The sequence below is a fragment of the Dicentrarchus labrax genome, unplaced genomic scaffold (genome assembly GCF_905237075.1).
Source record: "Dicentrarchus labrax unplaced genomic scaffold, dlabrax2021, whole genome shotgun sequence".
In the NCBI taxonomy this organism is placed as follows: domain Eukaryota; kingdom Metazoa; phylum Chordata; class Actinopteri; family Moronidae; genus Dicentrarchus; species Dicentrarchus labrax.
Genome location: NW_026136715.1, coordinates 18,110,892 through 18,226,004, shown reverse-complemented (window position 1 = coordinate 18,226,004; position 115,113 = coordinate 18,110,892). Strand labels below are relative to the sequence as shown.

Below are 115,113 nucleotides of genomic sequence, written 5' to 3'. Positions count from 1 at the left end.
TCTGTTTGTCTTATCGCAGCTGGTACGTGCCCGTATACTTGTCCTCTAGGCCTAAAAATGAAATGCAGCTACTGTATTTTTCAATCATGAAAGAAAAATACAGTATAAAATAAGGTTTGGAGTTCTTACAGATCTACAGTTGTGTGCAATTTTTGATCACCACAATGTAATTGTTATATAATGTAGATAAATTGTGCTAAAACTCAGATGTGGGTCACACAACAGATACTTTTGAAGTTTAACACAGCCCAGTCTTTCCAGAGGCATAGTAAGTGTTATAGCAGCGTCAGGCAGAAACAGCATATGAAAAAAAATCAGCATCGATGTTCTCCTCCCTGGGAGAGCAGTGGGTGTGAAGGACACCAAACAAATCTAAAGAAGGACGACTACAGGCGTAGCTCTGCAGGTATCGATTGCACTCTTGAGTATCTGTTTTCAAAATATTGATCACAAGCATCAATGGAAGCAGAACAGAGAAAAAAAGTGCTGTTTTTTTTCTCTGTCACTGGTGTGATTTGAAGGGGTTGGGACATAGTGACAAAGCACAGAAATGTATTTATGACAAAAAGGCCTGAAGAGATTAAAATTTACATTCTGAAATTGCCATGTGGAGCCCTGATCTTTAATTGAATGGAATACTGCAGCATGACATGCACTCGATGCCAAACTCCAAAACTTAAAAAATTAGGTCTTGTGAAGAGAAATGGGCTGAAACACAGCTGCAGGATATATTCTGTTTAACTTTTCACAAGTTTATATACTCTTTCCCCCCCGAACAATAAATGTCTTAACAATATCTTCCACAAAGACACGCTTAAAGATATATTATTTGCTTGTTGAGATTGCACTGTGTAGACCTATTATCATAATTAATTCAATAAAATTAATGTAATGGACCAAAAGTGCAAACTTTAAAACTTTAAAGGTTTATCCTTGACCTTGGAAAAAGTAAAAAAATATCTTACCATGACGTCCACTTACTGGCTTTTTCCATAGCAAACTCCATCTGCTAAGTAACACCATAAGAGATTTACTTCAAATAGCCCATGACGCACAACTTCTTGGCCTCTTTTGACATCAAAAAAGAAATGAGGAAAATGGCATTATGTTTATTAAAAGCAGGTTGATCCATTCAGACATTCTAAGCAACGTAGGTACGTACATTGGCCAATCTCATGCCAAACAGCAGCTGACAGTAAAATACCATCCCTACCTTGTATTAAGCTATGTTAGAAAAGTCAGTAATCACTGCCACTTGTACTGTATTACAATGCTCATCATGAAAGACATAGGAGAAAAGGCATGTTGTTTCTGAGCCCAAAACGCCCAAAAATATGATCTAAAAAGTAACAAAAGTGAAAATTCTCAACATAGTGTACAGTAAGGTCAGTTATTCATAAATTATAGCATGAGTGAGCCCAAAAACGATGCGGATAAACACAGGAGGAAAATAAATAAAACGTCTCTTGAATAATAACAACATGGATAATAATCATAAGACTTAAGGCTCATTTGGGACCTGAGGATTTCATACATACAGTGTACAACAATGCGGCTCACACTGCTCAGCGTGCCTTTGTTACACACTTATCATGGATGAGAGAGGAAGGTAAGACATCAATTAATCAACACAAGCCTGCTGTTTACAATGGAAGCCATATTGGGGTGTACACGCTGCATTTTCTCACAATGATACAACAGGTGGAACTGAACCTTGTTGGCTCAATACCTTTGGTTACAGTCAGTTTCATGGCAACTATGAAGTTTAACGTAAAAGCATGAATAAAATCCAGGCAAAGTTACAAAGGTCCCAAATTCTGGTGTTTCATAAAGCAATGAGGCTTTGCTCCCTGTTTTGGGCAGGGATTTGTAACAGTTGGTTTTCCTTCTCAGACAGTGCAGGAAGTTTCCCAAAGACAGTCCAAAGAGAGGAGGGAAATGACTTTGCCAATTTATTGTCTTTAACCAAGCTTAAATATAACTTCACTCACATAAAAATGAGCAACGTTAAGTGCTTTTGGTCTCCTCCATCCCCAGGTAAGATAAAATCCCATCATCGAAGACATGAAAAGTTCAGAGGTAAATACATATCCGTTGAACAGAACCTGCACAGTCCCACAGAACAAAAAAACATATTCACATCCTATTGTGCATCACACACCACTGGGCCTCCAAGGTTAAAACCATATGAGAATATCCATTGGTCAGAAGGGAGCAAAGAAAGAAACATCTTCAAAGAGACTGCAGTCGAGTCGTGTCCTTTCAGTTTCATAAAAGCAACTTCTGAAAGCAGCAGTTCCTTTCAGTAACGCCTTTAGAAAGGTGGAGGAAAAGAATCCTCCTTACAAAGAGATCTTTGTAGAAAGAAGAGGAAAGACACAGTAGGGTAGGGAAGGGAGCAGGTGGAAATGCGGCTGTCAGCCTATGGTTGTCTTTGACCTGCTGTTTCTCCTCTTAATAAGCAGCTGTTGTTCCTGGTTCCTGCAGATGTTTGTCATAGTACAGTCCTGGCTGTGAGGATTAACGCTGCGAGGTTGACCATGGGAAATGCAGACAACTCCGGGGCTGCACCCACGGCTATGGAGCCTGAAATACATAAACAAATCAAAATCCAACATGTGTTTGTTCTTGTGTTCTTAATCTCTGGTGTGGTCTACAAATGTTTCAGAAGGTCTCACGTCAATTATCACAGGAAGAAAAAAAAATACAGTGAGTAAATTGTAAAATGCATCCAGTACGAAGAACTACGGTGTGGTGTGAGTAGACAACTGTATCGATAGATGGCACTAGTGCGCTGCGCTCAACTATGGGGCAAGCTGACTTTCAAAGAGCTAGAGCTGTGGGGTGGGAACAGCAACAGACACAGTTTGATTAAAAAGAAATATCCACTCCTAAACAGCTGCCTCCTGGCAATATTCTTTGCATGTCTGAGCCTGTTAAGTTGTTTGATGATATATATTTATCAGTCTGTGGATAAGAGACTGTATTTCACAGCTAAACAACAGTAAACACAACGTCCATACTTAGCTTCAAACACAAAAGGCTTATTTGAAGACCATTCTGACACTTTTCTGATGGGAAAAAAAAATCTCACAGAAGCTAGAGAGATAGCATTTTATCTACAGGAAGCAGCCTCAAAAGACCAAAATGCAGTGCACCTACAGGACATGTTTACAGTACTAAAATATACTTTTACACTAGACATTCAGACTTTAGTCTGAAGTCAGAAACAACGTTACAGTCTTTATCTGGGAGTTCTCAGAAATCGTCTTCAATGGAGGGAGAGGTAGTCGAGAGAAGCTGAGGAAAAGTTCTATTCCACATATGCTCAAAACACTAGTGCATACAGTATGTGTTTGCAGTTAGAGACTCAGCTCTGAATTCTACACTGAATTCATGTGTCTTGCAGAGATGTCTAACAAATGGACACTGATATAATTTTTATGTTTCATGTCTCAGCTCCTGTCCCACCTGCTATCTTGGGGATGGTAATCTGGCGGCTGCTGCTGCCTTCTCCTCCCTCACTGAAGGGTTTAATCTGGATGACGTAGTCCTGGTTGACTGGCAGTGACAACTCCAAGGAGGTGGTGTTAGTCTCTACCACACTGGGACGGCTGTGTTTGTCCTGGCTGTACATCACCTGCAGGAATGAGAGGGGAAAGATGCTAACAGTGTGAGGCATGGTGTTAATAGTGATGGGAGGCAGTATAGTTTCTTTTCCCCCCTTTCCTTTCCCTATACTTTGTGGACTGGTTTTCATTGGGAGGAGGTGTGGTTAAGCTTTGTGGTGATGAAATTGTGTCACTGATGTTATTAGGATGAGGTTCAGATGTGGGAGGCGTGACAGTTGAATAAGACTGCAGGTCGGACCAGCCAAGAAGGAAGTGCGACTCAGATACCACAGCTTCCCACCTTTGTCCAGCTTGTGCACTCTTCTGTGGAAAACCAGCCATACCTTTATTATTGTTATTATTTTTTTGTATTTACCAGCAAACAACCAAAACAAAAAACTGAACTAGGACGGCACTCGCCACTCATGGGAGCTGAGACCAGGGCTGGGGATGGACCCAACAACTGTTTAACCTGTGGGCTTTGTAAGCTACTCGGCTGTCTCCAGATCTTGAAAACCAGTTCACCTTATGCAACTGTAGATGTGTGCCAATGACTGTGTTGGACCGTCTTTCAGCTGCAGCTCAACTCTGTAGCTGTGGATGAATGTGCCCATTTTATTATTCAGCCTGACTCCTCTGTGGGCGTTAGGGTTATCAAGGGATTGTTATTTGAAGGAAAATAGGTAATTTATGGAAGACTTCAAATCTTAATTAATATGCAGCTACATATCAAGTCACCACAACTTCAGTATGAAATAAATATTTAAGTTTAAAACTTTAAAAATAAGTATGAAAAAAAGGACATGGCTTGCTGTACTTTTTAATTAAATGCAGTTTAGATGCTTCCTTACTTATCAAGAAAATCAGTGCATTCATAAATATGAGCGCAGTCAAAAAGAAAAGAAAAGAAAACAGTGCACTCATACAGAGTAAATGGACCAAGTGACAGGCTGTCATTTTCTGTTAAGTTACAATCTATAAAACCATTCACTCGTCAAAGCTGCAGTCAGTCCAGTTTAAACACTCTGAGATGGAGAAGTGTAAAACTCTCTATTTTTTTTACCTTATATCCTGTGACTTCTGACTCATTCTCCAGGGCGTGTACTTGGTCCCATCTCAGGATAACCTTGGAGTTGGAAGTGTTCCACATGATTTTGACCGGGGCTTGACTGGGCGCTGGAGGAGGAAGAGGAGGGAGAAAAACAACAAGCGACCCTGTCAATAAACAGTCAAGTCCAGAACCAACCCAGCATGAAGGAGATTTCTCATTATCAGTTTGTCATCCCACTGTTAGGAGTTAGCAGTGACTCGAGGAGTGTGTGTGTGTGGGAGTGAGAACAGTCTTATGTCTGGCGGTTCTTGAGGGGGAAGGTTAGGGAGAGTGTGTAACAGATGTTTTATACCTGTGATATTAATTTATCTTAGCTTGTATGAACGTGAGATGCTACACATCTGTCACAGTGGAACACTGTGTGATGAGTTGGCCTCCGTTTTGTTTGAATATCTTGCTCTGCAAGCACGCGCCCAAGGACGCACATGTATACGTTTATTGTCATGTAGGTGACACAGACAGAGAAAAAGGTGAAACAATATGAAGAGGAATTAACTAACAGCTATGGGGAATCTCTCAGCAGGAGACGTCTGATCATTTTTCAGGTAAGCCTGCATGTCAAATCGCCCGGTGTGACCGTGAATTAAGCTAGAATTTACATCAAAGATATGCCATGTCTATCACATGAAAGAGGGGTTATATGATGTCCCTTTGTTTCACGCTGTTCAAAGTGGTAAAACGCCCAGAAACAAAACACAACAAAAAGGTTGTAAAACATTTTTTAGGATTGAGGAAATGCCTTTAACATATGAATGTAGAAATAGCAGTATTTTTTTAAAGATATTTTTTTGGCATGCTTGCTTTTATTTGGACAGTCAGTGCAGAGTGTGACAGGAAATGTAGGAAGAAGGAGAGGACTGCAGTGATGTAGCCAGGAGTGGAAGCATGGACATTGCAGTTACCTTTAAGATGCTCTTAAGTAGCAAATATTCTTTATACTTTTTATATTTTCACTCTACTTGGTGAGACATTTTGGGTTAAAAAAAATATATACTAAAGGCATCATGCACCTTTTGCCAGAAGAAAAAAATTAAAAATTAAAAAAAGGAAAAGGATGCACAAAAAGACACAAGCAGTCCCCATGTTGGGAGCCCTTACGTGGTTTCTTGGTTGTGACATTCACTATGCTGCTCTGTGGACCCACTCCAGCGCTGTTATAGGCCCGCAGGGACATGTAATAGGTACTGCTGCCCTCCAGATCCCTGATGAGGACTGAAGTCTTATTCCCCACTGTCCTGATCACACTGGCTGTGTCCTGTTTATGCTTCTCACCCCAGTACTGCAGCTAAAAACACACAACAAATACACAGATTATACTTCTTCAGCTTGCATTTGATTTGATACTACTTTAATTTTTCCATCTGTAAATATTGCGGACATGCATGCTTGAGGGCGTCATCATGCACATATACTTTAGTTCATGAATGAATAATTATATAGACAATAATACAGAAAGGTCATCGCATTGTTCACTAGCTGTTGGCACCGTCCTTTGCACAATTCTTATTGTGTGGGCAATGTGTTAGTTTGACCTCATAGCCCAGGATGCGTCTACGGTTGTTGCTCCAGGGCAGTGGCTTCCAGGTGACCTCTACTTCGGACGCTGATACACTCTTCGCCCTCAGCCTGCCTGGAGCTCTGCTGGGCTCTGAAAGGCACACAGGATAGTCAGGATAAGGAGGTGGACACGGATTCACTACTCCCACGTCTACAGTGTGACTTATTGACTATACTGCAGCTCCATCCTGAGCTGAGTGAGTGCTCCCACAGAAACACCTGGAAAAATATGTTATTCACTAGAATTTATATCACTCAAAAGTATGCCATGATAACTTTACTTGGTGGTTTTACACAATCCCCAGTGGTGGTGTCTGTAGCAGGTTAGAAATACATTCAATAAAACTGCATAAAACTGTAATAATAGTGGAAAGGTGCTAATCTTAACACATGTATCATCTTCACAAGTATCTTGTGAATATGTTGTGAAAGTATGAAGCACAGCAAAAAGTTGCCTCTTTTTCACACTCTTTTAATGATGTCACTGTCCAAAAACTTATTTAATGAATTAGCCAGAACATTTTTTTTCCCTTTACATGTTCATGTTTACAAGACATTAAAGAATAAGATGAGTGTGTTTGGAGAATAACCAGGCTTTTTTTTACAATTAATAAACCTTGGGAATAAAAAAGTAATTACCTTCCAGTGTTTGTGGCCTGCTTTTCCTGATAAACAGATGTTATTCTGTGTAAGCGCCAAACCAAAACCTGCTCAGGCCACCACTGTCTGCAAGTGGCTATAAGCAATCAGTCCATCCACTCAACAAAACAATACGGTTCCAGAAATTTACTGATTTCTCTGTGACATTAAATATTCAAATACTAAATGAGCAACAATTTAAGTTTTGTTTATCATTTTTTATCATTATTATTATTATTGATATGCTTCATCAGACTGTAGGTGAAGTTAGATCAGATTAAATTGAGAGCTGTCTCAACAGCAGCAAACAACCTAACAACAAAATCTCCATTCAAATAATGTTGAATATTGTGTGAAAATATGTAACATCACCTCTTTCTACAGCGATCCTAGTCAGAAACTGATTGAGCAATCATGTTTTCACAGCCTTTCAAGGTGTTTCCAAACAGGAATTTTAGATTAAATCCATGCTACACAGAACATTTTCCAGTCTTCACTTTGCTAGAGCAACAGAGTTGTTGGTCCACTTACTGTTCGTTCATGGCTTTGCTGCAGTGGGTGTTTAAAATGACAACTACTAACTGGAATTCAAATTAAAAAATATCTAAAAACTGATCAGTGTGTAGCTGTGTAAGAGTTTTCTTCTTGTTCCTACAGCTGAATGTTTGAGCTTCACTGTGCAGACTGATGTTTGTGCAGACCTTGACATTAGAAGGATGTTTTCACATTCATCTGCTGAAAGTGGGAAGTCTTTTGTGTGCTGATTTTAAGGGCATGATTTGTGACATCACAAACAGTTTGGAAGTCAACCCTGGTCCAGTCTGCAACTTATACAAGTGTGAGGCAGAATCTTGAAACCTCCAGCGCACGAACACTGAGAATGGACTTTATTGTGAAGTAGAAGGCCTCCTGTGTCCAACAGGAAAACTTTACAAATAAAAAAGGGCATATTTATACATTATGTTATTTTTGATGAGGTAGAAGGAGTAGAAGCCTTTTGAACAATTGAAAATTATACATTGTTTGCAGAACACACATTATTATTCCAAGCAGACTATTTGTATTTGTATATGTATTAATATACAATTACTGTATAGTTTTGATGGTACTCACCTTCCTCCGCTGAGTAGATGGTGGTCACTTGACTAAACGGTCCTTCTCCCTTGTTGTTGTAAACCCCGACCTTAACTTGGTAAGGGGTGAAGGGAGGGAGGCTGTCATTCCTGAAGACATATCTAGAGGAATCTGGGGAGGTGACAGCAGCCTGCATCCAGCCTTGTGACCCAAGTGGGCGGAAAGCCACCACATAGCCAAAGCCCGGACCGCTCTGCAGCTCCTCAGGAACAGGCTGAGTAGGTAAAGAAATGACTCAGAGGGATGACTCAAGATGACGATCTTAAAGATATTAATACCTAAAAGAAATGCAGCTATGCACGGATTAGGGCACTTAGAGGAATAGTGCTGAGGGTGGTACTGTACTTGCGAGCCTTGCATGAACTCTATCTGGCTGAGTGCTTTTATACTATGCAGAAAAAGAGAGAAGCATCCAAACAGAGCTGTGGAGTTATTCTTTATACTTTATGTTCTAATTTTACATTAAAAGCAATTAACGACCATGGTGAAGCCAGAAATCCCAGACAATGCAAGGTTATACCAACATTAAGTGTCCAGGTCAATATTTCATAACAAAATTGCATATACAGTATGTCAAAATGATTGTGTTGTATTGTGTTTTTAAAATTAAAATCCATTTCAGTTATGTATTAGAATGTAGCACATGAATACAAATTCATTAACATCCACTCACACAAACATACAAAATTTAGAGTGAGAAAGTTCACCTCCCAAGTGATGACCAGCTCTGAACGTAATCCACCGCCGCCGTTTACTCTGGCCGGAGTCACCCTGGGAACTGACAGATAAACCGTAGTCTTAACTATCTGCAATTCCAAATGAAAATATGGAGTACTGTGTTGCTCACCATTACATTGAAAGAGATGTTGGTATATTAACATTTTCAAGAATTCAGCCTTTCCTAAATTAATATTTTAAAGAGTACTTCACCGATTTCACATTTCACGCCTATAATGTTATCGGACCGGTGAAACTGTCTGATTGAAGCTGCCGGGATCAATACGTTTGTTATAAACTTAAATAAAAGCGGAGAAATACACTAGTACAAAGTTCAAAGTTCTTTGAAGGGATCTAATTGCCTTCCTGAAGTAGGATTGCTCCACATATAGTGTGCATAATTTGCAAACAATTTGTGTCACTGCTGGCAGCAAAGCTTCTGATACATACGCATTTCTTTGGTGCGGGCCTTTTTGGAGGGTTTGCTGGGTTCCCCTGTTCCAATGCTGTTGGATGCCAGCACTCTGAACTCGTACTCCACCCAGGGACTCAACTCAATGACAGTTGCTGACAGCTGCTTCCCCCCGAGCAGCTCAGGAACTGAGAGACATCACAGAAATAACCTTTCATCAAAGCCCTGCGAGATCTGCCACTGAAAGTTAGCCATGCTGGTGATGTGTTATTTACTGTCATTCCATGTGTGGTGTTTGAAAAGGATACCAGTCGCACGTCCCACGCACTCTTTACTTTACTTTCTCAATAAATTTCACGTTCACACAACTTACACACAGACTGTCAGATGAAACCAACCTACCAGTGGTAACAGCTTGCCACCCAAGAGAGAAGGGCGTTCTGGCCTGGATGGTGTAGCTCAAAATGGGGCTGTGGTTGTCCATCCCGGGTCCCCAGGACAGAGAGACAGTGGTCTCAGTCATCTCAGTCACCTGACAGTCCACAGGGGGGCCGGGGGGACCTGAAAGGATGTTTAGTCATAGTTCACTTACACAGGATGATACATACTCTAGAGATTAATGAAGACAAGAGGCAGAAGAATGGAAATACAGAGTGGGTGCTTAGTGTTAGGACAGCTGTGAGTTTAATACTGAACTGCAACCACTTCAAACGCGTTTGTTACAGTGGTGGCAGAAAAGAACACAAAGAAATGGAACAAATTAAGTAGATTTTGTATCTCATTTCATGTTTTTCTGTCTGAAGTGAAGTTTATTGTACTATAATTTAGGAAATAAAAGATCATCACATGCCCTACAGCTGTGGCTCCCAACATGTGGCTCAGAATTGCTCCAAAGGTTTTCAAAGTAAATCATGAGATGATTAACAGGATAGGAAAGAAGAAAATACATGTATATATTTTGTAATATATATTGTGCTTTAATTATATAACCCACAGTAACTTTGTTCACATTCTGTCATTCACTTTGTCATACGGAGTGGTAATAGGAAGGTTTGCCTGTTTCGCTGTTGAATACAAGAATATTACTATGCAAAGTACTTGTGTTTACATTCTTCCATTCCCTGTGAAAGAAAGTAACATTCATGAATAGCAGAGGGTTTGTAGTAGAAATTAAGAAGTGAGTGTTATAACAAAAGATGAAATATAGAAGATAATTGAGCCTTTCTCCAGTATATCCGTAGCTGCCGTAGCCCTGCTGTGAAGCTACATTTTTGACAGGGTTCAGTATAGCTCCAAAATCTGACTTAAAGCTTGGATTTTTTTTATGTGGAGTAAAAAAACATCCTTACCTCTGACTACCACATCAGTGGCAATAGACACACTGTCCACCTTGGTCTGTACAGCACACGTATATTTCCCAGCATGCCTCAGTTGAATGTTCCGGATCATGATATCACCAGCCGAGCGCTGTCAGTGTTCAAGTTTGGGAAAAAAACACACAACAAAGAAAGTGAAAAAAACTGTAAAAATGGCTGAATTTTGAAGCTGCAGAATGAACTAAAAGTACTGCAAAAACAAGTGCAATGCCAAAGTGGTTTATTTTGGCATTAAGTTTATTACATTATGGAAGAGAAAGGTACGGCAAAAGTCCAGGGACACACTAAATGACTGAGTGAAAGTTTTTGTGATCATTGAGTGAAGATGGTTCTTTGTGAGGAATTAAAAAGCTTCTTTCAGATCTATCCCTTTTATTCACTCTGATTCCATTTACTCTACAGACGACCATTCAATGGCAAATGCATTATTAGCTTTGAACTTTAAAGTTAGAGCTAATGTTAAGTTGATGTCTTATCTATGAAAGTAAGGGACTGTGAAACAGGATGAGACTCGATAATTACTTTGATGTATAATCAGGGACATTTTATAGAGATAAAAATTCAGTTGCTGCAAGTCATTCACTCTTTGAAACTCCCTGCCATCATTAAAATAATATAACTGGGGATGTTTCACAGATCTCTCAAATTTTATATACAGCAAGAAAAAAAGAGCCTCCAAGCTTGCTTATTAAATCAAGTGAGACTGAAAGAAGTCCTACAAAATACAGTAATCATACATGTCATGTTATGTTAGACATAAAATAAAAAGTAAATGACAATCTCTGTCCACTGCACATCACATCTGTATCCATGAGGCAGTTGCTTTTTGTAATGGCTGACATGATTTATGGGAAACTGGGTTACATGCAAAAAACTGAGCAAAATACAAAACAATTATTACAAAGAATTACAGTAATATTCTGTTTTTTTTAACATTTTCAACCCAATACTAAAAATGATGACTGTGTTTCACACTGCTAATGCATCCTTCAGTCGTTTCAGCTCCCTTTTATCTTACTGTAAGTAATATAAGTGAAATCTTATTTCCGTTGAAAAGTATATTTCATTTTGTATGTTTGAAATGTCTTTTAATTTCAGATAAAAAAAAATTCGGATTGACACCATGCATCCCATCATTTTATCGATCACAGCCGTTACAGAAGTGTAACTACAGCTCTGGCAGTAACAGTTAGCCCTACAAAATGAAGACATAGCACGTCTCTATATGGAGCTGCAAAATGTTATAAACCCAACAAGAAAGAGGGTTGTAGTTAACAGTGAGGTTGGTGTAAATATTGCTGGAGGCATATGTTTTTTGTAACGATTGTAGGATACAGTGTGTTCTTTACAAGCAAACTAAAATGATGCTGCTGCAGGGGTTTTAACCATTACTACCCTGTGTCATCATTTCAGTAGTAGATTTTAAAATAACATTAGGCCATAAAATATTTATTATATATATATATATTTCTCTTTTTTTCAATTTCTGAGCTGTAATACAGTGCTAAAGGAGCTTGTCGCATGATATTTACTCAAGGTATGATATTAAAATCCTAAGGTATTACCACCCTCACTTACTTACAACTGATGTTTTTCAGCGTACCTGTGTGTTGGATCAAGAAGACATATTTAATTTCTTTTTGTAACAGATATCTAAGAATTTAGAAAATATTACTGAGGCTGTAAAAACCAAAATCAAACACTGGGATTCACACATTTAGGAGGGCAGTAGATCTTATAGTAGATTCACTAATGATGTCTTCACCTTACGTATAAGCCAATGACTTACTGCTATTTAATGTTACAAGCTTTATTCTCCTGGAGTTCAGACTCTATCAGTAATGAAAAGCATGTCATAGTCTGCTCCAAGGGGGAAAAAATCAGCTAACTGTGTCTTTCCATATAGATCAGGAAAATTGAAGTAATATAACCATTCACCATCAATATGCCAATAGTTTCTGCACCACAACATGCGGGCAGGGGTTCTGTGCGGAGGAGTCAAGTGTTTAAATGAACCACAGGGCTACACGCAATTATAAAGCTCTTGTTATTGGAATGATCATGCCAAATGCTTAAAACAATACGAGGAGATAAAGAAGCCAAGACCTCATAATTACTTTTCCTAATTAAAAGAGAAAAATATTTGGTGTTAGATGATCAAATGTAACGCATGAATGAGCACTGCATAATGAATTCCTTGGTTGCTGCTTTTGTCAATGGAGGAGGTGTTATTAACAAGCAGAACAGGCAAAGACAGAAGCATCTTGTTAAGAAAAAAAAACAATCACATGTATGATTAATCGTGATCAAACATTCAATACCTGAAAAGACGAGGACATAAGTGTGTTGATGATCATTGTAATGAAATTCAACAGGCTACTTTCCTTACGAGTCACTGTAAACTACTGTGTAAAATTACATCTATGATAAAAAAGTGAGAAGGTAGAGAAAGAGGTTTGGAGTATTACAAAGACTATAACTATTCAAAAATTCTTTTGCTTTTAGCTTTGTCTTCAGATGCTAGAAGCTTTTTTAAGTCGTAAAGTCAAAAGTACCGAGTCACCATGTTCAAGTGGAAAGATACAGACGTACTTGTTCTTCCATCTCAGAAAATGTTACTTGGCCAACACAAGAATCTGGTGTTTCAAATATATTCTGTAGTTCTGCCATAATGAAGAGTCCAACGGTTATTTAAACAGCTCAAGCTGGTAATGATCTGCAGGGGCTGTTCGTGGGCCACAGCATAATAATTCCTTCATGTCTTGCCCTGAAGACAAAGAGACACAGAAGATCTAAAGACATTATTGCACTTACCCCACCAACTTTTTCAAAATACGCCCAGTGGCTTCCAAAGTGGATGAGCTGCTCGTTGAAGAACCAGGTGAACTTCAGGTCAAGCGTGGGGTCATGAGATACCTGGCAGGGCAGCACAATACTCTCACCCACGGTCACGTCCAGATGACCCGCTGGACTGGTGATCACAGTTGGCTCTGTAAACAAAGACCACTTTATTAACAGAGTGGCGTTCCTCTTTCAGAGCAGATATCTGTTTTCCAGACTGTCCACACTGTACAGTCTGTCTTCTGTATAAATAGAAATACACTTCTCAAACAAGATAAATTACTTTTCAGTCTGCCAGTGAGGTTACACACATACACTGCCAGCGATATACATCTCTTTCTTTGAGTTTCATTAATCAGAGTATGGTCTTAGATATCACTAAACAACGACAAAGATGAGGTAAAATAAACAAACCAAAAGAAAAACTCAACCATTACGGCAGGTCAGATCCAAGCCTGTAATTTGGCTCTGTTTGTGCCGAGACAAAAAGCCATCCTATTTCATCCTCAGCGTGGCGCGCATCAACATAATCTTTGGTCCGTCTCGGCTGGGTGTCTCATTCAACAGCAGTGCGGTGCAGACAATATAGCACAGGCTGAGAAGCCCATACACCAGTCCACTGTGAATTATGCATGCATGTCATAAGCATCTAATGGACAGGCAAGCCAATGCAGCATGTCAGGGGGAGTAAAGGTCTATATTCGGCTCTGTCAAAACAAGCCAGCTTGTTTATCTTGCACCCCCTAAGGAGAACCGACTGGTCATGGCAGTGCATTCCAGGTGAGCCTTAGTAAAGTTTGGCACCAGATGCAAAATGAGAGGGGTAAAACTTTCTGCTTCCGATTGCAAAGCTGTCACGCTCATTTCCTGTTATGACTGGAAGGAAAATCACAAATTGGCTCCCTCATTCCCTACAGTGTGCTGCGTGCATGGCAGCGCTCATTCTGTAAACCTATGGAACGACAGCATATCTCAAACAACCATACGTGATGTTTTTCTTTTATGTATAGATATATGCTGGATTTGAATGTTTCCATTTGAATTACTATAGGAATTGCTGGGAAGTGTTGTTGTCACTGAATATATATGAGGAAGTGAAACTTAAATAGTACAATTAAATAGGGCGGCTGTGGTGCAGAGGCGAGTAGCATCCAGCTGCAGCCCGGGAGCAGAAGCCCCTGACGTGACACAATCCTCTGGCTTGACGGAAGTGACGTAGAATACCAGAAATTACGTTTTTTGGAGGATACGCAGGAATTTGAGGATACTCGCTGTCACTCCAATACTCCGTGCCAAATAATGGAGACATTTAAAAACAAGGTAAGCTTTGCTACTTCGATAATGTTGCCTAGCTAACTACGAGCTAACTAGCATTCTGCTAGTTTGATAACATTTGATAAAGGCTTTTTGCAACCTTTGAGATGTGTAAGGGTTTTTCCTGCATTGAGATATTTTTGTCGGCCGCTTAAGGCTTATTGTAATTGCCAGCGCTAATGAAAACCCCAAGCACCACAATGATGACAAGACAAGCCAGTCTCGGCGGATTTCGCTTTAACCATTGTGCTATCTAATAAAAAATGCTTCGGTGAAGTTCTTTGAACGCAAAATAATAAGACTGCCATAGAAATAGTATCTGTTAATGTATTTTTATATATTTTGATATTTTTATTTAGATGTTTTCATATATAATGAAGTGTATAGTAATTGAATATACTATTTGTTTATTGACTTATTTTCTTCCTTTTGACAGTGAGTTGGACCTCTTTCAAATCTGCCTCCAGAAAAATCTGAGCGCACCAAAAGGCTTCAGGACTTTGAAAGAAAAATGAGAAAAGCCCTCAAATCAGAAACATTTCTAAAGCGATTTGTGTTGTTGCTGTTGTTGTTGCTAAATGCAAGTTCTTACTGTACCTTTAAGGATAGATATTTAATAAAGATGAGCAGTTCTGGTCTCAAATAGTTTTATTTTTCTTCTGCAGAGGGATCAGTTCTTACACAGCATGTGGAGTTTTGTGAGAAATGACACATCCGACTGAGTGAGCGAGGGTTTTATAGTATAGACCAAACAATTGGTTCTTTCGTTATTTATATTATCATTTCCTTTTTTTATAGAAATGATATACATGGGCACGGAGGTCCTTTTGTGACTTTTTTCCCTATAAAACTGGATTTTCATGAGAAATTAGACTTAAATTTTCTGGAAACAGGAAAGATTAAGATGTTTGAAGTAATGGTAGCCTAAAGACCACGTTGAAATTACTCTTTATTACTCCAGATTACTCGTTTTACTATACGATTCATCATAATGGGAAGTAGTGTTTTCAATTTTAATTTGAAAAAAGTGGCCACTTCCAGAAAAAAGCTATGTCACTTCCGTCATGCCAGGGGCACTTCCGTCAAGTCAGAGGCTTGTGTCACGTCAGGTGCTTCCGCTCCGGGGCTGCAGCTGGATAGTATTGGCAGAGGCAGAGCGGGTCGTCCCCTGATCGGAAGGTTGTTGGTTCGATCCCCGGCTCCTGGTGCTGGTGTCGAAGTATCCTTGAGCAAGATACTGAACCCCAAATTGCTCCCGATGCCGTGCATTGGTGTGTGAATGTGTATGAATGAGTTAGTTTCTGTTGGATGGGCTTTACCATCACTGAGTGAATGTGTGTGAAAGGGCGAATGTGCCATGTAGTGTAGAAGCGCTTTGAGTGGTCGGAAGACTAGGAAGGCGCTATACATATATAAGTACAGGTCCATTTACCATTTACCATCTACACCTGAGGTTGGGTTAAGTCAAAATAACACGTCTGGGATAAAGTGGTCGGTGACTTAAACTTGGAATGTAAGGAATCATTTGGAAGTTAAATTATTATTATTATAAATAATTAACTGCAATTAACTAGACACGAGGATCAAAAACAAACTGTGTTCAGAAACCTGAAGACCAGTACCTTCCTGGTTCACTACTTACATTACTTAAAAACTGAACATTTTTTTTTTTTTTTTTTTTTTTTTTTTTAATTTTTTTTTTTTTTTTTTTTTTTTTTAAAAAAAAAAAAAAAAAAAATTTTTTTTTTTTTTTTTTTTAAAAATGTGTTTTTTTTTTTTTTTTTTTTTTTTTTTTTTTTTTTTTTTTTTAAAAAAAAATAATTTTTTAAAAAAAAAAATAAAAAATGTGGTGATATTTTTTTAAAATAAAAAATTAATTGATTAATTGTGAAAATATACTTTCAAGTAATCAATAATGGAAATTATCATTAGTTGTATCCCTATCAACAATAAAAGTATTATTATTCACTGTCAGTAGCGTATAAATGATTGATAACACTGACCTGTAGCTGGTAACATAATGGTAGCAAGATTAAACTCACAATAATATTTTAGATTACTTTTTGTACTGTGCTTATGCAATTCCATGAATTTGTACTTACGATACAGTACTTGAATAAATGTATAATTTACACTCCATCTCTTACCAATATTATAAATACACACACTTGCATATATATAGTACACTGTGTAACAGCTCCATTCCTACATGTAAAGAGGCTGTGGGGGAAAAAAGAAAGCAAAATCGTCCTTCTGTGCAAGTCAATTTGCAATTCAAAAAACTTGTGAAGAGGAATCACCAAAAGGCATTTTAATAGAGCACTGTTGTTGACTCTGCTCTTTAGAAAGACCTAGAAAATTCATTGCTCTGCAGAAGTGTGTGATTTAAATGGATTGAAATCTTAAACAAACCAAGCATGGCTATGAGCCACCGTGCAAAAAAAGTATGAATTAAACATTGAGGCGCATGAATGCAATGAGCCTCATGTCTCGCTTCCTCCAGCCACTGCCAATCAACTAATTGGACGGTATATATGTCAGGTAAAAAGAGGGTCTGCTTCGCTGTTTGTTCATCCAATGTGCAGTGAGGGTCAGTGTTGGTTAATTTTAGATGCAGCACTGGTCGGTTGTGTCTCGCGGCTCTTGTGCAGACTGCCAGATCATTTGTTTTGTGCTCCTCCAAAATACTGACAACCATAAATGATGTTATAGCTTATTAAAAGGGTTGTATAACAAAACAGTTATTGTATCAGTGGTCTGATGTTCAAATGGATTATATACTGTTATATACTGCTTTAACAAATATATACCAATGTCGTTCCTAACATGTAAAAAAACAAACAAACAGCAAACGTTTTAATTCAATATTACATATTTGTTGTTGATACAATTGTAGTGTTTTACTGTAACTATTTATTTACTGTATGCATCGTGTGAGGGCAGTTGTTGCCAAGGAAACAGCTAATGGGGATGTTATAAACAGTAAACAAGCAATATCCAGCTTCCACTTACGGTAAACTAACCAGGGCTGATGTTTGAAGCTAAGTCAAGAAAATAAGAACTTACCTTTAACCAAAAGGCTGCCAGCACTGCTCGCTACTCCAAACTGGTTTCTGGCTACACACGTGTAGAGTCCAGCATCAATTTTAGTAACGTTGGATATCCGTAGGCTTCCATTATCCAACACAGTAACTCTGTTGGTAGAAAAAAAGTATACATATTACCATATTAGGCCAACTGCATCAGTACTGAGTTAATGAAGTTAAAATGAAATCCAGCTCTACTCGTGGAAGCTTGTGTGGCTGTCATTTTATATATACATTCAAAGTGCACAAAGATTTATTCTAAATGAGCAAGTCCAGTGTCCTAAAGCAGTTCAAATTCAGCCTGGAGTTTATCTCAGCGAATTTTAATTGGCGCCCTGTGCTTTTAGCGTGACATAAGGAGAAGCTCAGTGTGAAGAGTTACAGTTTGATTTCTCAGCACTGAGTTGATAAGAGCAGAGCAAGATCACTTTATGGGAGGAAAATCTCATTTTAAGTTCGAGAGGATATCAAGGGGGATTTTAAATGATTGAATGTTATTGATCTACTCATACTGTGTAAGTGTATCATAAATGTTAGAAATATAGCTTCAGCAGACATAAATACACTAAAAGGAAAATGATTTTCCATACAGACTGTATTTGTCACATATGCTGTACTACGTGCATCTAAGATATTCATTTTAATACAGTTAATCCAGCATCAGGTGCTACATGATGGTTAATGCACCTCACCCTAAATACAACATTAAGAACAGAGGCAAATGCAGAATAATGCTAAAAAAACAACAAACAACATTTAACAGAGTTGCAGCCCAAAATAAGTGAACCAAACCCTGAGTTTTAAAGCAGCACTGAAATCATTTAGTCCGGTGGTTCAGGCCCCCCTGGTGGGGCACAGAGCCCCTGCAGAGGGGAAAAATACTGAGTGAAACTTAGTTGAATGAATACAATTTAAGTAGGGAAAAAACAAACAAGAATTTGTTGATGCAATCACGCTGACCTTTATTTCATTAAAATTCAGCTTTAATCCTTTTTTAGAAGTAGCTCTATCATTGTTAATGATAAAACATTAGGTGGTGAGGCGTGTGGGGGGGGGCACTAGAGAACGTTTTGAGAATTACTGATTTAGTCCATAGTATTGTTAGGTCCATACATAGAGACAGACAAATAAATGCAAGAGTTCTGCAGCTGTTCATTTCTAATCTGGAAAAATATATTTAATTAGTCTTTAATAAACAAAGTAAACAATAAAAGTACAAACACCAACGTGTACTGCTACTAAGTTCCAACCCAAGTTCTTGGATTTAATCCAATGGAGTCTTGTATATGTCAGTAAAGCCTCACCAGCAGAGAAACCAATCCAACCTGTGGTGTGTGGTAATAAAAGGAAGTTGGAACCTCGATGACAGATTGCACCAACGAGTCCAAATAACAAAGATTCTTATTTCATCTGTGGCCGTCATCAGTCAAGCCTGACAGATTTCCTCTGACAGTGAGTATATTGCTGTTGCTATACCAGTCAACAAGGTGTTTGAGTATGAAAAATAAGTCAGCAACAAGGAGCTGCTTGAGAGTTATCTCACTTCATCTGTTTTATCTCACAGCAACAATTAAATTCATCCATGGGCTTAGTTTTTATCATTTCACCCATTATGCTCATATTCAACTTAAACAATCACAGCCTTATCCTTTGTGCTTTTAACTATAAACCATAAATACAAAATCATGAACAACTTTTTCTGTTATGTGCAGTGCTGGCAGAGGAGACAAATTTCCAAGCTGAAAACTGGACTTTAAAAATGCTGATGCCCCCCTCCAGGAGGGCTGAAAAGATTTGTAGGGGGGTGAGTCCTTAAAAGCATGCCAGTGTCAACAAGGCCTTGAATTCAGTACGTACAGAACACATGTGCACAAAGAACTTGCACAGAAATATGCATAATGGCATTCATCTTCCCAGTTTTTAGAGCATTTTGAGCAGAGTCAAGGATACAGAATAAAAGATGAGAAAGATTTATGCGGTAAACTACTTTAGTGAGAGCGACACACGCCTGGGACAAGCCAACACTTTATAGAAGCGAAATGAATGACAAGGTCACAGGTGATTGAGGCACATAATACCAAAATAAAAGGTTTTTTTAATTCTATTTATCTGTGATGCGAAAAAAGCATTCCATCGCTTTAGTGAAAAACTGGCCACATGCTGCACAGAACACAGTGAAAAGGATTTATTCATGTGTTCAGTTTGCAGATAATGCAATTCATTTCAACCCTTATTTCATCAAAACATTATCAGATATCCCTTATATTAGCTTGTTTTAATGCATCACTAAATTATTTATTTTTAATACCTACTGTTCATGTTGGATCCCTTTGTCTTTCCTGTTATCAAAGCATTCCAGTTGGTTTAGAAAACCGTTTTCCTTGTTCTCTCTGCTTTGATCTCTGTAATTACTGGAGGTAATCTATCACACCCCTTAAAAGACAGCATGACTGAAGTTCTTGCTTACTTCCTATGTTCTCCTTCTGTTTCACAGTTTCCCAGTGCTTCTAGCATGCTTTGAAAGATACAGTAATCAGTGTTTATCCCCCACATGTTTTTCAAAGTAAACAGTCTTAAATAAATACAGTAAATATGTTAGTCCTACTAAGCAAATCATATGCTGTAATTGTGTATAATATAGCTCTATTTTTTCTGTTCACCTGAGTGGGTTGTGATTTACAGAATGTAATCAAAGAAGATGTTGTCTTGTTATCGGTTTGCTTGTTAAACTTTTTATTTTGGGGAGTGCAGTGGAGAAGTCAGACACCCCTTCCATCTCCTGTCACTTCTTGTGGTGTCAGCCGAACTTCTTGCAAAGTGTCACACGTTTATATATTTTTATCGCTCTGTGATGACACATGTGCAAAAAAACTCATTAACAGCTAGAGTATCAGATAAGGATAAACAGAATGTCTGAATGTTTTCAGGTAGAACATTTCAAAACCTGTAAACTTTAAAAGCGATGGAAAATATATAGTAACTTAATTTCAGAACTAAAGTAAGTACTTGCAGCAGTGACAACACACTGGAGAAAACAACAAAGTCAATAAAGGGTCATTCGCCCTTACTGATTATCAATGTATATTTGCCCCCCATATCACTAGAGAATGTAATTAATAACAGGAGCCCATCCTTCAATTGTCACACTGGGGTAAAGAGAATCTGCCTTGCTGAGATGTCCTGAAGCAACACAGAGTCTCTACCAGCTCTGATCCCCCCAGAGGGTGCATGCATGACGGTAAATTCCCTACAGGGATCAATAAAATATCACACTGTTAAAACCGAATTCCCTCAAGCTAACAAGACAGCGACTGCTTGTTGAACTAATAATTAATTTGACCTAGTGTTATCAAAGTTATAGAAAGCCTGATGCGTACAGATTAATATTTAAATGATGTGAAACAGTTTAACATTTACATTCTGATCCTACGGCTAACTGGCAAAAGGAGGATATTCATGATCATTGCTGTATGTTGGTATTTCTGTCTTCAAGAGTCATTTGTCTAACTACAACACTAGTAAACACTCAATGCTTGTGGGAGAAATGAGTTATTGACATTTTTGATGGATTCAAAGCACAAAATGCTACAGCTTCACCCCTTTTACAAAGTCGAGTAGAAAATCCATACAGTTAAATTTGTCGGAAAGTCATGCCAATTTGGTCAAATTCCACCAGTCTTTGATACTGCCTTTTAAATGTGGTTGTAGAACAGTTTCAGGGTTCCCACTCTTTTCAGAAATCACTTTCCAGGATCTTTCCAGGCGATTTCCAGGAGTTTTTCTTGAAAATGCAGGACAGCATTTATTCACAGTATATCATCATAATTCATAATTTATTGGTAGGCCTAGACAAACTCCAGTTTTATTCCTCCTTATTTATTGATACAGGGTTCACAAGGAAGTGTCTCAGGTTCATTACAGGTAGGTGGTCAGCGTTTACGGGATACTCTCCTGAAAACATTTATTTTATTTGACAGAAAATGTATCTTATCACCTATTATCCTATTAAAAAAAGTAGAAAGTTTAAGTTTGTTCCAAGTACAATTAACATCACCTTGTATGTATTTATCAACTGACCACAAATGCAAATTTGATCATTAATAGGCTGTATGCATGTAGATATGATATATATCTACTGGGCTTATCTGAGAATTCCTTTTTTGGCTCCGGAAAAAATAGACTTGATGCCAAAGAGATCGCTGCAAGTCTGTTCCGCTTTAGGTGTGTAAACAGCTAGACTTATATGGGAGCCACAATGCAAAGGGAGCCTTTAAAACTTTTTTTCCCCATTACGCTTCACATCTGTTAAACCCGCTTTGAAGTGTGATACCACGCAGCTTATAGATCCAACAATAGAGTTTCAAACTAAATACACACCAAGGTTTACGTAACTGATTGATGACTGATAACTGAGTGAGAGGCCAAAATAAAATTCAAAATATCCGGGACAACATAGATTATTTCCAGGATATTGTGGCATTTATACAACTTCCAGGTGTTTCCATGACTGAAAAACTAGTCTCTAAATGTCCAGGTTTTTCCAGAACAATTTCCTGACCACTTTTGTACCCTTAGCAATGGATTGCCCCATTGATAAATGCCTCGCCCTGCAAATCCTCACTAGAAGCTCCCATCTTATCTTCTAAATGGCACAACAGTGTAATGGGGTTGAGCCGGTGTTTAAAAAATAACTGATTTAAAAGAAGAACTTGAACAATCCTTTCTGAAAGATCCCTTGAAGGCAGCCTGGACCTCCCAAAATGATCAAAAATTACCCGTATCGCCTTAAAAGCTAGAAGAATTAAAATACATTAGCCTCTTCTGCAATGCCCATTCCCCCGTGGAGCCGGAGGTATTTTCTCCTAACTGAACTGAGGGCTTCCTTTGTAATGGTCTATAACAAAGAGTTATGGATATGAGATGTCACAGGGATAAGACTTGCCATTAAGCTGTGTAGTAGCCTATGTCAGGCTTCCTCCTCACCAAAGCTACAAAGGAATAGTGCAAGATAAAGATATAAGGAGCATTAGCTATCTGTAATGCTTTCACTTTGTTCCCTTTTCTCTCAAAGGTTCCCCTGGTGCAATTAAGGTATTGGGGAAATTTGTGAGGTACATAAACTTGAGCAGTGTGATATAGTAAACAGGCACTTTACCTCAACCTTATTGGCCAGTGTTAAAGTGAGCTACTGTGTGTAATCTAAAAGCCTTCTCCGCCTCTCCATGGTGTAACAAAAAACTAAGAGGCTGTAAATGAAAAACATTATTTTAACCACTAAAGAAGGATTGCATAATTAACTTAGTATATTACTAGCAACTTGCAGTATTCTCAAGTACTGTTTATTTCGTTCACTAGCAATGTACATTCTGTATTGGCAACACATCCAGAAAGCTCTCGCTGTTTTAGTAGCAGGATTCTAAATTGATTCACATTACATTATGAAGCAATATATATCGCTTAGCGTAATAATCTTGAACACAGTGGTTCAATCTAAAGGTAATATTCCTAAGAGCTATTTCCTATATCAGTTTTACAATTGCTGGCAGTGGTCAGCAGTGAAATTCAATTAGGATAGGCACTTTATTGTTAACCTCATAGTTCGTTGCGTAAGTGTACGAGGCTATCTTGTTATACTTGCCAGGGATATGAGCTGATGTAGGTATCACCACTGCGTGATTTCATTAACTAATCAGATCCTGCCTTGTTTTTAGTTGATTTGTTCTCCCCTGCTCCACATCCTTGAAAACATTATCCTTGGAAGATTAGAAGGAATTATGGGTATTTTAGTTGAGCCAGTGGGATGGATTAGTGTTGTGCCACCGCTGTAATAGCATTGGTAGCGGCCCCATTTTGGATTCGGAGGAAAGTAAATGCTAACGAGCCAGGAGCAGAGGAGTAGGTTTGCAAGAAATGCTGCAATAATGTCAAAGCCTAATATCTTGTATGCAGCTCCCCTACTTCAGGGCAAGGCTGTAACGTTAAATCTCAAATGGGGAATCTCGCCTTTATGGGCGCGACTGATATTACACATTGCGGTATGGATGCATTTTCCTTTCAACACCTAAGAGGATGATAAATTTGCAAGCTGGTTCCAACATTTAGGAGGCATTTGCAACACATAATCTTGGTGGAGATTCTGCTACCCCAATAAAATAAAACATCTCTCTCCAAGATGTCCTGGCCTGGCATCAGTTTTAACAATCAGATCGTACCTTTTTTACCCTAACATACTGCATGACTCAGGGAGGTGAGACATGATTAAACCTGCTGAATCCCTACTGTGGAGAGGATGGATATCCCAGAGGTTGGGCGTGGAAAAGCTGCTGAGCCAGTTGAACAATTAATCCCATATCAAATGAGAAATCTGGACCCCCGCTACATCACCGCATGTGCCAGCAGGTGTGCTTTGCCTCCTGCCGGTGCATTTCAGCACAAAATAAAGATGTTATCAAACAGAAAGTGGAAATGCATTGAGTGATTTGTGTAGAGCACACTGTGTTTTATACAAGCACACCTGAAAGTTACCGTTTCCAACAGCAACAACAAAATAATCACACTTTGTTTAGTACTTTTCCAAACAGAACAGCAATTAAAAGTGTAATAGCACATCAGGGCGTTTTGATTCATCCCAATTTACTCTAGTTGAATGTTTCAAACTTTTGAAAACTGCAACAGTGCAAATATCATCAAATGGTGACATTTTAGAAAATGAAGGCGTCTCCCTTGATTGCCTGTTTGTGCTGGTGAATGTGCATTTGAAACAGAGAAAGCATTCTGTCCACCTCACTTCTAGCAAAGGCCAGTGATATAAAGTTTGTTTAAAGCTGCCTTCGCTGCCATATCTGCATATCTCCCTGACTGCTGCCGTGTGAGAAGAACCAGCATGAATCCTGATCAATCACTGACTGCAGCATTACATCTTCAGGGGGAGAATTGGTTTCCCATGTCTGATTAACATTTGTTTTTCCTTTTTCTTCTCCTCTCCTGCACACAGAGGTAATGCATTGATCTGTACTTAACCTGATTTCTAATAAAACAAGGTGTCCAGCCAGTTCCCCCGTTGTCACCACCACTATTGCACAGGAATGTGTGTTGTTCAGTGGCTAGCCATTGATCAGTCCTTTTGGGGATTTCACCTGCTTCTTCCATGTCTCGATGGTAGCCTGGATCATCGTCTGCCTTGTGCTCTAATAACCCTCCAGGCCTTACATGCTGCTAATGAGCTGATGGATCAGTGCATCGATCCAAGTGCCGCAGTCTAAGAACGGCCAATTACCTCAAGTAAACAGTGCAGAAACTAGCTCTGAGCACAGCCAGGACAGCAAAGTACAATGGAGTTCAGGGAAGAAATGTAGATAGCAGGGGGAAAGTGGTGGAGTGCTGAACGTGTTATGCAATTCAAATTGTATTGTGTCACACTGTGGTTCTGTTCTTTGCAGTTTGTCACCATGAATATCAAGTAGGGGAAAATAAAATAACAAGTCGATGAAATACTATTCTGCAAGTAAAGCATACAAACTAAACAATGGTCCCATACACACTGTGCCTACTGCTCCACACAAAAACCTGGTACCTGTGGCTCTCTCTCAACGCTTCCTTCCCCTTCCTCCAAGAAATCACACCCCGAGGAGACATCCTGGGTTTGCATTCGATCAGAACATCGCCACCCTGTCGTGCCAGAGTTTGGGCCTTCAACAAGTTCTGGGAGAAGTCTGGAGCGATGGCTGATAGGAAGAGTGGAAAGAGAGGGATGTAAGCATTGTGAGGGAGACAGTAGAAGTAAACAAAAAAACAGGGATGAGGTTTAATTTACTGTCAGAGGACACAGAGGAGCAAAAGGGGTAGAGCTATTGAGGAAATTAGAGTGGAGAAGAATCCTAAAAAAACATGCAGGTCACTCCATCCATTAGGTAGGTCAGCTCTCTCACATCCTTTTCTTTCTACACACATCTATTTCACACACACAGACAGACTCACATGCACACATAAATGCAGGGCAACAGACACGCTGCATCATTTTTAAGAAGACATTTTATTTGGAAATAGGTGGGTTTTCCAATTCCATGAATTTTCCTTTGGGGAACATTATGCATTAAGAATTAAGCTGTGGGGCTCCGAAGCAAAAAAGAGAGAATGTAAAATGAGAGGGAGGCTTTGTTGCTGCTCCTTTAGGCCTTAATTACTAAGGCGCCGTCGTCTGGAGCTGTTTTGTATGCGCAACGACTCAGCAGAAAGCTCTTCAAAGTGAACACGCAGCCTGGCGCCACTGACATGGCTGAGCACCTGCCAACGCATGCCGCTGCAAGTGCATACACAACAATACACATGATGTTACACATGTATTCAGATACACTGCACCTCACAATTATTTCACGACAGTAAGTGTGAAATGTCAGCGTTTCCTCTATCAGAAAAACATATACTTGTCTTCTTATAACACATGGGTGAGATTTATATGAGCTCATATCCTAAAGCCAGAGTTGGAGGACTGATAGTTTTAATAAAAATGTGTTTATCTTCATGTATGTTAAATGAATGTAGCAATGTACAAAATGTAAACAGGTCCTCTAGTGGAAATTTCTATCATGTATTGTTTTTGAGTTGTTTTTTACTACAGAACAATATTAAAAATGCAGATATCATGATGGTGGCATATATAAAAGAATGAACATTTTAACTACAGTACTACTCTCCTCCACACTGTCAAACAGTAATACTACATCAATACATCAGAGTTTAAATTGTTGTTTGGTTTTATGACCGATGATTTATGGATTAGTCGATGATTTGATAAGTCGATTGACAAAAAATGTACATCTTACATAATATTAATTCATACAATCATAGAAAATGCCAAACATTTGCTGGCTCATGCAGTAATTGCTGCTTTGTTTTTCAATTTTAGTTATTTTTGCCTATAATTTGATAGGACAGGCAAAGATAGACAGGAAAGGGGGGACGACATGCAGCAAATGGCCGCAGGTCAGAATCAAACCCTGGGCGCTGCGGTAAGGACTGGACCTACATGGTGAGCTACTGTGCACCCCTTTGTTTCAAAATTAGGATATCTTTTCTGCTCCAGATGTCACCTCGGACTGAGAAATTGTGATGGGTATTTTTCACAATTTATTAACAGCTTATAGACAAATGAAAAATAAAAATAATTGTTGGATTAATAGAGAATAAAACTGCATTCTACTGTCAAAATCAGGACTTACTATATAAATACTGTTGCATCATTATACTTTAATAAAGATGTGCAGAATGCAAAGTGCAGCTGTTTTGGCCTTTATTAGTAGATAAACTGTCAGATACGTCTTCTAATACAGGACAGGATATCATTGTGAGGAGGTGCACCTTTAGTAAATAATGAAGAGTGACCAATATGGTGTCATAATAATTTGTGGTTTAAGTCTTAAGCTGTCTGTGATATACAGACTGATCTGCTTCAGACCCACACACCTACAGTACAGTAAATAAAACCTACTCAGAGGCTTTGTGAGTTCTGCCATTTCAACTCTGCCTGCATACATGCATTCACTTTGTGTCGAGCTGCCAATCAGAGTTATGTTTCTAAACACAATCTTCTAAAGCTGCTGTGTCAGGAAGTGAGGTGGATTTGACAGACTCCTAATACTTTATTTTACTAATTCCATTGTGTCAAACTGCCACAGTAAACTGCTGTGAGTGCTTATACAAGAATATAAAACAAGGGGTTTTTTTTTATTACCTGCTTACATAACATATATCAAATACAGTTTGCAAGGAAATTAGGTTTGGACTTAATTTCTAAAATAGTAAGCCACATATGTTGAAGCTCAAAACTAAATTAAACACAGCAGTACTTGGGGAAAGACAATCAGGAGATCATTTTATTTACTAATTAAACAATATAACATATAACTAACAAAGTGTTCCTCCTGCTGTTCTCAGTGCACACAACTGTTCATCCCCAGGCAAACCAGTCATCTCCACTTTCCCAGCTGATGGCTGACCAGCATAATGTGGTCACTTGATTATGAGAGCGAGCTATGGGCACTTAAGGGCAAACTACTGGCAAAAGAATTGTAGACACGAATGCCTTTTCCTCAATTTACTCAACACGGAGGGAAGAACAGAAACATTTAGTTTCTTATGTGCTCCGTTTTAATAGAAGGGGGAGGTTGAGTTTATCCTTTGGAAGTGATATACAGCCTTTCTTGCTAAATGTTGTTCATACAAGAGAACAGAAGAAAAGCAAAGATTAAAAATACTATTGTTTCTGTAAAATTATCTTGATGATCCAACTGGCAAAATTGCAGACATGTGTAGAAATGTTCTGCCAAATAAGACTGTGGGTGTAGGAGATAATGGCCTTAAAAGTGGACCTTCAATTAAAGCGCCCCCACCAGGCTGACTGCTATGGTATTCATTTTGGCAGCTTCTGCACATTAATCATCTTGCCAGATTTAAAAGTCTATCATGTACTATCTAGCAGCGTTTCAAGAGATGGCACGAGAACAACTGCACTGAATATATTCACAGAAATCAACAAAGTCTTGTGTGTTTGGACTTACCTATAACTCGGAGCTCAGCGTTGGTGAAGATTCGGCCATGCTTGTTCTCTGCCACACACTGGTACATGCCAATGTCGGCCAGATTCAAGCTGCTGATCGTCAGCACTCCATTATTTGCCTGAATCCTGTCCTGCTAGAGACACACACAGACACACACAGACACACACACACAGATAAAGGTTTACATCTAATCAGGACCTCCCACGTGCTGGAACTGTTGTACGCTCCTTCAAGTACTTAGGGCCCTGGTTACTCAATATGTAATGTAAGTGCTGTTATCAGAATCATGCTGTGTCTCCCTTTTGCCTCATGACCATGCTAATGCTTAAAGTTGCATTAGGCACTTGCTGGAAGAGGAACAAAAAGCTATGTCATGTACACGCGCCAAACACAAAGCATTAACATTAGCATTCTTTTGGAGGCATGTTTCTGGCCACCTAGGTCCAATAATCACCATGCTTTTAGCTCTTTGATCTCCACTGACTAATAAAGATATCTGGGTCTCCAGTTAGTCGCTAACTGTGGCTGTCTGATGTTGCTGGGGAGGTAGTGTACAGTGGGTGATAATCCCCTGTGGGTTTGTCACAACAGTAATCCCTTTCAGATTACATGCAGTCATCGGATCCATTGTTAATATAAAAAATATTGATCAGTGGAGCTAAGAGATAAGTTAAACCAGCCTCTGTTGAGAAAGAAAGATAAAATCCTCAGAGCTTCTGTCCCAAACAGCATGCTAACAGGTTACAGTAAATTGCTTCAGATTCACATGAGCCGCTCTGGCCCTTAAAAAATTGTCTGTGAGATCTCAGTGGATGATCCCTTAGCAAATCTGACATTAATCTCTAAAATAACTGACACCTCTTTATATAGCAATACTATTATATAAAGATAACCAGTTATGTATATAATTCCCTCAAGTCTTAGCTTCTAGCATTATTAGTGTTGTTATTTTCTATAGGTCAATAAAATGGGTTGGATAAAATAATATAAGGTCACTTTAAATAATTTTTTTCTCTTCCAAACATAGTTATAGCATTTTTTTAATCTATTTTTACCACAAACTCTGCATGTGATATGTTGTATATTCTGTTTCGGGACTTTCACTTTATGTAAGAAATGTGTAACATCTTTTTTTTTAAGGAAAGCTTATAAACAGTCCAATTAGTGTCGTAACAGTATCACATATTAGGTGTTAATACAAGAACACTGGACTAAAACCACTTTGAGGTGGGTAATTAGGGCTATATATGGACATTTTAAGTACCACGATGCCATCTGTGTTCATTCTGATGAATGGCCTGATCTAATTCAAGCTTTAGCCACACTTTTTCTCTCCTTGGGGGGGTTGATAATTGAAACACTGCTAATTTTCTGTGGTCTTAATAGGCCCGCAGTGACTAGATGTAACCCCCCTCTGCTTAACATAGCACTGAGACATTATCAAACGGTGGTTGAAATCAAACCACTGAGGAATTAGTTAGGAATAAGCTGCAGCACATAGGCTATTTAGTGCTTCTCTAAGTGCCTCCAAGTATCATAGAGTGTTAGGTGGCAGAGGAAAAAAGATATGCTCTGCCTGTGATGCTGTTAGTTTAAAAGTAAATACATGCAATTGTAGAAACACCTACACAGAGTAGAAACAGTGATAACAACACCTGAACAAAGTTCTTCTCTTCCCACTGCTCCTTTTGACCTTTACAAGGTTTGGCACTTCTTTCTGCTTCCTTTTTATAGTTGTGTCAATTTAAGTGTGGCAGCACTCATTGTTCTTGCCCTTGATCTTTCCCATTGAGTGTAGCCGGACCTTTTAATGTCACTGACAAAGTAGTCCAGAGGGTCCTGCCGCCAGTCTGTCTGTCGTCTGGAATCATTACAGCACTGCCACTTGAAAAGACAAGGACTGTCCCTTAACATCAGTCAGTGACACTGCTGAGGATCTTCAAATAGAGCTCTTTCTGAGGCCCAGTGACACGATGGACACACGGCTGACCTGGCGCTAAAGCCGCCGCCAGAGGGGGTCCTGCGTGAGGACGGATGCAGCAGTTTCCAAGTGGAACACAACAAGTCCCTGGGTTTTTGGCTTGGGCCTGGGTGCTTATATGTGTGTTCAAGGGGAAAAGGATGATAGAGAAAGAGAGAGAGAGAGAGAGAGAGAGAGAGAGAGAGAGAGAGAGAGAGAGAGAGAGAGAAAGCCATAGCGACTTTGAATAGATGATAGATGGTCCTTTTTAGGTTACACAGTGCAAGGGCCCAGGGGGGATGAAAGAGATGAAAGAGATCTGTGTAAGTGCATGGGTCGGTGCCACACTACACTATTCTGTACCCACTGCCCTGTTAAAAACCCTCAGAGACTCAGTGGTGGCTCTATCACAATCTCTTTAGCACTGGAGACAAATGGTGGCATTCGTCTGCTTTATGGCTATCATTAATTATGCTTGACTCTTCTCTGATACCAGCACTGTTTCAAGTTGAGCTGTGAAAAGGCAAATCGTGGATGCTTTGTTGTATGCCGGTGATGTAATGATCCTACTCCTGATTGCAGTATGTGCACTGAATGTGTGCTACAACAACAGTAACTCCTCAGATGGCAGTTCCCTGACTTTGGAGGTTGAAGGTAGGAAAATCAAAAAACACACACTCATGTACGTAACTAAGAGCTGGTGGTGGAGTGGAAAAATACAAGCGTGAGTGGGTCCTTGTTTCACCGTGGTGACATTTTGAAGTGACAGCCCTCCTCTTCGCAATTTAAATCCCTTGGAGGAGGCCCAAAATGAGGTGGAGAGAGAGAGGGAAAAGTGGGAGGATAAAAGATTGAAAGAGAGCATAAGAAAGAGAAAGGGAGCATCAGGCATTAGAGATGCTGAGATAAAGTGAGAGAGAGAGCGGAAGAGGAGGACTGATCCATTCTAATGAGGAATAACAAATGGCCCCCTTGGCCTTCCTCTCCTTCTCCCTTTCTTTCTCTACATCGCTGACCTTTGGGTTTGGAAATTGATTTACTGTTGCCGCTGTTGACGGTGGCATTTTGAAAATGGTAACACACCACCTCATTAATATAGCCACATGTACAGAGAATATGTTACCTTGGCCACCCACTAAAGGAATTTCTACAATGTTATTTACAAATCAATACTGGAGATGCAGGTGGAGTGATAAGGGTTTCGTGTGGTTAAGGATGTGAGGCAAATAGAGGAAGCGACCTTTGTCAGCCCTTCAAAATTAACACATAACATGACAGCCATAAATGACAGAGAGGGGAAACGTTTATGACGATGATGTCTATTTATACTGATTAAAATTTGACTTGCTGCACATACAGGATTTGTAGATAACTACTACTGTGTCATTATGGCTAACCATTTAGAGTGTAAAACTCTGTAATCTTCTTCACTGCATGTGCACTGTGATTCAGTTCTCCAATTAAAGTGCCCCAAATTTCAGATATTAATCTCAGCTTTCAATTGAAGTTAGAGAAAACTAAACCCACCTGCCCCCCTTTTAAGACATGTCCAACATCTGGTTTTGGGCTCATTAACCAATCCAAACACTATCGGAGACTGCGATTCACTGGAGCTGTTCTTTTTTAGGCAGAAAGCACTCACTGCAGCAGCACAATAACACAAAACAAGGCAAATTGCCTAAATGTGAAATATATTTTGGATGATAAGGCATTTTCACCCTCCCCAGAGAGAAGAGACTTAATGATAAAATTGAGAGTAGCAGATAGGAGAGATTGAGCGCTAAATTGTCGACAGAGTCCCTGGTTGATGACAGGCAGAAAATGGCATCACTTTGGCTTCTTTGCAAAACACAAACAAACACCCTCCCCCCACATACACACACACACTTTTGATGCCAAATTTAGTCCCAAGCAAATACAGTCTTTTCAAAGTGACATGTTCTTGCCAAGTACAAGCCTATGAGTTGGAACCATTATTTGCTTCTAAGCAAAATGAATCCAAAACACAGTGCATCCTTCAACTAAGATGGTTCGGAATCGACTGTAATCTTATCATCTTTCATCTTACACATTAAATTATGTTTATCTTCACCAACTCAGCTGCCTAGGGGGTGTTATATTGAAAATAATATTGACACTCTGCTAACAATAACAACCATTTAAATGCAAGCCGGTTAGATTGAGCCTCAGCAATCAGTTTGTTAACAAAAGAATGTTGCACACCTTTATAAGACTGGCTGTTGATTTAATCTGAAGTTAAACAAATAAATTGTTATTTATTTATTTTCTTTTACCAAGCACAGATCTCACAGACACAGATGTACAATATGCAAAAGGTATAGTTGTCTGGGGGACAAACATGGTGGCTTCTGGCTTAAATGTGGATGAGAATGATAAAGTGGTAAATTATGTTTGAAAACTGCAAAGAAGTGGGTGGAGCTTTGCCAGCAGGTGATTTGCAAAACCATAATTTTAACTAGAATATTTGATTATTCTACCAAAAATGTTCTATTATTTGGCACTACAATATGAAAGCGTGGTGATATCAGGGGGTTAATACTGCATTGTGGATCATTCTCATGTTCATTTTGTTCATATGTTTGTTTTTGTGTCGTTAAAAGCAATTAAACAACTCTATTAAGAAGAATCTCTTACTTCCATGGGGTCCAGAGGCTCTCCGTTCTTCAGCCAGCGGTATGAGGGTTTGGGCTTGGCACTGGCTTTGCACTCCCACACCAGAGTGTCATCAATGGTCTTCTGAACATCCTGAGGCTTCTCAGTCAAGTGAGGAGCAGCTGCGAGGTCACACACCACATACTGTAAATTAACACTTTGACGCTACACAAATGCTTGAGCATTACCAGTACGCAGCAGTTTTAGAATAAATCAATGGACCAACCAAGCGGGCAATTAGTTCATTAAGGAAGCATCCAAGGGCACAAATCATAAATCCACTTCCAATTAACCCAAAGCTAACCTCTACTTGAAAATATATAAATAAAAACAACTGTATCAGCTTGACATGAGGATCAATAGTGACTGAAATCATTCACTATGGGGTTAAAAGCTAAATGATAAGCAAATGGATTTGCTACAACCAGCTTAGCTATACTGATGCATTTCTTTTACAAGAATCTGGTTTACTGGCTGTATTGTATTTCTTGCAATGCTGACAATGGCTGTCATTCTTTTTTATCAATGCAGTTAATAATATCGGTTATATTCCCTTTTTGTCTTTTGAAATCCAGAGGAAATGCCTCTATATTTATGATGGTGGTCCTGGTGTCACATAAATGACAAACACCTTATCTCTGGCGACAGTGTAAGAAGATTTATGGCCCTTATGAAGCACCCACATAAATACAGGATGCCCTTCCAGGTTCAAGGGGAACAAGGCACTTGAGTGGGTCTGTCTGCCAGCCTAGCTGTGTTACTTTGGTAATGTAATAATAATTATAAAAATAATATTAATGATGAAATTACATTTTCTCGATTTAAACAGCATGAGAGTACAGTCACAGCTGGAACTGTATCAGCAGTACATTCTGTGTCAAGGACTTTTTAGCAGGGCAAAAACTCACCCACACAGGGACTTAAACCAACGGTTTCTTCATACAAAATAGACTATCACCAGGTGATAGGTAGTGTCTATTGGTGTTACGTGCGAATCTGTTCAAATCTATATTGAGGTGCTCTGTGGAGCCCTGAAGGGGATAAAGGTTTTGTCCAGTTTTTAAATCGTGTTCAGGAACCATATTCTTGTCAACATTAGAAGGCAAAATCATGAAACTATTAGATGACAAAAAAAAAAGTGCCTGGAAGCATAAAGACAACAACTGTGTGTTTCAAAACAAATGAAGGTGTTTCTTGCTCATTATTTCTCTTTGTATTTCCTATCTTCGGTAACAGTGCTGCATGCATTGCCTGAAGAGTATTTTACTTGGTAAGAAGACTCATTCAAATGATATTTAAAAGGCTTACAGAGAGGAAGTGTTTGGCAGCCCTATTTGAGAACTGATATAATATTATGTTATAAAAAACAAGCTCTATTTATGCTCTTTCTATTAGAAGAAATTGCATAATAAATATTTTCGGAAACGAGCGAGCAGTACTGAATTGAAAATACATCACTATACAGAAACAAATGCTACATGACACCCTGTTAACAATACTACAAATTAGACCACCAGAGATAACATAATAGAAGGGAAGACATGATACTTCTATACATAGTCAATCTGTGACTTGCGTGTCATCCCATTCAAATGCAGTCAACTGCTAAACCATGATCTAATTTCATAAATCCCCTGGAACTACAGAAGGACAATTAAGTGAGGAAATCGAAAGAGAGGCCACCCCTTATTGTTCCTGTGTTCGCATTGGTTGGGTGTCACAATCACCACATCCCCCTATTGATTCTCCTATTCTTCTATAGAGTTGATGGATGTCCCACAAGCTCCTGTCTATGGGAGTTTAAAATGAGATTACAGATTTTTATCACCTGGCAGCCGGCCAGTCTGCGCGGCTTTGAGATGAGACAGGACTTAAATCTTACAAGGAGAAACATGACTTCCACACAACTACAGCAGAGGAAATGTGCAGAGGCCATGCAACATAGTATCAAGACAGGGATAGCTACAAGTTGCACAAAAGTTATGACCCTAAAATTAACACTTCCATTATTTTCGGACCTCTAACTCAGCAAGGACCAGTGCTGTGATGCTATATTGCTCTATGAACTATGCACTTCTCTTGAAAGTAAAGCAAGTTTAATCCACAGCCTAGATACTGTGAGCATTTTATCTTACCCACAGGTGCCTCTAAAAAACCCTGTATTATCATATCAAAGGCATCCTCCTTCACAAGAAGAAAAATCTGGATTTGATGATTTCAGTGAAGCACAGCCCTACAGGGTCTTGTGGGCAGACATCATCAATGCATAAACTGCAAAATAATGGAGAGAGAAACCATAAAAATCCTTCATCAAGGGCCATTAAAAGCACTCTCAGAATATGGCCCATAAGTCCAGTGTTGGTGAGGGAAAAATCACCTCTCCCTGAAAGGTGGTATAAATCTGTGTGCTACGGCCCCATGTTAGCCGCTGGCACAATAAAGAGCTTGTCAGAAATGAACTACTGGTAATAGGTTAATTTATTACCACATTCCACTATATGATGCAGTTATATATGGGTTCTAATAAAAGCTACAGATTGCATGACAACAAATTAAACTTTTTGTTAGACTCACAACAAAGCTGCACTTTTATTCTGCAAGAGTTTCAATCAGGCTCAGCAGTAGTGAAGCTTTGAGGCCATGAATCAATGGGTAGAAGATGTGGTAAAAGTCTATAAATGTACATGATATGTTAGGAAGACGACTGACAAGTTGAAGCCATAAGAAATGTTTTCCCAAGACAAGAAACGTCAGTTTTAGATCAAAGTCATTGAAAACCATCCTCCTACTCACCATAGAAAGACAGCTTTCCTTTAACCGAGTTTCTTCCTCTGCTGTTTTCAGCCACACATTCATACATCCCTGCATCCTCCTGCTGGAAGTAAGGGATCTCTAAAACTCCGCTGGCTTTATTTATGTCCACCTTCCTGCCAAAAGAGGCTCCATCCACTCTTCTCCAGCTGATAGTTGGCACTGGGCTAAAAGCATGAAAATACAACACACACAGCAAGGCCACAAAATGAAAAATACTGCTGAAGATTGTTTAATCTCGGGAGTTAGCTTCGTCGAAGACACATATATTATACAAATAATTACAGAGAAACACTGATAAAGCAAGCCAATCTTTAATTAACCTCAAACATTAACTGGTGAGTTTTTCTTCTGTGTATTCCGGATGTACAGCACTAGAAAGACTTAATAAGAATTAATATGTGAAATATTCTGCTCAAAAAATTCACTGCACAGGGTCCTCACACATTACCATGCAGCTCCGATTGGTACAGTAAACACCTAATTGTGTAGTTATGACTGTGGTATAATAATACACAGTGGGACATACTTTCCAAGTGCAAAACATTCCAGTTTGACAGTTGAGCTCTTAGCGACGGGGACAACTTCAGGGAACTGCACTTCGATCTTTGGCTCGTATTCGCCCATCACACCTGGAGATACAGAGAGAAATACAGAAATGATGCCACGCATGTCTGAAGGGAATTTTTTCAGCCCAAAGCTTGAAAAGGTCACACAGAAACAAAATCAAAACAAAGTTTAAGTCATGACTGTGTTAGCTGAAACAAATTATACCTCTATACTGTGTCCAAGGGCTCTGGAGAGAATATCAAATTGTTTTGTTTTTTTTCTGACCACTTTTGGGATTGTGATTTAAAATCCAATTATTTTCTATAAAGTACACTCCTGGCCTGTATTAGTTGTCTACATATCATCAAACATCTAGTAATACATACACAAACAATTACAAAAAATTTTGTTTTAACATGAAAAGAATCAGATGAATTGATGCAGTTGCTCATCTCATGAGGTTGGCACTAGCCAAACCAGAAGGAAAACCTTGATAATGTGATTGGCTACATTATTTAACCAAAAGACTCACCACTCTTTCAGTCTAGTTTCTATCCTTTCAAATTTCATAACAACAGAGTAGTGTTTTCTTTCCCAATCATCATTGTCTGAGAATAAAAGTATAATAGTGAACACACTAACCACATAACGGCAAAAAGGTTTTTTTTGTAAGCCAAGTCACAAACACAGATGATTAAATCTGCTGGCAATGGTTAGCCAGCAGCTGGCAAAATCGATGGTCGCCAGCTAAAACTTTCAGCTCTAAAACTTGTTAGCTCGCCAGGCTATTGCTAATTAAAGTCACTGCACCTGCAATTTGAAAGTTGAGGCACTGCCTCAAATTTTGATTTCCAAAAAAAAACACAATCCATCACTATGGCTCTACTTTGCTCTCTATGTATAGTAAGTAGGGTAAATACCATCAACCCGCAGCACTAGAGGAGTTGGTGGTCCTTGAACATTGCTTTTGGTGACTGTGTTGGTAACTACACAAGTGTAGTTGCCCACATCAGAGGGTTCAACTTTGGCGATGTAGAGGTTGCCTGTCTTCTGGGATACAAATCGCCGCGTGTCCTGGATGACAAACGATGGGTATTCATTGAAGATCCATGTGAAGGTAAGTTCTGTGAACAAAGGCAGAGATGTGAGGCACACAGGGCAAGTCAAAAACACATATTCTGTTTATACATCATCTATACCCATATACAGATAATGTGTGCTTCATCAGCAGTCTCATCACTTCAGGGTGAGCGGATGCCTTCAGGGATAAAGCAATTAGTGGATTGGACTGAGTGCCAGCCTTCCATGATTAAAAACACAATTTATAATTGAAGAGCAATTACTCTTACTCACTGTGGGACGAATGCTCTTAATATGGCAAAAGTTTCACAGGTTCACTGTGCAGGAGTGATGATGATGAAAGTATGATGGGTTTACATCCAAAGCAGGGATGCTGTGGTCTTTTCCTGCTTTGGCATGCATGACTTAGTTTTGTTGTTTTTTTAAATGAGAAGCAGGGTGGTGATTTCATGTCGCTTTCCTTTCTTAAGACCATGAAGCACCGTTGAGCAAGGCATCTATGTCTCATCCAGTGACACTGGGATAAAACCGGAGCCTGCAGTGCTCACTCATTTCAATTAATAGTTTTTACGGGACCTGAATTAGAGAACTCAAATTATCTGGCAAATACAGTGTGTTGACCAAACATGACTGTATGAACATTGCAAGGGAGGAAACATTGGGTGTTGTAATGATAACTTTCCAGAGTTGTCTGTTAAGCGTTACAAGACATGGACTTATTACTCAAACCAGCCTTCCTGGATGATATTTCATTCTCTCTCTGGTACCTGAAGTAGCACGCCGCCACAAAGGCAGTCCTTTGCAGTTTTTGGTCTGGCGACGGCTGAGGGCTGTGGTTGTTCTGGCAGAATTTCCATGTGCGTATAAAGAGAGTGTTACATTTATACTACTGCAAGAAAACTCACCCAGTGTAAAGTCTGTAATTGTATTACCACTGTATCATTAAATTATGCTTTGTTTTATTTCATTTCATGCCCTTTATTCCTTCCAAGTTATTTTCATACCTCTTAATGGGATTTATTACTTAACAAGAATATATTTTAAAACACAGAGACAGTGGTTGCACAGAAAAAAACAACAACGAGCACCTCCCTTTGTGGCTGTCATGTAGCAGTGGAGGACCTTAAATCAACCTTTAAGCTGCAGATCCTGCATAAAAAAACTGTATAATGCCCAATAAAACCAATGTATTACAGATCGTGTTATTCAGTGAGGTACCACCTAGTCTACTATTCATCATCCATGATAACAAGCTTCTGGGAAAGGCTCCCAGTACTATCAACCAAATGGAGTGCAGTCAGAGAGGCTTTGCACTAACAATCAGCAGCATTATAAAAAGGAATGATGGTGTTTTGACATATTGACACAAGGATAGATTGCTCTGGACCATATTGCATCCCTGTCCCAAAAGCAATCTTGGCCGTTGGTAAAAACTTGTCTAAGCGATGACTCTGCACTACAGTACAGGGAATAATTGAGATGTCAGTTGGACACTCATCTACTGACTCAGTACTCCTCACTTCTGCTCTTTAGGGGGCAAGAGGAGGTGTGGGCTTTAACATATTACTGCAAACCTGGCAAATCACAACTTGACGTAGAATCTTAAGAACTTGTGAGGTACATGTTAGGATGCTACCTTTTTATCAAGTACAGAGCAGGATTTTTTTATGTGGGTTGGACTGGTAGAGGACAACCTGACCTTGCGATCATCCCAAGAACACAACATGAGATCGATCACACAGAGTAAACACACCTGTCTATCTGTTTTCTGCCAATTATATCAATGTTTCCCCCTTTCCAGGGTTCCACATTTTGACAGTTATAATGAACTTTTACAATATATAAAATCTAACCCTGCTGTTAGCTGCTCGGAAAAAACATTCTTATATTTCGTTGTTGTCGAGAGTTAGATTTGAAGATTGATACCACTCTTTGTCTCACTATGTCTCTAAACATGAAGCTGCACCAAGGAGATTTGGTTAGCTTAGCATACTGGAAACAGGGGAAACAGTTAGCCTGGGTCCGTCCAAAGTAAAAAAACATTTGCCCACAGGTCACAAACTAATGATGAATAATGTCTTGTTTGTTTAATCCTTACAAAAGCATATATAGGTTTTACAAAGGATAATGTGATGGACTAGTTACCGTATTTTCCGGACTATAAGTCGCACTTTTTTTCATAGTTTGGCTGGTCCTGCAACTTATAGTCAGGTGCAATATATATATGAAATTTAACATGATTTTGAATAATAATTCATGAAACGAGGAGTAGCCTAAACATTACCGTCCACAGCCGCGAGAAGGCGCTCTAGGCTTGTAACAACCAGAGCCGTTATATATACAACTATGTTCAGAAGCGACACGGAGGACGATGAATTTAATGGATGGTGAACTTGCTACCGGTACTGTTGGACTCGGTGGCATGTTCATTTCTGTGTGCTATTGTGTTTAACTTGCATTTCCTGATTGAATGTCTGTTCTTGGTCTTGGATGCTGTAAAATAAATTTCTAAATAAGGTAGCCTCCCGAGTATTTGCTCTGCTGCCGGCGTTTGCCTAGACATCGCCCAAAATGCTCGATTGCATTGCATTCTCCACATTTTTAGCTACATTTCCATGTACTACATCAGCATTTCTGTTCAGTAAATCTATTGTAAATTGGCCGCTTTCATATCGCCCAGCTCACCTCATTTCACTCATTCGTCTTCATTAACATTCCCGGTAGAATTCTCAATCTTTTTGGCCTCTATGTGTCCAGTTACATAGTCTCTGTCTGTTCTTGGTCATGGATTTTGTGAAATACACTTCTAAACAAATGCAACTTATAGTCCGGTGCGACTTATATATGTTTTTTTCCTCTTCATGAGGCATTTTTTGACTGATGCGACTTATACTCCGGAGTGACCTATAGTCCGGAAAATACGGTAGCAGAGTCTGTGAGGTTGCCAGGAAACCAGTGAAAGCCTCCTGTTTAAAAAAAAAGAAAAACTTTCGCTTTAGTTGTTGTACAGATTTAACAAACATGACATTGCATTTTTTTAGATGTCTTACCTTTGGAGAGAGCCAGGCTAACTGTAATCACCCGTTTTAGTATTTATGCTAAGGTAAGCTAACCGTCTCCTGGCTCCAGCTCCATACTTAACAGACATGAGAGTGGTTTCGATCTTATAATATAACTCAGGAAAGCAAATTTGTGTATTTGCCAAAATGTTTCGGAGACTGATTTGAGACACATAATAGGAGGAGTTGTGTTTCAATTTCAACATGTAGGCTATGTCTTGTGGTTTCTCCTGCCACGAACTCCATCCCTGGCTCAGTGACTTGTATCAACCCTAACTTCTTGGCTTGATCCAGCCGACCACAGAGGGAGCAGCTGTAATATCCTCTCTCCCCTAAATAATATATCCCAGCTCTCATCCTGACAAGATCATGTATATTTAATGTCTGTTTTTGAAACAATATCTTCCAATAGTGCAGGGCACGACAAACTGAAACAACAGCAAATAAGAGGTTACTAATTGGTTAGTTAAAGATTCATGGTGAGAAACAGGAAGCAGGAAATAGGAAGTGGAAAGCACCAATGGTTGTAGTTGATTATTTGACTTGAGAGCCTTCTGTGGCTGGGCGGTAATGGAATAATGCAATCATGACTGACAGTGAGTGACAGATTTTCATTGTGGTTCCATTTAGCCCTTGTATAATGAACAGGCAGCATCAATTCCACCTTAATGATCTAAGAGGAGGGAAGAGAAATGGAACATGACAGGCCAAGGACATGCTGAATCCAGAGTGTGTATTATATCAAGGTTTAGGGTTGTGCACAACTTATGTCAAAGTTTGTATGCACAAGTCTGTTCCCTAGACTCTAACAGCCATTAACCAGGTCTACCTATCTGTATTCATAACACACAACAAGTTCACTCTATGAAATGGCTGAGGTCACGCACATGGGAAAAATCCCTGCAAGCTATGTGTGTTGTTACCAGCCAGCGAGCAGCCTCTGTTTTGGGGTAGATGCACTGCATAGAAAGAACAAGTGATTTCAGCCTTGAGTAAATCTAAAAGGCCGGATTTCCATTAGTGAAAGGAGGTCAGATGCATTAGGTCCTGGACTCACTACAGTCATTCAGACCCCTTTCAAAGCAAAAGATGGCACAGACCGACATCTAATGCATATACAGTACAGCACAGTGGAGCAAAGCCGCTGGAGCTCCTCTTAGATATTTGACAATATTTTGGTCATTTTTTAAGCACAACTTCAAACTGTCTTACAGTTTTAGAACATCCTGGCCGCACCAAACTAATTCCTGCGGCTGTCTTGGGTTTTGAGGCATCGTTAAAATGAAATAATGGCTTCCTGAATCATGCATGGGATATTGAAATCCTTTAAAGGGGAGATGAGGCAGATCCTTGTCTAAGGCTGTATTGTGTGGATCATGAATTATGTCCTGTCACCCTTTATGAGAGCATGTTTCTCACTTTTTCAACACTGTGGGAGTCTATTTAAATGCACGTCTGGATTTTCATTATTTGTCAGGGCATATTCAGGTTTCTAATGTATCCATATAATTGCCATGAATGCATCTCACTTTTTCCAAGATATTTTCAACGTTTTTTATAATGTTATTTTTCTGTCTAAATAGTATTTTTGCCCACTTTGTCCATGTTTTTCTCTTTTTAAAAAAACATTTCCTACAGTTCATACTTGCATTAATATTACATTATATATTTACCTTTCTTCACAAGTTAATTAATCAATTATTTGATTATTTGATAAACAGAAAAAAATTATACATTTTCAGCAAAAAGATTACTGGTTTAAGCCTCTCAAATGTAAACATTTTCTGGGTTTCTTAATCTCCTGTGATAATAAACTGAATATATTTGGGTTTTGGACAAAAAGACACATTTCAAAACACCATCATTGCATCTGGGGACTTGTGATGGGCAGTTTTCACAATTTGCTTACTGACCATGATCATGAAAAATCATTTGTAGATCGAAAATAATCATTAGCTGCAGCCCTCCTTCTGTGATTAGGTACAGTATAGCCTTTCATAGTTGCAGTTTAAGAAAGGGGCTAAATGAGGACAAGACAATGTGACTGTTAAGTGTGTGGGTGTATGTATGAATGTGAGAGCATCGAACCAAAACTAGATGGGGTACATTACCATAGCAGATACAGTATGGTCAGGCTAGCCTTTCAGCAAAGATAGAAGATTAGAAAATTGGAGATGATTCATCCTAAAGCACATCTCAGCATCCTCATCTCCATCAATAGGCATAATCTACAATGACAGCTACTGAGAATATTGTCAGAAAATGGATCATTTCAAGCACTGTGCTATGTCTCCAGAGAACTGCTATGATCCATCACAACAAGAAGGTGCTGTTGGTGTAAATAAAAGCAGTCTATACATTACTGGTCAGTTGGACAAAAGCATGCTCTGCATTTATTTGATACGAACAAAACAGCAAGGACCGATTTTTAACAAATATTCTAAAGATTAGCAGTGAATCACAATTTACCCTAATTAAATTGTTGTTGACTAATTTGTGCTCTTTGACTACTAATTATTGTAGTCTAAAAACGCTGATAATTAGGGCTGTGCGTTGCCAAGAATCTGGCAACACAATTCAATACATTGCAATTAACTACCATACTGTAACCGAGGCAATATACAGATTTTTTGTATTGAATTTTAGGACAAATAATAGTGTAGTATACAGAACCATACGCATAAACTCTGACAGGTCTTGCATTACATTTGACTGTGACTCATGAACAGTTCTTAAGATTTATTAGATCACTAATTTATAAAAATACTGCTTTGTACGTCTTGGTGTCACAGAGTCAGTGGTGCTATTTCAACAGTATGTTAAACAGTATGCATTACTAAATTATTCAACTTCACTTTTCCCCAAACAGACTTTCTGTACAATTTTTTTCTTTTCCCAGGAATTCCCGAGACAGCAGTTAAAATAAAAGTGTATAATAGATTGTGTGCATCATAATATTATTAATATTACATGTTACATAGTTTATTTTGTACAATATCAGCCAACAAAAGTATGGCGGTTATATGACCGTGTCAAAGGCATGCGTCCTTCCTTCTCCAGGAACGATCTGTGACAATCTGCCATCAACTGACTCAGTGTTTGAGTTGAGGATTATTATAATAAAAAAAACTATGTTTGTGACAAAGTAGGTGAGATTACACCATTTGTCACATTTACACTTATGTATTTTAATGATGTCATGGGTTACACCAAGTAAGGGTGTAATGGTTTAATGTTATGCTGATTAGTATGCGTTTGTTTTTAGAGTTATAGAGTTTCTTGCAAAACAGCGAGGAATGTTTAAGTCTTGTTTAAACTTATAATGTTTACCAATATATGTAAAATAGTCATTTTCCTGTTTTAGTTATGAGAGTTAAGGTGTGCTGTTAAGTTTGCTATTTGGTTGTTGTTGTTTTCTTTACAATTTTGTTGCACATTTTGTTAGTTTCTAGACATTGTTAGTCAGTGAGTTTCTCGAGTCTTCCTTCTACCACCTTCTGGCCAGGCTTCCTCTCAATATCATTAAATGAATGGGCCAATATTTATGAACTTTAGTCGGTGGGAGCTTTAGTAAATTGGGTAATAGAACAAGCAGCAAAAGCAATTGAAACCCAGTGTGCATAAATATAAATCTGTACAGTTATCAAATTTAAAATCATGATATAATATTTTCATGTAATGAGAGCAAGCATATAGTGATAATGAGAGTTTATGTAGTTCAGGGGCATTCAAAGTATCATGTTTGTGTTTTCTCAGCATCTTAGATAATAATGATGGCTACACATTTAGCTGCGTGGATGTAGTTATAATTGCTTTTTAGGAGCAGATAAAGGCTTCGTATCATATTGAATGTGACAGATACGGGCCAGGTGCAATGTAACAGTGTTGGATACTGACAACAACCCCTCCAGGACTCTAGTCCCAAATGATCAGTGTCATGTTGGAGGGAAGTCCAAAGGGAGTTTGCAGTCCAAACAAAAAATAGTACATTTTGGTTACAAATGACAGACAAGATGAACATGAATTATTGAACAGAATTACTGAATCAGTCTATTAACATTTCCTTGAAGACACAAACATCAAGACCCAGATAGTGTGTCTCTCTAATGATTTAGTCAAATTTTTACCCACTGTGGCACACATCTTGGTAAACAAGCATCTGTGAAGTGTGATGTTGTCAAATTTGCAAGATCGCAGTCATAACAAAGCAGTTGGTGTTCTTGAAGAAAGTGCAACATCAGAAGCTGGGGGAGTCTCCTGAAGGTTATGAAAATGAGTTTATAAAGGGAGATGTTACATTCTTAATCCTAATTTAAATAAAATGATGTGCAATGAAAGATGACCAAGAATATAGGAACTCCTGCCTCCCATAAAAAAAGTGACAGTGCTACATACGCATGTGTGAAAAAAACAACAACATAGTATTTGAATGACATTTGAATCATGGGAATGATTCAAATGCTTTTAAATGACTCACACACTGTGAGATTTCTCACAGGTGTCACACTCCCACCTGCTGCTAACAAAAATAATTAGGATTTATAATCAGATGTGTTTCTATGCTTAAAAATGCAGGTGTAATGTTCACATTATGAGCCTTATAACCTCTTAACAAGGTCATTCAACATTTTCAGTTCTTTCCAGAGCCAAGCAGCTGCATAATTCTTGAGGTTTGAAAATGTGAGTATAGGTAAGTGCCTAAAGTTAAAAGCTACCTTGTCATTGTTCTTCTATGTAATACAGAATCTCTGAAATCTAAAAATTAAACAAACATTTGCCATACTGTATGTGACACACATAGTAGTCATTGTGTCCCCAAATAATTTACATCAGGAAAAAACCTGGACGTTTGGCAAGTAAGGCAATCCTGCGCTTGTACTTGTATTATGTTTTAATTAAGATTAAATCATCACATTTTAATCTGTATTTTCTGCCCTCAGTTTGGCAAAAATACAGGTGTGTGTTCTCACACAATAGGAATACAAAATTAACAAATGAATCACTTGCTCTGAATAGAAACAATTACCTCCCATAGATAATGAAAATTCATGCTTTGTACACCTGTACCTCCATGCATGACTTAACCTACTAAAACAGACCAAACACTCAAAGGTGACTTAAAGGTGATTCATTAAAGTACATCAATACATTTCCAAGTGAATAAATGAATGGTTGTTTATTGAATATCTCCTCCATTTTCTGACTGGCTCGCAAATACTGCTTGCAGTTTGTGTGTATAATATGTGCAAATTGCCAAAAAGGATTTGGCACATGTAATCTATCCAAGGAGAAGTCAATGTCAACTAATTTCTGCACTCATCACTAAAATGCTGCCTCACCCGGAAGGTTGTCCAGGGAGCGCTACACTCCCCGTCAGTGCACTCACATAAAGGATGCAATCATCCTCTTCCAAACTGTAAGCATTAGCCTGGTGCCTGCAAGGTTGCCTTCACAACAGGCAGTGCATCAAGCTTCTAGAAAGAACGGACAGAATTTTGCATATGGGACACGGTTGTGACTAAATCAGTGTTGTTTCCCTACGAATAATGAATAAACTACTAAATTTATATAGCTGTGCCAAGATCTTTTAAAATATTTCATGACACCGCTACTACAGACCAACACTCCTGACAATGCTGCTGTTTTGTTTTTAGTTAGCTGGAGTGTGTGTTGGCATTTGGACACCTTGCACCAGGGGAGGAGTCTAAAAAAAAAGCCATTACATTATGAGGCTGCCAAATGTAAGCATATGGCTCATTGTTCCAGCTTTACTTGTCAACACAAGGTGAGATGTCTCATTATAACATATACAGAACAAAGCACTACAAATGTAGGCCTACTGTTAGGTTGGAAAGTTACTGTGATAAAAACAAAAACACCTCAGTCTATTCTTACTGCAGCAGCTAAACAGCAAGCTTTCAAACAGTAGCAGAACATGAAGTAGTGGACTAAAGTTTACCCTAAATGACACCGGACAATAGTTTGTGTTCCATATGGACATTTAATATCCAGCGGCCGAAGCTTTAAGTAGACATCTCTTCTATTTTTTTTTCTAACTTGTTTTTCCTCACAAAATTACTTCAGGACAGTGGAATATCTTTAAGGTATGTCATTATTAGGCTGGGAAATATAGCTAAAATCAATATCACACCATATATGACATATATCATAACCTATGATATATATGTCAAATCATGACATGTCAAATGTATGCAAATTTGCTTATAAAATGATAAAAATGAATGTGCAATACAGTTAACTGTGTTCAAGTATGCATAGGTCACATTACATGACTTCACACATGTCAAAAATATACCTCAATAACTAATTTTGGTCTCTTGCTTGCAATCGTTAATTTGGGCAAAATAATTTAGTAAAATTACCACCAAACACTGATACACTACTAATAATCGCCCAGCCATAAAAGGCAGAAATACATTAAATATAAAATCATAACAAAAATTGTAATCACAGCTTTGTGACACACCAACCCTGATATTACACAGCCACTCTGCATTCAGAGCCAGAATGTGAATACCATTTCCTCATGAGATACCATAGAATAAGCAGCCAATGCTTTCTAAAAACAACAACAAAAGTGAGAAGGATTATTTTGTGTAAGCCACATAGTAGTTACAGTAAAAACACTATCAACACACTCTTTAAAACTGATCTTTAAAAATGAAGACATCCCCTCCTACCCCCTGCTGTGTGCAGCATGTTACAGCACATCCAGATTCTCCAACAGTGGAGGATTACATTCAGCCTTGCTGGCTGGTAGAGCAAAAAAAAAAAAAAAATCTCCAGACCCCTGTGTAGGAGTTAATAGCACTGGATTCTAACTCCCCTTGATGTCATGGATGCAAAGGGCTGATGAGAAGCAAACAAAGCACCTTCAGAGAGAAGCTCTATTACTCAGCCTGGCAGGGACCCAGCCATAGACAGCCTCTTCAGTCTGCATGCCAAAGTTTTTCCTCGCCCCCATTGAAAATCAGGCTGACAGGCCAGAGTGTCCCAAAGTAAAAATGACTCACTCCACTGACCTCAACAACACAAACAAACAGCCATGAGATCTGAGGGGGAGAGCGCAAACATGACTTCCACTTTGTCCAGATAAACACAGAGTAGATGAGGAATGAGACAAGTGGTACCGCAGGATGACGATGTTTCTGTGTAAAACTGATAGTGACTCTTCACTGATGCTGACTATTTGTTGAACTACAGCACAAATGAACAATTGTATAAGGCAGAGATTAGAATAAAAGTCAACACATGATAAGAAACTTCAGAACAGGTCATCTTACCTCCAGAGTGGGGTGGTGGGCCACACAATAAGACCACTCCTTGACCTTCACGAACCCTCACTGGACTTCTTCTCTGGGTTTTGAAGTTCTCCAAGTCTGTTTACCACAGCACAAAAGCAATAAAGAAAAATAATCAATTCATTTTTTCACAAAAGCCATAAGCACACAGGAAGCAAACAGGACATGCCTCGTTGTTTACAGAGATAAAAATGCACTACAAGTCATATCTGCGCTTGCTCAATAATTTCACATCTGCTTCGACCACAGCTACAGACCAGAGTTTAACAGTGTCATATGATGCAGAACTTTTGCATACTTTCATGAAATACCCATGCTATGTTTGCATAAATGCAGGCAAAGGGCTATAAAGTCCTAAACACTTCTGACTGGAGCAGAAAGCAATTCCTCAAGTATAAGTCACACATGAGTGAATTTAATTGGAACTGCGTATTGTTATCACTTTCTCTTTTTCATCCACTGCACACAGACCAGCAACAATTAAATGACTAAGACTGAAACATCATTTGTATGGAGACCGATTACTTGTTGACAACCTGCTGAGAGAAAGCAAATAGAGACAGCAATCCTTGAACACTTCGCCTTTTCTTGCCTGCTGTGGCTCTTGGAGATATCGCAGGCAGTGCAGCCAAATGTGCGACTGCCATATAATGACATAATCAAGGCTGAATTCAAAAACAGGGAGAAAGAATGCAAAACTGACACCTCCTGTGTACAAGCACAGCAGGATGAGCCTCTGCATAATAAATACAATACGTGATCTTTGCAGACCTTGTGAGTAATGGAAAATTGCATCCAGCAGAACAGTAATACATTATCACAATTGAAAGCAGCTTTTTCTTTTTTTTTTTTTTTCTTGGTTCATAAATGATTTAGCGGAAAGTTTCTGTGTAACTTCACAAATTAATCAGTAGATCATTAAAGTTCTTTTCATATTTGGTGCAAACTGATTGTGTGGATGCTTCAGTAGCCAATTCTAGATCTATGGCTGATCCATAACAATTGCATAAAACCTCTCGGTGCATGAACACATTCAGCACAGTTAGGGTCTCTCTGGTCCAGCAAGCTATCTATTGATCCTTCTAGCTGTGCTGCTAAATGAACATGAGGAATGTATTAATTTATCCTTTTCATGTTTGTAATTGTTTGTAAAAAACAATCATAATCAGCCCTCTGATGATGTCCATGTCATGTAATGCTTAACTTCTCATAACATCAAGTCGTAATGTAACATTAGTGCTTAATCAATGTAAAAACAAAAAACACAACAATTCAAAATTAATAAATAGCTCGCAGATATTAGCAAACCACCATTGGAAAGGCTGTGATTTTAAAAAATCTTTCCATTAGCAAGTTTTATCTTCTTTATTTTGGTATATTAAAATATGCTGAGACTTAACAACAGATCAAAAACAAGACGAGTCTAAAATTCAGCCATCATTAATGCTATTATTTAAACCTGTGTTTTTCCTACTGTGACAAAATCTCATTTGTGAAAAAGGCTTATAGTTGTCAAGACAAACAACAAATGACAACCTGTGATGCTATAGCATAAGGCAGAGTGTCGAAGGAAAAGAAAATGTGCTTATTTTGATCAAAGAAAGTATTACCGTATTATGATCAGAAAGCAACATATGAACATAGTGAAGATCAAGGCCATTTTGTTATTTTTGTTTGCCATTCTCTGATAAGCACTTTTCATCATGGGGGAGAGACAGTGAAAGTCTTTTGATTACTGACCAATCAAGAGCGTTCCATCCCCTCAGGAGGAGTGTGGTTTAAAAGATGTTGCCGGGAAAATTGCTGTCTTACAATCTGAATTCAAACCTTCCATATTCCAGATTTGTACCGTACTTTCTGCAATCAGGCGAATAAACTACTTTGTACTAGATAAAATAGAGAGTTTAGTTTTTCTCAGTGTTTTAGTGTTTGGTTCCTACGAGACTGTTAGTGGTTATTTATTTAAAGTTACTGAAGGCTGATTAAATAAACCACAACAACATTAGTCTGTAGGATTCATCCTCTCTTGTTATTTCCTATTTATTTTCAATTTATTTTACCTTTTGTTAAGGACAACATAAGTTATCCAATACCTTGGTTCAGTGCCTTCAGTGTTGCCAACTTTATTTATAAAAAGCAACTAGCAAAAAATGTAGTGACTTATACAGACCATCAGGGAGAAGACGAGAAATATACATTAATTAAGTAATTCAGTCCCACATATACCGCTCAGAGCAGTCCACAGCTCTTCTACCAACAGTGCCGGGGTCTAGTTTCCATGCCCTCCTGCTCAAGCAGTGACTGCCAGTCTGTAGGTGGGGTGTGTGAGGCAGGCAGGAAGATTCTGCTCACCATAGAGTACGGTTATAGTGAGTTTCTATGGCTACATTGACACAGAAACTTTCTGTAAATAGTTTATTTGAGCTTCTCTCTCACTAAATACATACATCAGCCATAACATAATGTTATGTTACCCCATACGCAACAAACTGTGATGCACTGTGTGTTCTGACACCTTTCTATCAGAACCAGCATTAACTATTTCAGCAATGTGAGCCACAGTAGCTCGTCTGTTGGGCGGCCAAAGCTCATTGATGCACATGGTGAGCGATGGCTGGCCCATGTGGTCCAATCCATGACCCTGTCTCTGGTTCACCACTTCCTTCCTTGGATGACTTTTGATAGGTACTGACCACTGCAGACCGGGAACACCCCACAAGAGCTGCAGTTTTGGAAATGCTCTGACCCAGTCGTCTAGCCATCAAAATTTGGCCTTTGTCAAAGTTTCTCAAATCCTCAAGCTGCCCATTTTTCCTGCTTCTAACACATCAACTTTGAGAACAAAATGTTTACCTGCTACATAATATATCCATTTGAATGTGAAAAATATTATAGAGCACACAGACATGTACTTCTGTAGTTATAATTAGAATTGAGAATCTATGTTTAATTCTTTGTCCAAGTAAATGATTCAGTGTAGATGACTACGAATTATAAAAATACAAATGAATTTGGATTTACAGTCCATAGCACATTTTTACAGCATTAGTTGTCATTGTAAAAAAAACATTACGTGTTTTGGGTATGTAATTTTTCCCCACTAGAAGCTATCTTATTCCCTACTACTGGAACATAATTCTAATTGGTAGGTGAGTTTAGGGTGAGTAAAGTGTAAGCAATTGACCAAAACCAAATCAAGTACAGGGGCAGCTACTTTCTCAGGAGAATCACAGTGTATTCCTAATTCAAAGGTCAATGTAGTCTTCAAAAATGTTATAAATGTACGAATCTTCATAAATATTAATAAAATGGGAAATGCATGTACAAAAAATTCTGGTGAGCGCTCTCATTTGGAACCCCCCAATGGGTCCTGGCCTTGCACTAATGTCTGTACAAAATTTCCTTACAACCCATTAAATTGTGGAACAACTAACAGACACCAAGGCATTGCCACCCCTACAGTCATGCCGATAGCAAGGCTTTTTATTTTTTTAAGTGCTCCATTTTTTTTACCTACCTCAGTATACTCTTTTGGCTTAGTGAGCAGGCTAAGAAGCTACAGTGTCTGATAACATATTAAACTATAGCTGCTCTGGCAGGGCCACTATACCTGCTGAGTCAGACAGTATGTCCCAGCAACTGCAGGAGCAATGATTCTGCATGGTTTGATGTTGTGTATCGTTTGGTTTGAGTTAATATTCTGCACACTGTTGTCATCCAAATGCTGATAAGAAATAATACACTATCTACAGTGGGCCGTCTGTGGTTGCAGATTTGCTGCAGAAAATGTTTGGTCCACAGTATGTGTGTGGTTGCTTAGACAGAAAATAGGTCTGTGTATGTCTTAGTACTTCCCTGTAGATCATATATATTCAAAGCTTATCATTAGCATGGTTTCAGGAGTGAATTGTTTTCAACAATTGGATATTGTTGGAAAATCACAGAATATTTTTATATATATTATTTTATATATAGTATATAATTTATAATTTTGAGAGGCTTTTGTCTACTAGTATTAGGGAAGAACCCCTTCCTTTAGGACTTTTCCTGCATACATGTCACATTTTGAGAAGAAATAAACATCTGAAATTTCTTTTGAACTTAATAATAGCCAGAATAAGGTTTATCTGAAAAATAATGAGTTCCCAACCTTTTTCCTTAAGGGACCCCTTTTTTATTAAGTAAACTGATGACCCCTGACTAAGTGACATATTCTATGGACATGAACAGTACAGAACAACTGATAAACTTTACAATTAACCCAAACAGTGAACACAATAACTGTGGGAAGTTTGTGTAATATAATTATTAAAATGTATACAATTCTATGTCTGTATTCTTTTATTATTTTTAACTATCATACATTCTATCAAAGCAATCAATTTCATTCTGTTTTCTTCACAGAATTAGACCAAACGCTGAGATATAGGCCTGCTGTGTATATTTTTTAAGTTTTAAGTCTCATGAAGCTTTGGCAAAAATAAAGTCTTGAAAAGTCATTTTAAATATCTTAAATTATGCATAGAATTGTTTTGAATTTAACAAGGTAGTTTTAATGTCATCTGAACTAAATATAACAGATTTTAATTTATTGTCAATTAAGCAGCTGCACAGGTGAAGAAGGTCCTCAGCTTTGAAATAGAACGACGACAATCAGATTAAACTGTTTGCACAATTACTATGCAACAACTCTTCTCATCTACTATTTGTCATTGCTGTAAGTGAAGCAGCTCACATCAGGCATCTGCCCCAGACAAGTGTATGTGTGTGCGTGTGTTTTTTGCCCGCCATGCCCTTACCATCAGCAGGCACTGTCATCAGATTTAGGTTTTATAAAATAAGGTTAAAACATTAGAAAATATGAGAGTTGCTAAATTCACACTGAGAGTGAAGCTCTCCTGATCAATATTCCTTTGGTGTATGGTGGGGCGTAAATGAGCTAGACACACTAAAAGCCAACAATGCCTGACAACCCAAGCTGTTCTGCACCCTGTGGATCATCTTATCAAGCCTATCACGGCTCTGCACCTCCATGTGCTTCTCCATGGCAGGGTTCAGGCTATTTTGAGTGCTTTCAGATCCATGAAATTGGATGTGAATTTGCATTTTTGTGCTAGCTACATCAATGTGACCCATTGTAATGAATGAGAGGCGATTGTAGAGAAGAAAAATGGAAGCCATTCTGTTGGAGTGTGAGCTCGAGGGCAATTTGTGATGTAGTTACATTTGTCATCTAAGCACTGGACAAAAGGCATAAAGAGTTTAAAAAACTTTCCAAGAGTGCCCTTCCTTTATTTGAAGTTCTTTAACTATTGTATCATTAGCTTTCACTTAAGGGTTATTCTGTATTTCTGCTCACCAGTCACAGCGGGTTTGGATAGAACATATTCTTAAAAATCTATAAACCCTGTTTAGTCCTCCAATCAAAGAACAATGTTAACAAAGACTACATTTGATTAAAAATAGAACATTAGTATAAATAGCAAATAACATTTAATAAATGTCAGATGGAGGCTCTATCTTTGTCCTCCTTCCCATGAGATGTGAACTTATATAAGCTCAAAATGGAATACCAGCGTATGATCAAAATCTAGCAATCCAGTGACCAAAGTCATTATGACTTATCCTTGCAGAATGTCTGTCCCAAATGGTGTGGCAATAAATTCATGAGTTGTAGAGATATTTACTCTGGACCAAAGTCTTGTCTGGCAGGTTGACAAAATTTGCTATCCCTAGAGTAATGAATAAAAAGACATTATATAAAATTGATTAAAGGACATAAACATGTTCGTTGAAGGTTTCAAAAGAGCAATCTCCCCTTTCACATCAAACCAAAGTCATGTCTTTTTGAGAGCTGCAAAGTTGAAACAGCCAAGCTGTCAGTGAGTTGCCAGAGTTACTCACCTCCCACCCAGCTGTAGTAGTCAAACGGCAAATGGGAAGAGCCTTGGAACCAATTTTAATGGGATGACTTTCCCTGATTTTTCATCTTTACCCACTAATGCCTTCCTGCTATAAAGCCTTTTTACCTAACCATTTACTTTTGCTGAATTACTTTAAAAAAGGGGTGAAGTGCATTTTAATCCATCAAAAAGTAATGAGTCTAAATAATAAAATGACGTGCAAAGAGTTAGTTATGTGTTTTACCAAGTAGATGTTGGCTATCTACACACTTTACTGAATTAAATTATTTGCACTCAAGACCACCTCCTCTTCTTAGTCTAGCTCGCTATCTTCTCTGACCACTAGACGTATCTGGTTGCCTAATTCAGCTCTGTCATGTTACAACCAGATTTGATCTAATTTACTCTTATTGATATTTTTTTCCCCTTATGGAGGTTTGCAATTGTGTATTTATGCTGTTGTTTTTACATATGTATGATTGTCTTTTAATTGTCTCCCTGCACTGGAAGCTATTTGTGCACTTTTCTCGAAAATTACTGTACAAATAAAATTATAATTATATCTAACATGTGTTTAGGATAGAGTGCCAAGAGGAAATCTACATAAATATGTGGTGAAAATGTAAAAAGCCACACAGAAAGGAAAAAGATTAATTCAAACCCAGATCTTCTTTTGTGAGGCTATAATAGTATCCACTCAGCCACTGAGCTACCAAGATTTTTATATAACAATTTTTGAATATTTAGAGCAACTCTGATTAAAGGTCTCATACAGCATTTTAGCATCAACTATCTACTCATTTTAGTAAATTTAAGTAATTTTAACTGTAAACAAACATGAAAACCTTGATGAAATATATGCTGCATTGAGTATCACTCTGGTAAATCAAGAGCTATAGAAATTCTGCAAGAGTTTCACTTGAAGGTCTAGTGTCTAACATTTTGGAGGCTCTATTGGCAGAAATGGAAAATAAAATTCACAAGTATTTTTTCTGTATATTCACCTAAAAATTAGAATCATTATGTTTTTGTTTTGTTTTTGCCTTCCACTTGACCTCTAAGAAGTAACATAACTTTATTCAGTTCTAAAATTTCACCTTCCTCATTGAAGCTAAAACACACAAAATGTGTGGTATCTGGAGGGAAACCATCTTAATCTTTTAGATAGTGGTTGTATCAAATAACAACTAAATTAATAAGAAACAACTCTTGCACAGTGCATCTAAATGATTAAACCCTCAAAAATTTCAAATTAAAGAAAGGAATTTCTTGTAAATTATTACCATAATTCCTATAAAACACACAATATCTTTGGAATGTTGCATAGAAACTTCAGAAGCTACATGATAGCTAATTAGTAACAAAGTAGTTATTTCTAAGTGCAGCCTGAGAGTTGTGTGGCTTTCTGAAAAGCACTTATCTTTTCACGGCTATAAATTACAGCTAGCCTTGTTTTCATGCAATAGCCTATCTAAGACAAAGTTATAGAGTGGTAAGTCAATAGTCTTGTAGTATCTTGTACTTGGATACTGTAAAAACTGACTGCGGTTGTGGAGGGAGAATTACTAATCACTAAGTAAAGCTGTGAAACTTAAAAAGATACAAATAGTGTATAGATAGAGTAGAAGTCACCAAAAAGGAATAATCAACAAGTTATGTTGTTACCATGAAGGTAACAAAATGATGAATGATACTGGTAGATGGTGAAAAACTATCATCTCTCTCATCTTAATCTGCTTCTCATCTTCCTTACGCTCCTCTCTGTTCTCAGAGAAGCATCATGCAGTGAAGCCCTAACAGTGAGTGACATATGACGTTTGAGGAGTGATAAACATCAAAGGGGCTTCATTTGTACAGAGCGCTACTGCTAGTGTCTCCTGACAATTACAACACTGTTGTGAAGTGCTGCATTCAGAAAATGCCCGCTGCCTTGCTCACTAAAAGATGATTTGAAATCCAGACAATAACTGTTATTGCCCCTTCCTCAGATGCTCAAAACAGAGTTAATTTTCACCTGAGGCAACAGCAATGAACAATGTACAGAGTACAGGGCTGATGGAAATGAGAGAAGCAAGAAAAAAAAAATAAGAGATAGAAATCTTGCAAAGTAATTACACTGATAAGGCAGTTAGGTTAGACTGGAGCCAGTAAGGGAAAAATGCAAATTATGGGCAATTACAGGACAGAATTTGATAGGAGAAATCATGGGCACCAAGATACAAGGGAGTTGCATCCTGCATTGCTTTCATAAATACAGCTATTTCACCCTTCATTAAACACTGTGTTACCCTTGTGGCTCTATAAGCAGCACACCATCTAGGCTGTAGCATGTTCCTTCTTCGGGACAGGCATCCAATACGCTTAGCTTGTACTGCATACCCTGCAATCTGGTGTAAAACGTTGCATCTTGCATCAGTGAAAATCCTTTCACTTACACCAAAAATATCCCTGGGAGATTAAGAAACTCAATCTGGCTCGATAACCAACTAGATTATTCCTTCCAGCACTCCCAGCAGGCGAACAGAACCTTTTAAACATTTAAGTCTGTATTGTCAACAGGATCAAGAACCTTTATACTTTTAGAGGTTTAAGCCCCAACCAGATGCCAACAGAAACTGTTACATCATCCATCCTTCAGAGGATTAAAAATGTAGGCTAACTTAACTAGTATGTGTGCACTGCATATTCATGCAATACAAATTTCATGTTGTGGGACAGTATTAGCAAATCTAAGACTGGTTTAGTTCACCACCATTAGCAAGGATTTCCATGAATCAATAGCCAAATATAGATTACACTGTTAAAGATGATACAATAGTGTTCTAATAATGAGCAGGCTGTAATCACTGATCTGCATTTGTTTTCTGGAGCAGTGCCCAAAAGCACTGCTTTTAGGCTACCAGACTTGATAAGATTAACTTCTACACATTATTGTATATCCCTGTATGTTCTTTATTAATGGCCTTTACCTTGGTCTTTGTCTCACAGAGTTATTAAAAGACAGAGAGAAGTGGAAGCCCCTTGGTGTTTGAAAGAGCATATTGAGCTACTGAGTCAGAGTCTGTTACAAATGACACGATACTGACTCTCATAACAGGCTGCTCCTCCATGAATTATTCCCCTGACCTGAGACCTGCTCAATCACATGGCACACTTAATTAAGTTAAACCAAGAGCAATAAATAAGATGTATGACACATCGGCACTGATGCTTGTCCTCATTCGTTGACAAAAGCAGCAGGTCCCAGGTCAGGCCCAGGCAATGGATGAGACCAATCACAATGACATACAGTTCAGGTCAGGCCTCGGAAATTGATAGGAAATGTGAATATGATCAACAGCCTGCTGGCGACTCAGGGCACCGATTTGCGCTATATGCTGAAGATTTAATGCTGCTTTGTGACAAAGAAGCACCAAATCGTGGCTGGATGGATACCTCTGGCGCTCTCCCTGCCAAGGATGATCTCTGCACCTGCTATGGTATAGAAACAGACATCAGAATTCAATCTAGCTGCACCATCTGTTTACAGATATCAGGGCTGTCATTTGATATGGGCTGCCCATCAAGAGTTGAGGCCTCAAGTTCACCTTGCCATCAGAGATGCCTTAGACCCAGGTCTTATAAAATGTGATGGATGAGAGCTATAAAGCATCAACTATATGGGGCTTGTCAAGGCCCACCACACAATCATCACAGGGATGTGAGAAGTTTAGAACCAACAGCCAGAGTAAACACCAGCACTGGAGTTTAATCAGGATAAAAGGAGAAAAACATACCGTGAAAGAAACATGGACGGTTAATTTGTGTTCTCTAATTAATAACTTCAGTACAGTATCAGCCTACTGTAAGAGTCTCTTGTCGCTGGTTGTTTTTTGTTAGAGAAGATCAGGTCAGACAACAAACAATTTCCAGAGAATCGTCCTTACACTTTCAGTGAACCAGAATGTCTGATGTTTAATGAAACTTGTACTTTCTAAGGTAACAAGGACTGGAGTTGAATTGAGTTGAACTAAACTAAACTGAAGTGAAATAATAAAACTAAAAAGAGAGCATATGGTTCAAGACAATAAAACAAAACAATTATATTTTTGTATTACTGTATTTTTGCTTGTTAGAACAGGCTTATCCCCAGTCATTCTTAAACAACACATTGTTTGCTTAAATATAATATGGACTTACATGCAATGTGCAGACTGGCCTCTCTGCTGACGATGGTGCCAAAAGAGTTGGATGCCAGGCACTGATAGATGCCAACATCTCCCTCTTTATTCAGATGGCTGATGTGTAAGTTTCCTCCCATGAGAGAGTAATGTGACCCAGGTCTTGGCAGGATGAAAGAGTCATTGAGCTTCCACCTGTCAATGGAGGCACATGATACACAATGAAAAACAAATCCTTAATACAGAAAGTTTCAGTGACCTGTATTTTGTCATACCCATGTGCCCAGTGTCTGATAATCAATTCTGATAAATTCTTTAGACGGACACTCAGCCGTATTACACAGAATCCACATAATGTAAAACAGAGACCAAAAAGCCCTTTAATTCAAACTTTATTTCAGACTTAGAGGAGAATCCACGGCTTATTCTGCGACATTAACAGAAATAACACAGTCTGATGTGCCAAACCAAATTGAATATAACTAAAATGAGAAGAAATCAGAAACAGTCATTTCAGTGAAAAGGCTCTTACTCACGAATCAAATGCTCTACATTCCTCTGGCATTTCCTTTTTCTTTTCAGTCTGTTTGTCCATCAGCCACAGCCACATGAGGGAGGCCCTTACACCACGAATCAAACTCTTCCCCTCCAATCATAGTGATCATCAGACGAGAGGGCCAAGCACCAAGACTGCTCAAGCAAAATGGCCACATGCAAAGCACAGGATAATGGCGCTTTTTGATTAAAACTCTAGTTTTGAATAATATGGGAGTCCAGCAAGTGTGTATGTGAGGGAGAGACCAGAAATATGCCAGCAATCAACTTTGAACAGTACAATGTTGTTCACTTTAAATAATAAGAACCTAAGGTCAAAGAAAACCTGCTGAGTTGATGATGCCAGTTCAACCAAATACAGCATGTGACCAAAACCTCTAAAATAATTATGTAGACTACAAGGCTCAGTACCAAAGGCAAAGAGTTTACAACACATTAAAAAGGAATAAACTTTTTTTGCAAAAAACTTTCTAAATGTATTCAGATACATTTCATCAATTCAATAGGTTGCTGAAGTCGTCTGCATTATACCCAGGCAAAGTTAGTGTGCAAATGGCATTTTCATTCTCAAACCAAATTACGGTCAAAGAAAAAGAAAATGAGAAAAAGAAGAGGGTAAACACAGACTAACAAGAAAAGTGACACTTGCAAAAGGAGACTTTCAAGAATTAGCTTTTCATCAAAGAAATAAAGCACAATTAGGTTGAATGTTAGCTCCTTGGTCTTGATTAGATTTTCTCAGCTCTCTGAGAAAAAAAAAGCTTGAGGTTTCTATTTCTGACTTTTTTCCTCTATTTGCACCAGTAAGGATTTAGACAAAGAAAAAGTGGGAGGAAGGGTTGAAGAAGGGAGGGAATGGGGGGGGGAACATATGCAGCGGAGCGGTGCTCAACGGCAGATTGGCTGATTAGATTGATTTAGTGATTTGGTGTTGCAGCTGGAACTGGTCCAAGAGCTCCAGATGAGACAAATCAAGGAACCATGGTGACAACTTGGAGTGGGGGCTTTATGTGGAAGCGGTCATTGGGTAGTCTTAGACAAATTAATGTGTCCTTGGCGCCCCTGAAATAGACCTGCCTACATACTCAGCAGTCAACCAAGAGTCACCCATCATATGGTGTCCTGCTACTGAACCTCAAAAGAACCCAAAACCCTTTCAAAAGTTATTTAGAAAACTGGCACGTGACCTTTGGTGAAAAAAAAAATTGGCGACGACAGCACTGTGATGTATGCTGAGTGAAATAACAACGCAGCAATATGTCCATCTGAATATTAGGCCCATTATTAAAGGGGATAAGTATGATATCATAACAGCTTGTGATCAATCTGAAAATCACTTTTTAATGTGGTACATCAACACGTCACAGTTGGTGGCACTTCCTGTAATTAAGCAGCTAATCAAAGCAACATTTGATTTGATATGGAGCTGGGCACGCTCTCAGAACTTGAACCCATAAGGCCAAAAAAACTTGCAGATGTGAACTCATAAATTGGTTTTCATTTAAAAAGAAGATGGACTATCCAGACAGTGAAATAGCAACTGATTGCTTAATACGTATTCCACCCGATCCAAGTGATAAGATCTTGTACATTCATTTCAATTTGTGCCCATTAGGCATAACACCAAGGATCTTCAAGCTACATTAACAGCTGCATATGCTGATATTATGAGGGATCGTTTCAACCTATTACACATTAAATGCTTGGCTTTGCAATTTGCATTTAATTACACTGACAAGAGTACAACAGCTATGTGGCCTCATTTGATAGACTATGAATTAATAGCTTATGCGCTTGATGCACTTTAAAGCAAATCATTGTTTGTCATTTGTTTTCATTTGTCATAATTTTAGCGGCAGAGGAAGTGGGCATCAATTTGTTTCTAACAAATTGCCAGGGGACCACTCAACCTCACAGGGCCATGTGTACTGAACGAGGACAACAAATAGCAACTGTTTTTATACACCTCGGTCCACCAAGTGATTTGAATCATGTTGATTATGTAGTGATAGCCTCCAAATCAGCTGCCCTGTAACAATGTCTGTGCGGCCTTGGGCAGTGATGCTGTACATAAAACGTTAACTGTAGCTGAACTAAAGCAGAGATATGAGTAGACAACTTCTGCCACATCATTTCTGGTATGTGAGATATACTCGACTGGTGTTTTTCTCTCTCACTGGATCTCTGTCATGATAGCAGCAGAGTTTTGGTGCATGATTCTCTTGGGTCACTTGATCTTTTCAATGGTCAGTGAAACTCATGACAGGAAGCTCTCAAAGTGAACATCTACAGCGGATCAATGTACACCCGTCAATGCACATATAAAATAGACCAACAACTGAGGCCAATTAATTCATCATTCTCAAATTCACCATGACTGACAGTTGAGCTAAGTGCTGCAGGCAGTGAGCAGCAGCGAGCCACAAGGTCCACAAATCCCCAGTTTTCCCAGGGTGATAAATCCAGTCTTGCTTGGTTTTTAGTACCTGAAAGTTCTGCGTAACAACAACCAAACAGTGTGCATAAAGCCATGCCTGCGGGTGTTACCTGTAGAAGGGTGGTGGATGTCCCTGGGCCTCACAACTAAACACCACCTCTCTGCGATTCTCGCCAGGTTGAAGGGGAAACACCACACTGCCGGGTTGTTTGGTGAACATGGGCCTCAGCAGGACTCCGCTTCCTGGGTGGAGAACCAACAAAACTGTATCAGCTTTGATGTTCTGGTAAGCCTGAAAACCAGTTCTCACATTTTCCTGGCAAGAAGAAGGCTTACAGAGGAGGGATGCAAGTGGAAAACAGTGCTGCTCAAGAGAAGGTTGACTCGCAATAAAATCTCTGTTTGGCATGGATCCATCGGCCATGTGAGCGGGGGCCTTAGCATTTTTCATATTAGTCGTAAAAAGTTGCGAGATCCCTGAGGTACTGCATAATCAGCTGGTAACCTTCATAAAACTTTAATGCAAACATCTTAATGTACAGACTTGTCAAAGGCACACTGCACTGCCACTGTGCTTTAGCACAATTTCATCTAAACCCTTCAAACCTATCACCTCCTTCCCAGGGGATGTCATCCAATAAGACATTTAAACAAAAAATGCCCCAACAAATACTGAGAGTAATAATGGTCTCATTTTAAATCGCCCCCGCTCATTTGAGCCATCAAAATAGTGCCCTTTGTGACTCAGATGAAGAAAAAAGGCAGTAATTTCAGCAGTTTGGGTAAAAAAATACTTGAGGAGTTGTTTTCCTTCCTGAGATACAAAATCAAAACAACTTCTTGTGCTCTTTTTATATAGTTTGTTTTTTCGTTCTGAGGAAGTGGAATACAAATTGCATATATTTTAAATGTTATCCAAACTACACATTATTATTTATAATTCAAGCTAGTCATGATACAACAAACCCCCAGTGTTGCTTATACATATTTTTCGATTGCACTTTTACATTTTGCATATATGATATGATGATGATGTTTGTTCACTGGTTATTTTTGTCATAAATTTTCATCATGTGGTGTTCTGCAAGAAAAAACACTTATTAAATATACAATCATCAGCACAGTACATAAATTAATACAACTCTAAATTCCCTGAGTGATATTATGGCATTATTGATTCATTGTCTTTGTAAGAATAAAAAAGAACAAGAAAACACAAGAAACAAAGACAGCCGCATGTCTGTGTAGCGTGACATTCGTTTCCTAGTTAATTACAAAGGTACAATAGTGAATGCATGTTGTGTAGGCAAAGCCAAAAGCACGAGTGACCCATGGGGTAGTCAACACTGGATTAACATTTCTTTCTGTGACGGAAGAAGAATTCATTTGGATTTGTCAGAATACATTTGCATTTCTATAATGGCACAGAAGTGGGAAGATTCTGTAGGTAGGGTAACTAATTTGTATGAGAGGCAGGTATCCTTTTCAAGTCTCTGGCACCATGGGAGTGCAGGTTTATCCTCAAGACTCAAAATAACTCTCTGAGAGGGTGGAGATGTTTGACAAGGGACCTTGTAGGCTGATTGTTCCTCTCCACAAGGATAAACCTCTCAGAAAGTTACACAGAATAAAAGGCCGCCTAATTATAATCTTTGTTAGATGAAGCGTGTCCCTTGAAGCAGCGCTGAGAGATGATTGATTACCAGAAGAGGCGTCTTGTACAGTCCATATTCAAACACAAATCCTCACACTTGTTGTACACAAACTTGGAAGGATGATAGAGCCTTGCGGTAAACATGAGATGAATCACTGCGCCTTATTAAATTGATAAATGAGTCCAGTTATCAATTCACAAACATTTTCATTCAGCGTTATTTTGAAAATGCTTAAAGAAGGGGTTATTCAGCTGGCAGCCCCATAACCTAACCCAGCCCATTAGTTATTAATTAGTACTTTAACTTGCAGATAGAATTAACTGCAATTTTATGCAAACAGAAGAGTATTTCTATGTTTATATCACCACCATGTGTGTTGTTTGATGCTACAAGTTCTTCCACCTGAATAAAACATTAACCTAAAGGTGGGTGATCTTGCATGCACTGCAATTCCGTGTTTGGACAGTACTGTTCAAAAGATTCCTTAATCATGTATGGTACAGTTTAATTTCACAGAATAATGTAAAAAAAAATGTTACAAAACCCAATGAGATAAAGGTGTTCATTCACATCTTTGAAGGAGTTACATTGTACTGTATATATGGCACAATTGTAATAACATTTACCCTGCAGCTTTATGAACTAAACTTTATTGTATTGAAATAAATTATTGTGATAAACAATTGCCTTGCAGTTGTTTTTCTCAACAGTTGCTTCATTATTGAGGGTTGTACAGCACTTTTGTATGTTAAGACAAATCAATAAAAGCATGGAAACTGTAAAAAAAAAAAACAATTCAACTTAACACAACTTATTTTCATGACCACCTTATTAAGAATGTGGGAAAATGTGTGTTTGAGCACAGTGAGTGATTCATGGTGCTTATTTAATGTGTTGGACCTCTTACTTATCACTTGCGCCCTGCTCAAACAACCGCTAAACAGAACAACTTGCATTACTGCTACTGCACCCCAATCGCACTGAACCATGTCTCTCAGAACATTTTTTCATAACCTTGGTGTGTGTTGCACTCTATCAGTCCCTACGTGGACAGCAGTGCACAAACCTAACTCAATATTCAATTAATGGGAAATTAATATTACTTATATTAATAGATATTTGATTGCAGTACTCTTACTTATGGCAGCGCTGAACTGACCTGATCCTTGGCAGCACCATGGCAACTGTTATTATAATGGGGAATCAGTGTCAGAATAATGAGAAGGGATTGAGCTCCGGGGCTGTGCCTGGGGGCTCAGTTCAAACTGATGCAAACTCTCTGAAACTCTTTCGTTGGCCTAACAGGAATGAATGTAATATGCGGTATGGAGAAAGCAGAGTAATTTTCAGGTTTGCTTTCTGGTAATCAAATATTGAGGTGCTACACGCAACACCAGTGAAGCTCAGACTGAGATCCACAAGCCATAAGACATTGAGGGATTTGTTTTTCCTCAACCAGACCATGGATGCATACTGGAAGTCCCCCTCCATTTAAAATTTTTTTTTTTCTTCTCGCTCTTACAGTTGGATGTTTGAGCTCCACTGTACAGAATGATGTATGTGCAGAGTTTGACACTAGAAGGATGTTTTCACATTCATCTGCTGCAATTAGAAAGTTTTCTGTGATCACTGAAAATCTGATTTTAAGGAGCGGGGCATCGCAAATAATCTGGAAGTCAATCCTGGTCCAATTTGCAGTGTAATGTAGAAACCACCAGTAGACATACACTGAAGAGTGAAGAGACATCTTGTGTCCAGCAGGAAAACAAACTGAAATGAACAAAATTTGCAAATTCATAGATTCTGTAATTTTTAATAAGGTAAAAGAACTAGAGGCCTTTTTAAGGATATTAATTATTGATAAGAAAATTCTACTTTTTTGCAGAAAAGACCTTTCACACACATTATTGTTCCAAGCAGACTACTTTTATATGTTTGGACGGCATCTTTAAAATCAACACTGACACTTTAGTTGACAGATAGTTGCTTTTAAGATGTCTGAGGGAGTCAAGAAATCATGTTCAAACCAGAATGTCAGAATCTGATGGCAGGTCCAACTCAGAGCACAGAAAGCAAAATGATGAAAAAGCTCTCTATCAGAGAAGTGCACTGATCCAGAATCCTAACAGGAAGTTGACTGCACAATGCCGCAGGACAGAGATGGAGGTCATTATGAAAGGGTCTTTTTTTTTTTAAATGGGCTGCCCCCACTCACATCTGTCACCTGCTGCCAGATGGTGATATGGGCAGCCATTTTCGAAGGCTCCTCAGACAACACAAGACTCAGCATCGAGGCACAAGTGGAAGGCAGAGGGAGCTGTTTGGGAGGCTGAAATAAAAACTAATCTCAAATTCAATACTAGCTGACAGCAAATGAATTCCTCCAGCTTACCTCAGCATGAATAAACAGCCACATTGGGAGTCGGCTGTGGGGGAGGTATCGGTCGTTTGTGAGGTCCCAAATCCATTCGTTTCAGCTCAGGGTTTTATGCATCAAATAAAAAAAGCCAATCTTGCTTTTTAAAGCATCTTTCCCCTCTGTCCAGGCCGATAAGGTACACCTTTAAGGTCTCTCATTCAGGGGCAGCAAATGTTACTCCAGAGCAGAAAGACAGTTTGGGTTGTTTTGAGCAAGGTATAGGTTCAATCTCGTCTAAATGTTTGAAATATCGGTGCAACTTATTTTTTTTAAGGCCCTCATAAAAATAGAAACATTGAACTGTAAATAACTGTTAATAATTTGATATTTCGCCAAAAGTTATAAAGTGGGGGAAAAGGAAAAATAGGGAATTGAGACTGCCACATTCTTATGATTCCAGTAGTGAGAAGATAGAAACACATAAAATGAAATAGCCCAAGAGTAACACGAAATGTTCCTGGCCATACTTTACTGCTATGACTATCAGCTAGGGTGTACTTTACTGTACAATACTACAGACTCTCGTTAATTAAGTTAATTACATTCTCAGCAACACACTCTGTGAGGAGAAGAATGTAACCAACACATTCCCAACTAATATCCAACCATGTCACACCATTCTCTAGCTAAACATAGCGAGAGCATCTGAAATTCAATAACAGCCCTTGTATCCAAGGTATCCAATACCGTGTTCACTGGGGAAACACAGAATTGATTAGGTCCAACTCCATATGTTGGAAAGGCAAATTAAAGCTATTTTTTGTTGTTCTTGTTCTCTCTATTGAATGTCTACATACACTCAGGAACATATTGCTTCTGAGAATGCCATTTGTCATCTAATTGTGGTAATATCCCTACCTTTTCCTTCTTCAAAATTGGTTAGAAGGTTATTTGTCACTTACCAGCTGCTATGGTGTACACTAATAGAAACATTCATCATGCTATAAAACTGTACCATGTTTCCAACCATTGTAACTTACAAAATGCCTGATTTGACCATTAGTAGTTTTTATTTTTTCACAATGCAGTATACAGAGTGGATTCCTGTACTTTGTAAATATTTCTTTCAAAATGTGACATAAATCTCATAAATGCTGTTAATAAGGTGTGAAACAAATCCAACATATCATATTTAATTAGTTTTTCAGCAGAACACGCACTCTCTTATTAAACTACTATATGTGTGAGTGATTGGTGTAATGCTCAAATTAAATGTTTAATTCTTTCTAATGAATATAAATCAGGTTATAATAGTATAATTATTGTTCTGTCTTTGCTTGCATATAGATGAAAGAGGTTAAATGTTCACATTAGTGTAGACATGTATATTTACAGACTAGTAACTTTAGCATCAGCAGTCACAGAAACTGAAATATCCAAGTAAAAAGAGCTCATAGCTTCCAACACATATAATGATGTTTAATTGATAGTGATGTATTTACAACAAATGATACACAGTACAGATTCATTATTATGCGTCTATAATCAACGCTACACTGTGTATGCAAACACATTTAAATTAGATGATTTTTCATTCCTGGATGAAGCGAAAATACAGCCAGCTATGGGAGGATGATTCACTGGGGAATATCCCACATCTTCACATATACAGAACTTCAAAGATGCAATAAAATCCTTGCTTAAGGATTCCTAAAAGGCCTTGCCATGTTCTGATGAATCAATGAGGTAAGTCAATATTTGAAACTCCAGTCGTCTCTGGGATGCACACAGGGGGATACAGAGCAAAGTAAATGTAGTTGTAGGAGATTATAATGCTGGCCAGAAGCAGCCCTTCATTTTCACTAGCATCTGCTGTAAATGAACAGTAGTGGCGGTAAAATTACAAATCTTGCATTTAAGGTGACCGCTGGCTGTGTCATATTAAAAGACAGGTTCACATTTTTTAAGTCTTAAAACAATATTTCAATGTACAGTGTACATTATGTATTTAAACCGTTTTTGGTCTCTGTAATAATTCCTGCTGTTCATACTGGTTCATACATACTCCTCCATATGGTATTTCAGTGCAATGATGGGAGACAAAATACACACATGTAACAATGCATCCCACCATTTAACCTAAGGTAATATGAGGGTAGCAATTGTTGCAGTGTAGAGAGTAGCAGTTCCATTTAGACAAATCAACCAGGTATCTTCCATGAGTTACAGTCTTTTTAATCTACTTTGTTATTGTGCCTCTCTGCAGCTCAGCAAGGAAATATGGAAACAACAAAAGGGAAAGGGAAAAGGGAATTTTATACTAAACCTTTCAAACAGCATTTTTAATGAGAACGAGGACTGACGATTTTGTCCCCCATCACTTTAAGGAACCGATGTCTTCGCAACCAGTATGGACAGGAGGAACAACTCCAGCAACCAATAACACTTGTGGACATGACAGGTGATAAAATAGACAGATAGACTTATAAAATGTGAATCTTTCCTTTAAGGCTTACAGGTTTAAAGTTGCACAACCGCAAACTCAACTCAATATTCAATGAAACCATCACACAAGTGACAGCTAAAAGTGCCAAGCTACTTCAGCTAGGCACAATAAAAAGTAATACAGCGTTGTTGAATACTTAGCTCTGATTGACACATAAACACAGTCTGAGGTGAGTGATTTCTGAAAACTAGACATCTAATCATATCACTCCACTTTCAACAAGTCCAAGACATTTTGTTGATTTTTCATAAAATTAAACATCAATAACTTGTGCCAAAAATACATTACTTCTCTGAAACTGTAGGCAGCCACTCAACAAACCACAGAAGATTTTTCCAATGTTAATTCTGAAATATTCCAAGAGCACAAAACATTTGATTGCTGGTTGGAGCCTAAACAGCAATCTTTGTTTACATTTATGTTTCCAGTGCTGTTAAATTGTAGCCTTTCAATGCCAGCTACAGATGTTTCTATGATTGCACTCCTGCCAATTACTTTTAGTCAGATACTTGTAAATTCATCCAGCTTCAGCATAGTAAAATGTTTTGAAATCAACATTTTGCATTCAATTATTTATGTATTTGGCAAGTGGTTGTGAAGTGAGAGGTAATATGTACAGTGCACTTCACAGCACGCTCTTTATTTACTTTGTGAGCGCTAAATAATCAGATCTCTCTGATATATTTTAATATTTTCAAATATTGCCGTGTTTTAATTGAACAGAAATTCCATCTCCTCTCTCCAGTCCTTACAAATAAAGATTACAAAATGGAACTCTCTTGTTAAAACACCTTTGTGAGCACGCTCTACCAACCAGGTTATGACTATATGACAAAACAACACCTGTCAAATGGAAACTGTTGAGCCAGTGCTGGAAGTGGCTTGCTGTTTGAAGGTTAGCTTCATCTGTGTGGGGCAAAATGCATCTAGCTGAACCTCAACACCTCTTCTTTGCTCCCTCGCTCTCTCTCTCACTCGCCCAAACATACATATAGAACACACCCAGGCCTTGGGCCGTCCAAACCCTCAGGAAGGAATGGGGGGGAGCTAGTTAACTCCTGATGAACTCGCTATGGGAATAACTTCCCCTTGGCCCCAGTGCTCTCCCACACAGCCGATGCTTTCTGTTTAAAAAAAAACCCACTTCCAAGTGTAGATAAATAACCTACCTAGAAGCAACACCCTCACACTGTGCTTTCTCTATCCAGTAGTGCACGTCTGAATACTAAAATGTTTAACATGTCTTTTTTAGAAGACAGAGGCTTTGGAGGTGTATTGTTATATTGCGCCATACTTGTTATGCAAGCAGAGCATATGTAATGTAACACCATACTGAATATTAATGCTTGATTACTCTGTGTTACCAAATGTGAGCGTGAACCTCATGAGTGAGGCAAGGGCTGTGCAACACAATGCTTTTCAGAAACGATTTGCCCTCTGCTCCTTTGTTAAGCACTAATTTGCTTTGAATAGATAACTCTGAATGTTTTTTCTGCACCTCATGATTGCAAGAGCATATTTTGTGCCTGGGATCAAGTCTCTGATCAAGACTGCAGGCTTGAATTGTCTCCTCGAAGCCGTTTGTCTAAGATCAAAACTCTGCCAGGTTTGTGGCAGGATTTCCACTAACGTCTAAGACATTTACTTGTCTGTATATTTAACAGAATGCTTAAATAGGACATAAAATGTGATCTAGACTTGTGGTGTAGATCCTAATCCCATAGTGAGTCACAGTTCCCTGAGGAAAGCCTCATTAGACATCCACTGATGTGTACTGGATTTAGTGATAAGTGGTGCTAATTGCCATGTAGGCAAATTTAGGTGCCGACGTGCTGTTGTGCTTTTGAAAAGGAAGCGCATGCACAAACAAATACACACAGTGACAGTTACAAGCATGCACACACACACGCACACTAATTATTTTAGGTCCCAGCTGTGAGGAGGGGCTGCTGATTTGGAGCAAGGCAACATGAAAGATTACTCATTCCTCAAGATACTGTGCTCATGCAACAAAGCCCTTATTCATCTTGTTCTCAGCTTCAGACATTCTGAAGAGAGCTAGCATTTGACCCTGAACATTTTGTAAGGGAGGAAAATTAGGTCTCTCATTAAAAGCAAGATCAATGACAAGATTTCTGTACTACTACCAGTGCAATCTCAATTAAGGTAACAATTGAGAGACTCTTTAAAATGAAGGACTGCACATTCAACTGCTAGATAGAGACTGTCTTTCAGAGCCTGGCTTATTCTTTTCCAACACGATTCTCTGCCAGTGAAAAAAAAAGAGAGAGATAGCTGCTATGCACAACTGAAGGAATGTTGATTTGATTTGCTGCCTTGAGCTGCCAATGAAAAGACAACAAGGTGAACCTTTCCTATCATTTGTAAAATTGGTGGAAAGCTTTGGGTGCCATAAAGCCTTTTAGTTTTCCATTTTACTTTTAAGTGCCATCTGTTCTGTATGCCAAGGCGCCATCGCAAAAAAATCTATAAATAACAATTCATAGCCCCCATGCTAACAACATTAAAAAAGTGTCTGTTTGGGAGGCTTACCTGCCAGACACTCCACCAATGACAGCAGCAGTATAAGTTTCCATAGCAACTCCATTTTAATGGTCTCGGGTCAATACAAGCTCACATCCAATCACAGGTGTGTAGAATCCCAGCTTTGTCCTTTCCAGCACTTTCACCGTTCTTCTGTCAAATGAAAAGAAAAAGGAGGAGGAAGTCATTAGACATTCAGATCCACTGGTCTCATCAGATGGTGTTATTTCACAAGGACAGTACCTGTCCATGTTTTCTATCACTTTAATGATATAAAACACAAGAGCAAGGTAAAAATTATACCCTGAAAAAATAATTGCTATTAACATTTAATCTTTGCAAAACATTTCCAGGTGAAATGGTGAATAGCAGCTCTGTTTTGGGTTGAAGATACTGTGATAGTCTGGGTATAATGTATATCTGTGAGAATAATCACAAAACCACTCTATCTTGTGCAAACACAGAAAATGATTTGTCCAAGCAAAGCACTTACAAAACACTTGTGCTGTAGAGTTTGCTTAGGAGTGCTTAACATTGCATAATGGGGATCATGTCTGCAAGAAAAACATAAAGGGATTGCTTACTTGTACTCAAACCTGCTGAGACAAAACAAAAAGCAAGCTGGTTGTCAGACACATCCCTAGCATGTAATAAAGTACTGTCCTGGCTCCTCAAATTCATCTGAGCTGGAGGGATTATGTATTTCTGACATAAAGAGATGATTGTACGTGGGGCGAAACCATCTTCGGTCCCCCAGGAGACTCACACAATTGATTTTCTCAAGGACTTAACCGTAATTTATCCCTTCTAAGACTCAAATGAAGTCCTAAAAAAGTTGTGAAATGATAATGTGAAGTATTTATTCTGCCACTGACAAACAGTGATGTATTTGTTTGTCTAAATACTCTAACACTCCTGACAGGTTGATCTCTAAGATCCTTTCTGATGAAGCAGCGGATAAATGTTTGCGTGAGATACTCCAGTTATGGAGTGAGAAAGGATGTAGAGAGGAAATTAGCAATTGTCTTTGCTCAAACTGACTCTCCCTGGTACATTTAACTGACTGATGGCACAGATTCCTCTGACTACACACCATCAGCGTGCTGAAATAAATGAGAGAAAAAAATTAATAAGAACATACAGTATAGTCTATCAAGAGACAAGTGCCAAAAAAGCAGCGACAACTGAAAGATTACACATTCATAGTTTCTCAGTTATCTGCACGCCTCTTATCTTTGCACCACTGAAAGGCATGACAGAGCATACTGATGCTTATGTGAATATATCAACTGCGTCCCTGACACGTTCGCCTACACCACTCTTCCTTCTGCATGTACTAAACCATTAAAGGCAACACTTTTCCCCTATAAATCTCATTATGGAGATTGGGTGTAGAGTGTCATCTTAGTTCCAACTTATCTTGCAGTTATTAGGATGCAAATGTCATGAGTAAATGTTGGCTTTTAATAATAAAACAGAGAGACTTCAAATCCCTTCTTATGCTCCTGGATATTTTTGGAGTGCTCCTCCTTTGAGGGAATAATTGTGAGAGATGCGCAGAATAAATTACTCTATACAAAGTCTTTAAAAGAAATAGAGGAGCCCAGGAATTCAGCAAAACTTTGTATTGCAGCTTCACATTTATACCACATTATTCAAATACATAGATAACATCTGACATTTCTATCTATACTATATTAGACAAATTGCCAGGTTTTATTTTGACTATCAAATACATGCGTCACCTCAGGCTGAAGATTGAACATTTCCTGTAATTTGACACTCATACGCTTGTGACAATTGCTTCATGTTTTCAAAAACTATTAAAGTAATTGTTTTGTCAGCTATGTAAATGTTTAATAACTCTGGTCACCTTAATTTAATTTATCCTGCTTTGACAGCACTATAAGCAAGCGCAACCAAAACGTGTGAACTGTTCATTCATAAAGGTATCTGTTGGCCCCTAACAGCAATCTCTTGATCTCTATTACTCAGTGAGCCCTGAGACACGAGACATCAGACAGCGGGGTTAGTGGGGGGATAAAAGACAGCCTTTTGATCCAAAGAAGCTCAGATGATGGCTGAGGGAGTCAGGGGTTTGTCCACAGTATCTGACTTCCTCTTCAGTACAAATTAATTACCCTTGTGACCTTAAGTGGTAGTGACAAGGCCAATGGCTTACTTTCATCCCAAATCGATTCTCTCATTTGTTTGCTGTATGAAATAAAAGTTAATGATAGGAAAGGCTTTTAAACTTTGCCTTTCAAGTTCCACCCTCTTTCATGTCTCTGGAAAAAGCCAATGGTTGAAAAATGCAATATGGTCAAGGCTAGAGTGACAGTCCTGGCCTAAACATTTCCTGACCCAAATTGCACAAACTGAACTGCATTTAAATGTAACACAACAGCTTTGAATTCAGCCACTCATTTCACAAATGCAGATGACAGAAATGCAGAATAACATACAAAATCTCATTGCAATAAATGATTACAACTACTTTCTTTCTGGGTAATGATTTAACCACTGCAGACTGTGTGATGGACATGCTGCATACAGCATTATCTCTGTGAAGTGCCTCATATTCCTAGCTATGAAACTGACATTTCAGCTCAAGTACTTATGCAAAATTGTCCATTTCTGGGGGAAATATATATGCTATCTGTGAAATTCAAAAGCTTTGACACAAGTTTACTAAAAGTGTGCCAAACTGGCAGTGATTGATGTCGGGAGATGAAAACATTTTAATTAGAGGCAAGTCATGATGATGAGAGGAGATCTGCAAAATGTCAGGTGCAGCTCAGAGATGTTGTCTCTGACTTCTTGATGAATATTTCAATTTTCAGGGGAAACTGTGTTAAATACCCAAATGTCATGTTATCATAATAACCAACATCCCAGATGATGTCCAGTCTTCAATATTATAGCATATTTTCCTTGGAGGATTATTCAATAACCATTTTGATAATAAATTAATGATTTGAGTTATTTATCAAGCCAAAATGCCAAGCACTTAGGTTTGTCAAATGTGACACTTTGCTGCTTTTCTATGTTTAATTTAATTGTAAATTGAATAAATAGGTTTTGGACTGTTGGTCAGATGAAATAAGGAATAGGAAGACCTCATCTTAGGTAACCGGTGTTTTGGGAAATTGTGATGTTCATCTAATCATGTGGAATAAATGCCATGTAGCTGCAGATAGCCTGGATATAAAACTGAGCGCTTCATTTTATTTGACTGTTGAGGAAAAGCTGCTTGTGTTGTGGGAAGTCTCAGATTTCTGGAGACAAATCCCTCCTCCAAATTTCAGTGTTGTCAAAGTGACACCTCTTTTCCTCTTCTTCTCTGCACCAGCTGGAGTTGATAAACCACAGATTGTAGTTCAGTCATCCACAGCCGCTGACAGTGATGGCAGTTGATTTGACCCTCTCCACTACACCCGATCTCTCCGCTACCATCAATTTTTCAGGGCTCAAAAATGTATTAATAGAAGGGTACTTCAGGTCTCGTTGGTTGAAGAGTCCAGATGAAGATAAAATTCACACTAAAATGCATGAGCACCCCACACACAATCACACACACCCACACCCCCCGAGCTCTGAATCATGAATGAGACCAGACTCCCACACTCTGCAGGAACGAGACGAGACCGGGAAAAATGGCATACAATGCTGCATCTTTAATCACCTGAGCTGTGACTTCACTTGATCTGCAGACACCAGCTCGATCAGTGTTTTCCTGCATGTGAGGCTCATCTCACGGCTCTGAGTGCCTCCAGTCATTTAAAATTCATTTTCTGGTGGTGCTCGAGTTGAGACTAGTAGTAGTAGGGGACGTGAAATTTCTACTTAATCCTGCATACTTTGATTCACGGCATACATGAATCAAAGATTTACCAAGCATCTCTGTGGAAGAGTGGCGGTAATAATGATATCAAGTCATAATCAGATGAGAGTATTTTACAGTTATGAGGTTCTTTTACACTAAATTTTCAATTATTAAACCAAATACGTAAGATAGCAATTAAGAATCTGTTATATTATTTGGTTTTTTGACTGTGGGAGCTATTTATACAGTTACTGAGGGTATGCTGCTGTTCTTTGAAGGTTTGCAAATACTCTTCTTTTTCATCACTGAACTGAATAACCTGTATGTTTTAAGTAGCTGTCATGTCTGTTGATCCTACAAAACATGTTGAAGCCCCCTGTACAACAACAACAAGAAAAAAACAATGCACTACTTCCAAATGAACTTCAAATATTTTGGAGGTGCATCAGTTCGTACTGACTGAAAACTCTTAACTCAGGAGTACTTTAAAAGTTGCACGGACGTGAAAAAGCCACCAAAAAACCTGAACTTCCCTCTGCCAATCTTGCCTTTCAAGAATCTATGCGCATATAACCAATAAGGCTAAAACTTTTCCCTGAGCTGAAGCTTTTATGCATGCCAAACACATTTTTTTCATTCCTCACAAATGGCACACCACGGGAGTCAAGGAAGTGCCAACGTATTCCCTAGCCAAGATTCTATCTCAAACAGTGGCACAAGACAAAGAGACTAATGGTGTTTTGATCTAAGCACACAAGCCGCAGGCATGACATAACACATGCCAGCTTCCTCATTCCTCCAGACCACACCAGGGGCTCTCCACGAAAGCGCTCATCCCAATCTCCCCTGTGACAAAGCAACTGAGTATGTTGAAAGGTTCTTCCTGCTTGCACGCATGCTCCAAGACCAAGTTTTAACATAATGAGCACAGCATATGGTAATAATTTACACACCGTTAGATAGCTACGTATTAATAATAATACAGTTAGAAAGTTTCTGAACACCCTTTATTGAAGCATTATTGATTAAATGGTTAAGGCTCAAGCAATGCACTGACTCCGAATACCCTAAAATAAATAAAAGATGTAAGTGAATTTATAAATTACGGTTACTTTCAATTTTGTCTGTAATAACCTGGATTTGAATGGAGTGGATTTTAATCACTCCAATTAGGCACCTGCAGCAAACATACTGTGTATTTGTCTTACAACTGATGCTAGCTCTGACTGAATGTGTTTTTAGGCACAAGTGACAATTCCAGTGCACCTGCTTTCGCTAAGGTACTAATTAAGGATCCCATTAGAATTTAAAAGCCTGCCAATTAATAGTTCCTTAAATGCACAGACAGATTTAGGTCTTTTGGTGAAACACGTTGCTGCAACTCAGATCATAGGAGGCAATTTTAAGCCCACCAAAAACCCAAAGTGAGCAACATGCCTAAAGGCATCCATACAAGATGAAAACACACTGATAACATGAAAATCTTCAAAACTCTGTCGTATATATACATTGTTACTACACAAGACGTTGTATGCATTTTCCCTGCATGTAAAAACAGGAAATAATACAAGACGTGCAGCAATGTATGTCAATCAAACTACAACTTCTGAGAATACTCATTTCAATTCTAGAAGTGAAAACTTCCCAGATAGCAAGTAAAACTCTTTTTTCTATCATTTTACTTTCATGTTTTCTGAGCCGTCCCTGCGTGCTTGCATTGTTATGTATATAGCACCTCTGTGGAAACGCACTTTATACTCTTACTACACATTTAGAATTTATATAGGCTATAATATGCAATTGCAGCAAAGCTGTAGACAGAGAGACAGAGCAAGCATCAGCTGTAGAACAAATATACAGGAAGCTGATTACTGCAGGTGCTTTGTTTGAGTGATCAGGATCTAGAAAAACAAGGGTAGGCTACATCTCTTTCTCAGTTCACTTACTAGTCCAATTCACTTTCTATATATACAACAATTATATGGCATTTTGTTGTTTTATATTGGACATTTGACTAAAGATGCTAAAATATATAAATACTTTGAGCGGCAGTGTGAATACAAACACCCCTTACACCCCTTACAGAGATGAGACAGAGGAGAAGGAATCACTGTCCTGTGATCTGCATGATATTTCTCTGCCAGCAGAATATTATCTTTATGGCTAGACACATCTCTAAGGATGTCGCTGACTCAAAAGGAGGAGGAGGATGGAACATGAACTTTTTAGTACCCCACTGAGCAGGTGTGCATGACAAATGGAAAAACAATAGATAGACTGAGGTGCTTTGACGCAGAAGAAGAATATACATTCTAAATAGTACAAACCTGGGTTGTCAATTTTTAACATTTTTAACCAATAGATAAGCACTCGATCCAAATAGATTCAGTTTTGCGTTGTCGCCGTTTCACTTCAAATTGTTGAGAATTACTGTAAAGTTTCACATACTGTAGACACGCTCTGTAGAGGTTTGTGTAGACGTTTAGTAGGTTCCTTCATAACTGATAACTGTCACTGCTCCAAATGTAGGCCTACTTAGTTTAAATTAAAGATTATATAGCTTTAAAGCTCTGCAGGTAAAATGTTAGTGGTGTGATGAATAAGAATGAACCGCAGCGACATAAAACTGAAACAGACTTCCGAAGAAACCAACTGGATCATCCAACTACCTATGCTCACCTGTTGTGTTCAAATGTACATAGCTTGCAACCTGCATCAACCTCCTTCAGTCTACTTGCTGTTTTCCCACTCCTCATGCAGACCTTGCTCTGCTCAGTGAGGCACTATGAACTTCATGTTGCACCCTCCTCCTCCTCCTCTTTCTGAGTCAGTGACATCATCAGAAACGTCTCCAAGCCATAAGCACACTTCCCAAAGGACATGTGTAGTAGCTGTACTATCCCAACCACTTGGACACAAAAGGTAAGAAGAGCAAGTGCACTCCAAAGTAGTGTTTGTGTAGGGAATTAAACCCCATCTTTTGGTAGTAACAGTTATCCCAGGGCACATCCGGCTGGCACTGTCAACATGAAACAAAGACAACACTGAGACATCCTTGCAAACAGGGGGGAATGACACAAACTGTTTACAATTCTGGGACAGGGAAGAATTAATTGTCAAACCCTAGCCTGCAGCCACCTCTAATTTTCCTAATAGCGGAATCATGATGTGCAAGCCTGCTCCCTCTCAAACATATGGACACTTGATTTCACGAGGATAACTATTTCCAACAGAGTGGCACGCTAAAGGACTTCAGACAATCTGAGCGGCAATCAAGCTCGGAGCTCGGTGCAATCAAAGAGAGGCAGAGATGATGAGACTGGACTGAGTCCAATCCCCTGTTGATCACTGGCGACAAATGAGTTCTGCCAGAGCAGGATTTAAATGAGAGAAGAATTGATAGGTGGATTTGTGCCCTCTTATAGAAGAGATGCATGGTGTAAATGATGACCATGGCAATTAGAGGACACAAAGAATGATATTATCTCTAATGGCTTATGTGGGAATTGTACAACTCAATAGAGAACTGGAAAACGGGTATTTCATTGAGGTTTTCGTAACTGAAGCATGGCCATAAAGGCATGGGCACAGATATATGCATGCATGCGCAATTACACGCTGGGAACGTTGTAGCGCAATAACCTGTGTGTGTGTGTGTGTGTGTGTGTGTGTGTGTGTGTGTGTGTGTGTGTGTGTGTGTGTGTGTGTGTGCTGCCTACTATTGCCTGTGGGAGAAAATGAGCATAGTCCAAAAAAAACCCAATCCAGATAATGCTATTTTATGCAGAAATTTTTTTAGTGAGTGACTGACATATTAGGTTTTAAATTCACTGTATACTGTACTGTATTCCATACTGTATTATCTCCGATGCCAGAAGTGGAAGTTTGAGAGACAGTCCGAAAATAAGCGATGAAAGGGTTCGTAATATTAAAAAAATTGAGTTTACACAGAACATGGGGAAAAGCAAATAGTTGTTCTTCTTACCTGAGTACGTCCTCTGTGGTGTTTGATGTTTATCCCTTCTCGGATATCCATGTTACACCGCGCTTCTCCTCACTCCTTCAGCCCAGCAACCCGCCAGCATCGAGTCGACGACGACAGTGAAGTTCACCTCCTCAAAGTGCGGATGTTGCTCTCGTAGAAACGGCCCCAAACTCCGTCTCCTCTCGACTCTTCGTAAGGTAGTCTATCCTAAACGCTGGCGTTCACTCTCTCCACCCCAAGTGCCCTTCAAGTGTTTTCAGACTCCGAGTAGCAGCCCGGTCCTCCGCCTCTCCACACTCCGGTCCCCCGGCGCATTCATTTAGGGCACCCCGGCAGTCCTGCTCGCAACCGCCGCCAGACTGATACGAACCAAACCCCCGCAGCGGTGGCTTCTAACAAAGAGGTCCGCCGGGTGGGAAGGTTGTTCAATTTCGGTGTATTCTACTTATTTTTTTAGGAGCAGAAAGCGCTCACGGTACGGTTGGCGCCGTTGTTCAGAGTGTGTGAGCGTCCAGCTTGTCCACAGGATGAGGACTGTAGTTGTGAGCGCGCGGCGGCGGCAGTGGCACATGGGACATCAGAGGTGGATGTACAGTAGGTTTGTCTTTTTTTTTTTTCCACGCTGCAGCTTCACAATTTCCACTGCGTCCTATACTTGAGGATACAAGAGCCTACACATGGTTGTTTGTGTTTCTTTTTCTTTTATTTTTCGGGTAATTATGGTATTATAAACAAAAATCTTCTTTAGAAGAAGAGGTATGATTTTACGTGAAGTAGCAATAGCCTACCTCAGTATGAAAATACTACACATAAAACCGAATTCAAATAGTATATAAAGTGCACTTAAAATGGCTATCAAAAGTATAAGTTCTCAGTACCCAGATACCTTTCAGTGTTATATTTATTGATTGCCACTGATGCATTAAAGAGTAAGCCTCATGTTCATGTTGTAGTCAAGGTAGAGGAAACTCTACCCTACTTACTGCTTGATAGTTTAACAGTGCATCATATATCATCATATATTTTGCATGAAAAAGAGACGTCCTCCATAGTCCGTAGTCACAAATACACACACACACACACACACACACACACACACACACAACGGGTGTTTTAACTGTTCCCTAATTAGTGTAGGTCTGTATGACTGTTTGATTAACATGTCCCTCACTTCTGTTTGTTTTGTTGTACTATATGTTATTAGTTACATTATTAGTAAATGGAGTTTGGTGTTCATCACGTAATTCCCAGTATGGCTCCACCCTGAGCTGACCTGAGGTCTAATCAGTAATTAAAAACACCTGTGTGGGTGTGCAGAGCCTTTCATTTGCAAAGTAACTGCTAGCCGCAGCTGTCAGGCAAATGTAGTGCACTTTAAAGCACAAAATTTCCCTCAGAAATGTAGTGAAGTACAAGTATCTGAACAGTGTGCAAACTATACTATGGCTTTCAGGGGAGCTCACTTATTTTTAGGGAATAATGGCGATTTAATGGGACTAAAGTTGGTTTTCTTTGCAAAAAGATGAGTGAAGTTTAGGATATTGAGCCACCAGGCTTAGATGGCACGTATCTTTATTAAAGTGAATTAGTGATGAATCGCCTTCGTGCATGAATCATACATCAATAGTAGCCTAAATGTACGCATGATCCACCATGATGAAGGCAAAAATAGCATGTTGTCAGTATTTTAGACCCCCCAAAATGTCACAAATCATGTTTTCAGGGGAGCTTGTGTCTCATTAAGAGGCGCTAAGCTCCCCCTGTAGTTCGCACCATGTATCTGAAATATTATAATGTACATAATAGGTACCTCGAAATTGTGCTTAAGTAGTTACTGTTCATTATAGGAAAATTTAATACAGAGGCTAAACTAGACTTGATGCCTGATTTTGTTTCTTAGCTTACGGTCTCGGGCCACTGTCGACGAATGATAGGACCAGTGTGAAGGATTTAGTGGCATCTAGTGGTGAAGTTGCAGATTGCAAATCCCTTGCTTCACCATTCCCTTCCAGGCACAAAGGAGATACGGTGGCTGCAAAAAGCTCCAAAAAGTTATGAATATTATATTCCATCTCTGCCAATAAATATTCCCTAATGTTTCACACTGGACCTTTAACATACACAGGTCAGATCGGCCACATAGCCCAAAAAACATGGATCTCTGATCATCTGGTGTCGTGAAACTAGTAGTCTCTAAATGTTCGCTCCGTATACTTTATGAGCAGTGGAAAGTAACTGAATACATGTACTCAAGCACTGTAATACAATTTTAAGGAACTTGTACTTCACTTGAGTATTTCCATTTGATACTACTTTATACTTCTATTCCACTAGATTGATTTGACAGCTGTTTATAAGTTGCATAGTTAGATTTTTCATACAAAACACATTGTTTAGATAAAAATGCTAACATTATCTACCAACGTGTTATTTTTCTTTTGATGATTACGGCACTGCACCAATAGCCTACTACACCTTTGTAGCAGTAGTTGTAACTGTGAAAAGATTATTCACATTTTGATTTTTTTGATCTTCCTCCATGGTAAATTAACATACAAAATAAAAGAAACACAGAACAACAGATCTTTGTCAGTAGATATGGTTATGGTTATACCTATGATCAGGCATGTTTCTATTGTTTCTTCTACTACACAAAAAAGCCAGCTCATGAAGTTTAAATAGTCAGAAGTTGTTATATGCACTATGCCTCTGGCTCATAATCCACTCAATGTTGAGTAGGATTTAAGAGAATCTATTTCTGTTTGAGCCAATGGGAGGGTGATAATTACAGCAGAAATTACTGAATGCCCCACTGAGCCTTAGAAAAAAAAAAGAGTATTTGGATTAACCTACTGAATGAACATTTGGTATCCCTTAGCCACCCATACACACAGCTAATAATGGCACATCAAACCTCAGAGGAACACTTAATAGTATAGCCACCCTAAACACAAATATCTGCAACTAGTCTTGAATATTTCATGAATTCTTTAATGCTCAAGACTGGAGGGAAATTTTCTTATCGCCTTTTCTGTAATGATTTCTTCCAAAAGAAAAACTAACTGAATTTTACCTCATGCAGTTTTGCTCATTCCCTCTGCTCTCCAAGGGAACAAATACTGCATGCGACCATCCCTATGTGACAATGAGCTTTTCATTGTTGTTTGGAAGATGTCATTTAAATACATGAATTACGTTTGTCCTGTGGCAGTAAATGAGATGCTGAAATGAGCAACTTGTCAACGCCGCCAGGAGTCAGAAAGACAAGCCGTCTCTCTGAGAGCAAGAAAAAGCAGATTATTTTCTGTCGAGGTGTCACACTGCCACACTCTCTTTCAGGCACATGCAAAATGATGATCTTAAATAAAATATTGTCTTTAATCACAAACAGTTACACTGATACTTGTCATACTATTAGATGTCAAGCTCCTTCTATATCTGCTTCTGATTTTCCAGTTTACTATCTATAGATCTATTAAACTTCAGTTAACTTGGTATAAGAGAAACATGTTATTTACTATCCTCTATGTGTCATCTGTCTTTTATACTTCTCTCTCTTGTTCAACTCTTCAATAACGGACCGACTGACTCAGTTTCATTTTAGGAACAGTGTGCAGTGCCATTAAACTCAAAAAATAGCTGTAAAAAAAGAGGTCTTATTTTGTTACCAAATTACCTATATTCTTGTTGCCACTAAGCTCCTTGTGCCACCTCCACAAAGAAGCTTAGTAATCATTACCCAAAAAACTAACCATAAAGCTAACTAACTTGAAAATATCTTGAAGTTCTCCGTAGTACATACATAAAACCTTGTTTTTAATTCTGAATTGTACATCTTTTTTGTTTGTTTTCACTTCAGCCTGCATTTTTAGATGCATTTTTTGTACTTATGAGAAGTGGGGCTTTATACTGGACCTGTACTGTCTGTTCGAGCAAAGTTTTTGGCACAGATGGTAGCAAGGCTGTGCACTGACTGAGTTAGGGCAATCCTCCCTGCCCTTGTCGCTGCATGATGTCATTCATTTTTGATCAAATGAAGGACAGTCAACAGCTCAGTCCCCTGCTCAGCAATGCAGACAACACACTGAAGCTTAAACTGACAGGAGGACATGGAGTTAAACCCGTGAATGATGCATGATGTGAAGTTAAGCTTTTTCAGCTGCAGTGGGCAGGACAACCGCTATTAGAACTTTTATTTTGGCCTTTGATGTGGACATATTTTGATAGTAATTTAATACCACTAATGACAGCCAAAACTTAGAAGGTGATAAGCCATTGGACTGTTGTCATACATGGACAAAAAACATGTCTGTAGAAATATATAGTGAGATTTTCCTGTTGCTTTAAACTAGTATGAATGAATGGATATTGATGTGGTTTGGACCACATAAGCAATTTAAAGACATCATCTTGGGCTCTGGGAGCAAGTGATGGACATTTTATAGACGAGCTGATTAATAAATTAATCATCAATAAGAATTCTGCAATCATTAGTTGCAGTACATTCACTTTACTTATGGAAGTGAATTCTCATCTCCACAGTTGTAAGTCAGTCCATCTCAAGGTGATTGATTGATTGATTGATTGATTGATTGATTGATTGATTGATTGATTGATTGATTGATTGATTGATTGATTGATTTTTGGAGCTGAAGTTCACAAGTCAAGTATTGTTGAAAAACTGAAGAAGCTTGATGGACAAGGTAGTACATACAATCACAGATATACAGTGAGCGTAGGAGAGGAAGAAGCACATACCCCTGTGGTACACCTGTGTTTGCAGCCTGCGGTTTGACAGGTAGCTGCCTTCGATCTGCCAGGAAGTCTGATATCCACCCACTCATTTAGGGGAGCAATGTACAGCTGCAACATATTGCAGTGGAAGAGGTCCAGGATAATAGTGTGGAAAGCAGAGGTGAGGTCCACAAATGGGATCCTGGCAGAGGAACCGGGAGCAAAAACTGTAGGTTTCGGTTTGACTATGTTTATTCTACAAGGCAATATTAGCTAACTAGACGAGTTTGAAAAAGCAAGTCTGCATCAGGCTTCATTCTGACAGAGGTGAATGCCAGCAGCTTGAAGCCTGAATTGATGTATAGAAAGAGTGTCCTTCAGTTGCAAATGGATAGTGAATTTCTGCTGAGATATATTTTGAATATAGACAAATACCATTTTATGAGTAATCTCGGAACATAAAGCAGCCATTATAAATGGAAGTGTACCTTATGTCCTCAACAAATATATTTTGAAGGAAGCACAAAAGCTTGTGAAGTTAGAAAGAAGTGAGATTACCCGAACTCTGTAGCCTTCTCATTTTCCCAAATCTTTGACCAAACTGCCAGTGGTCAAGTTGCATTGTGGGTAATGTAAGCCCCAGGTTTTGACAAGGAAAAAGAATGCATAAAATAAAAAAGACAATAGCTGTGGTCCTGCTGCGTCAATGTTGATCCTTTTTTTAAAAACTGTGAGTCCAGGAGTAAAAGGCTAAACTGGATATTGTACAGAAAACTAATTACATACACTGACAATGAGCGCTGCAATTGTTTCCTCATTATGTTGATAATAAACATAATCTGGGTGGCAGTACATTAACCTTACACATGAGGAGGCAACATCATTAAACAGCTAATCAAAAAAGAGGAATATTATGGATGCACAACTTAAATACTGTAGAGCCAAATGGTCAAAGCAAAGTGTTGGATTTGAGGCAATTTCTATGATACAGTAATAGTTGAGACACAGCAGATCTCTTTTCCAACCTCCCTGTTTTGTCCATATTAGATGTAATTAATAGGCTTTATACTGTCGGGTTTTCTGTTTTTAATATTTGGATAAGATTTATGCTTTGATGTTGCTTTAGTTTTAGAACTTTTGGTCTCATTACTAAACCATGCATAATTGCTGCTCTGTATATTAAACCTTTTGTAACCGTATAAACTGCAACAGCTGCTACAACTAGCTTATAGGTTAAAACCCTACACCTGTTGCTCAACATGAGCTGAGCAAACCTGAAGAAGCAAGAGGTTTAGAACAACTGAATGAATAAATGAAGTCGATCCAGAGATATTGGTGTGTTCTATAATTATTGTGTTTGCATGAAAGATCACAGTTTCCGCCAGTTTCTCTATCAGAAAAAACACTCCTGGGATCAATGGCACTCTTCATGAATGCAGCTTAAATGACATAAGCTTAATTAAGCAAAATAAGTATTTTGATAGATATGCTTGTTGTCTAATGATACATGTCTAATATTAAGCAAGCTCTCGGAAATACCTCCGTGTGAAGACGTGACTTTCTTTTTCTAATTAGTCACGTTAGTTTGAGATAGTTTAATATAAGCCCTTTGATACTGTCTTGTGACTCCTGGCTCTGCGGGGCAAACTGTCTATTTTGGAGATATCTCACAGAAAATCAAGGGGCAGAGGTTTTCTCTCTTACTACCAGCCTTCACTTTGTGCACACTAATGACTGTCTAGCCAAAGCGTTTAACCTTGAGCCAATCTGTCTTCTCACTTAGAAAAGCTGAGTTCTTGAACCATGAAATGGAGTTAGTTGTCCCTCTGAAAGGAGGTTACAACCAATACTACTTCAAGATAATCAATTATTGCCATTTCAAATGTCGAGAAGCCATTGGCTTGAATCATTATCAGAATTGCTGCTTTTTATGTTTAGTTTGACAATCGTGTCCTAATGAATAATTAAATAAACCACTGGACATGGCCATTATTAAAATAGGTTTATATGAAAGATTGTACACCTGTCCAAACACAGCAGATGCAATGACACATAAGCAGAATTAATTTGTCAAACTCTTCCTGATCCAAAGGGACTGGGCTGCCAGGCTTGGTAAAATTTATTTATAAAAGTGTGGGTACCATCCAGTGCCTGTACCCAGCTGTCTCAATGCAACCGGGGAGTGATGTGAAAGGGGATGAAGGAACGTGGCAAATCACCCACTGAATGTAACACAATCAAAGCAAAACCTGCATGCAGAGGTTCCTGCTGAATTTTGATTTGTGTGTGTGTGTGTGTGTGTGTGTGTGTGTGTGTATTTGTGCAATTATATATTTTCTGAAACACATCCCGTTTCTGGAAAGGAATCTGAAATGCATGAAAGCTAAATTTATATGATATCCACCCCCTTGACTTTTAAGTCACTGTAGTAGTTAGGAAGTACTCAATATCTGAAGTGACAGCTATACCTCCGCAAAGAACAAACTGACTCAAACTGACTTGTATGTGTGTGCGTTGTAGGGTGGGTATGCAAATGTGTGTGTGTAAATGCATGCCCTTGAGGTGTTTTCACTACTTTGTATGTAAAAGGTGTATGGGAGATTTATGTGTTTGCTATTCTATATTTATTACTATATTTTTGTGGATGTATTCCAATCTCTTGGAGCATAAAAGGTCACCCACTTGCGGGTAAAATTTGTGTAGAAGCAGCATTATTAATATGTTACTACATTTAGCCTGAACTTAATGAGCTTAGGTAATTTAAAAATGAACGTCAATACATTCTTCTACTGTTGTGATGAGCAGTGCTACTTACAGTAGTTGTGCTGTTGCTTTTCATTAGATTCTTTGCTCTCATCTCAGAACTTGAAAATAAGTCTTTCTCTGAGTGAGATGACTGGAAATAAAAAATTCCTCCGATAACACCTACATTCAATAAGCAATCATATGTAAACTAACATGGGAACATTAAATGATAATTGCAATCTTGCCACCTTCATTGAAGAGATTCAGGGATTCAAACGAAGACTCATCATAAAACAAAATATAACGCGTCCGTCTAGTACTGATCCAGGATGAGCAGGTCCAATTTCATCCAGACCGGGAATTGGCCAGGACCAACCAGAAGTCCAAGCTGGGCCAGCATGGCTCCTATCTTGTCTCTCTTCCCTATCCTTGTGGGGCGTCAGAACCTGCTGCAGTGGGCTGGTCCTGCTGATCTGGCTGTCTGGATCATCTGGATCAAATCCACTGTTCTTTAATCCAAACCCCTCGCTTCCTTTTTTCCGATGACTGTAGGGTATTTCTGTCATAGGTAATATGTGTGTCAGCAATAAAGCTGAAAACAGATTAAAACAAAAACAGCAAAGTTTGAAGGAGCTTACCGGCGGCAGCATCTGCATGTCCAGCCTTTGTCATCAAAATCTCCTGATCCAGTTGATTTGAACAGTTTTGGCTTAGCCATTTAAATCAAATCCAATCAGACATCAATTGTTATATCCCAGCTCCTAGGCCATCATAAATACGTAAGAGGACACAGCAGATGGCAAATAATTGAGAATTTATGATTGTAACTTAAACAACTGAGTTAATAAGTACAAACGTGGAGTGTCAGTCAGCAATGTAAATGTGGATGTGTAAGCACTATGAGGTATAAATGTTGTGAAGTGAAAACAAAACAGAAATCAAACAAAAGCTGAGAACGTGCTGCTGCTGGCCGGGATGGAGCCAGATGAGAGAGAGACAGAGCAAAGCTGGGCCGGGGTTTTTATCCTATTGGTGCGCCTGACCCAGGTGCTCCAAATCTGGCTGGCTGCTGATGGTTACCTTCAAGGACACACAGGAAAAACAATACTTACTTGTCCACCACATCAGCATGTTAGGCAGGGAACGTCACACAACATTCAGTGACAGCAATAAAGTAAAGAAAATACAGATTAAAACCAAAATGTAGCAAGTTTGATGGAGAAGATCTACATGCACCACCTTTTTAAATGTTGTAATTGCTTTTTCTTACGATACGGAGAGCTGACCAGCCAGCATCAGTCTTTTTCTTTGGGAAGGTAATCCACAAGATAATCCCCCCACCGCTTTTAACTTTTTAAGTTTCCCTAGAAGACAGTATAACCGCAGCAAAAGTCAGCCTTACACATGTAGATGTGTAGATGAAAAGTAGATGAAAATGAAGGGTGGTGGCATGACCACCAGGTTGAAACATACCCCTAAATAATCACTTGTGATACGATTTTAAAAGATCTTATGAAAGTTTGGCATGAGAAGAGTATCCAGTGAAAGATGATAGCGTCTTACCTTTTGTCAGGAATCTACATTCATACAACAATGAAATGAAATGCTTGTTGCACAGGTAGGAGTGACAGGATCCCATTCTTCCTTCTCATGTCTTATTGCCTATATCCACTTTTGTCTTCTTGAAATCTAATTTTTTGGTTCGGCATTTCTTTACACTGTTGGTGCATCCCACCACACAGAAACCTTTAGGCATGTGTCTGTTGTTTGCTAGCAGATGGAAGAGACAAGGAGACTCCTTCATGCAATACAGAGTAAATAATAATAAAATAATTTTCCCCTCCTGGTGTTGGCGAGACTTAGTTGCATCTCTATGTTAAGGTAGCATCTCAGTTAAGATCTGGAGAAATGGTTGTGTATTTGTCTTTTTGATGAATGTGTACATTTTGTGCAGTGATTATAATTGCACATTAGCTTTATCCGTACCACATCAAGCCAGACAACCCTGCAGGCCTGCTACAGAAAAGACCATACCCTTGTTTCCACTTCAAATGTTTACAACATCGTCAGAAGCCGTGTTGTACCTGCCCCGACACAGAGGGAGTGAGAGAAAACTAAACACCAGGAATTGCAGTACTTCTGCTTCTGAGATTTAGGGAGTGATATGGTTAAGCTTTCATATTCTTTGTCTCCAGTACACCTCTGCAGTGGCAGCAATTGTGAGTGTGTCCCTCCTGTCTAATGAATAATGCACACTAAGACATCCTGAGTTATCCAAAACCAAGTCTCTCTTATCCCTGTTTGAGTGCATTGATTTCCAAGCTCTCACCAGCATCTGCAGAGGCTCAAAGGCCGCTCCTGTGCGTGGGGTAGGGGGATAAAAGAACAACAACAAGGCAAGCATCAAGCTTGTAGTGCACTTGTGGATACTCATTGGAGTTCACTACCTGGTGCTCAGATGAAAGCAGAGGCCCCGTCATCACAGTGCTTATGATATATCTATGTAATTACAAATTCAGTTGAACTGATCTGTGGTGACTATATGTCAACTTGGCTGTGATCACCTACAAAACAGGTAGCTGACACTGGGCCCTGGTGAGACTTGCCCCTATTTGAAGGCGAGGGCTTGCAGTAAATCCTTTGTTATTATCCACTGGCACAAGGAGAAAGCTTTTAATGAGCTGCGGACAAGGATGCTGAAACAGCCTCTGTTGTACAGTTGAAACCAATTCTCATTTTTCACAATCAGTAACATCATTCACCCAAGAGAAATGATTACATGCAACGTCTATTGTAATCATAGCAGCACATTAGTGAGGATGAGAGCAACAATAGTTTATTAATTTGTAAAATATTAGAGCTAGGAAAACAACATTTATTTACACATTCATTCATTTAAAATGATCAGGTCATATGCCTTTTAGTATAGTTCCTGTGCCAGTATTTCAATTAATTCTGATACATTTCTAGAACATTTTTCACGAGTAAAATGAGAATCTTTCAAAAGTTTCAATGTTGCATAAGAGATTATTGGTCTGATTTAAAGAGGCAAAAGACTTCTACAACCATGGCTATTTTTTACTAAAATGTTTCTTACCCCTGAAGTACTTTAATAGTCTACAGATGCCTTGACTTTATGCAGAAAGGCAGACAGATACCGAGAGAACACAGTGTATTATAGACATCGGTTTCAGAATTCAAGGTCTTTCTACTGTCACCATCTGTCCCATATTTAACAATTTCAGATTAAATCAATATTAATCTTCTGCTGACCAAAAGGGACTTCACTCCCATTCAAATAAACCAATCCAATTTGATAAGGGGCCAGACTATTTGGATAAGCGTGGCGAGCAAATCAGCATGAGATACTCTCTTGGAGATTGTCTATTTTCTCCTCATCCTTGATTGCTTTAAAGACTTAGTGCACTGGAAAGTAAGTTTAGTAGAGTTTCATCACTGCTAGGGACTTGTTTGAGAAAGCCTTGCTGAACACTCAAATATTGAAAGGCCACAAGAGCAAAGTATATGGTATAATCTCACCTCTTGAGTCAAATTGTAAGGATCAGAGAAATGATGAGTGGTCCCCAGAAACGCCCCATATAATCCAACTCAAGGGAACATTTTTCACTGTGTTCCGAAATGTATAGAAATCAATATTTAATCTGCACCAAATATTGGACAATGCACAAAAGAGCCTGAGATACTAAATGCTAGACAGTTACAGCGGTTTGCTGTCAATGGAATGACTAAGCTTTTAGAAAGGATTAGAAATAAACTTTGTGCCTGGAAAAGCATCACTGTTGCATTAAGTGGATTTTGGAATGCCACACCTTGCGTTTACAGTAGCTCAGATCTCTCGAACCCATCAACCTCTGCAGGAGGCAGAACAATAACTTCACCCTTGACAGTCACTGGAGTCTTTGCTGTCAATTGATGACTAAGCATTTGCAGGGGATAAGAAATACATTTTGCGGCTAAAACAAAGCATCACAGTTGCAGACAGCGTAACACCACACCTAGACTTGTTGTCTTGTTGAAGGTGACCTCAGTATTAGACAGAGCAATAAGTTTGCATGACATCGCGGCTGCTGTGGGTATGATCAAGATGGTAATTCATGCCTGCACTGTACAATGTCTTGTCTGCCTGAAATGAGTTTGTGTGTGTGTGTGTGTTTAGGTGTGTATGCGTGTGTGTGCTGTAGTGCGTGTGCTCACAGTTCACAGTCTGAGGGATATGTCTTATGCTTGTTGTAATAGGCTTTGCTCCAGTGAGTGCAGGGCTTACAGGTGTATTCTCTTCTACACACACACACACACACACACACACACACACACACACACACAAACAGAGTAACATTAGATTTCAGGAGTCATCTCACCTTACTGCTTTGCATGCCACTTAGTTTGTCCCAGCCTCTAAGGTGAAGCTGTTTTCACATTACTAATCAGAGTATAGTGAATTTTCAAATTCAGCTACTTCTAGGGAACTATGGGAAACAAAGCGATATCACTGATCATATTTTGATACAATTTAGTGTACTCAGGGAAATCAATGAGCAAAGTTTGATAAAAGCAGAACCGTAAACATGATGTGTGTGTGAAGTGAAAATGGACAGCTCGAGCATTTGATGCACATGGAGCTGCATTTGTTACCACTGCCCTGTTTGGCCCATTCAGATCTGCATGGACACTTTTAGTGGTTTGAGTACTCACTTGAAAATACTGTATGTGACATCCCCACCTGAGCACCTGCACGCCTGGCCACCAACTGGGACACCTGGCAATCCACCTGTCACAAATGTGTCGCACACCTCTCGGACTCAGTAACAGAGTGGACACATGATCCCAGGACACATAAGCTAGCAACGCCCTGCAGGGGCTTCCAACTCAGACAACAGGTACATCTGTTCCTCATGATTTGTCCCATAAAGGAGCAGCAGAACCACATTCAATGGCACAAACAAGATAGGTACAGAGCGCAACGTCAGCATAAACAAGATTATTTTTCCATGCAGTCACAGATTGGGTTCCATTTTCTTGTGACTATTAAAACAGTCGGTTTAATTTGGCAACAAAGATGTCATCATAATAACTCAATAGCTGCATTGTCCATTGCTTTTAGATATACGTTATCGGATAAAAAGCGTGTGTTGGCAACATTTCCAGGCCTGTCACTTAAAGAAAAAGGCCCAGTGAGAGATGGACAGCCGGCCTCACAGTTGGTCACGGCATCATCTTGCCAAGGTTAGGAAAGGTCAAAGTCACCACATGCTTCCTAACCAGAGCCATATCAATGATGCGCCTCCAAAAACCCACATTAGATGCATAAACAAAAAGAGGCAGGACATTCTACGTTGTTTGTTGTTGAGGCTCAGAATGAATTTTATGTCCTGGATTTAGCAGCATTACTGGTTCTGTCAAAATGGTCACAAGAGAACTGCACATGTAGTTACGTGGAATGAATCATTGATGAAATAATAGTTTTAGGATATAAAATAAGTCTGCCTACGGACATGTCTGACTTTTCTTGGTAGCTCCGTATTATGACAAATTCACAGAGGACCCAACGCATTAATACTTGAAACAGTCTGCAGGAGACTTAATCCAAATACAGCTCTGTCGTAATGAACACTTAAGCCCCCAACAGACTCTGTGACAGTGTGTCTCTAATAGACCATGGATTAATATTTCATGCATATTAGGATCCTTAAATTATAAAGTAACTGTAATTTACATTAAGTAGAACACCAATATATGAGAGAACATTCAGAATTATTTTGTGGGTCAACATAATCAGGCACAGTACATTACCACTGCATTAATGTAAGAATATGTTTGTTTGTTATGTTTGTTATCTACATTTTTCATTTTATTTGAACCACAGAAAGGCATTCATCCACAAGTTCTGAGACCAGATTAGTATAAAATGAATTAGCAACAGCTCCACAAGGTGTACTTAAAGCTTGGTTCCACATAATGTATCATTTACTCACTAAATATATTTTTCTGCCAGCATTCTGTCCACCATACAAATTAGCAACAAATGCCCAACACATCCTCTATTGACAAATTATGGGCAATTTATTCACTGTTCTCAACTGTACCTCAGGATATTAAAAAAAGGAGATTAGCAATGTTCCCATTCATCTTGATTAATTTGGTAGTCTGGCACCAATGCATCACTCAGTTCTGTTGGTTAGTGTAAAAAATGATAATAACGATAATAAAACGTGCTAAACTAGTTCTGAACTTTAGCTTGCATTGTAAATAAAAAGGTATTATTGCTCAAATCCCTGTGCAGTGCCTTTTCAAAACTTTAAAGAAAGAAACAATAAGATGGTGCTTTATAAACTTTCTTTTCATTTATATTCTCAGGAAAACCTATTTTCTTTACAAATGTTTATTTAATCAGTCCTGTAGTGAGAGTCACTAGAACTTCATAGTGAAGAGGGTATGTGATGCCAGTCTTCTTCCCCCAGTGTCTTGCAGCTAATGCATGATATTCTGGAAACAGAGAGAACAGGAAGTGACTTTGGTGGGTGATTCACTGGAGTGGACATTCAAACAGCGTGCATGCAAACATGGGTCAGCACATAGATCCCACTCAGGAGAAGAGCCCCCCGCAGGCTACAACATGCAGCTAAAGGTGGACTGCTCATTGAGGAACATTATAATGATGTTTGTCACTGCAGATGATTCTGCTTGAGTAGAGAACAAGAGGGGTGCGAATGGCTTTGTACTCAATGGAGCAGAAGAATGGCTGAGAGAGGTGGTGGTGGCGGTGGCGGGGTGGGGGAGGCGGGGGTTGATTAGATAGGTTGGTACAGTGAGCCGGCCAGCACTGGCTGTGCAGTCAGTGTGCTGTGGAGAAAAGGTGTGTATTGGGCATTGTGTAACATCCCTGCTGATGACTTCATTATATTAACATCAGCTAATGATTTAATGGTATATAATTAAACAGATGTTGTTTGTGATTGTATGGTGCTTTGGCTAGCACATAGATGAAGCTGTGGTGATGATGTGCCATACTGTTTGTTACTGGCATGGATTCATGTTATCTCTGTCTAGCAGTGGGAAATGTCAGACGCATCCTATTATGTTTCCTGTTCAGTTGCAATCACAAAGTAGCTATAGGTCACTCTGCAGTGCAGACAAAAGACAGTGGCTTTGCTTTGATTTGATGTTTATCCCTCACTATTTGACCCCATTCAGTCCCATCAACTGTTAGCTAACCCAGACTTGTGGATGTATGGCCTCAAGACATTGTTGTGGGATCAGCGGCTTGACCTGGAAACATCATAGTAAACAGTACTTCTGACCGCATATCAGACTTTTAGCCTAATTCTGCAATAACAGAAACAAGTTGTGAAGACAACACTGACATATTACCACCTTTTCCGTTGATATGGCAGCTAAACACTTACGGTGTTGTGTTTCTGGCCACCTGATGAAAGTAAGTCACCCTCTTTAATCTTAGTCTCTACCAACTCCTAAGGAAAATATCTGTCTCTTTAGCTGCTAAATGCTTCATCACCTAGTCCATTTACTGTGTGTCTGCCATTTGCCATTTGCTGCAGGCTAAAACGATACGATGAGAGCAGTGAGAGTGAACCAAATTTTGCAGTCCATACAGCTGAACAGAAAGGAAAATGAGCTGAAATTCAATATGAAGCTCTGTGAAGGGGAGCTGCAGATTCAGGTGATCATTCTCGGCAGGTACATCACTACGAGCAACCACTTTCACATTGTAATTTCATACATTATTATAGATCAGCTGCTCTAATATTGTACAGTATGCATTGTATTGTGCAAAAGTCCTTGCTGAGAAAAGTTTCTTAGTGACTTTATTCAATTATTCACAATTATATTGAGCATACTAACTACGTAAACAGTGTTTTTGCATTAGATTTATTGGAATCATCCCTCATCTGACATATTAACCAACAGCTTAGTGAAATATCTTCAAAGAGCAAAGCAGGAGGAAAACTTCTCTTGCATGTCAGTGTGACTGCTGTAGTCGGTCACAAAATTTAAAAGAAGAAAAATTGGGTAGCTAATTTGATGTTTTCAGTCTTGGAGTGTGAAAAAGCAGAATAATTTGTCGCATATGATTGTGGTGTTGGTGAGAACACAGTGACTAGAGGGCTGTTGTGTTAGCTACTCTGAAGAGGCTGCACCTGGCCACTTGAATTGGCCAGGCTTGAGGGTAGACACACAGAGAAGGAAAGTAGGATCAAACACTGAATGATAAAAACATCAGAGAAGGTTGTGGAGGTGCTCCCTTGAGAGGTTAGTGGCGTGTGTGTGTGTGTGTGTGTGTGTGTGTGTGTGTGTGCGTGCGTGCGTGCGTGCGTGCGTGCGTGTGTGTGTGTGTGTGTGTGTCTAAAGGTGTGCGTGAGTCTACGCATGTGCGCTTGTATGTGTGTCATGTTGCTCCTGTTTTTTATAACCTGCTGTGCAGAAGTTAATCATTATCACACCTCACCAGCTGTTTTGGTGTCATTCAGGTTTACTTGTCTCAAACATCTCAACGCAACAGATCCATTAGTTTCCAAATGGAAAGCTGTTGGACACATGTTGTTTTGCTGTTCAGCAAAGATTGACCAGCATTACTCTTGAAAATTACTTTGCAGCAGTTGCAGGAGTGCAATTCAACGTGGCCGAGCGTTTCCGTCTGTTCCTCTGTGCAGTTAGAATCGGTGAAGCATGGCTAATACGGAATTTGATTGTAATTTTCATTTGTTCTCTTGCCGGCAATGACTGTGGGTGTTAACACTGACTAAATGAGGTGACGCTCAGTTGTTAAGGTGAATGTGTTATTCCTGGACTTTGCCTTTGTCTGTCTCAACCATCATCTTAATCAAGAACAATTTACCAGAACAATCCTCATGGGTAAAACTAATAGATACAGTGAATAGATTTCATTGTGTTCAGCTGGAGATAAAGGCAATTACAACAGACTGGGATCAAGTGGTTTCAAAAAGAAATGTATGTGACTCATATTGACCATAGTGCTCCTCACACTAGAGAGCTATGTACTGGAGGCAACAACAGTGTATTAGATTTTCAGGTCGTGTTTTAGTGTTTCCTTGTTATATTTCAGAAAAATACATTACTTTAAGTTGTCTATTCCATAATACTACAATATTAAAGACATATTATCAAAACACCCATAGCTATATCACCAACCCTTTGTGTATAAAACTGGGATATAATAATGAATGTGTAGCTGTAGCTTGATTAGCTATTAATCAGACATAATTTGCAATTTAATACATTTAACACACTTAACAGGAAGTGGATGAAGATGATTATAGCATTACAACATATTGTGGCATGTAGTATTAACTCATTTTTTAGATAAATGACTGCAGTTGTCTTGATTACAGTGTATTTATGCTGTTTTATAAATTCATAATTAATTGTTTCTTAATTCAGGAGAAATATGTGGATAAAAAAGCAACACACCAGAATTATCTGTAATTTCCTGTGAGCAGGAGATATCCTCTTCTTTACTTCAAAATCTAAATACTCCTTCATAAAAGAATTTCACAGATGTCAATAATAAAATAAAGTACAACAGCAAACAATGCCATAAGGTTCAATAACTATTACTGTATTATTTTTGCATGTCTGGAGGTCCAGCCAACACTATTGACACCTACACACACCTAGTGGGTATGTCTTAGCACTCACGTTTGTTTCCCTTTAGTTTTCTTTCTTTTGATGGCTTGGACTTGCTACAAAGGTCACAGAACACTGAAGATTCCCAATCACAAACATCCAGCTCTAAAGGCAGTCGCAGAGCTTAATGGCATCTGGGCAGTCGGAGGTACAAATTCTTATTGTGTTTGAATGACAAGGATTTTATTAAAAAACATTTGGTCACCCTTAACCTAAATTAGCATTTATAAGAAAAAATAAGGAAGCAAAAGTGTCTATATTCTATAGACTAATATACATCTGCTTCATGTCCCGCAATTAATGTTCATAATGAAACAATTCATTCATTAGCTAAATACATTTTGGGAAAAACAAGAGGTCAGCTCGATTTTGCTTTCCTAATTCATATTTGAAATAAAGCTTAACGTCAACCAGCAACAGTGAACACAACATCTGTGTAACAGTCAGGAGGACGATCTGAATTTCATTCAGTCAGTGTTTTGGAAGCCTGTAGTTGCTTTATCAGGATTGTCTCGCTGTGAACCAACCTGCTTATCGCTGTGTTGTTGGTCAAAATGCACACACACACACACACACACACACACACACACACACACACACACACACACACACACACACACACACACACACACACTTGTGAGTGGTAATTTTGTGCACCAGAGTGTGCATTGTCTGTAGCTCATGGTCCTTATCACTTTATGTCCGTTGTGAGTTCTGTGTTTATACATTTATATATACTGAAAATACAGGGAAATACTTAGTGTTTTGTGATTTTTGTAAAACATGCCTATATGCAGACTGTGTGTCAGGTGTATGGCCATTTGGATTCAACAAGGAACTAGAGACTATAGACACAGCTTTATTTCAGATCAGCAACATTTACCATTAACCATTAGTTTTTTTTTATTTTAATGAGGTGTTGGCTGTTCATAACTTTTTGAGGGTACCACATACTCTAACACCCCACCCCCACCCCCACCCACCACCCATTTTTATGGTGGGCTGTCAGTGCTGAAGGTAAATGCTCAAGGCCAGCCCACCAACCTAACCTTCACACCCTTACTTTCACTATACTACGTACGTCACACTACTTCATGGGTTTGACAGTTGAACATAAATAACTAATGTAGAATAGCTGCATATTTAAAGTGTAGTGGAGCCTTCACACTGTACATGTTACACTTTTCTTTTAGTATTCTTAGGGAAGGACTTTTGTAAGCAAATAAATAGGCAAGGAAACAATAAACATGGAAAAGGTCTGTTCTTGAAATGTAATTATTCCCTGTAATCAAATTACCTTTCATTTTAAGTTATTGATATTTGTGCAGGGATAAGATCCAGGCTTGTTGCTGATGTCAACTTAAAATCTATCTGGAAGAAAGCAGGGCATCTTGCATGTTGATGAGAGTCTTGCAACAGGATAAAAGTGTGGAGCAGTTTAAGGAGTAACCTACTCCTTAAACTGCTCCAGGGGGTGGATGTTTAATATGTTATGACGTTCAGAGTATAAGAGTAGAACAATGTGTCTACAGTAAGTTATTTTGTAGTCAACTTGTTCCCACAGGATATTTATCTTGTGCACTTTAAGGGGCTGTAGGTCTTTGCATTTTGCAAAATGTGGTTGAAACCTCTCTCAGGCCATTTCTGTGTCTATAGTGACAACTGTACCACTGGCTAGTTAGCTAGCAGCTAGCTTTTAGCTGAAATTAAACATTAAATGGAGCGACGCCTGCAAGCTAGTTCAACTCCAGCTGCACTGCTATACACACAACAGGCCTCACGCTCAAGTGTTACTCAAAAAATGTTATATATTACTCATTACTCTTTTAAAAAGCAATATAATTACTTTACTTATTACTCCCTGCAAAAATAATTAGTTACACTACTAGTTACTAGTAATATTATTACTGTAATAGTATTACTAGTAATGAGTTACTGCCCAACACTGCTCTCCATAATCACTAACCAAACACACCCTTCCGATCTGGCGGTCTATCTAAGCTGCAGAATTTCCCAGCTGCTCTGTCAATGGGGGGGGGGTTTAGGTAGTTGCTCGTCACTTCCCAATATCTCTATGTAAACATATATGCGGGGAGTGATGAGGTTGGAGCCTTGATGCCAAAATCTAACAATGTTGTACTGCTGTAATGAACATTTCAAACGTGAGTTGTCTGACTGAAATGTTCAGAGCTAATACTATCTTTGCTAATTCTGACTGAAATGATCCTATTATAAAGAGTTAAAAGACCAGTGTGCAGGATTTTGTGGCATTTAGTGGTAAAGTTGCAGATTTCTTTAAGCATCATAAGCCTAGTGCCATCCCTTTTACAGTCGAGAGAAGTTCTAGTCACAATAGCTGAGAAAATTGCAGAGATTTCTAAAACTTTTGGTATGTCAACTTCATACTAACAAACTGCCAGCTTTTGTACTTTAATTTATTTCATTCTTTTTTACTGAAGAACAGACAATAATCTGACACCACACGCTTTTTTGTACTCTCTTGTATATATGCTCACATGCACTATATGGCTATATGTTACAGAGGGCTCTCAGATCCCTCACAAAAGGCTGCTTCACATAGACTTCAGTGTACTCCCAGCACAGCTTTGGCAGTGGTGGAGAAAGCCTTATGATGTGTGTCAGGTTTTCTGACGTGTTGCTTTGATACTGATAGACCCTCATGGGTGGCACCGGAGGAGTCCTCCCACAAACCCGAACAAACAAACCGGCAAAAGCATAGCAAATGTCAGAAGTGACATAATGAGGACAATGAGAGTACCTCACTTACAACTGAACAACTGAATGCTGTCTGTGGCCATGAGACATTGTTGAAGTGTTGAAATTTCATCTCCTGACCTTTGCTACTTTGTTGGAAAGAAAACAAAATATGTGTATTGATATAATCCTGGCTCAGATCTTCATATAATATCATATCAACCTTACCATAGGCGATTATTGTAGTTTAGCTGGTGTAGGTGTAGCCTTGATCTGCTGTACCAATTAAATGACCATTTGTGTAGACAATGACTGTATTAAGGTGTTGGCTCAGAGCCCCTGTCTGGTGTTGTGAAATATGACGCATTTTATTTCTCTGTAATTGTAGACAAGGGTACAGCATTTGAAATAAAGGCCTCAGTGTTGTGTCCCCCACAGAGGACAAATATGAATTGCTGGGTCTATGATAACATTGTACTTACCAAAGTATCAAAGTACTATCAACAAAGCGACACCTAAATCTGATTAGGCAATACAGTAAACAGTCAGTCAATCCGACAGGTTGTAAACTAACAACCAAACAGCCAGTTTAGTCAGATTATCAAATCCACCACAAACAAAATGTTCATTACCTTATTGAACAACTGTGTATGTGCACAACTGCGTCAAGAATGGTCAAATTTGAACCACAAAAGTGTAATCCAGGGTGTGTCAGTCCACCATGACATCACAGTGGGGTGTGGTTAAAGGGTAACAGCACATTTCAGACTTGAAACACTTGGAACAACACACAACAAAAAATGGCATAAGTAATGTACAAAAGTAGCCTATATTTAGAACATCTTGTCCAATTTCCATATTGTGATAGAAAGATAATGTCATGGTGAAAAAAACCTATTGATCATCAAAAGTTTGATTATAATTTATTTATGCTATTTATCTTTGCAGCATGACATCAAAAAGTAACATGAAACTTTCTTTCTCAAAAGTACATCTTTTCATGGTTTTGGTGAGCCAAAGACTGCCAGTAATACTCTGAAATTACTCAGGACAAATGCAAAAAGATTAGGTCAGACCTGGCAGTATGCATAAATAGAGAAATAAAACACTCATCCAACCATGACTAGTTCCTTTCAAACTTATAGCTTTGCACCCAGTACTGAATGTTCATGAGCTTTTGAATTGAGTGGAGGCAGAGCGGCAGATGAAAATGCTCTGCGTTCTTGGGTTAAAGCTCGATATGGCAGCGTTTCATGTGGGGTTACAGGAGAGCGGTGGGGGAGCAGGAGTGTGAAAGTTATGTTGTCAGGGAGGAGAACAATTGGAAAGGACAGGGGAGACACAGGAGATAAGAAGCACAAAAAAAGCATCATCTGTTTGTCAGGATGCCTTGCTGTAACGCTCCAGTAAAATGTATTGGTTTTTCTCATGTTTCATTTCTGCAAGCAGAGGTAAGGCAGGGGAGAGGGAGGGCAGAATAGAACAAATGGTGTTTCTTTTGCGGTGTTGACACCTACAAAGAACTTTCTATCTCCGTCTTGACATCTGTGTTTTCATCATCAAACACTCCCAGGAGTGCAAAAAAAAATCTCCAAGAGCTGCGACATAAATATGTATGCTGTTAATTATTCCAGCCTCACTTTATTTAAAATCTGCCAGCATGTGTGTATATTTTTGATTTAGTACCCAACTCAACCTTTATTCACAACTACCCACATTAAAACCTCCAACCGAGCCCACATGAGACCACTTGATTGGATTGAAGTGGTGATGTCAGTTTTGGTTCCAAGGGAGGATGTCTTGACTTTGTGTAGGGCAAATTGATGTCAGGAATCTTGGAAGGGGGGTGGTGGTGGTGGTGGTGGTGAAGGGAAAGCAGTAGTAGAGGGGTCTCCTGATGCATGCTAAAGTGCCAGTGAGTGGACTGGCATCTATTATTTATCTCCCCTACCCACCATTAAGCCTGTAATGAGCTGGTTTAATTCACTGGGCAAACAGGCTTACAGCAGTCATGTATCAATAAATGTTAATTATCCTGGCTCCTGGTCGCGTCTCAGAGTGCCCCAACGCTGCAGTCCTGGCCTGATTGCTCCAGCATGGAATCCAATATGTTAGATGTCAATGCCGCATCAAATAAGGAATGCGGTGTGTGTTGTTTAGACAATTAGGGCTGCCCTCCCTACTCTTGGGTTTAGCATAATGGAGCAAGACCTCTATCGCTACAACAACGCTGGCTCATCTGGATTCTCTGTCAACAAGGCTATTGATCTGTCAATGGATCAGTGTCAAGTTATTGTCTTTTAGCGCAGAATTATGGATCAGCCATTTTGCATCCCACACCCTCAATCGAGGAATCACTTGGAGAAATATGAAAAATTGACTAAATGTACGTTTCTAAAATCAGAAAATTATTTGTTGGCTTTACGATTGAACAATCCAGCTTAAGCTGCTCATCAAGAGATCATTGTCTTCTACAGTATGCTGATTTATGACATAATACAGAGTGGATTACCATAAACCACAGCTTTTGACAAATACTACACATTCTCTGAATAGGTTTTCAGTAGATATATGAATGCATCTTAAAACTGAACTGACTAAACACAACTGTTCACTTACTTATTGAAGTGACTTAGCATATAAAAAAGTGAACTACGTAGTCAGTGACTGAATGAAACAATTAGAATCAGCAAAGTGATTCACAATTTCTACTTCTAATTCTCACTGGGATGCTAAGATAGTGAGAGAATAATTATATACGGGAATAGTTTGGGAAATGCACTGAGAAGATACCACTCCCATATTTATCCACTAAATATAAGGCTACAGCTTATAGCATAAACACTGGAAAACTGAGAGAAACAGCTAGCCTGGTTCTGGCTGAAGGTAACAAAATCCCACCAGCACTTCTAAAGCTCACTGATTAATACACTACACGTCTTGTTTTTCTATCTGTACATAAATCTTGTAAAAAAAATGAAAATTTAAAAAAAATAAGAAAAGGAAGGAATTGCTGAAATAAGTTGACTGGCTGCTAGCTTTAGTCCTATATGTATAATAATACACTTTATTTATACAGCAATCGAAACAAAGTTTTGAAGGGATTAAAACATTTTAGGACTGCAACTGAAAATAATACTTTAATAAAGTGAAATAAAATACCCAATAATATAATATATGAGTAAAAAGAATAACAATAGTAAAACAGATAAGGCATGTAGGAAATAAAACAGTGTGTTAACATTAATAAAAAGCTTATTTTAAAAAAGCTTTCCTCAATAAGAAAGCACAAGTGCATTTGCCAAAGTGTTGTACTATTCCTTTAATGTGTAAGTTGTGTGTCTCCCTCTGTAAAACAAGAGGCAAAACAATAACCTCATGTGTGGAAACCAGTAAATCTAACTCCCATCAGTCCAGTGAGGAGTCAGCTCTTGAGTCATTGGAGATTTACAGCTCAGGCACTCACAGATCACATGTCTCTGATTCTTTCAGCTACGTGTAATTCAGTTTAAAAAGAATGTCTTCTGTGATTTCTCTCACTTTTTGGGAGAAGACTACATCTTGCAACCCGTCAGTTCTGAAACTGAATGTGATATATCTGTGCCCACCTTGCCTCTGTCAAGTTGAATCAGCGAGGGTGGCTGTGAAGAAAAAAAAACAATGTTTGGGATTAAGAATACATTTCAAAAGGAATAAAATTACTAAAAGGCAAGCATATCCTTTCGGACCATATTGCCAGTGAACCAGCAGCACAGCACAGCAGTTTAATCTCTCTCCCTCTCTCTCTCACACACACAAACACACACACATTGACACACACGCCCCCACACACACACACATGATTTTCTTAAGACATGATTTGGTTCAGCTGCTCTGGTGCATTTCTTTCCAGTTCAAGTGCAGTTCAGTCACTCTGATCCCCTCAGCAGTCCCTAGGGTTCATCCAGTGAGACACGCATGACATGATTAATGGGCAATAGAGGTGGCTGATGGGATAAAGGGAGAGAATGCAAGCACAGCATTAGGACAAATTAAAAATGAGGTTGTGAAGTTAATGAACAGGTAGAAAGTCAGTAAAATAAAACAATCCCTCAATAGATTTGGCACAACCACCTTCGGGAAACCTATTCAATTATGTAATGTATTTATTTATTATTGTTGTATAAATGCATTTATTCATGTATTAATAGAGACATCTTAAGTTTTCCAATGGGTGATGGAGATACAGCAAAACCCCACGTTACACTTGATGCGTTTTTCAGTTTTTCTAAATAAAATCTGCACATGGCAACGGTAAATTAAAGGCTAAAGCTGGCAGTCAGGCCTTGGGTGAGCCATTTGTGGCTACAGAGGGAGCTGCGCAAAATCTGATAAACTGCCTCATGTGATGTCACTTGAGTCAGCAAAATCAGGGAGTGTGGAGTTAGAAACAAGTGAGTTTACCAGACCTCTGTAGCCCACTCCTCATCTCCGCTTGAGGCTTGGTAGCTTTTTTTAAAACAGTCGATCATGACTCTGACAATGTTATAGAAGTGCAATGCTAAATCTGAGTAATTGGAGGGTCACTGATTTGATTCCCGTCTGCCTGAGTCCAATCGAAGTGTCCTTGGGGAAGATACTGAACCCTAAATTGCTCCCAATGGCAGTGCTGTTGGTGTGTGAGAGTGTGTGTGTATGGTGCTTAGCATCATTGTGAGCGCTTTAGATAAGAAGTGCTGTATTTCTCCTGATGAACAGTTGGCACCATGCATGGCAGCCTCTGCCTTCAGTGTATGAATGTGACAAGTGTTGTAAAACACTTTGTGTGGTCGGTAGAGCAGAAAAGCACTGTATAAAAAGTCAATTTACTATTTAAATCAATGGAGTACTCTCTTAATTTATGGTTAAGGCAATAAAAACACTTGAGGTTGGGGAAATATCGTAGTTATAGCTGACAAAAACGCAATCATGAATTGCTGGTCTGAGAGGAGAGGTGAACTCTGGTTTCCTGCAAGACAAGTCAGACGAGCTACATGCCCCCAACCTCCACACCTTCTTACAATTAAACCAATACGGACTTAATTGCTACGGATACAGAGCCACTTTGGAGATGCTCTCTGCTGCTGAGAGCTTTTTCAGGGATGCACCTGTCTGTTTGACAGCGCCACTGCTGTCTAACTCCATTACTTCAGTAAATAACAAATCAGAGTTCATGTTCCCTGATCAGTAGATGACAAAATGAGGTGAAACAACTTCACAAACACTAAATGTTCCATTATCCTTGATTCAGTTCCAACCAGCTGAGTGCTACTATTTTAAGCGAACCAATTTGAGAGCACAGATATATACAGTATACAGCATATGTATATATCCATATGCTTTCAATGGAGGATATTTCCTCTGAAAGATCAGTAAATAGAATTTCAGTGTCTCCTGAAAACAAGCCAAAGCAGAAAACAACAAGCAGGTATAATGGTGGAACTGGAGTTAAGGGTAATTTCAGTGCCTACCTGTGGATGTTGCACAGCGTTCACACTGACTTGTCACTGTTGTTGCATTGTGTGTGTGTGTGTGTGTGTGTTACATGACTGAGAGAAAAGGACAGGGGAGATAAAATGTGCCCCTCTAGCCTTTGTAATTATCTGCCAATTTTCTCTCCGTCAGTTGCCTTTATCATCCCTTTCAGATCTCACCTAGGGGTCGGAGTCTGTCACTCGGTGGCACCTCCATCTCTCAGTGTGTGCCAGATGAAATGTAGAAGTCCTCCCATTGACCTCTGCCTGCCAGCTCCCGCTTCCCTCTCCCCTTATTTGTTTCCTCGTAACAGGAGACATTTGGAGATAAGGATAATTATCAATCAGCCATCTCAGCAGCTATTTATGCAGCCACTGAAGAGGAGGCAGTGGATGGGTGTTACTTTCTGACACCGACTCAAGATGGCATAATAGATTGTCTCTTTTTTTGTCCACGGGGCTCTTGCACATAGACAGTTTCCGTATAGGAGATTTAGACATCAGGAATAAGCTGAATCCTAAGAAAAACAGGCTATGGCATGTGATGGCCATTCAAAAAAAAACAGAAAAACAACAACAACAAAGAAATAACCACAGTCAAAATCTTGCCTTATGTCATTTTATCACAATTTGTAGGGAGGTTTATTTTTCAAACTGCCAAGAAACTTGACATTTTGCAGGCAGACCCTTGGGTTAAACTGATGTCAGTGGCCTTACCCTCAAGCTTCATGCCACTTACACTCCGGCAATCTCTGACAAAAAATAAAATCCCCCATCTGATGTGACATTTGTACAAACAGAAGGGAAAAAAAGGCATGAGGCCAGAATTAAGAGCATTAATACTGCGTTGGACACAGCTTTCCTTCCCATCATGCAAGTTAGGGTCATACATGAACAGGCAATCCCACTATAAGCCTTAATTTTCTGGCTTCCCTCATTTTAAAATGTCACAACTTTATTGCTCACAAAACATTTCTGTCAGCCAAAGGGGACAGGGTATAATTAGAAAATATGTTCAAGCTCAAGAAAACATGATTGAGCTAAGATGCCTCTCGAGGTTTTCAGCATCACTTGTTTTCCGAGACACATTTAAAGAACATTGTGTTTCAAGCAGCAGTTAATTTCGAGGGTAGCTCATCTGGTTTTTGTTTTGTTTTTTTAAACCAAAAACATGCCAATGTGTCATACCCTTGATGACTTGACTAAGCTCCAAATAACACAAATCCTTGTTATTAAAAAACGTATAAAATTGTAAATCTGCGTATTTCTTGGTGACAGACACTGACACGCCAGTTAGGTCAGCCTTGTTGAGTGATCAGCCAAATCAATCCGAAATGCAGATGTCAAGTGACACAAAAATGTTTGGAAAAAATTTCCTTTTTTGAGTGATTCTGACAAGTAATGTGATAAGTAGTTTGTAGACATCTTCAAATATGTGGCAGAATGTCAGGTGACATCTTGAATGTCTTTTAATGAGTGCAGCATCAACACCGAAATATTCAAATAGAGTGTCACAATTTTTGTCCTTGTCCAACTTGCTGAATCTCCCTGATCTTCTAACTTTCTCACACAGGTTGAATGCTTTAATACCCAGGTTTCAGTAGGAAGGGATTATTAAAAGGCTTGCTGCCTTTTGGGGAAGAAATGCCCGCCTCGACACTGAGACAAGCCAGCAGGGGTTTTGACAGGTTGGATTACAATGGGTAGGTGTAGTCCATGCAGAGAGGTGTTATTACAGCCAAAGTTAGAGCCACATCCACCTACTGCATGTCAAGTTGGGGCAACAATAAACTCACTCCAGACAGCAGAATTCTGTTTTTTAATTTATATACATCAATGCGACAATACCTGTAGTTTGCTGAAGGAAAGAAGCTACACAGCTTTACGTATTGATAACTTTCAATCGACTTACAGAGGTAAACAAGAGCTTTGTTTTTCTTTGTGGAGGGCTTTTTGCCCTGGATAGGACAGCTGAAGATTGACAGGAAAGGGAGGGAGAATGAGAGAGGGCGCACAGTAAAGGACCACAGCTTAGACACCAGAGCTACCAGGGCGCTCTAAACAAGAGCTTTCTAATCAAAAGTCAGACTCAGACTCAAACATGGCTGACATATATGCCATGTCTTCAATATATGCAACATCTTTTTTTATAAATGTTTGCTCTACAACTCTTCATAGCATTGGCATAGTAGCATATTTTTATACTCATATGTTTGTGCTTAAAAGCAAAATGGAGATGCTTCTAGCTTAGTAAGAAAAGGTTTTTTAATTACTTTGTTGGTCTATTCTAACAAAATTCTGTTTTACAGCTACAGCATGAAGATCTCTGTTGTCACCACACTGCATCATCACCATCTGTTTTTACATCTGGAACCCCAGTTCCCCATTGGAAAGCTGTCGAACATTATCTCATCTATAGTTAGCCGGGCTAATATCAACTGGCGTTGACATTCCCTTCTCTCATTACACTGTTATCACAACCTTGCAACCTTTGAATTAATTAGTTGCTGCAAGTCAATTAGCCTCCTCAGCAAATGCACCCTACCTGTCAAAACACCCTTCAAACCTCAGAGCTCCAAAGAGTTTAAAGTAATCTCCTAGGGGTTGATCTTGCAAACTTAAATTTGTTTTAAAATGTCAGTTTTGCTCGCTGTGTGGGGGCTCCCAACAAATAAGGAGCGAAGCTTTTATTCTTTTAAAAATCGTCACACAAGGTCAACACTGCTTGATGACTTTAAATAGAATTTTGGTATAAATCGTTATGCTCACAGTCAATTTTGACGGCTCTGTTTTGGTGTACAAAACCATACAAATCTGAATTCAATATGACCACATACAAAGAGGGCATGCTTTGTTACTCAGTGTTGTGCTCTGCATGGTGATGCATATAAGATATAGTCTCCTATTTTTATATGCACACATGGGTTTGGAGAACTGCATTTCATAGTTCTGCTTCTCCTGCAGGGAACTTTCACCCAGAGGACTCCATCTCAGGTGTCCAGCTGTGTCCTGAGGCACTCATATTAAAGAGGGTGCACAGCAATTACCCAATTCCTCAGCTGCTTATAAAAAATTCAAGCAAGAATTGTTGGGGGGTTTTCAACCAACCATGCTATACTGCATGTATGCAGTGACTTCAAAAACACTCTTTGAAATGGTTCCCAGTAAGAGATAGCGTAATTTATAAATACAAGTTTGTCAAGGACATGTTTCCTTTGTGGTTGACTAGTGCTTCTTTACTCTGTTTTTCATTCCATATATGGATGTAATAACACACACCAACTGGGTCACTAGCGAAAGTCATAATCATGAGGTGACTTCTGTGCATTGCACTTGTGCCCACTGGACTCAGAGGACTTGTAATTAATTAGTGATCACTAAAAAAAAATTGCTTTGTAGTTTAAAAATACAAGCAGCTGAGAACCTTGATGGAATAAAGCGGCAAGGGGAAAAACTGTGAAGAATAAACACACACACAGAGGTGAAACTCAAATAATAAAGTCCAAAAGCAAGCAAAGTTCCTCCCAGATCTTTTAGGGGCACTGAATGGCTGCTTTGGGTTTCAGGTCATGCTTGCAATGGATTTTTCTGGCTGTTACAGTCACTAAGAACATGCCTCAGCTGCCATGAGGTGGATGAGAAATGGAGCTGTTAGACCTATAACAGCATAAAACAACTATTTATATCACTGCTGGTTTCACGGCTGGATTTATGATTCTTTTAACCTGTCTCTCCAAAAAGCAGTGCTGTCTGAAGCCCAGACATTGTAAAAACACATTACACTCTGTCGGATTCTCTGAAGCCGGGGATGTGCAAAGATAAAAAGTATATATACTGCAACAATCTTTATCATTCTGCGACTGTACTGTATATTACTGAATAATCTGTTGATAGTGTGACTGGATGTGTTTATTATCAGTCTTATATTCACCAAAAATATGCTCATCATTATATTTAAATGTCAGCAATAATTCCTCAACTGCATGGCTACATTATGACTCTTACTGCTGTAAACTGTGATGCTTTGTTTAAAGTGTAATGTAGTGTCAGTTGACTATAGCAATTAGTCAATCATTTCATGGTTCCAGCGTCTCAAATGTGAGGATTCACTGCTTTTCCAGTAATTATCATAATAATTTAAATAACAATTTTTTTATTTTGCTTTGGTCAACTATTGGTTGGGCGAATAGAGCCATGCTAAAGTGTCATTTTAAGCTTTGGTTAATTGTGTACTATTTATATATAAATCAATAGATGAACAAATATCAATCATTAGCTGAAGCGTTATAAAAATTTGGTCCACATCAAACAGTAAAATACTACTTTTACATTAATGCACGAGTTTAACGATCTAATGGTACATAATAGTATAACTGTCACAGGGGCTATTTCACTGCATTTCACTTTTAAGACTTTCAGTACCATTTGCTGATTTATACTTACATGCTCTTACTTAACGTAAGTAACAGTGCAGGATTGAAACAATGTGCTATTTTGAAAATAGCACAGAGTGTGGTATTCAGACCTTATTTAAAGATCTAAATACTTCATCCAACTCTACTATACTATAAATAAATATATAAATATAAAAACATATACTATATTTATCTAATGCCTTGTGATTATAATCATGATTTTATTATTATTATTATTATGGCACTGTACTGTACTGTAATTGCATGTCTGATATAGTTTTATCTTCATGTTTTATTGTGTTTTCAGATGTTCTTGGAATGCATTTCTTCTCCTTGTGTAAAGCTCTTTGAATTGGCTCTGTGTTTGAAGGGTGCTATACAAATGAACTTGCTTTTCTGTGCTGTACAGATAGCTTATCACTTAGAGTAAGGAAAAATATAGTGTGGAAGACAGTGGTAGGAGTGACAGACAGTTTGAGGTGTTGGTACACCTCCCAGCAAAAGCTACAATAAATCTTGACCTGCTGTCTACCTGTCAAAGCAGCAACGCTTGTCTTTCTAGTGATGTGTGATTTGTAGAAAACCATAGCTATAAAGACATGCAATTCAATTTAAACATAACTGTAGATTTTTGTTTGAGCTAATCTATTGTTTGTGTGGTGTGGGGCGTGCAGGCTGCCAACAGTAAGCTCCCCAACTAGAGTAGACTTGCCTGTACGCATGTGTTGGTGCATTTCTGTGCGAGCTTCGAGCTCACACCTCCTGCTGTTTTTAATGGAATACATTGTCATATGAGATTCATATCCATTCCCTTCCCACACTACCGGGGTGCTTCTAAATGGCTCCTTTGTATAAACAGCAAATCTTTATTGTGGAATATAGATCAAAACAGGGAGAGTGCAAAAGCACACTGATGAAAAAATGGCGCGGGAAAAGAGATGGATTTAGTCATGAATTTGAATAAGTGTGGAGGGAAATGGCACAGGTTAATCACAGGGATAAATCATATCTTTCTCTCAGCTTGAGGCTGCGGCTTGTCGATCCTTCTGTGTCGTTAGTCATCCGCTCTCAAAGACCTGACAAAAATACAAACGCATAAATAGGGGAGACAGGAATCTCTGGCAGCAATTCTGACCTTGCTTCTCAGAAAATCAAACAAACAAAGGACTTAGATTCAAATACAGACAGAGCAAAGGCATTTTGTCTGTTTTCATAACATTTTTGCGTAGCTATTTGAAAACTGCAACGCAAAACGAATACTCATCAGGAATATAATGCATTGCAGATTCAACAAAAAATATGTTTTTGTGACAATTTCTATTGAAAAACAACAAAGAAACACTTTTTCCTACAAATTTGTTAAAAAAAAACAAAAAAACATGAGGTTTAGATATTTAATTACACTTATATAAATACATCTTTACATACTGTATGATTTCGTCATGTTCCAAAGTCAGACGCTATACCTAGGTCAATACTCGACTCCCCTATTAATTTTGCATGACTCACAGGTTGCAAATTTCACAGCTCATCATTGCAAAGATTGTGTTTCAAGCAGGAGTTAGCTGGAAACACAATAGCTCTGAAGATATGTGATCTCCTCTGGGGTAAGCTGAGGTTAATAATGATAAAATGCAGTGGCTTTCTTGTGTCTTGGGGTCAGACTTTGTGTTCTCAAAGTGGTAAGGATCCGTTAAACAGATTCACAGGCCAGATGATAATTGAGTGAATTTAAGCGGGCATATAGCCAATACTGAGGACTATATGCTGGTACAGACAAAAAGTTTGATTTGCTGATACATAACAACGCATGGGTAATATATAAGACCTCTATGTGATTTTTCTCTCTCAACCCACAGCTAGCTTGATTCCCTGTCAGACAAATCCAATAGCTCCGACACTCAGAACAGAAAATCTCCCAGCGCTGTATATGACACTGAGATGATATTTGATGATACCAGAGCTAATTTACTTAAGGTCATGCTACACCATATCAAAATGAGATTCTGTTATCTGTGAGATATCAACATTACTGCTGTATTGTTCGATTCCATTAATAATCACGACTTAATGCAAGCATGTACAGCAGCTTAACTTGTGAAGTGCAGGCAGTTACGCATCTGATTTATAGCTCAGGCTAACCTCTCCAGCATACAGCTCATCCATTTACAATTTAGGCATTTAACTGAGACCAATATACAGTAAGTGCAACAGTAAAATAAGAGTTTTCTCAGTGTCAAAAGGCTAAAACAACAAGTGTTGTATCATCAATCAACAGAAGAAAAGTAAGACAGTGCCATCAAACATAACAAAGCAACAACAGGAACCGTATAGACAACCTATGAGCGTGACCTGGAGAAGGTGTTAATTGACACATTTTCCCCAGACTTTTAAAAAAGTCTATGTCCCACTTAGGCTGAAAAGAAATGTCAAGCTCATTGATTGGAAGTGAGAAGAAGAATGGAGATCAGGCACAAAAGTAGCACAAACTTTTAACAAGCGAGGAGTGTGATAAGATGTAGCTCCAGAATGATGTTTGAGCCATCATGCCTGCAAGACAGACTTTCTGTCACACACACTGAAATTCACAGTTTCCATAGCAACACATCTTTGATTTTTGTGGTGAAAATATAATTATTTTAAAAATTTTAGGTTGGATAAAATAAAACAACATTAATGCTTTAGTCAATTGGAAGGGAATCATGATTGGGATGTGTAGGGCTTTAAAAAAATAATAATAGTAACACCATATAAAGAGTGTTACCACCTCTGGTAACAAAGAAAGAATCACTGAGCATTTAGTGAACCAGTGTGACTTCTCCCATGCCACCTTGTATGAGCGCACACTACATTTCCTTTGTGCTTTCGCTATAAGATATAAAGCATCACACACAAACATACTAATTAACAAACACACAGAGCAAGATGTTCTTCCTGAGTAGCACACACAAATATATATATCATGTGTTAAGATTGCCAGCGACTGTCAACACCCGGATTTGACTTTATGGATGCTTTTTAATAGTTTTAGCTGCTCTTAAACTTGTTTGAACGTTAACCCTTTTACTTCACCAGCTTCCATTCACTTCACACCAGCAGTTCTTCAAACCATTTTTATTGATAGATATTATTGTGAATGGAATGTATTTACAGAGCTTCTCTAGTCCAGGGACCATTCAAAGCACTTTACAACACTTGTCACATTCACCCATTAACACATACATTCATACACTGAAGGCAGAGGCTGCCATGCAAGGTGCCAACTGCTCATCAGGAGCGATGCAGCGCTTCCTATCCAAAGTGGTCATCATGGCGACAGCACAGAGCAATTTGGGGTTCAGTATGTTGCCCGAGGACATTTCTGCTGGACTGGGGGAGCCGGGAATTGAAAGAGCCACCCTCCATCTACTACACGACACGCTGACCACCTGAGCCACAGCAACACAACTGACATACTCATTCATATGATATTTTACCAGGATTCATGTTTGGTTTTTTCCACAGTGCCCAAAGCAAAAGTTACAAAAATGAGTTAGTTTTAAAATGAGTTACCTAAACCCACTACAAGGAATTTTAGTTGTCTCAATTTAATACTGATGCCTCTTTAGATCCTACATAAGCACACAAGACCATCAACGAGAAGATTGTCTGTATCTGTATAGTTATTCTTAAAGGTCATTTAGAAGGCTCTATTGGCAGAAATGGAATTTAATATTCATAGGTACGTTTTAATTATTCACCGGAATATAAGAATAGTGTTTTTGTTACCTTAGAATGAGACATTTGTATCTACAGACACCTGCAGTCTGCCATGTTGAACCACCATGTCTCTACAGTAACCAGAACAGACAAACCAAACACTGGCTGCAAATGGGGACTTTTGTGTTTTCTGCGAGTTTCGCAGCCACTCTAGTTTCTCCTACACACTTCACAGCCAGTTGTCATTCCCAGCTCGTCAAATACCGACACCAGCGGAGTTGCAATCTGCAACTTCACTGCTAGATGCCACTAAATCCTACACACTGGACCTTTAATACCTACCACTGGGTCAGATTTGGTCAGATTTCCCTTGAAATCAATGAAACGAGGAAGAGGAAACATTACTGGTTTTGTCCAAAGAGGCCACTAGAATCGATACAAAATGAAAGTTCCTTGTTGCTGCTTTGAAGAGAGCCTGGGAGATAAAGACAGTGGCCATAACTTTATATAAAGAATATATTCAGTATATTACCAAATATATAATGAAGAGAAAAGGGTTTCCTCCTTTCTCCTTCTTCCATTTACTTAACAATTTATTTGAAATGTTGCACATAAACATAAGCTACCTGAAGTAATGTAGAGGTATATAAAGTTAGGATTGAATTGATTGATTTATATTGATAGAAAATGTTTTTTGATGTATGACAAGTACCATCTTGTAATTCCATGTAAGATGGGCCAAATGTTGGATATGACAAGAAAATAAAAAATAATTTACTGTAGCCTACTATATAATTAATCTTTTTTGTAACTTAGGGACTCATATGCAGGTGTAATGATATGCTAAGAAATAATTAAAATCACTAAAATGAGTTAAAAAGTTTTAACACATCTGTAACTGTTATTTAGGGAGCTAGTAAATGGCCACAGAGCCAGGTGTTTCCAGTCTGTATCCTAAGCTAAGCTCTCTGTATAGCTTTAGCGTACAGACATGACAGTGGCATCAATCGTCTTGTCTACCTCTTATTTCCCAGAATGTCAAACTATTTCTTTAAGTTGAGTCTTCATGTGGTTCATACTGAAAACTGAGTTCTTCAAGTCAACAGGTGTAGTTTGATTTGTCTGGTGTAAATAAGCTCATATGAAGCAGGAGCAGGGAGAGTGGCAAAGTGTGATAAATTATATTCAGTGATGTTTGATTAAACAAATGAGACGAATAAGGCTGCAAACAGAGTGCCTGTTCTTTTCCAGGCTGCTATTTCATCTCATGAATGTCAATGAGGAGGTAGTAGAGGGTTATTTTATAGTTGAAGATTGAATGCAGGGCCTGTCCCTCTGCCTGATAATGCCCCCCTGTTTGTCTTCATGTGGAGATGGAGAGATGTTTACGCTCACAGCTACAGAGCCCTAGCATCACACCCAGCGCTCAGACACAGACAGAGGCAGAAAGGATAAAGAGAGCGAGAGGAAGACTTAGAAATAGAAGAACGCAGAGCTTGAGTTATATTTGTAGGGAATGCCTGTAGCAGGGGCACATAGACACAAATAAAAACAGGCGCATACACACATGCAGGCCACAGTGCGTGGGCCATGCCCTTCTTGTGACGCCAGCTCAGTGGACACACAGCATGCAGGAGTCATCACTGGCTGCCATGGATAATTACCATAATGAATGTAAAGGCCCAGACACACAGACGCTACCGCAAAAAATAGCCCAGAAGCCTTCCCAAAAGAACAATACTGACTGCTGTCTCCTTGAAATAAACATCAGACAAAGTCAGGGTTTGATATATTCCAAACAAAGATTTCTTCCCAATAATTCTGCCATTTTATTGACATTTTGTGTGTTATTCATGGTCAGCGGCTTAAACTAATGATGATTGAAAAGCTCGAGAATATAATATATATTGTGCGTGCTCAAATTTACAAAACTTGTGTCTCTTCCCAAATGCTGAGATATTGCTTCTGGGCTCTATAGGACATGCCTGCAATTGCCCTGCCATTGCTTTTCAAAGTGTAAATAATCTTGAAGCTTCACAGATCTTACAGCGTTGTTGAATAATGCATGCTTGAAATTACAGTTGCTCTGATAGCCGCCTCTGTTGTATCAGGGCATCCTCTCTCTCTCTCTCTCTCTCTCTCTCTCTCTCTCTCTTCTCTCTCTCCGACTGATCACAGCCCATAATTCCCTCTGTCTAAAAAGTGGGATGTCACAGAGAGGACTCCGATAAGGGATTCTGCTTTGTCACCCTTTAAAAAAGGTCCCTCTATCTGTGGTCGCACTGCAAGAGAAAATTGCACACTCCACCAATCCAAGATTGTGAGGTTTAGTAATAATGTCTTTGGAGAAGCCTGAAATAACCACTCAGAATACATATATACTGTTGCTGCAGGGCATTTCCTCTCTATTTAACCAACCTGTTTGCCTTGTTCACTATAGACTGATCAACCGGAGACTTTTATCCAAGTCATTCCAAAACTTCCAGCAGGATATAGTCCATAAACAAAAAAAAAGATTTTGTAATCGGAAAGTAGCATTGATTCCTGTGCAGCTATCGAAAACATACAGTAACTTTTATTTTATACTCTCTTTAACTTTTTATTGATACTTCAAAAGTGAAAAAAATAGTAATTAATTTGACTGAATATTATTGTACTATCCTCAATAATAAGATTTCTCCTAATATTGTGTTTATAATTAATTGCTCTCCATGTAGCCATGCTTGAAAAGTCTGTCCCTTTGATATAATGGTAAATGGGGTGCACTATATAGTGCCATTCTTGTCTTGAGACAATCACCCAAACACATTCATACATCAATGGCACTGCAACAGGAGCAAAGACATTTCGACGTGCAGTGGGAAGAGCCGGGGTTTTGAAACTTCTGATTAGTGGATGACTCGCTCTACCGACAAAAATATTTCTGACAAATTTTATTTTTCAGTTCTGTTGTTGTACCTTGAATTTGTACTTATTGTTGTTGTTGTTTTTTTTACATATTTTAGTGCAATCGTGACATTCAGGAAACCTGTTGTTTTTGCTATGTGTGGCAATTTTTTCAGCATTCAATGTATTTACATCCTGTGTTTAGCTCTCTAGCTTTTTTCTAGTTTTCATTGTTTGTGGCGGGGTCTGCCTCTCCCAGATTCTTGGATTAAAGATCCCATAGCTACACACGAGGGACTTAGAGAAACGACAGTTCCTACTGCTGCACAGTGTGAAGCAGTCACAGGCAAGTAATGTATTTGTCACTGAGTTTAGCACTGACAGCAAACATGTAGCAGCTACAAAACAAGGAAATGGTCAAATTTGAACCAGGGATCAGTTTTAAATATGACAGGGAGTAATGGAACAAGAAGGAGTAGAAAGACCTCCAACTGCTCAGCAAGTTAATCAGCTCCTTTCACTGTGCTCTGCTATGGAAAACTACTCGCTTCTGTGTGCCAATTAATCTGTGTGTCATTTTGAAACATTTTGCTTTAGAAGATATATTTGTTATATACCGATGATATGTCTTTTTTACTGTAACTGCACTGATAAAACAATTCAGCGGTTGACACTGTGCAGGACTACACGATGCCCCTGTGTCAAAAGTAGTGATGAAGATTTGTAATTGTGTTGAAAGCTCTGGAAAGTTTTCCCTCTACTCTGCAGAACAGAAGAGAGCACACACACACACACACAGTACAGACAACACATTTCTCTGTGATGGCAGTGTAGTTTTATGACCCGCTGTGTTGTTTTCTGATTATACTCCACTCAGTGGCATGGACGCTTTCCAAAAACTGTATATACCGCTGAGCTACCTACTGTCTGGGGAGAGAGAAACACATGGTCCTTCAATAAAAGATAATAGAAATGACAATAAGATTTACCATCTTCATTCATCTT

The 115,113-nt window shown here is 38.8% G+C and overlaps 1 protein-coding gene across 2 annotated transcripts; it reads right to left on the bottom strand.

Moving 5' to 3' along the window:
• Positions 1–1,089: 1,089 nt before the first annotated feature.
• On the bottom strand, positions 1,090–78,320 carry cntn3a.1 (contactin 3a, tandem duplicate 1). 2 transcript variants are annotated; one of them, XM_051424658.1, is made up of 23 exons: positions 77,739–78,320; positions 69,937–70,080; positions 60,974–61,106; positions 57,891–58,066; positions 47,791–47,886; positions 37,268–37,471; positions 36,328–36,430; positions 35,781–35,965; positions 32,970–33,109; positions 28,355–28,487; positions 25,372–25,522; positions 17,779–17,906; positions 13,372–13,547; positions 10,531–10,648; positions 9,584–9,742; positions 9,220–9,369; positions 8,760–8,830; positions 8,032–8,266; positions 6,255–6,370; positions 5,821–6,007; positions 4,675–4,787; positions 3,472–3,640; positions 1,090–2,586 (listed from the first exon to the last, which is right to left on the bottom strand). In XM_051424658.1, the coding sequence occupies exons 2-23, from the start codon at positions 69,989–69,991 to the stop codon at positions 2,495–2,497; spliced, it is 3,090 nt and encodes a 1,029-aa protein (XP_051280618.1). In that variant the 5' UTR covers positions 69,992–70,080; positions 77,739–78,320; the 3' UTR covers positions 1,090–2,494. The 2 variants fall into 2 exon arrangements, with proteins under 2 accessions (XP_051280618.1, XP_051280619.1); XM_051424659.1 differs by having other exon boundaries at positions 28,355–28,484.
• Between the last annotated feature and the right edge of the window lie 36,793 nt (positions 78,321–115,113).

Bases quoted from the DNA above. Each gene is read 5' to 3' on its own strand.
- cntn3a.1 (XM_051424658.1), bottom strand. From the start codon at position 69,991: ATGGAGTTGCTATGGAAACTTATACTGCTGCTGTCATTGGTGGAGTGT. The intron at 33,110-35,780 runs GTGAGTAGGAGG...GTGACCTCGCAG, and splicing joins AGGAAAGCTGTCTTTCTATG to CTGCTCCTCACTTGACTGAG. The intron at 8,831-9,219 runs GTATGTATCAGA...TTTATCTGTCAG, and splicing joins GGCCCGCACCAAAGAAATGC to TTCCCAGGGTGACTCCGGCC.